Genomic DNA, 144179 nt, shown 5'->3' with positions numbered 1-144179 from the left:
ACATGAAGCGAGTTTTTTTTATCTTAACATGCAACGTAAAAATTCTTTATTTCTTTTTCTTAACGTGCGACGTAATAATTCCGAAACAAAAAAACTGCCATGCAGTCGAACCTGGGATCTGGTAGGGTTGAACTCATTTTGCTAACCACTACACCAGACAACTATGACTGACATAATTAGAGGCCCGAGATATTTAATCAGAAACCAGAGCGTAGAACTTTGAAAACGTTTTTAGGGGCAAACAAGTGTTGAAAACGTATTTATTTTTTTGAAATTTTCGAACATTTTACAAAGTGCAAGCATTTTTGAAAATTTTGAATACTTTAAAAAAACCGCCAACTTTGAAAAAGTGAACACTTTTTGAAACATAAATATTTTTGAAGCATGAACAAAATTTTAATGTGCGAAAACTTTTTGAAACATTTCAAGAATATTCACGAATTTTAAAAAATGTGTTTGTGACATTTCCAAAAAATGTGTGTACAATGTAAAAAAATGTTTGCGTGTGGTAAAAAAATGTCATATCCGTAACAGAATATACGTAGCATGTGTTTGAAAAAAGTGTATACAAATTTATAAATATTGACCCATGTAAAAGTGTGTTTTTGTAGTTTTATAAAATGTTTATTGTCATTAAAAAAATGTAAAACATGTAATTTAAAAATGTACATAATGTATTTGAAAATATCAAAAGTTTATCAAAAAGTATTTAATGTGTGTGTTAAAAATGTACATTGGGTACTGAGAAAAATTAGTCTTGTGTAGAATTAAAGAAAAAGAAAAAGAAAAAACAAAGAAAAACCAGTGCAGTGCGTGTGCGCGAGCGACTACGCTAATGGGCTGGCCCAATTCAGCAATTACCGGCTAAGTCCTCTGAAGATTCAAAATAGGCCAGGATTAGAGAGTTTGGTGTACTGATTTCAGGGATGAGAGTTCAGGGTTTGATTTAGCTTTCGCCTACAAATTCAAGGTTTGCTTTGGACTTTTTCCGCTTGAAGACAAAGGAGCACGCGCGGTCATGTATTAGAGTATGTGTCTGATCTGTCGCGGCCTATTTTTGTGTTTTGACCCTTTGCGAAAAAATTAGCAGGATCAGCCTCTAGTCTGAAACTAATTCGGGATATGGCTCTTTTTCTTACCGCCGGGCCGGTTGGCGGTAGGAGTGCATAGCCTACCGCCCAGGCCAGTGGTGGTAGGCAACTAATCCACGTCAACAGCAGCAAACGGCAACTGCCCCCTCCATCCGACGACCCTACCGCCGCAGGGCCCGGCGGTAGGTTGACTTACCCTACCGCCAGGGTCTCCGGCGGTAGGGTCTGAGCAATTATAAGCCGCGGGGGCCGGTTCACCCACCCCATCTCTTCTCCTAGCCGCGCCACAAGAACAGAGAAGAACTGCTCTTCCCCCTCTCTCATCCACTCCACTCCCCCTCTCAGATCTCCTTAGTTTCTTCATAGTTTTTGCACATCGAGATGGCCCTGAAACGAGAAAAGTAAGCTCTCTCAATCACTCCAATTAGTTTTATTCAAAGAGCTTTCAATTCGATGCATTATTTGGTACAAATGAACCCTATTTTTGTACTACATTTTAATTTTGGTTGATTCTAGATTTGTTTAGATTGATTCTATATGATGTATGGGGTTGAATATGAACTCTAGTAACTAGTTGGAGATATTCTATGTAGTTTTGATATGAATCCTAGTTCATCACCAAAAAAGTTGAATGAATTGTCATATGATGGATGTTGGAGAGATTCTAACTAGTTGGCTACATATGATGGATGTTGAATGAATGATTCATATGCATATAGTACAATGTTGAATATGATGGATGAATGGTGTTGGAAAAAAATCTTGGGTGGTTCACTACTAGGGAAAACCCTAGCAGTAGCGCGGATTTTTGGCCTAGCAGTAGCACGGGTACCCGCGCTACTAGTAGGGCACTACAGCTAAATTTTAGCAGTAGCATGGGCCTGAACCCCCCCCCCCCCCTTGCTAACTCAGATAGCAGTAGCATTTGCTCCCACCGGCGCTACTGATAATTATTAACAGCGCGCCCCAGCCCCGTGCTACTATTATTCGTCTTTATTCCATTTCTTTTTTGTTTTATAGTGTATTTATATACCGTTATATAAGTTTTGACACAGTCATAATTTAGATATTGTTATATCATTATGATCATGATGAGTTATTATATCTGTGTGTGAAAGAAATGTTGATTAGATCCAAGTGGATGGATCCAAAGTGGCCAAGTTTGGATTAATAGTACTTTGGATCTGCACCATGTTGTCTCCACTTGAAAACCATGAACAAATTTCAAACTCCAAAGATTTTTTCAAAAGGAGAACAATTTTTGAATATTTTGAACATGTTTTGAAATTTGTGAATAAAAAATGAAAGTAAAGAAAAAATAAACTGAAATATAAAAAGGAAAAAAAGAATAAACAGAAAACTAGTAAAGGAAAAAAACCATTTTAGGAACCTTGTAGAACTGTCACAAAACTGGTCAAGAACCTTCCAGAAGCTTCCTTAAACAAGTTGCTGGTTCACACTGAGTGCGTATCTAGCGTAGCCAAATGAGCCGGCAAAATATATCAATGTAACGGGCGATTACTACCGTATCGCTCGGTACAACCGATACATAGCAATTGGGGCGCCCCTATGTCTCGTTGTAAGCGAGACAGAGGGCACCCTCGCGTCAGCCGCGCAGGAAGCTCCAGCCTCCTTTTTCTGTTTTTTGTTTTTTTTGCTTTATTTGTTTACTTTTTTATAATTACAATATATATATTACAATCACTCTACAAAAATCATTTGAAAAATGGTAAATAAGTATTTGAAAAATGTTTAACAAGTATTTGGACAGTGTTGAACAAGTATTTAAAAACTGTTGAACAAGTATTTGAAAAATGTTAATTAAGCATTCGGAAAAATGTTGAACGTGATAGAAAAAATGTTGATCATGTATTTAAAAAATTATGAATTTTTTATCATTTATTTAAAATGTTAGTCAAGCCTTTGAAAAATGTTGACAAAGCGTTTAAAAATGTTAATATTGCATTTAGTAAATGTTAATAAAATATTTGAAAAATGTTTAATGTGCATAGTAAAAATATTGAACATGTAATAGAAAATGTTAATTTTGTATTTGAAAAATATTAAAAATATGTATAGGAAAACGTTGACCATGTATGAGAAAAATGGTAAATTTGTATCAAAAAATGTTAAATGTGTATTAGAAAAATGTTGTTGACATATACAAAAAATGTAGAACCAAAACCAAAAGGAACAAAGAAAACTAAAGAAAATGAAAAACGAAAAAGAAACAAAATAAATCAAAGGAAAAAAAGAAAAAGGAAACTGAAGATGAGTGGAAGCCCCGCCGCCGCCGTCGCCGACCGGGCTTTGCCCGTCAGCGAGCCCCAGCGGTGGCGAGGGGAGGGGAGGGAAGGGGGGAGCTAGAGGAAGCGGCGGCTAGGGTTTTCCCCCGTCGCTCGCGGGAGCGACCCGAGGACACAAAATCTTTCCTCTCAGAGGTTATATACTTATATGCCTGATGGAGAGGTTATATATTTATATGCTCAGATTTGATAGAAACATGCATACAATTAGAATCTCAATCTGAACAACAGTGCTAGGTGTAAACGAGTCGAATACTAGAATTTTTTACAGAATTAAATGTTTATCATTGATTGCCCTTATTGTATATTTCTATTTTCAGATGATGAAGACACGAAGACGGCTTGAGCATCTTCTTGAGGATCTACCATGTGACTCTGATCCTGCAGAATATTATGAAACACCGGGTCAACTCTTAGAGCCTTTGATCTTATGCTATGACTCACTGGTAAGTCTTCATGAATAACTATTGTCTTAAGATCTTTGGGTTAGTCATTCTACAGTAAACCTTTTTTGGGCACAAATAACTACGGCCCTGTCCTGGTGGAACGTAAGTACAATTATCTTATCAATGCACAAATACCAAATTTCTCCATGAATTTTCAGTCACCTTCGTTTAGAGCTCTGATCAAATCAACTAATGAATGTATGTATGATCAATGTATCACTGAACCTCAATGAATGATCAAATCAGTTAACCAAGGGGCAAAAATTAAGAACAGAGTTGAATACTTAACTGAACGAGCGGTAGAACACTGTGTCTTTGTGCTGTTACTGTTTTGGCACTGATCTTGTCTACAGCGGCGACATTGGTTTAAATCAATGTCCGGTCCTTGGTGAACATGCAGGTTAAGAGTTGTTCCCTTGTTCAAGACAGTTAAGGGTCTTCGAGAAGCTGGCTCGGCAATCAGGAAGTTGCGGGCCATTGACTGGTACATGGAGCATATCATCAAGAACCACAACGGACACCAAGACGCGACGACGACAACCGCAAGCTCCGCGGCGTTCTGCTCATCACCATCAACGGCATCGCCGCAGGGATGCGCAACACCGGTTGATCCCGGTGGAGACTTCTCTTTGGTACAGGAATTAAACTTTGTAGCTTGTAGGAATCTACAGTAGTATTTTATGAACACGAAATCCTGCATGGTACATTCTGCTGATCGACGAGGAGATGTATAGGCGTTCGTTGTCTCGAATGTGTTGTCAAAATACAGTGCATTTGTAAAGCCATATACTACTTTGTAAACTTCGATCGAGTATATAGGAAAAAAGTACCTACATTTACATCAAATCAATATCAATTAGAGGCAAAAGTGACCCTAAACATAGGGGAGACTAGAACCCCCTATGCCTCGAAATTCTTGCTGTAGCTACATCCAAACTTGTTGTTTAATTCGAAATTCTTGCTGGAGCTACATCTAAACTTGTTGCCATTGTGTCACCGTAGGTCACGCCGACGGTGGACATCATCGAGGAATTAAACAACTGAAGTACCTACAAGAACCTATAGATGACCAAACCTCATTTAATTGCTGCAATATTAGACCGCCGCGTATGATAGAGACTGACACACTAGTAGAAGTTTGCAAAAAAAAAAGACACACTAGTAGAAATCTTAGATTTGGAGGAGGTTTTCGGCGATAGATAGTCTGTTTCTCATACAACTGAACATGATTTATTAATGTTAAGGACTCACTTGGTCTAGCTTCTTTTTTGAGGGAAAAAGGCATTGCTTTATTGATTAACAAGAGCCAATGGAATTGTTACAATATCATGTGGCTGCAGCAGCCAGATATGTCTAACCGACGCCAGCGATAAAAAAAACTTACTAAAATTGTCCGTTTCAAAATTTCTACAACCACTCTCAAAAATAAAATTACAAACTTCAAACGCGTTTTAATCGCTTGGTCTAGCTACACCTAATCATATGTCAGGGCCTGTAGGGTTTTAGGCTGAACTGAAAAAAGCCAAAATCCCAAAGTTCAAGCCCGAGTCCGGCATAAGGCCCAAGAATGTTTATTTTTCCAAGCTCGACACCGGCCCGAACACATTTTACAGTGGGCACACATGGAAGTATGGCCCAAATTTTGTTTCGAGCTACAAAATGATATCCGAGCCAGACCCAAAGGGAGCGCCTATTTGCCGACCCACCCAGTGGGAAGCGAGGGAAAGCGCACCCCTCGCTCGCCCAGGTGCGATTTTCGGGCCAGCTCATGTCGGGGCAGGGTGCCCTGGGTGTTTCTTGTCTTGGGTTTTCCCCTCGTTTTTGTTTTTTTGCTTTATTAAAAAATGCTCAGGATTTCAACTAAAAATCATATTTCAAAATATTGATGAATTAAAAATCACTTTCTACAATTAAAAAAATATCCGTGCCTTTGTAAAAATGTTTGTGAATTCAAAAAAAATCATCATTTAAAAAAAACTGTTTGGGGGTGCTAATAATGTTAGTGATTTTGGAAAATGTTCAAGAATTATAAAAATGTTCCTCATTGGAAAAGAATGTTGAAATTGAAAAATTGTCATGTACAAAAAAATTCTTCATTTTGTTCATGATTTTGAAAAAAAATTGTCCATATGAAAAATATTCGTGGATTCAAAAAATGTTTGTGATTTTGAAAAATGAACATGAGTTCAAAAAATGTTCCCTACTTAAAAAATGTTCACGACACAGCAAAAATCTTCACGGCTTCAAAAAATGTTGCTGGCTTCGGCAAAACAAATTACGAATCCAAAGAATGTTCGTGATTTTGAAAAACAATTTGGGATTTCAAATAATGTTCTTGATTTTGGCAAGTATTCGTGAATTATAAAAATATTCCAGATTTGGAAAAAATGTTCAAATTGAAAAAATATTTGCGAATACAAAAAATGTGCTTTATTTTGTTCATTCTTTTGAAAAACAAAGTTTGTTCACATAAAAAATATTCGCCAATTCAATAAATATTTGTGATTTTGAAAGATGGCCATGAATCCAAAAAATATTCCTGATTTGATAAATTGTTCACGAAAGTTGTAAATATGTTCACAAAACTGCAAAAAAGTTCACAAATTCAAAATTGTTGAATGTTTGCGAATCCAAAACATTGTTCGTGATTTTGAAAAAAAATCTTCACTTGAAAAAATGTTCGCGCTTTTGTAGAAATGGTATGATTTGAAAAATGTTCATGATTACAAAAAAATATGCGCCAATAATAAAGTGTTCACATCTTCGAAAAATGTTACTGGATACTTAAAAATGTTCACAGTTTCAAAATTTTGAATTGGATGAACAATTTTTACATTAGATATATTTTTGAATTATATGACCATTTTTTAAAATTCATGAATAGTTTTCAACAAATGATGAACATTTTTTGAATTTTAATGAACATGCTTGTATTTGAGGAACATATTTGTATTTGTTGAACAAGTTTTGAATTCAATGAAAATTAAATGTTCACATCTTTAAAAAGTCATAGAATTCAAAAATAGATGTTCTCGAAAGGAAAAAAGAAGAAGAAAAGAAACGGGAAACATGAAAAAAAGGAAAAGAACAAAATCAAAAATACAAAAAAATAAAGAAGACAAAACAAATATGAATAAAAAATTTCAGAAGAAAAATACAAACAAAACCGGTCTGGGAAGGTTAACCTTCCTAAAACTGGTGGGGAGCACTCAGAGAAATAGCCGAACTGGACCGGCCCAATACGGTTCATGCATTGCAAGGGGGTGCGCGTTTGGTCAATATCCATCAACCTACGCGGGAAATAGAGACCGCAAGCTCCAAACAAATTTTATGAACAGAAAATCTTGGTACATTCTGCTGATCGACGAGGAGATGTATCGGCATTCGTTGCCTCGAATATGTTATCAAAATACTACTTTGTAAACTTTGATCAAGTATATAGAAAAAAGTACCTATATTTACATTATCAAATCAATATCAGTTAGAGACAAATGTGACCCTAAACATACGGGAGACTAGAACCCCCATGCCTCGAAATTCTTGTTGTATCTACATTCAAACTTGTTTAATTCGAAATTCTTGTTGGAGCTACCTCCAAACGTGTTGCCATTGTGTCACCGCTAGGTTACTCCGACGATGGACAACATCGAGGAATTAAACAACACAAGTACCTACAAGAACCTATAGATGACAGAACCTCACTTAACTGCCGCAATAGTAGACAGCCGCGTATGACAAAGATTGACACACTAGTAGAAATCTTAGATTTGGAGGATGTTTTCGGCGATCGATATTTGAGTCTGTTTTTCATACAACTGAACATTATTTTTTAATAGTAACGACTCACTTGGTCTAGCTTCTTTTAGGGAAAAAGGCATTTGCTTTATAGATTAACAAGAACCAACGGAATTGCTACCATATCATCTGGCTGCAGCAGCCAGATATGTCTGCCCAATGCCAACGATAAAGAAAACTTAGCAAAATTGTCCGTTTCAAAATTTCTACAACTACTCTCAAAAATAAAATTACAAACTACTCACTTGGTCTAGCTAAACTTAATCATATATGTCAGGGCATGTTGGGTAGGCCGGACTCAAAAAAGCCGAAATCTCAAAGTACAAGCCCGAGTCCGGCATAATGCCCGAGAATGTCTGGCCTAAATTTTGTTTCGAGCTACAAAATGATGTCCGGGCCAGACCCGAAGGGTGCGCCTATTCCCCGACCCCACGCGATGGGAAATGATGGAAAGTGAACCCTCTCTTGCCCAGGCGGGTTTGTCGAGCCAGCTCATGTGGGGGTGGCATGCCCGTGTTTTTTTCCTTACGTTTTCCCTTGTTTTTTTTTGCTTTATTAAAAAAATTCTCAGGATTTCAAATAAAAATAAATTTCCAAAATATTCATGAATGAAAAACTTTCTTCAATTAAAAAAATGTTCGTGCATTTCTGAAAATGTTCATGAATTCAAAAACTGATCGTCATTTTGAAAAACCATTTGGGGGTTCAAATAGTGTTCATGACTTCCAAAAATATTCATGAATTATAAAAATATTCCAGATTTTAAAAAATGTTGAAACTGAAAAAATGTTCACGAATACAAAATAAGTTCTTCATTTTGTTCATGATTTTGGAAAAAAAGTTTGTTTATTTGAAAAATATTATGTAAAAAATGTTTGTGATTTTAAAAATGGGCATGAATTCAAAAAAATATTCCCGATTTGAAAAAATAATCACAAAACTGCAAAAATATTCACAAATTCAGAAAATGTTGGTGGTTTCGGCAAAAATATTTGCAAATCCAAAACATTGTTCATGATTTCAAAAACAATTTGTGACAATGTTCGCACATTTGTAGGAACGGTATGATTTGGAAATTGTTCATGGGTACAAAAAAATATCCTTAGAGAAAAAGTGTTATGTCTTTAAAAATAGTTAGTGAATACTTAAAAAATGTTCAGAATTTCGAAATTTTGAATTAAATGGAAAAAAATATTTTAGATATTTTTTGAATCCTATGATCGTTTTTGAAATTCATGAATATTTTTCAAAAGATGATGAACTTTTTTTTGAATTTTAATGAACATATTTGCATTTGTTGAACAAATTTTGAATTCTATGAATGATAAATGTGCATGATTTTCAAAAAAAATCATAGAATTAAAAAATAGATGTGAAGAAGAAAAAATAATAGAAAACAAACATGATAAAAAAGAATAGGTAAAAAAGAAATAAGACAAAAATTGAAAATGAAAAAAAAAGAATAATGCCAGAAGAAAAATCGGTCTGGGAAGGTTAACCATCCTAAAACCCGTGCGAAGACTCAGCAAAAGTAGCTGAACTGGACCGGTCCAATATGGTTCATGTGTTGCAAGGGGGTGCGCGTTTGGTCGATATCCATCGACCTAGGCGGGAAATAGGGACCGTGAGATCCGAACACATTTTCCGTGCGCACACATGGAAGCCCGACCTAAATTCCGTTTCAAACTGTAAAATTATACCCAAGCCTGGCCCAAGAGGCAAGCCTGACCTGCCAGTAATCAGGTTTAGGTCCAGCCGAGATCAAGCTCAGCCGAGCTTTGTGGTGTTAATTGTATTTTTGACTGAACATTTATTTATTTAGTTGCCAAGCTTTATCGAACAATGCTCGAGACAAACATGAGGTTCGAACACTAAATCATTTGGTTACCAAGCTTGGTTGAGCCGAGCTCGAGCCTAACGTTAACATCAAGTTTGATTATGCGCTAATCTAGTGTCGAGTGACTGTGTAGCACTATCACTATTTAGCTTGAACCAACAGTTGTGTTATAGCCATGCATGTACCTATTGCCAAATATATTTTCCTAGCTCAATGGGGAAATTCATGCAGCGACCATGGGATCAAAAGCAATCGACGACATGAATCAACAACCGAAAAGAAAAGAAAAAAAATGGGGGTTGTGCTGCACATCCACGTGAAATTGACACAGTTGGTACATGGAGAAGTATGCAATGTTTATTAAACTGGGGTTGTATTAAACAAGACTCCCTGTTTTATTAAGCAAAGGTTGTACTCCCTCCGTTTCTAAATATTTGTTTTTTTAGAGATTTCAAATGGACTACCACATACGGATGTATATAGACATATTTTAGAGTGTAGATTCACTCATTTTGCTTCGTATGTAGTCACTTATTGAAATCTCTAGAAAGACAAATATTTAGGAACGGAGGAAGTATTAAACAAGACTCCCCTGTTTTATTAAGCAAAGGTTGTACTATTAAGCGAGACTCCCCTATTTTATGCATGAAGAAACGTGTTTTTTTTGAACCAAAAGGGGTTTCCCCCCACCCCAACTTTATATAAAGCCAAGGCAAAACGTCAACCAACATAAACTGTTAACAGCGCTCGGCGGCAACCAGAGTAGCTGCCATAGACAGAAAGCAGAGATTAAACTGCCCTATTACAAGTATTTTGGGCGGGTCTAGCCAGAAGTACATAGCCAGGGATGCAACATGCCAGCCTACTTTTTATAAGATCAAAGCAAAGACATGTAAGCTAGCAGAGCATAACTCAGTGATGCCCCTGACCGCAGTATCAGTGCCAGGCGATCCTAAGCAATTCCCCTCTTCGGTGGTCCAACAGCCTTAAACATCGGAGAAGAAGCGCACCCTAAGCCTCTGAACACAGTATTTTCCATTGCCTGATCGTTGCCCCCAACAGGTCCAGGACACATCATATACTTCGCCATTTTTGCCCCTGAAAAACAAAGTCATTTCGAAAACGCCATAAGCTCCACAAGGTAGCAGCAGTAACAATGTTTAATGCTTCAAAATATTTTCTCCTCTTCCAGAAGGAAGCCAGCAGAACAAATGAATCAGGCACAGTAACATAAAAGCTATCAGCTACCAGATCCCAGATGTGTCTAGCAACAATACAATCAAAGAATAAATGTTGGATAGTTTCAGGTTCACTGCAAAAGACACAGGACATGCCATCTACATGCCTGCGCTTGGCAAGATTATCTCTGGTTAAGCTCTTATTATAGTATATCAGCCAGAGAAACACATGGATATTAGGTGGGACTTTTTTTCCATATATCATCTTTAATTACAGATGCTATTCCTCCAAAGTTTATCAACTTATAAAAGGATTTGACAGAGTATTTGCTAGACGAATCCAGCATCCAAACAGGCTGATCTGGAGAACCAGAAAGACAAACTGGTTCAATAACCTTGGTGAGCTCCTTCCATCTAACTAAAGTACTTTCCCCAATACATCTTCTAAAAGTCAAGCATAATTCACCATCCACCCAGACCTGTGCAAGGGTAGAGTCTTGTTGTTGGCAAATGGTGTATAAGTCCCAAAAGGTAGTTTTAAGAGAACAATCCCCAACCCAGATGTCATGCTAGAAGGCAATGCTTTTACCATCATCAGGAATCCATCTATAACATTTTTTAGAAGCTGCAAGAGCCCATGATAGACTTTTCATAAATGGAGACCCTAGGGTTACCCTAGTATTAAAGAAATTGGGGCTGGAAGTGTTATACTTGTAAGTCAGTATCTTCTTCCAGTCACTATCCCTGTCATCATAGAATCTTTTCCCCCATGAGGCCAAAAGGGCCATGTTGAATTCTCTAAGGTTGGGAACCCCCATACCCCCAAACTCTTTCCTCCTAGAGATCAATCCCTAGTTAGCAAGGTGATATTTATGGTTATCACCCATATTCCCCCAGAAGAAGTGAGACATTTGAGAGGTGATCATATCAATAGCCCATTTGGGAAATTTCACAATAGACATTAGATAAGCAGGAATGCTGGCAATGCAGGTAGTAAGCAGGATCAGTTTTCCCCTATATGAGAGAAATCTCCCCAACCATCCAGAAATGTTCTTGATAATCCTATCAATGATGGGTTGGAGGTCCTCCCTCCTAAGTTTTTTAAAGTGAAGGGGAACACCTAAATATTTGAAGGGGAAATCCCCAAGGTGGCAGCAGAAAACCTGAGCAAAATCATTAGATAATTGCTCAGAAATGTTAATAGCATGCAGATCACTTTTATGAAAATTAATCTTCAAGCCAGATAGATTTTCAAATCAGGAGAGAATCCATTTCAAATTCCTGGCATAATCTAGTGAGTTATCCAGGAATAGAACGGTATCATCAGCATATTGTAGGCTGACTACCCCACCTGGGAAGGCATGGGGTAGCAGACCACATATTAAACCATTACTGGCAGCCTTATGAAGCATTTTAGAAAAAACATCAGCTACCAAATTGAACAAAAGGGGTGAGTGAGGGTCACCCTGTTTCAAGCCTTTCCCCCAGAGAACTGGGGACCATTAGAATCATTAATCCTAACCTGAAAAGTCCCTTGGTGGATGGTAGACATCACCCACTCCACCCATTTATTACCAAAGCCTCTAGATAGAAGCATTTCTTTTAAAAATTCCCAGCTAACCCTATCATATGCTTTCTCATAGTCTAGTTTAAGAATCAACCCAGCAGACCCAGACCTATGAATTTCATGAATGACCTATCATGAGCCATAACCACACTTTCCAGAATGAATCTACCCTTAATAAATGCAGTTTGGTTAGAGGAGATAAGCTTGTCACATAAGGGGGAGACCCTAGTAATCATAGCTTTGGAGAAGATTTTAACAGCACAATTGCTTAGGCTGATAGGCCTAAAGTTCTTCATATCTTTAGCCATAGGAATTTTAGGAATAAGAGTAATAATGGCATGATTCAACTTATACATATCAAGCTTACCATTCTCAAAATCTCTAACCATCCACATAAAATCTTTTTTAATCAGATCCCAAAAGGTTTGGTAAAATAAAAAGGATAGCCCATCAGGGCCAGGAGCACCACTAGCATAAGAGCTCATCACAGCTTGTTTAATTTCCTCTTCAGAAAAAGGTTTCTCAAGCTGCTCCCTCTCAGCATTACTAACCATTTCATCTTCAGACCAAAAGTCAGCATCCAAATGGATGTCAGGTTTAGGTTCAAAAGCAAACAACTCTTTATAAAACGAGGTGGCAACCTCAAGCATCTCCTTGGTCGAAGTGACCACACCAGTAGGACTATTTAATTTAGAGAGATAGTTTTTCCTATGTCTGTGGTTAGCCAGGGCTTGGAAATAAGCATTATTCCTATCCCCCTCTAAAAATTTTCTGTCCCTGGATCTCTGCCAAAGAGCAGTCTCATCTTTTTTCACACTTCATCTAATTCTTTCTTAATCTCCTTCATTCTGTCATAGTCAGACACAGATAGTTGTTGGGTTTCAGACATGACATCAAGGATGTCAAACTCCAGAAGGGGTGCCCTCTTCTTTTTCTTCAAAGCTGCCTCTCTATTAATATTCCACCCTTTAGTTTTCTTTCTGAGCACTCTAGTCTTAAGCATCCAATTATCAGCTGAGGATTTGAAAGAGGACACGGAGTTCCAAGTCTCTGTGACCATTTGATGGAAGTCTGGTTGGGAGAGCCACCATTTCTCAAACCTAAAAGGTTTGGGGTTGGATGGGGCTCTAGCACCAGTGTCCAGGACCAAAGGAGTATGATCACTCCCCACCCTGGGCAAGGCTGACAAGGTGGAAAAAGGGAAATGGGTATCCGAGTCCACAGAAATGAACACTCTATCCAGCACAGCAAACACAGGGGAGATCTGGTTATTAGACCAGGTAAATACCCTATTAGAGACAGAAATCTCCATTAAGGACCATCTGTTGATCCAATCATTAAACAGAAATGCAGTTTGTTAATTTACTAAGCCACTACTTTTCTCTTTTTCATTCCTAATCAGGTTAAAATCACCACAGATCATGATAGGATAGGAAGCATTTGATAAAATATCATGCAGTTCAGCTACAAAATCCATCTTAAGTTCAGGGTAGGCAGACCAATACACTAACACCATCTGCCAAACAAAGCCATCAGATTTATTTTTAACAGTAGCAATAATAGAAATTTTTTGGTTAATAAAACCAACTACCTCAAAAATCATCTTCTTAAAACCCACAAGGATCCCCCCAGCAGTATTTTCAGCTGGCAGGAAATGCCACACAAAATTGTCAAATCTATCAATAGCTTTGAGGAAACCCTTTGAAATATTCTCCTTCTTTGTTTCTTGGAAACCAATAAAGTCAGGATCAGACTTAGCAATAGTATCACAAAGGCATTGTATCTTCCCATGTTGCCCTAGACCTCTAATATTCCAAATAAGACCTATCATTAATTAATTTTGAAAGGATGGGATAAGCCACAAGGCTTAACTTTAGTTAGAACAGCAGGTGTTTCCCTAGTAGCATCAGCAGTGCCCACTGGCTCCAAGGGGAAGACACCATTAGGTGTACTAACTAATTCATTAGAATCAATGTCAAGGTTGTCAGGAAGGACAATTTCAGGGTTATTATTGGCAAACACCAAACATCTCTCTTTCTCCACAGCTATCATCTCATCAATAGCAAGATTCTTTTGAATATCACCCCCCCCCCAATTATCAAGTTCATTTGGCTCATTTGATTAGTAAGGATGGATTTATCCATAGTAGAGAAGGATTTACCTTTGAAAGTTTGTGGTATCTCCAAGTTCTTCTTCCTCTTGTATGCAGCAGCCTTTTCCATGATGTTAACATTACCATGGCCTCTAGTAGCAGGCCTTTGAGCTAACACAGGCCCCCATCTTGTTTTCTTCTCATGTATGGTTTCCTCACTTTGGGTTTGGTTAAGTGATTCCAGCAGGGACCTCCTCCAGGTCTGACTTTGTAGGATTTGGATAGCCTCAGGAGGGAGAACCCCCAATTCTTCTTCTTTTGGTCCCTCATCTTCAGTATCATAAACATCCACTGATCTTAACAGATTCTCACAATATTCCATACTATCACCATTCTTCTCAGGAGTTGTGTGAGTAACACACTTCCCAGAGGGAGAAGGGGTTTTGTGGATAACCACTCCTTCATTCCTCTTCTCCTCATCAGCATTTTTGTTCCGTTCTGTAAGGATACCAACATAGCCAGCCTTAGATTCATGCCCATCAGAAGATGCACCCCTAAGGTCAACAGCAGCCAAAGCACATTCCAGGATGAATTCCTCCTGATCAAGATCATTTTCATATTCCACAGGTGTATCCACCATCTTCTGAACACCACACTTTTTTGTAGATCCATGTTTAGTTGAGAAGTTAGCTTTATCTAATTCATCAATGGCCAAATCACCTCCATATGACCCATCAGCAGCATGTTCTCCATGAGATCCATATTATCTTTTCCAACATTTTCTTCCTCAGCTCTCTCATCCTCCTCATTACCATCTTCATCTTCATCTACATCAATGACAGAGTCAACCCCACCTGCTTGTTCAAAGCCCTCAACAGTGAAACCAAGTAGAAACATTTTCTTCTTCATCTCAATCAGTCTCTCAAAAGGAATCTTGGTTGGATCTCTGCAGGCTATTTTGATTCTGACATTCTCAAAAAAGGTTCTGAACATTCCATTCCAATCCACATCTGTAAGTACCCCAAATAGGGAAGCAATTTGGGCAAACACTTTCCAAGTGCACCACTTTGGGGGAATCCCCTCAATCAGTACCCAGGCTTCAATTAGCTCTCCAAAAGGTTCACATCCACCCTTCCATTCAGTTAATGTTACATTGACATCCTGTGGTAAGGAAAAACCAGGCAGTTCAATGAGGTCTTCCAAATTCTTCCATGGAGGGAATCTGACCCGAAAGGTCTTGCTGGAGAGCCCTCTGATTTTCCAAGGCCAATGTTTAGTCTTGCAGAAAGTAGCAGACAAAAGTTCCATCAGTTTAGCACAATTCACTTCTCCTTTTAGGATATTCAGCACTGCACAGTTCTGGAAGTTTAACCACTTAGTGTAGGGTAACGCAGCAGAAAACAAAAAATTTCCGACCTACGCACCAGCCCAGGACCACTATGGAGACTGCATACAAGGTTTGATCTTTTTCGTTACCGACTCGTAGCGCGGCGAGAAGTAGAGTCGATGACGATCGGCGGTGCAGATCCCCGCAGCTAGGATTTACAACCTCCCAACCGCGAGGATGTATACCCTCATCTGCTCCTCAAACAGCCCCCGGACGGTGTCGCGGACAGCCCTTCGGGAGGACCTTCGAAACTCGAACGGTCACTCGGACAGCCCTTCGGGAGGACCTTCGAAACTCGAACGGTCACACGGACAGCCCTTCGGGAGGCACTCACGAACTAAGACCGAAACTACGATCTCTCTACAGAGTTGCACACATACGGCGTCATCTTTCCGGCAGGGCTTCGCCGTCCAGAACTAGTTCCCACCGGAACCCAGACAGCCTTTCGGCTCTACGAAACTATTTCGCTGGGAGGGAGAGAGAAGCCAGATCATGCATGGCACTTGTATGTGAGAAGGGATGAGTGTGGAGGGCTGCCCCTCCACCTCTATTTATAGGAAATCCCAAGGGGTAGGGTAGTTTAACACAAAAACCCAAAATGCACATGAATGAAGTCCTTCCTCAAGGGCATAAGAGTGAAACCAAGGAACAAGAGGGGCTCCAAGGTGGAGCCCCAAGTGTGGCCGACCACACCCCTTGGGGGGGGCATGAGGGCCTCCCAATCCATCCATGTCATCCCTAGATCTTTTGAGTAAAGCCCCAAAATGTGGCTTTCCATAAAATATCCCAAAAAGCACTTTCACTATTCATGACAACATTTTTCAGCTGCCGTTCGAACTGAACATATTTGTGTGGGCTTAGAACATTTCCAGTACCCACCAAAATTATTTTCAACGCGTTCCGAAACAATTCAGGTTTAGTGATTTTCATCTGCGAAAAGCATCTGAAGTGGTTCCGGCAGCTCCGGAGCATATCCGGTTATTATCCCGGAAAATTCTAGAAAGCTTCAAGAATGATTCTGGCACCCTCTAAGAATTATCAGGCATGTGCCGAAACCAATTTGACTTTATGGTATCCCCTGAAACAACTTTTCAGTTTCATCGAAACTCATCCGATGACCTCTTTCTGCGGAACCTTTTCCGCTGTCCGAAACTTTTCCGGTGTCCGAAACTTTTTCGGTGATTTTCTCTCAGACTCCTTGTCTAGTATTCAGCAAATAGATGACCCTTAAGCGTGTGACCCTATAGGTTCGGTGAAGTATAGACATGACTGGAACCCTTTCCGATCAATGATCAACATCGGAGCCGTGGACACCCATATTGACCCCTATACCCACACGAATAAATATTCGAGTGAACCTCCAGTTGTCGTGTGCTATTCCTGTTGCTTCGTGATATGTTACAAATACCCGAGGTGAGACATGTTGGCATTCCCGTGGATCAACAACTTGTCCACTATGCTAGTTACCTCGTTACCGGTATTGTTCTCTTTTCTCGTTATCGTGTTCCGGCATCCCCGTGATCAAATCACAAAGTGTCTAGCCAGACGATGATGGATACCATAACACCGAGAGGGCCCAGAGATATCTCTCCATCGTCGGAGGAGCAAATCCTAATCTTGAGCTATCAAGTTACTTGACATACTTTTCCATGAACCCGTAAGCCGCCGTAATAGCCACCCATTTACGGATGACGTTTAACAAACCCCAAAGTTCATGAAGCAAGCATGAAGAAACTCGATACTCTCATGGTCTAAGGAATCATGCAAACGTTAACCATCTTTGTGTTATGTACCATTAACTTGTGATGAATGAATCTCATAGCATAACATCAATCCGGGTTGATTCAAAACAAATGTTCTCTTAACATTTTGCCCTCAAAGTTGCTGGCATAGACATGCGCATGATCAGGAAAACAGAACCATCATGCAACACTTGAGCTAGTCTTAGAGGCCAGACTAGGAATACTTCTTACCGTTTATTATTCCACACGTGCATATGAGTCTTCCTCCGAGCCTCGTGGATATTGCAGACTCGAGAATCATTGCAGTTATAGCATGGAACATAAACATAATATGAACTCGGAGATAAATAATATCATTTATTATTTCCTCTAGGGCATATCTCCTACAGACTCCCGCTTGCACTAGAGTCAATAATCTAGTTAATGCTAATGCACTTTACACCTATGGCATACTGGTGTAAAAAATGCTTCGCATGTGGTATAGCCTGATGTCCATCGAATCTGACAACTTCAGCTCCATGTGTATCTCTGCATATCCTCACATTTTCATGCTTTCACAAAATTCATATTTTGTGTGGACTTGGCTTTGTATATATGTGAATCATTGGTCGAAACCTGATTCCTCAGACTGAGTTATGGAGCAACTATCTGTAATAGTGTCCCATTGACCAAAGCCTTCTTGGAACCATACTAAGTTCATGAATGAACTATATGATTCAACATCTTTGTCTTTGTCGCTTCTAAAGCGGCAACATACTTCGCCTCTGTTATAAAATTCACCACAGTAACTTGTTTGGAACAATTTCCAACTAACGTGCCACCATATTGTGTATTACACAAAACCCTTAACTTAAATCGAAAATCGCATGGTGAAAAGATGAAGACTGTATCGATGTAACATTTTACAACGAACTCTTCATGATCTCCGCTTGCGAGAAAACATATCATCAGTACTTACTCTAGTACTCAATGACATCTTTCACTGTTGTCCCATGATCAGTACTTTGATCACATTAGTATCCATACTCGCAACACCTTGGGAGTATCGGACGTATCTGGTTGTTTTACATACCATGGAATACATGATTAATCCAAACACAAAAGTGTGTGGAATCTGCATCATGTATTTTGCTCATCAGTGTTTTGGGACACCGAGTCTTGCAAAAAAACTCTTCCATGTGACTCCGGCAAGAATCACTCCCTGGCAGTTTTAAATGCTAAAAGGTTTTAGCACCTTGTCAATATGTATTCATTGCTTAGCCCTATTAGGTAAATCTATCTCCATAGATCATTATGCCTAATATTGAGGCTATTTAGCCTAAGCACTTCATCAAAAAACTATTTTCAAATGAAGTCCTAATTCGTGTCAAGAAATTTATTTCCAATTAACAATGTGTCAAGCACACAAGGTTTTTAGAAATATTATTACGCTCCCACTTACTTTCTTGAATTACAAGTATCTTCATTACCCATTGATGAAGTCAAACCCCTTTGACCATTTCATCAAATCACGAAGATTCCAACTCCATTTTGCTCTCTTCTGTCCATCGCTGGAACTCTGAAGTTTGCACCCTTACTAGCATCCTCTGGATAGACAAAATGCCTTGGACTGTAACACATGCAGGTCCTTGGTTTCATTTCCATCAGATGGAAATCCTATTGTCATCCATGTTTCATATCTCATGATTGAAATATGTATTAATTGCTAGTTCAACCCGAACCGACTTTAAGCATCGCTACGATGAAAACAACCTCATCGTAGTCAACTCTTGAACTTGTTATTTCAACAAGTCGAGCTTTATGGATAAAACATTTTTATCCGTATCAGTTTTAAGTTCCATAAATATTCGTTAGACTCTAAGACTTCCAAAAGGTGTATCAAGGTTTTAATCTTGAATCACTTATATGGAAACTAACTCGGGTTGTATTGGCATTTAGGCAATTCCGGAGTCAGGGCCCATCAACGCTTCCTTGTGTATCGTAGGTATAATGTTGTCTAACAACAATATCTCGTTTGCGCACCTGAGAGGTTTGCACGAGCCTTGCCTACGCGGTTCAGCTACAAGTTCGACCGAAGTTCATACATTTTATTGTAGAGACTTCCGTATCAGTCGCAGTAGGAAACTCTGGAATTACTTCCAAGGTCTCTTTCCTTTGATCTGATGACGAAGATACTGTTTATCTCGTCGAGTTGCACTATTCTCCCACTCACCTTTTTGAAAGAACCATTCTCTTTAAAAGCACACCGTTTCGCGGCAAAACTATTTGCCTTGGTATAGTGAGGGAGGAATACCCAACATTTTGGTATAACCTACAAAGTAGCACTTGTCTGATTTGGAATAGGTTTGTAACCTTTTACACAAGCCCCATATTCCAAATGTTAAGAAAAGATATAACATGGTTGGGCGTACCATACCATGGCTTCATTTCAACAGACCCGATGTAGCTCTTTTCAATGTAAAAGCCGCAGTCTCTAAAGCATCACTTTAAAAAGGATAATGGCAAATTTATTTATGTCATCTTTGACCTTACCATGTCATAAATGGTTAGATTACATCTCCATGGACTTTTCACTTGTAGTGGTGTTCCGGGAGGTGCAAGTTATGAAACCCCTTTCACAACTCATCAAACATTCGCTAAACATGTAACTCAAATATTCCTTTGTGCAATCAAATTGCAGAAACATAATTTTCTTGTTACAATAACTTCTACTTCATTTTTTAAAACCTTTCGAATGATTTCAAAAGATCCAGACTTACGTCTCATCAAGCAAATATCCATATATCTACTTGAGTCATTTCTGAAGATATATAAATCCACTACTTGCAACAACATTTATTGAACTACACACATCAAAATGTATGATCACCAATAAGTTTGTTGCTCGTTCCTTATGGCCTGTGAACGGTATTTCAGTCACTTCACTTTTCGGAGAAAAGTTGCAAGTGTCAGATGATTCAAAATCAAACGACTTCAAAATCCATCACAATGGAATTTTTCCATGCGGGTTTCTCCAATGTGACCAAATACAGTGCCACACATGTGTGGTATTCTCATTGTCTTGCAACATTTAGCGTCAGTGTTATGGATGTATTATATTACCATCAATATTCATAACATACATCCATCTTGGATGGAAGCATGACCCTTCATGTTATTCATAATACTTGACAACAATTGTTGTTTTTATGAACAACTCATTTGCAACAAACATTGTGCAATGGGCTAGAGTGTATGAAACTCTAAAATGAATTTTGAAAGTAAACCCAGAGGTATTGTATTATTATCAATATTCATAACATACATCTCATTCATAATGAAAGTATGGCCCTTGTGTTATTCATAACATCGAACATAAAAAGTTCTCTTATGAACAACCTTCTTGCAAGATACCTTATGCAATGGGATAGAGTTTGTAAAACTCTACATGAATTATGAAAATAAATACAGACGGCAATACACCGATGGAAGGTATAGTAACATTTACTATGTTCCCTGTTTATACCTTAACCTCATTTCTGGCTAGCCTTTTAGGCCATAGTAGCTCTTACATTGATTCGTAACAGAATGCAATCGAGTGGGTATCTTTGTGATTAACTCACAATACCCAAGAATTAGTGATTAACATGTTTAACCATAATTTCCAAGAACTATATCTTTGACCAGCCTACTATACATCAAAAACTTGTATGACATTCATACATGAGCTGGATATTCCCGTCATCTTTCTTTCTGCCTTTATACTTCTAACAGTTTAACTTTTAGTATTTCTCCTACTCGCAAAAGAAGCACCCAACTTAAGAGTGGCGTTAGCCCCGGACTTCCTAGGTGTGTAAGTCATACTAACACCCTTTGGACACTTCCTTTCTCTTTAAGTTGTTGTTTTATTCACCTTTCATTATATGACAGGCGTTCTTCTGGATCCCTCTCTTATCAGTCTAATGCATAGTAAACACTTTACTAATAATTTGCAATCAAACATTGCTTTGGATATTTCATATCTTTCAGCCTTTGTTTGTATCTGAAAATTAATTTCCAGTTCCATGAATATCACATAACTATCCCAAACTTTCGAAGTTCGAGTTTCATGGAAGCAAACATATTTCACTTGACCATAACAGAATTCTAGCTTTTGGATCGAAGGACGAGAGTCACATGATCCATAGCATTAGCGGGAGGATACGGAAAGCATGCGATAGGACAAAGTCCTTCTTGACACTTTTGAGGACAATCCTCATATTATGTTACCAATCGTAAAGTTTTAACCAGATATTTAACAGCTATTCAATTTTAATAGGGAAGGTGGAAACGCGAGCCATTATTCTACAACTGTTTTGCATATAACACTTAGACAATGTTGATAATTAATTGCACTAAGAATTAAACATGTTAATTCAACAGTGTGCTCCCACTCAAATCAATATCTCTCAAAATTGATTGTGAGTGATACAAGACCCACATTTCAATTGTTCGCCATTGGTGTAACACCACTGATGACGAAAAATCTCAACCGGTAGGCCAACTTGCCAATCACATCTCTATGTGACTCTTGTTCATCTTTCGATGCGTGTGTTCCGAGCTCATGACGGTCATGCCTGAACGTCAAGACAACCAAGTGATCTCGCTGCGAGGTCTTAACTCACCCGCCTCACACTTCTCTAATCGTTCGTACCCGTGTGACACGGCGCACCCCGAAAAGATAGGTGCCGTGACGGTGCTACACTTGGGAGAACACTAACTACTTGGTATTTTTGTGAGAGATCACCCTAATAAAAAACGACTACCGCGCAATCAAGAAGGGTGCATCATAAGGGATAAACATCTCAGGCAATTCATAATAGCATGATATGGTATAGCCCTTTCTGACGGAGAAGTATTTCATTTCTTCGTCTTCGACATTCGTGTTGGTGTTCACCTTCGCGAAGATTGCCACCACCTTGTCGATGCACCAGATAATATTGCTATCTCCATAGCGTATAAAATTAATGCATTACTTAAGGTTGACACGCAGGTCATTAAAGTGCAATCATATGGCTCCAGCCATCATGCCGAATCATGACACGCAGGTCATGTTAATCAAATTACATCATATAGTCATCTCATACATAATCGAATTAGTATGAGCACTGTTATACCACATCACATGCACATCCTGCAAAACCAAGTTAGACGCCTCTAATCGGTTTATGCAAAATTTATTTTACGTGGCTTCTAAGGTTTTGACTTAAACCGCAGCGACCAACATTCATCATCAAGTATGATAGTTCATGTCGCTAGATTAACTTTGCAGGGTGTATGAAGCACGAGACAATAAAATCTCGAACCCCATACTAAACTTCGTCATACACATGACCCCCGTGCAGATCATATCTGCATTGCCCTGTCGTCTGCGAATTTCATCTTTCTTTTGACTACGGCAGAACCCAAAGAACTGATAGCACTTCCATGATCAATCAGGATCACGGATTGCCAGAACTTTGTCAAATTCCACCATGCTGTCTCGAGATTGAGCAAACGCAAATTCTAGGGAAGCAACAAGAACATCGGGTAACAGATTTCATCTGTCACCCGCATAAATAATTTTCAGCAATAGATCTCATCTACTACCTAATTATATTATGCAATACCCATACATCTCTATGTATTCTAGATCGCAACCTGCATCTACGCATAACCTGGCTCATGATGCCACTGTAGGGTAACGCAGCAGAAAACAAAAAATTTCAGACCTACGCACCAGCCCAGGACCACTATGGAGACTGCATACAAGGTTTGATCTTTTTCGTTACCGACTCGTAGCGTAGCGGGAAGTAGAGTCGACGACGATCGGCGGCGCAGATCCCCGCAGCTAGGATTTACAACCTCCCAACCGCGAGGATGTATACCCTCATCTGCTCCTCAGACAACCCTCCGGGAGGCGGTCGAACAGCCCCCCGGACGGTGTCGCGGACAGCCCTTCGGGAGGACCTTCAAAACTCGAGCGGTCACTCGGACAGCCCTTCGGGAGGACCTTCGAAACTCAGACGGTCACACGAACAGCCCTTCGGGAGGCGCTCACGAACTAAGACCGAAACTACGATCTCTCTACAGAGTTGCACACATACGGTGTCATCTATCCGGCAGGGCTTCGCCGTCCAGAACTAGTTCCCACCGGAACCCAGACAGCCTTTTGGCTCTACGAAACTATTTTGCTGGGAGGGAGAGAGAAGCCAGATCATGCATGGCACTTGTATGTGAGAAGGGATGAGTGTGGAGGGCTGCCCCTCCACCTCTATTTATAGGAAATCCCAAGGGGTAGGGTAGTTTAACACAAAAACCCAAAATGCACATGAATGAAGTCCTTCCTCAAGGGCATAAGAGTGAAACCAAGGAACAAGAGGGGCTCCAAGGTGGAGCCCCAAGTGTGGCCGGCCACACCCCTTGGGGGGGCCCATGAGGGCCTCCCAATCCATCCATGTCATCCCTAGATCTTTTGAGTAAAGCCCCAAAAGGTGGCTTTCCATAAAATATCCCAAAAAGCACTTTCACTATTCATGACGACATTTTCAGCGTCCGTTCGAACTGAAAATATTTGTGTGGGCTTAGAACATTTCCAGTGCCCACCAAAATTATTTTCAGCGCGTTCCGAAACAATTCCGGTTTAGTGATTTTCATCTGCGAAAAGCATCTGAAGTGGTTCCGGCAGCTCCGGAGCATATCCGGTTATTATCCCGGAAAATTCCAGAAAGCTTCCAGAATGATTCTGGCACCCTCCAAGAATTATCAGGCATGTGCCGAAACCAATTTGACTTTATGGTATCCCCTGAAACAACTTTTCAGTTTCATCGAAACTCATCCGATGACCTCTTTCTGCGGAACCTTTTCCACTGTCCGAAACTTTTCCGGTGTCCGAAACTTTTTCAGTGATTTTCTCTCAGACTCCTTGTCTAGTATTCAGCAGATAGATGACCCTTAAGCGTGTGACCCTATAGGTTCGGTGAAGTATAGACATGACTGGAACCCTTTCCGATCAATGATCAACATCGGAGCCGTGGACACCCATATTGACCCCTATACCCACACGAATAAATATTCGAGTGAACCTCCAGTTGTCGTGTGCTATTCCTGTTGCTTCGCGATATGTACCAAATACCCGAGGTGAGACATGTTGGCATTCCCGTGGATCAACAACTTTCCACTATGCTAGTTACCTCGTTACCGGTATTGTTCTCTTTTCTCGTTATCGTGTTCCGGCGTCCCCGTGATCAAATCACAAAGTGTCTGGCCAGACGATGATGGATACCGTAACACTGAGAGGGCCCGGAGATATCTCTCCATCGTCGAAGGAGCAAATCCCAATCTTGAGCTATCAAGTTACTTGACACACTTTTCCATGAACCTGTAAGCCGCCGTAATAGCCACCCATTTACGGATGACGTTTAACAAACCCCAAAGTTCATGAAGCAAGCATGAAGAAACTCGATACTCTCATGGTCTAAGGAATCATGCAAACGTTAACCATCTCTGTGTTATGTACCATTAACTTGTGATGAATGAATCGCATAGCATAACATCAATCTGGGTCGATTCAACACAAATGTTCTCTTAACATTTTGCCCTCAAAGTTGCTGGCATAGACATGCCCATGATCAGGAAAACAGAACCATCATGCAACACTTGAGCTAGTCTTAGAGGCCAGACTAGAAATACTTCTTACCGTTTATTATTCCACACGTGCATATGAGTCTTCCTCCGAGCCTCGCGGATATTGCAGACTCAAGAATCATTGCAGTTATAGCATGGAACATAAACATAATATGAACTCGGAGATAAATAATATCATTTATTATTTCCTCTAGGGCATATCTCCTACTGATCAAGCAGCTACAATGCCGCCCATCAATCATTGGGCTCTCAAAACACGGGAACGTATCTGGTGCAACGGTGAATTTGGTGCTACCGGTGCACCAATCTCCATATCTCACTTTATAAACATTGAAAAAATATGAAAATTTATGAGGGTGTAAGTATGACACGTATCTACCATAGTACAAAAATATTGGATTCAAATTTAACTTACATTGTTAGAAACAAAAAGACAAATCATGCTGTGAATAGTACCTAATGCAACCTGGGCCTTGAATTCAGCCCATTTTCTATATCATCGGTGAATTTGTCTTTTTTGTTTCTAATGTTGTGTTTTCAATTTGGATCTCAAATTTTATAGTACTACAGATTCTTGTTGCTAGTACAACATACTTTTTGTTTAGAATTTTTTGACATTCATAAATTGGATTTTATTAACTTGGTGCACAGGTAGCACAAGATGACTGGGTGCACTAGATATCCCCCCCCCCCCCCCCCCTCAAAACACAGTTGTGAATGATTTACCAGATGGTTTATTGGCCAACAACAAAATGTTACAACGACTAGCAAGTGGATTTAATTTCGTGCTTTTGTTTGCCCATTTCATCGTTGTGTGCCCTTTTTGCTTTGCTTGCATGCCAATAGGACAGGTGAACAGGCCGGTAGCAGTAGGTTCACAGGGCGACGTAAATAATTAGCATCTGACTGGTCCACACTCTGTCCAAGGAAGTTGCCAGGACAGATCTTGTCAGATCAAACGATTGTCGAGGCTGCTTAAGTTTGCCTGTTATCAGGCGATTGATCACTAGCAGCCGCCTTTGTTAAATCATCCAAAAGGGGGCAGTGATATCTGTTGCCTGTTGCGAGCAACAGTTATGCATCGCTTTCTTGCCGAGGTACCTGGGCCTGGCCCAGCTAAGCATCGCTCTCGCACTCGATCGATCGGTCTGGTGGCGATTGGGGACGCACTCACTCCCTCGTGCGTTTGACGCCATCAACAAGGTTGCACATTCTCAACAAAAAAAAGACAATGATGCTTTACGTCTAATTAGAAAACACATGTTTTAAACAAAAATCAAAATAAATTTAGAAAACAAGAACCTTTTTTAAAAAGTGAACCTTTCCAAAGAACTCATACACTTTTTCAAAATTTTGAACTTTGCGAATTCAAAAAATGTTGTGAATGCACAACATGTTCAAGCAACCAAAAAACTGTTCGCAAATTCCAAAAATGTTCACAAATAAAAAAATCAAGAAATCAAAAAAAAAATTTGAGAATTAAAAAAAATCAAAAATTGTTTGCAAATTCAAAAAGGTTCACCGATTTGAAAAAAATTCCAAAATTCTAAAATTGTTCACAACTTTAGAACAATTATGAAGAATATGAATGATTTTTTAATTTTTTTTTTTAAATTGTGTACTATTTTAAAATTTAGAACATTTTTTAAAGAGCCAAAGATTCTCAAAAGTTCTGAAGAATGTTTAAATTATGAACATTTATAGAAAATTGTAAAAAAATCAAACATTTTTTGAAAAAAGATGGATTTTTTTTTGAAATCCAAACATTGTTTTAACAAGAGAAACATTTTTGAATTTTTTTGAATAAAAAAGCAGAAATATAAAAATAAAAGAAAGAACAAAAAGAAAACAAGTAAAAGAAATAAAATTGTTTTAGGAATCTTCTACAAGGGTCCCAAAACTTGTGAACAACCACCCAGAAGCTTCCTAAAACCAGTCACTAGTTCATGCCCAATAGGTATCTAGCGCAGCTAAATGGGTCGGCCGATATATCGCTGTAACAAGCGATTGCTATCGTATGGCAATTTTTTAAAAAAATTAGACAAACATAGCACTTTTTTCCTGAAAAGTTTTTATTTTCTTAAGGTCGAGCCCGGCCCGAGCATATTTTTCAGTGCGCACACATGGAAGCCAGTCCCAATTGCATGTGGCTACGATATAGCCACCTTTTAACAAGCCACTTGCATAATTGCCGCCACTACCTCTCTTTTTCAATGGATACTCTACTCTTTACCCCTAGCAATTGTGCAAAAAAAAAGACAAATTAGTACATCAAGCACTCTCTTGAAGAAAAGAAGAAACAACAACCCTTCTCTTTGATTTGTATACTTTTATCCCAAAAAGCACATGTGATGAGGCAATTTGGACTGTCTGGAACAAGTCATAATGCGTAGTGCCAGATGGTTGGGTCGATGTGAAGGAGATTAGCTGTTGGATTGAATGCATGGAAATCGAAATATGCCGAGAGTAGCATCGATCACAGTCACATGAGACTTGTTTAGGGAGGCCAAGGTCAACACACATGGAAAGTGAAGTGAAAAGTGCTTTGTGCCGGTGGCTAATGAATTACGCTGGAATTAGTTGCCTACTAATTAAGCAACTACGTACAGTGCCGCCTATCAATTATTGGGCTCTCAAATCACAGCTGTGAGCTCTTAAAAATCATTGCGCTCTTGTGCGCACCTGTACAAATCAATAAAATTATGAAATGGTCAAGTCACTCCACTGTCTATACATCACTAGTGACATTTGCATGCCACGTCACTCGGAACGATCTCTAGTGTCGGTGGACTTGAGTAAGATTGAAAGAAAAAAGATGTATATTTGCATTCTTCTAACCCCCAAACTTCACACACATCTTTTTCTACTATCGAGTAGTATCACCCACATGTTTAATTAGCACTAGCACACTAGTACTCCCTCTGTCACAGTTTAGAAGGCACAGTTAAATTTGCGTGCGTTTTCACAATAGACAAGGTTTAGGGCGCATTGCATTTATTTCTAGTAGCACTGTTAATTTAGCCAACTGGGTCAAAGTTGATTGAATCGAGGTTAATTAGTCATGGTCACGAGCTAGTCTATTGCTATTTATTCAGTCTACTATGAGTCGTCTGCAACAAGACCCGATAATAGCCCGTGTGGTCGTAATGGGGCACAAGTATTTTGTAGACAATCGTCATGATTTACCCGTCATTTTATTTTTAATGCGATTAGGTATTAAAAAATGGACTTTAGCCGTAAATTGATGGGAAAAATCAGCAAGGACGAAGAAAGGAACGTAAAACATAACCTTGCATTTTTTTAAGTAGGTGAGTGTTTTCATTTTGGCTAACATTTTTTTTTGTTTTCATGACAATTTTCACAGTATATTATAGAATAAGCTCAACAAGCCACATTTTCATAGAACACTACTCGTGCAAGCATCACCACATGCACACACTTGAATAGCACCTACTAAAGACAGGAGTTTCGGAGTTTAAAGATCGATGAGATCACCAAGTACCCTTCTAAGCATCCGACCACACACACACCACCACCACCACCACGAACTGAGCATAAGGTTGTCGTCCAATAAGGGCCCACTTTTTCAAACTAAAAGACAACTTACTTAATTCTTTTTTAAGATGTAGTAGTTTGTTGAAAGTATTAATTTCGTTTGGATGTAATTAACTCTCACTGAAATTTGTAGAAACTTCTCGTGACTAACTGAAACCACAAGGAACCTCCAATAAAACCCTCAAAAGTGACCGGTCTTTTTCTTGTTTTGTTGGTACTATAGCATGATCAGGTAATCTATCACATGCATAATACTATTAATTAATCTAGTATTAATACGAGACAAGTCATACATGGCTGGCAAACAAAAAAAGTTGAAAAGGAAACATGTCACAGACTCACAATGCATAGTGGCTGGTTGTTAGGTTTGAATTGGGAGGACAGGTGGTTGGGTCGATGTGGAAGGGATTAACTGTTGGATTGCATGCATGGAAAGCGAAAGATGCCGAGATTAGCTTCGATCACAGTCACATGAGACTTGTTTAGGGAGGCTATGGTCAACAGGAAATACACTGTGTGAAGTGACCCATATGCACATGAGCTCAGCTGGCACAGCCGACCGTGCCGTTGGCTAATTAATTAGGCTGAAATTAGTGTACCATCATTCAATTATTGAAGTACTACCTCCGGTCCCTAGTTTATTGGTTCCCTATGTAATTTGTGCCAAATTTTGACCAAATATTTAACTAATAAAATGTTCATGCATGTCAACAAAAATTATACCGTTAGATTCGTATGTCAACAAAAACTATACCGTTATATTTGTATTTGAACATAGTGTTTATTGATATAATTTTTTGTGACATGCATGAATATTTTGTTAGTTAAATTTATGGTCAAAATTTAACAAAAAAAACCAATAAAGACCAATAAACCAGGACGGTGGTACCATGCATAAACAGTTTCGAGCAGTAGTACTAATTAACTCTTCTGCATGCACCCTACAAGTCTATATATGCAAGTGTGAAATGGTCAAAATCACTACACTGTCTACACGTCACCAGTGACATTTGCATGCCAATTCACAAATTGGGCTTTATATTAACGTATACTCTCTGTAAACTAATATAAGATGTTTTATATCATTATTTTAGTATATACTCCCACAAGGTCAGTGAAGGTTATTGTACTTCTTCCTTTGATGCAGATTAATTACCGTTGATTTAGTACAACTTTGTATCAAGGAAGTACGTACTATACATGTATCCCCTGCGTGCTTAACTAGTACTGTCATCACTATTAATTTAAGTAGCTGGAGTCAAAGCCGTTCAGTCGAATCAAAGTTAACTAGTTATGGCGACGAGCTAGTTTACTGTTATTTATTCAGTCTACTACGCGTCATTTACGACGAGAGGATTGAGTCAACTTTAAGAAATCTTGACCTAAATTTTAATGCTGCATAATATATAAGTTTTTTTTTTGAACAATCACCGGGGTTAATATATAAGTTTACATGGATGCCCAGCTTTGAACTGTTCAAGACAGACCGACAGATTAAGCATTTGAATCCAACGCACAATTTTCCAACGGTCTACTCCTTCCTACTACTACTACGTTCCAAAGCGGAGCAGCATGCTAATTATTTTGCATGAGGTGCATTGTCCTCCGGTGCCTAGTGGTACCAAAAATGGAGCCGGATTTATGAGGCACACCAATAACAACACTGACCATATGACCACCAGGACTTTGAGAAGCAGTATATGGCTGCGGTAAATCTTATCAAGATCTTGCCAAGTAAAAGAATTCCTCATTTTACCACTTTTTTACGAGTTCTCATGTTACCACCTGGTTGTGCAATATTTCACATTTACCTTGTCTAGCCAGACTTTCAATTGTAATGCCCATGTGACGTCTGACTAGGACGCCACGTCACAATTTTTTTAACATGCTACAGACGCAGACGCTCGTATATACGCGTGTACACTCATCCCTATAAACACACACGCACACCCTATCCCTATCAGCACCTCCGATATATTGGCTCGGCATATCATCTTGAGATTGATGAAGTCACCAAAGGCGTTTCGTAGTCGACGGGAACATCTCCTCCCACTAACGCACATCGCCGAAAATCCTGAAATAAATCCAGGATAAATGCAAGCACCAGAACTTGAACCCTGATGGGCTGGGGATACCACTGTCCACCTAATCATCCAACCACAGGTTGATTCACCACGTCACAATTATTCTAAATCAAAATCCTGGGCGATGCTTGGGTTTCCAATCAATTGCAGATGTCGAGTCTAAAGCACATCCTATGTTCACAAATATAAGATATTTTAGATATTTCTATATGGATTACATATAAACTGAAATGAGTGAATAAATACACTAAAAAACATGCCTATATATACAACTGATTCATAAAAAAATTACACCCTCTGTACAAACACATGTTAATCTCCCTGACACGATTTAAGAGCAAATGCGCAGACACCAACCTTATGCTGGAGACGATGGGAGCGTTGCCACTCCCCTGTTTCAAGGGAAAAATTGGAGCGGGCAGGGGAAGTCACTGAGAAGCGCTTCCGGGTTGTAGGACTGTGGTGGTGGTTTCCCGTGAGGAGGCGGAGTCGTCGAGGTGGCCGGGGGTTGGGCGCGTCGAGGATGCAGGGTAGCGGCCTAGCGGGGCGGTGGTGGAGGTCGTCCTCTCGGTGGAAAAACTGACCGGTGCGCTTGGATCCGTGGAGCTCAATCCTTGTCGGCCGGAGGCGGTGGCGGTGGCGGTCCTGCCCGGTGGTGTTTGGGTGGTCGTTGAAGGCGCCGCGCCGCTCGGTCTGCTGCCATCGTACAGAGAGAATAAGAGATGTGAAGAGACGAAGCGATGGCCCGGTTGGGCTTCTCTCTATCGGTTACTGAAGGCCGAAGAGGCCTCTTCGGTTACCAGAGAGTCGAAGCACACCTTTTTTCTTCTAAGAACTGCTGACATGGTGAGCTGCATTATCAAGATAAATAGGAGTAACTGCTGATGTGGCAAGGCTGTTGATGTGGATAGGCTGCATGTCAAGAGAAATAAGATAGTGGGGATGAACTATTTAGGTATTATACATGCAATAACTACAAAGACGGTAAGATCGCACCACAAACAACAAAAAGTTGATAATTGAGGTGAACTAATGTCGATTGCTAAAACTGGCAACCATCGTGAGCAAGATTATTAGGATTAAATTAATCCCCAACAGTTTTTTCACTTTTGTTGTGAGATAAGAATTTTCTTATCACCTTAGCCAAACATAGAATTTCTCACGCTCACACTGTCAACATTTAGTATTTACACGCGGGAGTCCTCCTCGAGCTGCCGAATCTGACTTAAGTTACATACAAGAATAAAATGAAAAATATTGGCGGTCAAATATTTCAAAGCCTAATGGGGCATTCCAGAGCACAGTCGACACCCATGTCGAGGCCATGTGCACGCATCTGCGTTGCAGAGCTAAATTCCAAAGCCCGGAACTGTTCATCAAATAAACAATCTCACCCGAATAAAAGATTTCTGCTTTCGGATAGTGAAAAATGTACAGCGTGGTAGCTAGAATAAGCAGTGACATGGACCATGTTATGTTTAAAAAGTGAGAGTCCTTTATATTCCATTGGTTTACCATAGTCACAAATCCATGCCTTAAATATTGTTTGGTAAGATAGTGTTAGTGTACAACATCCACCTACTAAAACGTTTTCATGTTCTTCGTTTTGTCATTATCGGCCCATAAGTCTTGTGCGTAGTTTTCAGAAATTACTTGATCTTGCCAACGGTACTCGGTCGCGCATGGGTTCATTGGTTAGCACAAACCCACTTTTAAAACACTGACAGGATAATCCCCCCCCCCGACCCCCGCGTCGCCTCCCTGGTGGCTCGGGGGAGAAAACCCTAGCCGACGCAACCTTATCCCCCCCTCCTCTTCTCGTCCCGCTGTCGTCGGAGGGCGCATTCCGGCAAAGCTCAGGTCGGCCCAAGGAAGGTGGCGGCAAGGCACTAGCTCCATGCCTGAGTGACGCGGATTTGAGCGCGAGCATGGGCGGCGTGGGGCAGTTCAGGGCGTGGGTGGGCGCCTGGTGCGGGGCGCGGGCGCGAGGCGCTGGGCCGCAGCGAGGTGTGCCTTCAAATCCGCGCGACAGAGGCATGGAGCTGCGGGCGGCGGCGTCGCGGTAAGGGCTCAGGGTGACGGCCCGGAGGCCTGGTGGTCGTGGCGTGCGGCACCAGTGTGCCCTGGGTGTCGGCGCCCTGCTCGGCTGCCTGGATCTGGGGACCTCCTTCCCCGATATGTGGCTCTGGGCGGGTATCCAGGAGGGGGCTCGGCCGGGTTGCTCCTCGGTGGTGGAGGTGCAGTCGGGGGGCTGGCAGCTTGGTGCACGGGTGCCGGTCAGCGTGGAGGAGCCGCCGGCGCAGCTGCCTAGTATGTGCGCGGTGCGGCGCAGCGATGGGCGCGTGGCCAGATCTGGGCTAGTGCAGACTTGATGATGGCACGGCGCTAGCGGCAGGAGGTCCGACTGTTGGCGTGGCACAGCAAGGTGGTTGGTCAGGTGGGCTGGCTGGTCCTTGGCTTTGGATGTTTGAGGCTACCAGTGAAAACCGTCATTCGGCTATGGCCGGAGCCATTGATGGTGGCGCCTTCAGGCGTCGTATCCTTGTTGGAGGTGTCGATGTGCAGTCCTCATCCTCCTTTCCATCATGCTCTAGGGGAAACCCTAGATCTGGTCTCCCGGATCGACAATGATGAAGTTTAGAGCTCCCTCTTGGGGCATTGTTTTGGAGCTGGATCTGGCCAGAGGGACCCGTGGCTCGTGGGTGGAGCAAATGCATGTCGGTCGTCGAGGTTGGGCAACTTGAGCACCCTTCACATGCAAGGAGCGCCAGATGAGCCATGTTGGTCGTTTCTCGTGGGATCGGAGCGGCATATGTCCGCCTCCTTTCGGGCATGTCATCCCTCTCCAGTGTCGACGTGGTTGATGAATATGCTCATGGCAGACTGGATTGATGTGATAGTTTCGGTGTGCACTCTGGTAGCGAGCGACGCTTGAGTGCCCGACTATGCGTGTTGTGAGTTGTCCGCCTTGCTGGCGTCTTGTATGTATTGTGGTGCTTTAGGCCTAGGTTGCTAGGTGTGGCTTGCCATTGTTCAGGTTTTCTCCCGGCTTTAATAAACCGAGCAGTTCGGGTCCTTGTACCATCTTCTTCTTTACAATGAATATAACAGCTCTCCTGTTATTGTTCAAAAAAAAACCAGTCCACTTTTCTCAAGCATAGGAGCATGCTTGAAAACTTTCTTCTAGTACATGCGGTGGCGAGGAGACTGCATGCGAGGAAATGCAAAGGCACAATGTTGAAATTAGATATCTGTTGAGTTTATGACTACCTCTCGTGGCTGTTTGAAGTTCTATGAAAGAAGGGTTTCTTCGCGAGTTTTTTGTTTTGGTAAAGAGCCCCCTCCCCCCTGCGTTCCATTTCATTAAGAAAAGTAACCTCAAAACGAATTCCTTATAACCCCAACAGTATATGTCTCCAGAACCCAGCAAACTAGCTCTCATACAGACTATCAAGATTACACGAGTTTTAAACCCTAAAGAAGGCACAGGGGCCGGCAGAGACATCAACGATACCCATAGAACACCACATGGATAGAATCTTCCTCCTCGGGATGCTTTTGTCGGTATTCCAGTGTGGTTCTTCCTCCATGGGTTGCCTCCCCCACCGCCTCCTTCCACGACACAACTCCAAGCCACCTTTTACAGTGAGTTAGTCTGGTTCCAGTGCAAAAGGTCTTTTCAGCTCATCCATGGCAAGGCCTAAAACTCCATCAGGGCCCCCTTGCATTTCCTGGAAAGGGTTTTTCTAGTCCCTCAGATACCAAGAGACCAGTCCTAGTACCTGTTTCATAGATATCCAAGTGACCTTATTAAAAACAATAGAATTCCTAAAATTTCATAGCCCCCACAGGACTGCAGAAAGTGACTACATTAAGATGAAGATATCTCTTATTACAGAGCCGTTTCTTTGCAACTAACTCTTTTTTTTCCCTGAGCTTATCATAGGTCATGATTTTTTTTTGTTGTGAAAAGTGGCCTCAAAATTCTTGGGCCATTTGGGGAACCTTGACACTCCACACAGCAGGTAGTAGATACAAAGGTTGAACCCCTCTAATCTAAAATTAATAACAGCATACAAGGATTTAGAAGACTACTTTTTCGTCATCTCTAAAGGTACCGAATCTAAGAGTATTAAGCAGGTGAAACCATCATAAAAAGTTGTCCTAAAAGTGCATCTAAACCCGTAGAGGAAAAAGGAAACAAAAGTTGGTATCATCATCACAGAGGAAAAAAGAAACAAGTTTACTCGACCATGGTCACAATCATAGAAACCCGCCCGAGATTTGAGAAAAGAGTATCGTCTTCTTTAATTCGGTAGTAAGCATTTATTCATACAATCGCATTAGTTTGGGCAGGTAAATAACAGGCCCGTGGCAACCCACGCGCATTCTTCTAATAGTTAATTGAGAAGAAGAAAAAAAGGGTGGCAGCTTTTGCTGGTACTTGATAAAACGAGCCAGAATGGGCATGCTATTAACTCTAGCCTAAACTGCGCAGGAAAAGTAAAAAGAGAAACCGCGTGACAAGAGAAGAGAAGAGAAGAGAAGAGAAAAGAAAAGGCGTCCATGTAAACACATCAGGGAAGTGTTAAATAAATGAAATTAGAGAATGGAAAGGGGTGGGTCAAGCTGATAAAAAGGTCGTAGCAAAGCCAGTCTTCCTTTTTCCCTCTCGGCTCTGCTCTGCTCTGGTCAGTAGAGGGGACGACTGAGTGGAATCCACCACTGGACAGAAACGAGAGAGAGGTTTCTACAGCTAGCTATAGCTAGGGAGGGAGTCATCAGTGGCAGGCAGCAAGATCACGGGTGGGTGGGAGCGAGGAGATACAACAAAGGGGAATTCATTTTTGGTTTAGGAAAGAATTTAGTGGGGCGATCGATCGCCGAGAGCCTCCTCCTCCTCTCTCTCTCTCTCTGCTTTGCCTCCGTCTCATGGTTGTTTCTCTTTCCGCGGTTACCTTCCCCGCTGCATCCCCGCCTTCAATGCTTCACTGCTGGATCTGATCTGAGAGAGCCACCCAGCGGCGCCACCGCGTCCGCATCCACTCTCCCATCTACCTTGTTCCAGCTGTTTCTTGAGGAGGCGATTTCTCCTTGGCTCTTCATCTTCTTCTTCTTCTTGCTCCTCCATAATCCGGTGCGAATCCGTGGCCAAAAGGTGGACGGGGATCTTTTGCTCGAGGCAGCTCGGATTTCCTCTTTCTTGCCATTTCTTCCGTTTCTTGAGGTGAGGTGAGATTTTGTTTCTGCGCGGATCAGTCCGCGGAATCCGCGCCCGGATTTCCCTTCTCCCCGCCGGATTCGGTGCATGGAACAACCACCTTCCGTATCCAACACCAACAAGGCACTGCTGCTGCCGCCGCTGTGCTAGGCTAGGCTCCAATCATGGCCTCCTCGCCCTCCCCCTCGCCGGGGACCACCAAGGCCTCCCCGGCCGCCTCCGTCGCGCCCGCCACCGCCTCCCCGGCCCCGGTCAAGCTGCCCAATGACACCCCGGCCGACCCGCCGGCGGCCCCTCCCGCGCCCTCCGCGGCCGTGCCGCCGCCGACGCCCGCGTCCCCGCCGCCCCCTTCCCCGACACCTCCCCCGGACCCCGCCGCGTCGCCGCCACCTGTCCCCGTCGCCTCTCCACCGCCCACCCCGCCAGCCGCATTGCCGCCACCCGCGCCGGCCGCCGCGGTGCCGCCGCCGCCCGCGCCTGCTGCCGACCCGCCCAAGCAGTCGCCTTTGCGGCCCCCTGTGCCGGCCGCGTCGCCGCCGCCGCCAAAGACCACTTCTCCACCACCAAGCCCGCCGGATCGCTCGACCGCGCCGCCCGTGGCGCGGTCACCACCGCCGCGGCACCCGGGGTCGCCGCCTCCTCCAACTGACCCGCAAGCGCCGCCGCCCTCTGTCAGTCCCATCATCAAACCTCCCACCAGCCCCTCCCCAACCTCTCCCACCGTCCCTGCTACTCCCACCACCCCCTCACCGCCGTCGACGCCAGGCTCTGCTCCTCCATCTATGCCTACCAGCCCAACAACAACCCCACCAACACCAATTGGTCCCAACATGCCACAGGACCCCTCATGGCGGGACAGCGGCCCCTCGCCGAGCAGCCGTGGTTTGTCTAATGGCACAAAGGCAGGGATCGGCGTCGTCGTGGCGATTCTCGTGCTTAGTCTGATCGGCGCCGGGTGCTGGTACAAGAAGAAGCGGAGGAGAATGACCGGTTACCATGCCGGGTTTGTGATGCCTTCACCCTCACCATCTGCTTCTCCACAAGTTTTACTAGGTAATTTGGTAAACCACCAACACTTGCTGCGCATTTATACATTTTCTCTGCAATCAGTGCATTATTCCTGTGCGATCAGCTCATTATTCAAAACCCAATTTTTGTTCAGGACATTCAGAGAAGACTAAAACCAATTACAGCGCCGGGAGTCCTGAGTTCAAAGATACAATGTCAGAGTACAGCATGGGCAACTGCCGCTTCTTCACCTACGAGGAAATGCACAACATCACAAACGGTTTCTCTGATCAAAACCTGCTGGGGGAAGGCGGCTTCGGGTCTGTCTACAAGGGCTGCTTGCCCGAAGGAAGAGAGGTTGCCATTAAGAAACTGAAAGACGGCAGCGGGCAGGGGGAGCGCGAGTTCCAGGCCGAGGTGGAGATCATCAGCCGCGTGCATCACCGCCACCTGGTTTCTCTCGTTGGGTATTGCATCTCGGGCGATCAGCGCTTGCTTGTCTATGATTTTGTGCCCAACGACACGCTGCACTATCATCTACATGGTATGTATTGTATGGTGTTAACATTTTTTGATGCTGCGCAACATCAATCTTTGATGTTCTGAATTCCGACTGAACAGCTGTTGTATTTTGATTCTGCTGTGTCACAGGACGTGGAGTGCCGGTCCTGGAATGGCCAGCCAGGGTTAAAATTTCTGCTGGGTCGGCTAAAGGAATAGCATATCTTCATGAAGATTGTAATGCCCATTCTCATTCATTTGCTTTCGATGCCCTCTGCTTTCTTCTCATCACACCTGAATTTTCTTCCCTTTGGCAGGTCATCCCCGGATTATCCACCGAGATATAAAATCCTCTAATATTCTGCTGGATAACAACTTCGAGGCACAGGTAACAATGTTAACTTGGGAAGGGAAACCCGCTGCTGTAATATGATTCTTGTTATTGAATTGGATACTGTCCATGCACCAGGTTGCTGATTTTGGTCTTGCAAGACTAGCCATGGATTTTGCCACGCATGTAACTACACGGGTGATGGGAACTTTTGGGTAAGTGTAAGGAGCTGACTGGTACACGACAATATTTCACATTTGCTCATCTTCTGATGATTGTTTTTTTATTAATTTAGGTACATGGCTCCAGAGTATGCATCCAGTGGCAAATTGACTGAGAAATCTGATGTCTTCTCTTTTGGCGTTGTCCTCTTAGAGCTCATTACTGGTAGAAAGCCTGTCGATGCATCAAATCCATTGGGCGATGAGAGCCTTGTCGAGTGGGTAAGCTTTATATTACTAAATGCGGGGTTTGATAAATGAGGATTTCACCTCTGTTGAAACAATGGGAAAGTAGCCACATGATAGCCCTGATTCATCATTCACTAGTAACTGAATCTTAATATGAAAATCTACCTACTACATTACCAATATATCCACATGGTAAGCTTTATTACTAAATGCAGAGGGTTTGATAAATGAGGATTTCGCCTCTGTTGAAACAATGGGAAAGTAGCCACATGATAGCCCTGATTCATTCACTAGTAACTGAATCATAATTTGAAAACCTGATACATTACCAATAGACAATGTGATGATGATCACATCTTCAGTTCCAATTATTTGTCATGATTATTCATAAAGGTAATAATATGTGTACCATGTGAAGCTGTGGTATCATGTGAAGTCGTGAACCAGCCAACTGGAAACAGCTTCCGACACAATCCTGTTGTAACCCTGGTTTATAAGATTGATCCTCTGTGGTCAGCAACATTTCCTGACACCACAGTTATCTGCAGGCTAGGCCACTGCTCACACAAGCGCTCGAGACTGGCAATGTAGGGGAGCTGCTGGACCCCAGGCTGGACAAGAACTTCAACGAGGTCGAACTGTTCCATATGATCGAAGCGGCAGCAGCCTGCATCCGACACTCGGCACCCCGGAGGCCCCGGATGAGCCAGGTACGAGGATGTTGATGAGATTACATGCATCACATCATCTTTTCAGAATAGCAACTACACTATATCCCATTGGATTGCAGAACGTGGGGAAGGATATCGATGAAATTGCATGCATCACATAATCTTTTTCAGAACAGAAATCACATTGCTTCCGATTGGACCAGAAGTTTAACATTTTATCACCGGCCTGTCTGCCCTGTCTCAGGTGGTGCGGGCTCTCGATAGCCTAACCGACGTCGACCTGACCAACGGGGTGCAGCCAGGGATGAGCGAGATGTTCAACGCGCCCAACACCGCGGAGATCAGGCTGTTCCAGCGGATGGCGTTCGGGAGCCAGGACTTCACGACCGACTTCACCCAGTCTAGCAGCTGGAACAGCAGCCGTCAGGGCGGAGACGTCGACGCCTCTGGTGGGCCGAGGCACCCGCAGTCGCAACCGTAGTAGTGTAATTAGCTAGCGGGGGGTATTGTTGCTCCTGGGTTCATTTCATGCGAAATTCTTTGGGTGGATCGTCCGTCTCGTTCTTTTTTTTTTTGGTCGTCGTCTCGACTGACTGACAGAAGAAAGATGCATATTGCGTGCCGGAGACCGATGGTCTGGAACTTACTAACTTGTTGGAGGGGAATTCTGCACCCGGCCAGCGTATGTGTGTTGGTGATGTCTGGGCTCTTGGGAATCCTGGGCGAAAGAAATGCATTTCCATGTTATGTGGGCTAGATTCTTGGTGTAGGTAGAGCTGAGAGACAGGGACATGGAATTATGCAGACGCAGACAGTGTTGTGCGCCTGAGCACTGAGGTCGGATGGAGGCTGTGCGTTGCGTCGCACATGAGAGAACATGGGGTGAAGGGAAGGGAATAATATATCTGTCATGTTCACTTCAATTTGGCTCCTTTTGCCCTCCTGAGAAGGAACATGCAAAGGAGCTTTGCACATCCTTTTATTTTATTTCTCTCTCTTATTAGGGATGTGTGTTTTTCTTTCTTTTGGGTAAGATATTTTCAGAGAAGGGTTTCGCTTTCGCTCATAATTATGTTAAGAATAAGAAACCCATCTGGATCATGATCTGAAACTAGTAAGGTCCTCTGGCTGTGGAGTCACGACACGGTAGAACCGCAGACACCACACATATTTTTATTGGACGTAGACGACCAGTGTATAAAAAACAATGACATGGAGATTGCCAATTTACTAGTAAAATGTACTCCCTCCCTCCGTAAACTAATATAAGAGCGTTTGGATCGCTAAACGCTCTTATATTAGTTTACGGAGGGAATACTAGAACTGCTATTGAAGATAGTCGTGAGGCGCAGGGCCGTCCATGGCCATGTGCCAAGTGTGCGACCGCACAGGGCCCTGAATTTTTAGGGGCCCCCAATTTGACCAATCTCTCTAGGTATTTTTCTAATTGGGCTTTTCCTTCTGCAGCCCACTACGCACGGTTTAGTCGAATCAAGCTCCATCCGTTCGCTTCGTTTCCTATTCGCGTGGTCCAGCTGCCTGCTAATCGCTACTGCGCCCGCCGCCACGCTCGTCGGCTAAACGCCCACAAGGCTGCAGGCGGCGCGCCGCGCCCCACGGCAGCGCCAATACGGCTCAATCCTGAGGAGGGTCAGACGCATCACCATCTTTCCAGTGGAAAATCAATTCATCATCTCCTTTAGGTACGTCCAAACAATAAGCCAACCCTAAACCTTATTTAATCTAGGCTATTTTCTCTACTGAATAATTATGTTGATGATAATTACATAAGTGCATCACTTAATTTTGCTCCCTTTTTCTTTTCTGTCCGTGTGCATCAATTCATCATTTGTGTAAGCCATGTCTTCCACAAATCAGATTAGAAAATAGTGAACCATCGTGACACGATGCATTTGCACAGTAGTTGCGTGGCGCCAAACAGTCAACATCACCACCGCACGAGAGCATCACTGATTAGTCCATCACTCTAACAGGTGCGCCTAAGCCCTGTATTATATTAGTGATTGTAATCTATGTTCAAACATTATATTAGTGATTGTCAATATTTATCTTAGCAAGCACTATATTGACTAATTATATTGTCTCCACTCATCTTGGTAAGCACTAAAATAATTAAATCTTCTCATCAGTTCATCTTGGCGAATACCATGAATAACTATAATTTATTTTGTTATTTTCATCGTTTATCAACCGGTTGGCTTGTTGCTCCAGGGGCGCGCATATTTCCAAGTGTTGTATGGAATAATATGTTTATAAGGTTATATAATGAAGTGTGAGTATGTAATAGTTATGTAGTTATAAGAAAATTTTAAATTTTAGGGCCCATTTTTTCATTTCGCACCGGGGCCCCAAATTTCTGGAGACGGGCCTGGTGAGGCGGGCGAGAAAAAAGAAGCGTTTTTGTTTCCAAGTCGACCGAGTGATGATAGCCGTAATAAAGGACATGGGCATGTCCAACGCAGGTGCTAACAGCGTGTTTGGTTCGGGGGAATTCGAGATGGGGAATGGGAGTTGAGAGGTGAGGAGATTAAAAGTCCACTGTTTGATTAGAGGGAATGGGAGTTTAAGTAGGAAGGGGAATGGGAGTTGAGGAAGCCAATTCCCATCTATTTCTTCCCAGGGGGTACCCTGTTAATTCGTGAGCAGAGTTTTATCCCACGCTAATTTCCATCATATACCAAACAAGGGAATGGGAGTAAAAATCTACTTCCCATGACTAATCCCTTTATAAACACCCTTGTGCAAACTCCCATTCCTCTGCCTAAGTGTTTATCAAACAGGCTGGGAGTATCCTCATCAAGAAAGAAAAGAAAAAGAGAAAAAGGACATGGAGAATCAAGGATGGAGTGCCTACATTTATATCCTAGTAGAAACCTTGCACACGTTTTTCTTTTCTTGGACAATTTAAGCAAGGGAGGTCCTGTCCAACTATCTATCTATCTGTCTGGTGCCGGTGCCCTTCACTTTACAGATGGAATGGGAATGGGAATGGGTTGAGCAGCCAAATTTGACCTCCCCTATGATCCCATGATGAGATGAGATGAGATGAGATTGATCAACACACACACACACGCACGCACACACACGAATACACGATGGTCCACACCAACTGTGGTGCATTTAGTCTCTCTTCTCTTGTCATGTGTGACGGTGGCCCATGCGCATCACCACTACTCCCACCACCTACTACTCCCTCCGTAAACTAATATAAGAGTGTTTAGAATACTAAAATAGTGACTAATATAAGAGTGTTTAGAATACTAAAGTAGTGATCTAAATGCTTTTATATTAGTTTACAGAGGGAGTACTAAGCAACGTGGGGAAAGGGACGGAGACACGAGCCATTGTGTATCACTCAAAACAAAGAAGAGGAATTTCGCTTAATGGAAACCGCAAGGGGGGAAGCCCGTCTTTTCTTTTCTTCAACAACAAAGAAACTCTAAAGAAGAAGAAGCAGCAGCAGCCAAGGATCGCTCGGCGGTGGGTGGCAACCAACTTTTTACTCCCGGATTTCCTGCACTGCTCAGCACGTCTGGGCTTAATCCTTCATCATCTACACCTTCCTCTAGTGTTTGCATTTATATGTAGTAATACTACCTTTTACCTGAATGAATGGGCAAAAAAAGGATGATTTTGACAGTATCCTAATATGTATCCTAGCTTGCTTGGTTCTACTCCCATCATCCACACCAACTATACTTGCTTGGTTCTCATCCGTAAATCTAGGCTCCCCTGGAGTGGCAAACAATGGGAACCAAAAGCCATCCATGTGATCTACTAGTACAAAGCTATCCACCAAGGAACTCCCAGTTATACAGTTATTTGCTTCACAACATTTACGGGCTGCAAACCCAATTATTTTCATCTCCTCTGCTGCACGTCATCTTACTACATCTAGTCGCTGAGCGGATGCGCGAGCAGCACACGGTCACCTTATTATCTTCACACTTTTCATCGATCGATGCATCATGTTCCGACCTAATACACCATGGATCACTCCTCACACAAGGTACAGTCAACTTACAACAACCTTTACACCTCAGCTCTTCTTGCCAACATGCTCACGGTAAACTTCACATCACAGCGAGGATCGCAGGCGCGACGAAGCTTGCCTGCATCGTCATCAAGTCAGATCGTCAGCATGGTAAAGACCACAAGACTTCTTTATGGAAGGAAATCTGAGGAGCACATGAGAAACTTACATGGACTCTACGACGATGGCTGAAGCACCACCCCCGCCGTTGCATACTCCGGCAACCCCAAACTTGCCCTGTTTCTGTCTAAGAATCTGCGGTGGAGCAAAAACACTACAAGTTCAACACTATGAAATTGGATGCAACTATACCAAAGGACGGGACAGCAGCAAGATCAATATATCCAACTTAAATAAAAAACTATTGTTTTAGCTTAAGAGGAGAGAGATTCCAGAGCTACTCTACCAAGGCAAAGGAAGGGTCAATACCCTTGCGGATTATAAACAATTTTGATGAAATATAAAAGTATGGGATGGAAACATACATACCCCGAGCAAGGTGACTATGATTCGTGCACCACTGCAACCGATAGGATGGCCCAGGGAAACAGCGCCACCACTTATATTCAGTTTTCCCTGAAATGGTGAAATGCCCATTAATATTTATAAAATTGTTTACAGTTACATATTTTCTGAAATAGATAGTTTACTGAAGTTTAGCAGCTTACAGGAGAGATGCCAAGAAGTCTCTGATTTGCCACTGCAACAACCTGCCAATGTCCACAAGAATATAGCTAAGTCTCACCCTCATGCTTCAGGTCTGATTAGTGATTACTCTTAAAAATAATATGAAAAGACCATTCACATACCGAGAAAGCCTCATTTATCTCATAATAATCTATTTGTGAATCTCGGAGACCTGAGTTTGATATAGCCTTTGGGATAGCAAGAGCTGGAGTTGTTGTAAATAGCTCAGGTGCCTGAAGTTGTAAGGAGCGTCAATACAACAAACTCTTTCTAATAATGCATAATAACAAGATAAAAGAAAATAAATAAACACGAATCATACAGGAAAGGATCATTGGATGAGAGTAGGCAGGTTCACAGTTTTGAGACAGGGGAAAGGATAATGTTGGTACAAGTCTTTCATAATAACAAGAACAATGGGTCGAGATTTCTCAAATGAAATGAAATTTGCCTCACCAACAATGATTAATGACAAGGCATGTAAGATTTACCTGAGCAGCATCAGCGTACCCTCTGATCCTTGCAAGAACTTGAAGGCCAAGGTTCTTGGCTTTCTCCCCACTGACTAGCACAATTGCAGCAGCACCGTCGCTGAACATTGGAAGATAAGAATGACACTACAGTTACACTTCCAAGTAAACACCACTTTGCTAACCATAGAGAAAGCCATAAATTCAAGCTTCAGTACTCTTAAGATAATACATTAACTACTGAAAACAAATACAACAACACAGTTTAGCTGCATATAGTGCATACAAAAGGTAGTGTGATCGTGTAAAAATAAAGCTACAATGTTATACTAAGAAGTATCATACTTCCTCCGTTCCTAAATATAAGTCTTTGGAGAGATTTCACTATGGACCACATACGGAGCAAAATGAGTGAATCTATACTCTAAAATGCATCTAGATACATCCGTATGTTGTCCATAGTGAAATCTCTACAAAGACTTACATTTAGGAACGGAGGGAGTAGTTCTGAATGAAATTGTTCAGTTTAGAAGTATTCAGTAGAGACACTTCGATCACAGAGCTCAAGTATTTACTAGCATAAATTCAGATGCTTCATTCAAGATTGTGATAGCGTACTGGACAGTGTCTGCACATTAACTACTCTGCAAGGTTTCCACCTAAGAAACTAGCCACAGAGACAGTAAACGACTAGTCAGAATACGTAAACAGCAAACCTTATACTAGAAGAATTGCCGGCAGTTACAGAGCCATTCTTCTTAAAAGCCGGCCCAAGTTTCTTCAGCTTCACTGGATCGTACTGTGGACATAGATCACCAAGGAGAAGAATAAAATGGGTGTGCTGATGGTTACTATTGCCACAGCTTAATTTCTGTATTCTATTGAATCCGCAATAGTAAAACTGAACCATATCGGTTTTAAAAAAATCAAAACATGCCTAAATGACATCAAAGGAATCCCTCTGTAAGACAGATTCCATAAATTTGCTAGATTATGGGACTACCTTTGCAAGACTCTCATCTTTGTCAACAACAACTGGCGGTCTGCCTCTACCAGAAGGAATTTCAACCTGGTCAACAATAGATGGTTGAAATTGGTACCTAAAAGACAATATTTTATACAGAAGAAGAGTTTTGGGCCCCTCAAATTACGCACATACCGGAACAATTTCCCAATCAAACGCGCCGCTGTCTCGAGCTGCTATTCCGTGCTCATTGCTCTGGACAGCATAAGCATCCTAGATGAAAGAGCAAAGTCCGTTCAGATAAGTAGAATGTGCAGTTCTAGCTGTACAAAAAGTCTGAAAGTTCGTTCAGATAAGGATCAGAAATGCCGGCAACCTGCTCCTCCCTTGTAATCGAGTGCTGATCTGCACAGAGCTCAGCGCACATCCCCATATGGAAATCATTATACACATCCCACAGCCCATCCTTGAGCATCCCGTCGATGAGGACGTCATGCCCAAACCGCGATCCTCGTCTGCGTTTCATCTCCACAGGAGGTCACTGTAAGCAATTAAGCTACACAAGAGAGGACCCTGGCTCCACCGAAAGCTAAAATAATAAAGAGAAAAACTAGTAGGAACCTTGCCGTTGCAGCGTATTTGGGGGCATTGGACATGCTCTCCATGCCGCCGGCGACCACGACGTCGTTGATCCCCAGCTGAATCGACTGTGCCGCAAGCATGACAGCTGCAAGGAGCAGGCCAACAACACAAGTTTTTGAGCAGCAGTGACAACTGACAAGCAACTTTCGTAGGTGGTGAGATGGATTACCCTTCATCCCTGAGGAGCAGACTTTGTTGACGGTGGTGCAGGGGACGGTGTTGGGCAGGCCGGCGCCGAGGGCGGCCTGCCTGGCGGGGGCCTGGCCGAGGTTGGCGCTGAGGACGTTGCCCATGAACACCTCCTGCACCAGCGCCGGGTCGACGCTGGCTCGCCGGAGAGCGCCTGATCAATCAACCGGATGTAAGAGGGCGGAGCATGGCTGACCGACTGCTCGGATCCAGCCACCGCGAGGCGATTTGAGTAGCGGGGGAGTAAGAAAGAAGAGGAATTTCGGTACCCTGGATGGCGACGGAGCCGAGCCTGGTGGCGGGGAGGGAGGAGAGGGAGCCGAGCAGGGCGCCGATGGGCGTGCGGGCGACGCCGACGACGCACACGTCCCTGGGATCCAGGCCGCCGTCGGGGGCGCTAGTGGTCGGGGGCGGCGCCATGGCGCGGTGGTGGACTGCCTTGGCTGTCGGCTCCTACCCCTCTGTCTCTGTGCTCGCCGCCGGCGGGTGGATTGATTTGGCCGGAGAGAGAGAAGAGAGAGAGAGACGGGGACGGCAGCGGCGAGAGGGACGGTCTGATCGGTTAGAATGGGGACAACGGAATGCCGTTCTGGGCTTGGACTCTACCAGATAAGGTGGGCTTGCCTTCTAGACTGGCCCAGCATTTGTTTTATTCTCAAAAAAAAAAAGCCAGCATTTTGTTTTCTCCACTCTATTATTAAGAAGAAGAAACAGACAAGACGAGAAATGATTTATTATCGGTCACTTGGCGACGAGCAGGCCGATGAGGTCACCGGCGACACCGCATCGCTCCATCGTCTCGCGATCCATGTCGGCCATGGGTGATTTTTTGTGGATCCCCTTAAACGCGTTCTCGCATGTACTGCCTGCGCCCTTCGCCTCGGACACGATCTTCAGTGCGTCGGCATAGTGCCCGCCGTTGAAGCTGGGGCGGGCGTCGATCATGAGTTCGGCCGCGGCAATGACATGTGCCTTGACACATACATCCCACGCGGGCCCCTCGGGTTTGCCCTGGTACTTACCACCTAGGTCGCAGATGATCGCGGCGTTCTTCTTGGCGGTGTTGGTGGCGATTTGCAGAGCCACGCTGGCGAGGTCATGCTCAGTGGACGCGTGGCCGCTCTTTGGGTCAGCGCTTAGCATAGCCACGCACAACGCAGGGTTAGTGGTCTTCTTGCATGTGCGGGCGATGAAGTCGATGCCGCTGCGGGTGGCAGGGAGGCCATAGGATAGGGCGGCGAGCACGACGAGAACCATAGCTAAGGATGTTGCAGCGCTCGCCATTGTAGTTTGCACTTTGTATATACCTAGCCGTTGCTGTGTTGGTGCAATACACGGTGACTCTACATATCTATATATACACGCCCTATGGGAGAAAATCCTTATGATATGATCCGCCTTAATGATGGTCTATTTATTCTTTTTGCTAACCGTAATTGTATATCAAATGAGTGGTACTACTAGCAAATCAAATAGTGATCCAGTTATTAAATATTCTTTTTGCTAACCGTAATTGTATATTTAGAATTTTTTTTTTGCCTAGACATTACGAATGTGTTTTCATCATGACATTGATGATCTGGGAAAATTCAGGGTTTTTTTCTGAAATTGCTCGACAGCTTGCTAGGAAAGAAAAGCCCACGCTAAGTTATGATTTGCTTCTGGGCCTCCTCCCTGGGCAATGTGGTACCAAACAGTAATATGTCTTGTATGCCCTAGGGCGAATCTATGTCTCGCTTCGTGCGATACAGAAGCTAGTCTCGCCTGAAGCGAGCGCGAGACTGGACCGGCCGCGGCAGGCCACAGGCCTCAAAGCGCTCGCTATTTCTGGTTTTTCTTTCACATTTTTTTGTTTATACTTCTAAATATTCTAAATGTATGTAGTACAAAAACACTTTATATTTTTAAAAATGTTAATCATGCATTAGAAAATGTTAAATGTCTATAGAAAAAATGTTGTAGGAACACTTTACATTATTCTCTTTTTTTCTCGACAGACAAAACACGATCTATTACTGAGAGGAACAGACAAGCCGAGAAATGATCTATTGTAGATCATTTGGTGAGGAGCAGGCGGATGAGGTCACCGGCGAGGCCGCAACGCTCCGTCGTCTGACGGTCCTTGTCGGCCACGGGAGACACTTTGTGGATCGCCTTGAATGCATTCTCGCATGTATCTCCTGCGCCCTTCGCCTCAGACACAATCTTCAACACATCAGCGTAGTCCCCAACGTGGAAGCTGGGGCCGGCGCCGGCGATGAGGTCGGCTGCGGCAAGGACATGTGCCTTGACACATACATGCCACACCGGCGCCTCGGGTGTGCCCTGGTGTTTATAATCTAGGTCACAGATGGCCGCGACATTCTTTCGGATGGTGTCGGTGGCGATTTGCAGAGCAATGCTGGCGAGGTCATGCTCGGTGGATGCTTGGGCGCTCTTTGGGTTGGTGCGGGAGTCCTGGACTAAGGGGTCCTCGGGCGTCCGGCCTGTTAGCCATGGGCCGGACTGATGGGCCATGAAGATGTGAAGACCGAAGACCCTCTACGTGTCCGGATGGGACTCTCCTTGGCGTGGAAGGCAAGCTTGGCGATCAATTATGTAGATTCCTCTTTATGTAACCGACTCCATGTAACCCTAGATCTCTCCGGTGTCTATATAAACCGGAGAGAGTCCGGATAGGCGGACAGACATTATCATAACCATATGCTAGCTTCTAGGGTTTAGCCTCTACGATCTCGTGGTAGATCAACTCTTGTAATACTCATATTCATCAAGATCAATCAAGCAGGAAGTAGGGTATTACCTCCATAGAGAGGGCCCGAACCTAGGTAAACATCGTGTCCCCTGTCTCCTGTTACCATCGACCTTAGACGCACAGTTCGGGACCCCCTACCCGAGATCCGCCGGTTTTGACACCGACATTGGTGCTTTCATTGAGAGTTCCACTGTGCCGTTGATAAAGGGCCCGATGGCCCCTTCGATCGTCTATGATGACGTCGTCCAGGGAGAAACTTTCCTCCCCGGACAGATCGACGGCTTCGTACTGCGGGCCAACTCGCTTGGCCATCTGGAGCAGATCGATAGCTACGCCCCTGGCCATCAGGTCAGATTTGGAAGCTTGAACTATGTCACGGACATCCGTGAAGACTTGATCTTCGACGGATTTGAGACCGCAGCCACCGCTCCCCTTCGCCCCGACGAGCACGGCTTAAACCTGCCATCGGGCCGCATCCAGGAGATAGCTCCTGTGACAACTCCGGCCTTAGATCTAGAGCGGATCGAGTCATCCGAAGATGGGAAGCTCAGCCCCATCACGGAGGCTACCGATCCCGTGGCGTTGGAGCCGCACAAAGGTCCTACTTTGCATGATATCTGTATCTACGGAACCCCGGACTCGCCTCTGGCGACAAGCTCCAAACCCTGCGAGCCCGCAGATACTGAACTCGATCGGTTGTCGATCTTTAAGTTCAGTGCCGCAGACGTCTTCCAACACTCGCCCATGGGCGATGTACTAAACTCACTAAAAAGCCTATCCCTGGCAGGTGATTCACCGCCGAACTATGTCTGGTTCGAATTTGCGGCAGATGAAGGAGAATTTCGCTTCCCACCCGCCACCCACTTCATAGCCACTATCGAAGACCCAATCAACACGATTGACCCCGGCTCCGAAGACATCGACGGTATGAACGACGATGAGGGGCAAGGCCAGAACTCGCTATCCACTAGACGCGGGGCGGCCACTTCCTGGTATGACGTGTGTATGATAGACACATCCGACGACGCTCCCGATGATGACAAGAAGGATCCAGTTGAGGATAAACCTCCTGGTACACAGTCCGAACACCGGCGCCCCCGGTGCCACCCCAAGTCGCGTCGCCCAAAATAAAACAATACTGGCACCGGAGAAGGTAACACTTCGGACATTGAAGACCCTATTGAGGAAGGATCCGAACAGGAGGGACAAGAAGGCGGGAAGGATAGCCCTGATGAACAGGCCACATATGGAGACTCGGAGGACAGTAATTATCTCCCGCTCTCCGAGGTAGAGGAGAGCCTCGGCAACGAAGATTTCATCGTGCCTGAGGAACCTCTCGAGCATGAGCGCTTTAAACGCCGACTAATAGCCACTGCAGGGAGCCTAAGAAAGAAGCAGCTGCAACTTCAAGCGAGCCAAGATTTGCTCAACGATAGATGGACCGATGTCCTGGCCGCCGAAGAGTACGGCCTTAACGGCCCAGACAAAAGCCACCCCAAGCGTAGGTGGCTCCCTCAATACAACGGCGAGGCGCTGGAGCCCGCACCACCATCGAACAATGCGGCAGGCCGACCACAGTTCGGTCCGGACCAAGCAGCAGCCTAAGCAGAACACCATACCACCCCACACGGCCGTCAAGGCAAGACCAAAACAGCTCAGGGGCACACCCGAGGCATCCAACAAAGCCAGGAGGGCAGACCAGGACACATAAGATCGGTGTACAGATCGCGGGGACATGCCCCGATAGGCGATGATGGTTACCTATTCGGACGCCACGGACCCGACCATGCCCGGTCCAAAAGTCGCAGACGGAATCCACCGGAAGTGCTCCACAGTGTGGCTCAACATAGAGGAGCCGCACACCCTCTCTGCTTCACCGATGAGGTAATGGAGCATGAATTTCCAAACGGGTTTAAACCCATTAACATTGAATCATACGATGGGACAACAGATCCCGCGATATGGATTGAGGATTTCCTCCTCCACATTCACGTGGCTCGAGGAGATGAACTTCACGCTGTCAAATACCTACCCCTCAAGCTCAAAGGGCCAGCGCGGTACTGGCTAAACAGCTTGCCAGAAAATTCTATTGGCAGCTGGGAAGATTTGGAAGACGTCTTTTGAGACAACTTCCAAGGAACATATGTCCGGCCACTAGATGCCGATGACTTAAGTCATATCGTCCAACAGCCCGACGAGTCAGCCAGGGAGCTTTGGACTAGGTTCCTAGTCAAAAAGAACCAAATTGTCGACTGTCCGGACGCGGAAGCCCTCGCGGCCTTCAAGCACAGCGTCCGGGATGAATGGCTAGTACGTCACCTCGGCCAGGAAGCACCCAAGTCCATGACAGCCCTTACCGCTCTAATGACTCGCTTTTGTGCGGGAGAAGACAACTGGCTCGCTCGTAAAAGCAATAACGCCAGCGACCCGGGCACTTCCGAAATCCGGGACGGCAACGGCAAGCCACGACGAACTGAACACAATAGTCACAATAACAATGAAAGTTCATGCGACACTGCGGTCAACGCAGGATTTAACAATCCAAAACCCGGTCAACGGAAGAAGCCACTGAAGGCAAACCAAGACAGATCATCCACCCTTGACAGGATATTGGACCGACCTTGCCAGATTCACGGTCATCCTGATAAGCCCGCTACTCATACCAACAGAAACTGTTGGGTCTTCAAGCAGGCAGGCAAGCTCAACGCCGAATACAAGGGGAGGAGGCCGCCAGGCGATAAAGACGACGGAGCGGCTCACCAGCCGAACACCAGGGGCCAGAAACAATTCCCGTTCGAGGTTCGACGACTCCCGGAACGGAAATAGGAGTTCGGCTTCCGTCACCTGCCTCTTATACCAGCAAGGTTCACTCTGCGCGTACATCACCATGGGCGTCGACGGAAGCACAATATGGACAACCCTGCAAACATTCCCGTAACGTTTTTTTATCTATTTTATGTATTTATTTCTTTATTATCTCTTAAGAAATAGGTGACGAAAAGGACAGCATCTACAACGGACTCTATCGAAGTTCGGATTCGTATACTCACCTAAGGGGCTACTCCTGTTAAGGGTTTCCCCACCCCCGAGGAGCGACGCAGACATGCGACAGGAGGTCCAAAATAACTTTTTGTAGACCACACTCTTTATTTTAGAGCCTGTATTATGCCTTTTTTCCTCCGTTCCCGACCCCATGCATGTCAAATAGCCGGGTTTGTGGTTTGTTTATATATATGAATTTATCATTGGCATATTGCTCTGCTCCCAGTAAAACTTCATCCGAACTAATCTTCAATACCCTCTCAACAATGAGTACGGCCTTAACGGCCGCTCTACATATGCACCTTGGCCTAAACTGCCAGGGGCTCGGTACGGGAACAAATGAGTTGCCAACAAAATCCGAACAGTTTTATACACTACAGGAATCAGCTATTTTGCCGTCTGCCACGGCGGACGGCAAAGGCATGAACGGCGGACGGCAAAGGCCTTTGCCGTCAGCCGCGGACGGCAAAAGGCTCCGGCAAAGTAGGCTACGGTAAACACCTTCTTTGCCGTCTGCCTTTTGCAGCGGACGGCAAAGAGGCCTTTGCCGTCAGTGGCGGACGGCAAAGAAAATGGATGGCAAATAATGGGTGTTAGCCACGGTAGGTGCTAACGGAGGCTTTGCCGTCCGCCAAACTAATGTTTTGCCGTCTGCCGACTAATAACAGACGGCAAAAATGTCCATCTACACGTTTATTACAATCAGAGACATCAAAGGATTTTGTTTATTAAAATATAGTGAACCAGCAGCCCAAGTGCACCACAGTATCCATCTACGCTTTGTTCCAACAATCGACGATGAATGAACAAATTTCACAATACCAAATTAGTCTATTTACACAGAATAGATTTGCATCTGCTCCATCTACACAAAATTACTCTATTTACATGAACACCACATTATCCATCTACACAAAGTCAGCACAAAAACCACAATATCCACCGCCACCATGGACGCCCGAGGACCTACCGCTGCTCCTTGAGGCAGAATATGGTGCGGCGTCGAGGGAGGGTGACGGCGCCGGGGCCGACAGAGGCCTGGGGGGACGGGGACGACAGAGGCCTGGGGGGGACGGGGCCGAGGCCTGCGGGGGCGATAGGCGACGGGGCGCGGAGGCCGCCGGTGGCGACAGGCGACGGGGCGCGGAGGTCACCCGGGCGAAAGGCGACGGGGCGAGGAGGCCGACGGGGGCGAGAGGCGACGGGGCGCAGAGGAATCAGCCGGGGGCGACGGGCGACGGGGCCGGGCCATGGCCGGCGAGCGCGATGGCGGCCAGCGAGGCCGGGGCCGGGCCATGGCCGGTGGGCGCGATGTCGGCCAGCGAGGCCGGGGACTGCCGGCGAGGTGGTGGCGAGCGCTTGCGGGGGAAGTGGATCGAGAGCAGGGAGAGAGATGAGAGAGAGATGGGGTGGGGGTGAGAAGTGGATAAGGCAGACTGTGGGGTGGGGTGAGACGTGGGGCGCGTGCATCGTGGGTGGGTTGGGTATGCGTCCGACGGAGTGATCAGCGTGCGTCTCAGATCTTGCCAACTCATCGATCCAGGTGATTGATCCGCGTGTTGTGTTTTCTCTTTGCCGTGAGTGTTTCTTTGCCGTCTGCTTAACGACCCTTTGCCGTCTGCTGGCGGACGGCAAAGGTCCCAAAGGCAGACGGCAAAGATCTGGCAGATGGCATCCAACCCGTCCGTCTGCCCTAATCAGCCGCAGGGTCCAATGGGGCCCAGTTGGACTCTTTGTCGTCTGCCTTCTGGTCCTTTGCCGTCCGCTGGCCGACGGCAAAGAAATGGTAGATGGCAAACTGTATATTTGCCATCAGCCTGTTCTTTGCCGTCTGCTTTTTGAAAGCAGACGGCAAATACCCTCTTTGCCGTCAGCTAGCAGACGGCAAAGAACAAGCTGATGGCAAATTCCCTGATTCCAGTAGTGATAGCGTACTTCGGCGCACGAGTTTTGGCCTTATATGCATCAGCTCCGAATCATGTCTTGGGTTAATGGTTGGGTTGCCCGGCTCCTGTGCTTGCTACCCTACGTTCCGCTCTATCGGCTAGGGTAGTAAAGGGAGAACTACTACGATTGTGCCCTGGCTTAGACCGGATGAGCACCTCAGTAGAGAAAGCCGAAAACCGACTGTCATGATGCTGCGCGAGCTGGTCAACCACTCGATGACTTATTGGAATCTGTCGTGATTCTTCCGTGTAACACGAAGGACCTCCTTTTTAGGTCATATATGTAACGCACCACATCAGAATAAGTCGTACGCATACCAGGGGCTATGTCATAGCCCCAACTATAAAACTCCTATGACTAAGTGAAAGTGTTAACGCCCTATAGTCCGATTGCCTGGTTCGCCGCATTGTCACCTCCTTTATGGACCAAGACGTTGGGTCAAGAGTGATTACATGCCTTTTTCGAACACCCGCGTACTTCCTACGAGGGGGCTGAAGCCGACGACTGGAAACTTTCAGATTATATTAAAACGGCCGCACAGGAGGAGCACACGCTTTTGAGCAAAGTATAACAATATATTACTTATAAAATTGTCTTTTACAACTCTAATACACCTCACTTGAACATTATGTTCTTCGAGCATTGACCCTCTATCTGGTAGGCGGCTTCCAGGACGTCTTCAAAATAATGCTCTGGCCGGTCCTGGCCCTTGGGCGGACTCTTCGCCGCAACATCGATGGCCTTCGTCTTCACCTAGAATGTCTTGACTCGGGAAAGAGCCATCCGTGCACCTTCAATGCACGCTGACCGCTTCACAACGTCAATACGCGGCACTGCGTCAACAAGACGCCGCACCAAGCCAAAGTAACTCTTTGGAATAGGCTCGTTTGGCCACAACCGGATTATGACGTTCTTCATGGCGTCGCCGGACATCCTATGAAGTTCGGCCCATTGGGACATCTGTTCATTCAGTAGCAGAGGGCGCTTTGATGTGCCAAATTGTGACCAGAAAAGTTTCTCCGTTGCATACCCCTCTTGCGCTTGGTAGAACTATGCCGCATCGGAAGAACTCTTCGGCAAGTCTAAAAATTCAGCCGGAGAACTCCAGACCTGGTTCAGCTGAGCATAGTCCGGATCGCCAAATTTAGTCTGAAGCAAAAAGGGCTTACCGGCCGCTATATCCTTAGCCTGCCGAATCTCCTCACGAGCTGCCCTGGACTCAGACCGAGCTTCACTCGCCTCTTGTAAGGCCTTATCAAGCTCAGCCGTTCTGGCTTTATTCTCCTTCTCAAGGTATTCACAGCGGCTGGCAGCATTCTTCAATTCAAGCGCCAGTGCGGATATTTTCTCCTCATTCTGGCGCCGAGCTGTTTGTTCGGCTCTCAGATCAGCCGATGCCTTTTCGGCATCCGCATTACTACACCGGGCCTGCTCCTTGGCCCGGGCTAGCTCCGCTCGAAGAGCTTCAAAGGCGGCAGCACCATCTGCATTCATGCACATTTTATATAAAACTTTCTTCCGCGCCAGGCCTCAATTACAAGCCAATAGGTGTAAAGAATGCTCGAAATACATACCTTGCGAGTCGTCAAGACGCCTGTTGATCAATGCAACGTCATCCCCCGCAATATTCAGCCTTCGCTGCAGTTCGGCCACTTCCGTATTCCGGGTAGCCGCCGGGGAGGAGACAGCCTGTATTTAAAGGTCAAATCAAGGTTAGTACCTAAGCATATCCTTTTTGATCCTACGATCGCCTCCTTCGGCAGGCAATCCAAGTCTCAGGGGCTACTGCATATACAACAGGTGCATTCTGTCAATAAAATTCAATTGGCAAAATTACATCACAAACCTCAAAGCCTCTTAGAAGGCTCGTAAAGACCTCGTGCAATCCGCTTTTCGCGGACAGAACCTTTTCGACCACCGTAACCATTAAGGCACGGTGCTCCTCTGAAACGGACGCTTGTCGTAGCATGTCCATCAGCAGTTCCGGCGCTCCGGGGTCTTCGGACACCATCGCCGGAGTATGGCATTCCTTTGAAGGAATCCGCTTACTCGCCTCCGAAATTGTTTCCGGCTGTAAACCGGATAGTGCGGGGCCGTCATTCTTGACTTTCAAGCCCCGAGGGACAGAGGCACCACCTTCGGGTAATGCCTTTTTCGTCCCCTGCACTGCTTGTCGATCCGGAGGAGCCCTCCGGGACGATACCTCAGAATCATCCGCCCTGTTGGGCGAGGAAGCCGGAGATGGCGTGCCACTCTCCATCATCTCCGGAAGAAGGTCCCCCGAGGAGGAGGACAGTTGAGAAACACCAGGCGTTAACCTGTGAGGATATACATACATCGGACGATTACTTCGCTGATAGGAAAAGAATGAGGTGCGTTTAAAGTACCCCGCTTCACTTACTGTTTGGCCAGAGGTTTGTCCTCATCATAAAGTTCGGCGGCAACATCGCTCGCCTGGCCCGAGCCGCCCGTCGATGGCGTTTTTCCTTTCTTGGAAGGCCTTCCCTCCTCATCTTCGGAAGCGGCCCTCTTTTTACCATGGAGGGTGTCCTCTGTATCTTTGCCCTCGGGCAAAGAGGCTTCGGTTTTCCCGAACATAGTGTCTAAATCATCCCCGGAGCCGGGAGCACCTCTGGTCTCCTTGTTCGTGCCCTCCTCTGCAGACACCTGGCACGGTGTCGGAGTCAGCATTCTCGTCAGCAGTGCGGTCGCGGAGTCTCCGGGAAGGGGCGCCGGACACTAGATTAACGCCACTTTCTTTATCCAGTCCTGCATAGAGACGGATCATTCAGTACCTTGTTAGGAGAAGCTTGAACGGAAGATGTGCGCGGAGCAAATACTTACCTCAGTGTCCGAATGATTGCAGTCAAGGCCAACATCTTCAGTGGTGTTCGGCCATTGCCCTCGTTCCCCGAAATATAATTTCCACATTCCTTCATGCGTGGTGCCGAAGAAGTGCTGAAGAGTCCGCCACCCTTCTGGATTAAACTCCCACATACGGAGAGGCCGCCGCTGACATGGCAAGGTCCAGTGGACTAACATTACTTGAACGACGTTCATAAGACCGAGGCCCTTCTCGATGAGGCTTCAGAGGCGGCTCTGCAGAGTCTGCACGTCACTGACGGATCCCCAGTCCAATCCCTTATTGATCCACGAAGCAAGCTGGACGGGAGGGCTGGGCCGAAACGTGGGCGTGGCCGCCCACCTGGAGCCACGCGGCTCGCTGATATAAAACCACCCCTGCTGCCATGGGTTGGAAGACTCGGCGAAAGATCCTTCAAACCAAACCGCGCTGGCAAGCTTGCCTATTGTGGCATCGCCGCATTCTGCCTGCTCCTCCTCTGTCACCCGCGACCTCACGTCAAAGGTCTTGAGCCACAAACCAAAGTGCGGAGGAGTCCGGAGGAAGGCCTCACACGTAACGATAAATGTCGAGACAAGAAGAATGGAGTCCGGGGCCAGATCATGAAAATCGAGTCCATAGTAAAACATGAGCCCCCGGACGAAGGGGTTAAGCGCGAACCCTAACCCGTGAAGGAAGTGGGCCACAAATACTACCCTCTCGCCGGATCTAGGGGTAGGTATAACCTGCCCTGCCGCTGGGAGCCGATGAAGAATCTCTGGGGTCAGGTACCTCGCCGCGCGGAGCTTCGCGATGTCCTCCTCCGTGACAGAAGAAGCCACCCACCGGTCTGAACGGCTGGATCCGGACATGATTGAGGCTGGTGGTGATTGGAGCCCGAGAGTTAGAACTCGAGGTGGCTGGGGTTGAGGAAGAAGCAAGCGCAAAGGAAAAAGACGAGCCCGGGTCCCTATTTAAAGACCCCGAATACCGAGCGTCTCCTCCTGGGTCTCGAGACTTGCCTGTCCACAAAGAGTTGTACCCCGGGGATGATTGGGTTACCCACGCTCGCATTGATGAAAATCCCGTGAATAAAGGGGACACGATCTCTGCTTTGATAAGACGTGCCAGTGAAACCGCGTCCCGAGACGTGGGGCGGCGGGCTAGCCAAACGGTTCGGAACAATGACCAGGCAGGCGTGACGTCATAAACAATTGTCAGCAGGTTGGGATCGAGAAATATTGTATTCTCTGCAATTGCATACACAGGTCCGGACATACTTACCACATCCGAAGACTATTCTGGAGTTCGGAAGAAGGGAACCCGCCTTGCAATGCCGAAAACAAATCTGCGCGCCGGACTCCTCGTCATTGAAGCCAGGTTCAGGGGCTACTGAGGGAGTCCTGGACTAAGGGGTCCTCGGGTGTCCGGCCTGTTAGCCATGGGCCGGACTGATGGGCCATGAAGATGTGAAGACCGAAGACCCTCTACGTGTCCGGATGGGACTCTCCTTGGCGTGGAAGGCAAGCTTGGCGATCAATTATGTAGATTCCTCTTTATGTAACCGACTCCATGTAACCCTAGATCTCTCCGGTGTCTATATAAACCGGAGAGAGTCCGGATAGGCGGACAGACATTATCATAACCATAGGCTAGCTTCTAGGGTTTAGCCTCTACGATCTCGTGGTAGATCAACTCTTGTAATACTCATATTCATCAAGATCAATCAAGCAGGAAGTAGGGTATTACTTCCATAGAGAGGGCCCGAACCTGGGTAAACATCGTGTCCCCTGTCTCCTGTTACCATCGACCTTAGACGCACAGTTCGGGACCCCCTACCCGAGATCCGCCGGTTTTGATACCGACAGTTGGCCCTTAGCACGGCCATGCACAATGCAAAGTTATTGGTCTTCTTGCATGTGCGAGCAATGAAGTTGATGTCGGCGTGGGTGGCGCGGAGGCCATAGGACATGGCGACAACTACAATGAAAACCATAGCTAATGATGTTGCAACGCTTGCCATTGTAGTTTACACTTTGTATGAACCTAGGCGTTGCTGTGTTGATGTAATACATGGCGACTCTACATATCTGTATATACACGGCACATGGGAGGAAATCATTAATCATACTGATATGATATGCCTTAATGATGGTCTATTTGTTCTTTTTGCTAAAGGTAAGAGCATATCAAATGTGTAATAGTACTTGCGAATCAAATAGTGATGTAGTTATTAAATGTAGAATAAATGCATCAAATCAAAAAATAAGGGTACCCCTACTTTCACTGAGCTTAGAATTCCCAAATTAATGTATCTTCTTTATGAGAGGAAAGATAAATTAATCTTTGATAGTAGAAATTTATACAAAAATCAACTAATAAATGAGCTCTAGTAAAAAAATAGTAAATGCATTGATATGGAGTATAAATAATTATAGATGGACATCATGTGAGAAATTCATTATAATATTGTCTGCCTTTATCATGATATTCTTTTTGGCTACACACCTGCTGGGGCCCACAGCTATAAATATTAAACAAAATTTTAGAAATATTTTTAGTATTAAAATGTTTTTAAATATCTAGCACCCTAAAAAGTACAACCGATTTTTTCATAGAAACGACTAAAAGACAAAAAGAACAAATAAATAAATAAATAAACTCATGGAAAAGTGTGCCGGCCCATTTTTCCTGGCTATCCTAGGGTGGAGCATATCCTATTTAACGCTACGAGGCCACAAATAGGAGGCAGCTCTTGACCAGCGCTTCGAGCACTCAGGTGCATGTTCTCTTTCGGCCGGCTCATTAGCATGAGAGCTCGCTGCACTTGATCGCTCAACAGCTGGATCGCTCGCTCGATCGGGTCTGCTACAAAAAAAATCTCTAATTCGGTCGTTCCATTGACCGTTTAACCATGTTCATAGATATTTGGAAAACAATTATCAGTTTCGAAAAAAAGGTTTATCAATTTGACGAAAATTTCACAATTTTGACAAAAAAAAATCATCGATTTTGAAGAAAAGTTCACAAATTTTAATAAAATCCATCTATTTTGAAAAACGTTCATCGATTTTGAAACAACGTTCATGAAATTGAAAGAAGTTCATAGATTCTGTTAAAGAGTTCACGACTCTAGAACAAGTTCATCATTTTTGAAGAAAAGTTACGAATTTCGAAGTTCATTGACTTTTTAAAATGTTGACGGATTTGAAAAAAAGTTCATGAATTTTGGAAAAGTACATTGATATTTATAAAAAGCTTACGATTTTTTTAAAAAGATCTATTTTTATAAACAAATGTTCACGAATTTGCAAATAGTTCACGCATTTAAGGAAAAAAATAAAAGAATAAAAAATAAGAATAGAAAAGAAGGAAAAGGAACAAGAAAAGAAACCTAAATAACAACCGTCCAAAAACCAGCGAAGCAGGAAAACCGATTTGGGAAGCTTCCCAAAACCAGGAGCCTCTGTGAACTGAAAAGGAAGAAAATGAAAAGAGAGTAGTTAATAGGCGCGAGTGTTGAGATCCTTGCTGATGTTGGAGTTGTGTCGAATATTGTGTACAAGGTAGGTTACAGTTGGACTTGTAGTTGTATTGTGTTTAGATAGGATATGGAGTCGTCTCGATGAACTCACGGGTGGTCGGTCATGGTTGGTGGGCTGGAAACGCTAGTGTTAGCGGGCCCATGGGTGACCGATGTGTGAGGGGGAGATTGTTGGGTTTAATCCCACATCGGTTGTGGGGGAGACATAACACGACTTATAAGGGTGGGGGTGTCCCCTCCTAACAGGCTAGTCTTTTGGGGGGAGAGGGCCCAAGGCTTCTCTTAAGTCGGTGTTGCTCTCCGGTTGGGCCTGGTTGACGCATGTGGGTCAGAACGCTGGTGCTAGCGGACCCGAGATTGCGTAACAATTGATATCAGAGCCCAGGTGCCCGGAATAAATCTCGGTGAACTCACGGGTGGTCGGTCATGGTTGGTGGGCTGGAAACGCTGGTGTTAGCGGGCCCATGGGTGACCGATGTGTGAGGGGGAGATTGTTGGGTTTAGTCCCATATCGGTTGTGGGGGGAGACATAACACGACTTATAAGGGTGGGGATGTCCCCTCCTAACAGGCTAGTCTTTTGGGGGAGAGGGCCCAAGGCTTCTCTTAAGTCGGTGTTGCTCTTCGGTTGGGCCTGGTTGACGCATGTGGGTCAAAACGCTGGTGCTAGCGGACCCGAGATTGCGTAACAGCTGAAAAAGGATAAATGGGCCGGCCCAACACAGGGGGGGGGGGGGGTGGTGGTGGTGGTGTGTGCGCCATTTGGCCAATTAGGCTTTAAACGGCGCTGAAGGTGCCATATAGGGTTTGGGCCATTTTTTATATATGTTGGGTGCTTTTTATATCTCGCTTGACACGATATAGAGCATAACCTTGCCTCAAGCAGACTTATGGTGGGCCTGCCCAGCTGTGTTACGTACGTTGTTTTCCTTTTACATTGGAATACTTAAAAATATATCATATATTTTAAAAATTTAATTACTCGTTCATAGCACATTAAACAATGTTCATGCAGTTAAAAACACCACACAACTTTTAATTTTTTTGATAGCATTCAAAAAAAGTTCTTGATATTTAAAGAAATCACACATTTCAAAAGATGTTACTGCTATTTTTGTTAAATGTTAATACATAGTAAAAAAAGTTTGTGCAATTCAATAGCTTTTCATACCATTCAATAAAATATTCATGTGTTATATAAAATGTGTTCATGAGATTTAAAAAATGTTTATACGGTGCAAATAGTTAATAAAAGGTTCGTGCGATCTAAAAAAAGGTTCAACCTGTATTTGAGAAATGTTTAACATAATTTTTTTCAAAACATGTGTTTGAAAATAATAGATTATGTATTTTAAAAAAGGTTCAGCGTGTATCAAAAAAGGTTTCACATGTATATGAAAAATGTACAATGTATATTGAAGAAGTAGTCATGTGTTGAAAAATAGAAAAAGAAAAAAAGTAAGGAAACCAATGAAGAAACACAGTAAACCAGTCAAAAAACATGTAGAAGCTTCCAAAACCAGCAATAGAAGCTTCCAAAAACCGGCCATATTGGGCTAGCCCGTGTAGCGAACGCCTACTATGAGACGGAATATCGTCTCCTGTAGGCAAGATATAGCCCTCGCGATATATGTTCCCCTAAAAAACGTACTATAGATATCCTTATAAATCATGGTCTTAAACTGTCAAGCAAATTAGAACTTAACAGCACATAAGATTTGCAGCCTAGGTTGATCTAGCCAGCAAATGGCCACTGAGTTAACTTAGGCCCAAATGCAATAATACGCGTCAAAAGTTGTGCAGAATTGATTGCTCTTCTGCCTATAGCTTCGATTTAAGCACTCTCATCCGGCACAATCGGTGTGATCATCAGCCCTTGCCTTTCACCCCCTACCCTACCCAGTCTTGAGCCACCTTGATCGTCTGGATTGTGCCCCCCTGCAGTGTAGCAGGCAAAAAAATTTCCTTAAAAAAATGAGTCGCAGGGTCAGTGCATGGGATAACTAACTGTAAATTATCAAGTTGCTAATGCGAAGTCGGTGGAAAGAAATTATATGTCCACCCAGCCTCCCCAACTTGCTAATCATCCCGAATTCACTGGCGGAGCTCCCAGTCAAGGTTCGTGTTTGGCACTCGTTGATTGTGGTGCTCCTGTGTCGCGCCGTGGGTTTGCTATGCACGCCGGTGCGGTGCGTTAGGTTGCTCGCAAGTCTTGGTATTGGGATCCCTTGATGAAACCCCACAACTACTTGTGTCTTTCGTGGTGATGGTCCTCTTAGTCTGCTAGGTATGTCCTGCCTTATGTTGAGTGTCTTGTTCTTCTCCTTTCTTGTAACCTTGTTACTTGTATGGTTTTCGGCCCGGTTTTCCTATAAACGGGTCAACTTGTTCAGGTTTTCGATCCGGTTTTCTTGATAAACTGGATCACTCTCCTGGCATGATGGCCACTTTGAGTAATATATTCAGGTGGAGGGACTGTCGGTGTCAAAATCGGTGGATCTCGGGTAGGGGGTCCCGAACTGTGCGTCTAAGGTCGATGGTAACAGGAGACAGGGGACACGATGTTTACCCAGGTTCGGGCCCTCTCTATGGAGGTAATACCCTACTTCCTGCTCGATTGATCTTGATGGATATGAGTATTACAAGAGTTGATCTACCACGAGATCGTAATGGCTAAACCCTAGAAGTCTAGCCTGTATGACTATGGTAATGAGTATATCCCTCCGGACTAAGTCCTCCGGTTTATATAGACACCGAGAGGATCTAGGGTTACACAAGGTCGGTTACAAAGAAAGGAATCTACATATTCGGTCGCCAAGCTTGCCTTCCATGCCAAGGAGAGCCCCATCTGGACAACGGGGCAGTCTTTGGTCTTCGCATCTTGACAGCCCATCAGTCCGGCCCATGGCTAACAGGCCGGACGCCCGAGGACCCCTTAGTCCAGGACTCCCTCAGTAGCCCCTGAACCTGGCTTCAATGACAAGGTATCCGGCGCGTAGATCTGTCTTCGTCATTGCAAGGCGGGTTCCTCCTTCCGAACTCCAAAATAGTCTTTGGATGTACCGATGTGTCCAGACCTGTAACACACACCGCACACAACCGTAGAGAGAATATAATATTTCACGAATCCTATCCGCCGACAACTTTTTGTAACATGACATCACGTCTGTCCGGTCATGATTTCAAACCGTTTTCCGACTGCAGCCCCACATTTCGAGACGCGGTTGCCATTGGCACGTCTTGTCAAAGCAGAGATCGTGTCCCCTCATTGCGGGATTCTCATCAATACGGGTATGGGTAACCCAACCGTGCCGTTTATACAGCCCTTGGGAATAGGCGGGTTCTAAGGCGAGTGAGGAGGCGCTTGATATTCGCGATTCTTTATAAGGGGATAAGAATTCACCCTTGTCTACTCATGCCTTCTCCTTCCTCTGCCCTTCCATCCTTGAGCTCCAGCGCCCAAGCTCTAGCTTTCCCGAGAAAGCACTCCAACCATGTCCGGATCTGGAGCTGCAGGCAAGTGGATGGCCTCCTCCGTTAAGAAGAAAGATATCAAGGAGCTCCGAGAGGCCGGATACCTGGCCAAGGAGATCATTCACCGACTTCCAGCCAAGGGATAGATCGTCCCTACCCCCGAGCCTCATGAGAGGGTGGTGTTCCTCGCGCATTTTGTCCGCAGGCTGGGATTCCCTCTCCACCCGTTTGTCCGCTTCACTTCCTTTCTATGCTGGCTGGATGGCTTGTCCATGCATATTATGAACGAAAAGTGTGAACCGGATATAATTTGAATTTACGGACTTTGTCCAGTCACTGGTGGACCCTTGCATCCCTTATCCCCAAACTTCAACTAAAAGCTGTAAATTATTATCAACCACCAATTGTAAATTATCAAACTGCAAATGTGAAACGAGAGGAGTGTAAGCATACCTTCCGCATTGGGAGTTTCAGGACCGCTGTTTGCATATGAGGCTTTTAGGCATGCATCAGGTGAAAGGTTTTTATGCAGGCATCACAACTCGTTCATAGTTTGTCAAGATTAAAACTTGGTAAATGTTCAAAAAAGTGAAGTGGTCTAGTACTCTATGCTGATGCTACCAATCATTACTAACAAAATTGCAGTCGCATGTCCCCTAGGCCTGAAACAATAGTGCACTGCTTATGTATGAAGGAGAAATTAATGGCTGCTCATGAGGTGTGAGTCACCTTATTCCAGACCGATCAGTCATAGCATTGGCATCAGTAGTGTCAAATGAATGTCCTTGTCACTCGATTGCCCTCCGCGTTGAGCTCAAGTGTGGGCAGGAAAGCCATGGCCAGGCCGTCAACGGCGACAGTGGCTTCATCATACACGAGATGCATCCTAGTAGTTTCCTTACTTTCGGTGGACACGAGCTGCAGTCTAATTTTGCTTCTGATTAATCCAGAAGGAGAAGGAGCCAAGTGATCTGCAGCAGTACTAGTTGAGATCATATCCAGCACATAGTATGGTGAGATCAACACTTAAAATTCCATTGTGCTGCAATAGTCTGAATCATGTTACATAAGTGTTGGGTTCACAAAGCTCTGTTACTACTATGTGTTCTAGTCATGTGCAGCAGTTTGACATTCCTCAAAATTTAGTCATGAGGACCCTGTAATGCAACGGAGATTGACAACGGTAACGGAGAACCGTGGCAGCGTAATTTTTATAAAATACTAGATGAATGCTTTTATCCACATGATTTCAAACACTCAAAATATGTATGTAATTTAAACAATACACTACTAGGCGATCCGAGTAAAAAAAGAGCAGATGTCACTTGTTAATTTTCTTTCTCTTAGTAACTCATATATTAGATGAAGCAGTCCATACTTGATGTGTTTCAAATAAACACGAGGAGATTTCAAAAGTAAATTGTTATTAGTACACCATATATAATTGCTTAAGGGAAAACTGCCTTAAATAAACAACAAATTTTTTTTTTTTGAAGTGGGGACTAAAAATGTCAGTGTGGTACAGTACAGTTACGCTTACCGGAGTGACCGGCGGCTGCACCTCTACGCCCGTCGCCGGCTTCGCAGCGAAGGCACCTTACCCCGCCTCTCCGGCTGCCCCTTCTCCTGCTCACGCGGCAGCCTGGAACAGACTGACCCCTCCACGGCGGCGTGGAAATCCGGAGAGCGATGAGCTCGGGGCAGAGGAGAAGGGAGTAGCCGCTTGGCAGGAAGAGGAAGGCGGCGGCGGAAATCTCTCGCTGGGATTTGGGGATGGGACCGAGGGTAGCCACGGCCATGGGAAGGGAAAAGAAGATGAGGTCTCTCTCGCATTCACCGGGCCCTGAAAGGGGGCTATAATGGGCCTGACATTGTACAGCCCATCAGGACAACTTATTTATTTATTTTTGAAATACCCCTCAAAAAATTGTTTTTAAAATAATCGAAAACTGAGAGTACATAATGCAACCAAGAACAATTTCCTATTTTATCCATCAGATTTTCAAAGAAAAAAAGATTAACATTTTACTCATCTTGCAGCTAATTAGACATTAGTGGGCGACTTAAAGGGACAATCCAAGTAAATGCTTGAGAATACCAAGATTGGACTTAGAAAATAACGGGTGTAAAATACACCCATCAAATGTCATCATGCTTAAGCATTGATCGTTCTCGAGTAAGAAATATCAGTAAGGAACTTAAAATTTAACCTTGAGATTCAAAAGAGGTTAGCGTTCACATGTGAGTGATATTGATACGTCTAGATCGCCCTCCACATTGGTCCACACAGAAAATTAGTTAAGGTAGAAGCACCTGCAAGGTTTGGACACGACGCCCCTCCTCTGCTCAATGTCTAGGGCACAACCCAGCACGACAACGAACCGAGGCTTTGCCACTTCGTGTCTGCTTCGAGCGATGTTGTGCCGCCATTGGCTTAGACTCGAGAGCTCCAAACTGGACCATGATTAGAGGAGGAGGAAAGGCTAGGTGAGGAGGTTAGGATCAGATTAGAGGAGTGAGTACAAGTTTGGGACATAGAAGGGAGATGAAAAGATTAGGATGGAGGGATCGAAAGGGAAATGGATCGGGGTAACAACGAGGAAGTGTGGGAGATGATTCTAGCAGATCCCTTAGTAGAATCCCGACGAGGTAAGCAAATCGGAAGGAAAACATGAGACCGGATTTACCAAGGTTCAGGCCCTCCTTATAGGTATAAAACCCTACTCCTGCTCGTGTGTATATTGCGATTGGGGTGTACAAAGTACATGTAGTACCGAGAGATTGTCTCTTCAGTTGTTTTATCAACTAGCTCGACCCCGACTTATGTAAGATACCGGAGGGCCCTAGGTTTACATGGACATATATCAAATTAATTTCATCATTCATATATGTACTCATATCATCCAATCCATATTAACCTAGCTAAATATATAGCAAATAACAATATTATAACAACTACTAACTACAAACAATTAACCACTAAACATTTCTTATTTTTATCTAAATAAAAAAATTGTGAAGGTTGAGCTCATCACCTTGGTTTGTTGCCTAATGTTGGTGGGTGATAGCCAGTATGGAGGAGGTAGTTCGGGCCACATGTGGGGATTCGGCTGGAGTGTGCCGTCGGGGGGAAGGAGCGGGGTGGCTGTGGGAGACGATCGGAGGAGCAGCGGCCGAGGTGCGGGCAGGTGTGGGCGTCGCGATGGTGGAGGGGAGGAGGGGAAGGCGGTGGGGGGGATCTGTATGTGCAAGAAATATTTTAGTTCAGATTAGCCGCAACTCGTACCTATATATGGAAACTCTTTGACGAGTGCCTATGGTCGGGAACTCCGCGAAATAATCACATGGTGAAAAGGAAAAAATAAACGATTGCGAAAACTATGCCGAGTGTCGTAACCCGGGAGGTCGGCAAGCGCGGCCTGCCGTAACAGAGTACACAACAACTGCCATTGTCGCCACATGGCACAAACTTGGCCAAATCCGTCCTGCCAGGAACTCGACATATTTAGTATAAGCTCAGTTCATTTTGTTTGCCGAGTTCCCTTTACCTGGTTTCTCAGCAACAACACGCTTCTGTTGAGTCGGGCACGTTGCCGAGAACCGTACTTGGCTTACATTGTTTTGCCGAGCTTCCGCAGTTTGTTTTTCGGCAAAAATAATGGCACTTGGCAATGACTAATTTTCGAGTAGTGGGGAATGAATTTTTTAATTTAGATATTTTTGTGTAATCTCATAGTGTACGGTGGGGGTATGAAATATCAAGTTTTCCAAGGCACTTAGGATTAAGAAACAATGTTGACTTTAATACCCTTGTTTACATAAATTTAATATTTCATTAGAAGGACTTCTCCATATTGATGGTGAGTAAAATTCAGAGGGGTAATTAAGTACCTGTCTTCAGGAACCTGACGGTGGAGGAAGACGAGCGGCTCACCCCGAACGGGATGACCGCTCCATCTGGTGCGCCGGTGAGCTCGCTGGCCGCTCTGGTCTGGGCCATGGAGGGGACGGAGGGCGACGACCAGGCGCAGAAGCAGAAGTGGTGGGCATTCCGCTCGCGACGCCGCTTCCCCACCGGCCCGGAGGAGTTTGTGGTGGGGGCGGTGATGGCCATCCCCACCCCAGGAACGCGCTGGGTATCGATCCAGATCGAAGACAGCGAGGCGGATTCGGAGGAGGAACAGAGAGATCTGGGAGCAAGCTCAAGTCAGAAGATGGAGAGGCGAGGGGGAGAGAAGAAGATGAAGGAGAAGAACTACACCCCGCACAGATCTCCGCGCTTCCTCCGCAGGTCGCCGCGTCTTCAGGAGGCGGCCAAGTTCGCGGCGGAGGACTAGGCTTCTCCCTTGCCGGCAGCCGCTTCTGGCTGCTGGCTGGGGAGGAGTCTGGTGAGGAGGACGGCGCCTCATCAGGTCCGAGAGGTAAAATTACGATATCTTAGAAGTATTTTTTGAATGCATGCCAAAACGAAATGACTATTAGTCATAGGAAAGGCAGTAAGAAAAAAATGAAAAAAGAAATCATGAAAATGGATTGTATGGATAATGTAGATGAACAAAATCAGAATAGGAGAAGCTCGAATGGTGTGGGGGAAAAAGTGATTGGGGAAATTACTGAAAATAATAGGGATATTATGGATGGTACATTGGTCATACCCTAAACCCTTAAACCCTAAACTTTTGGTCTGAGACAGGTTTAGACACTGATATCATGGTTGTTTCCAATTGTGAGATTAATACTGTCATCGACAGTAGAATCACAAAAAAGCAACCTGTAAGAAAAGTTATTCCTAATGATACCTTGGAAAATTGGGCCCTGGATCTGAGCCCAACTAGAGGACATTCAGGCCCAAGTGAGGTGGATACGGGGAGTGAAAATACACTTTCAGGCTCCTTCTCCCACCTTAATTCCAACCCCGAACTATATATAAAAGGCAAAGATGGAGGGGAGCCAGAGTTAGGGTTTACCAGTGCGCCGTTGGGGGAGAAGAAAACATGGATCAATTTGGATGAAGATTTGGTGGAGGAGGTGGTCATTTCAATAGGGGGAGAGAGATGGGTGGTAGTACAGAAGAAAAGAGGAAGGGGATAATTACCACAAAAACTAGATGCCGTGGGAGGAGAGGAGAGATCTTGCTAGAGGGAGAGAGAACTGGAGGACTCAAGAGAGACAGGAAACAAGACAAGATTCAACAGCCAGAGGAGAAGCTGAAGATGGAGAGATTGCTAACAGCAAGAACAAGGGAAAAGAAGAAGAGACTAGAGCTGGCCAGGGAGATTCTGTTGGATCTCAAGGAAAAGGAGGGCAAGATCTGTTACAACAGCAACAGGTGCTGCTCAATGCTTTGTTAGCGCAAATCTCACAAGGTAACCTTCTCCCTGGTAATGAGGTCAATTTTAGACCTGGATCTAGCACTGGACAGACTCAGGGTGCTGCTGATTCCAGAGTAAGTGAAGCAAACAAGATAAATCCAGAGCCCAGGAATCAGGGGAAACAGGGGAGAGAGGCCTTGATGGTGAATAATGGAGGAGGAACACAAGGACAGAGAGGATTTAGTGCCAATGACAGAGAACAGTATAACAACAGAAATGCATTGGATGGGGGGAGGCCAGGAATTGGAGGAGTGAACATGGTGCTTTGTAATAAATGCAAGGATTCGAATCACCTGACAAAAGACTGCCCCCTTGGGCACTGTGTGATTTGTGGAAAAAAGAACCATGTCACTGATGACTGCAACTGGTTGAAGCAGATTAAGCCAGTTCCTAAGTTTGTGGGGTATGCAGCCAGGGGGCTTGGGGTGTTGCCGGTACAAAGTGCTAAGGAAGCTCTGGAGGTTGAAAATCCAAACCCAATGGCCATAATAACTGTTGTGTCTGGAGAGATCAATGAAACACAGTGGATAGGCAGATTGCACTATATATATATTCAACTGGAACTGGCAATGGAGATGCAAAAAACATGGAGAAAATGCCTTTTTGGTTAGATTCCCAAACAAAGGAAGACTTATGGAACTGAACAAGTGCAAAGATTTTACACTGCTGGGATCAGGTGCTGTGATTAATGTGAAGGGATGGAGTTTTGACTCACAGGCTGTTGGTAAACTTCACACTGTTTGGGTCCAGTTTGGGAAGGTACCTGAATGTTTTAGGCATTTTTTGGGATATATGTGAGGTAGCTGCAACTCTTGGGCCAGTGCTGAAATTGACACGAATACAATTACTAAAGAGAAGATTAGAGCTAAGGTGGGAATACGAGACTGAAAAAATACCATCCTACACTGAGATTACTGACAAAGAGCTGATGATCTATAGGATTGTACCAGAACTAGAGAATGTGGTGGAAATGGGATGGTATTGAGAACATAAGAGACAGGTGATTAAGGGAACAGATGCAGACAATAGTGAAGGAGACATGAGAAAGAGACACAAAGGAGAGGATGATAATGTGATTGGAAATAAAGAGATGATCTCACTGGGAAGCCTAGGAGTGACACAATTTGAGGAGCTGAAGAAGAAGAATGAGGAGATTACTATGATACAAAAAGAGCAAAACTTGGAGATGGAGGCAGGGAAAAAGGTAGAAGCTAATCTGGATATGATTATGAAAAAAGTGATAGAGCTGGAAGAAGACAAAGCAAGACAGAAAGCCATCAGAATGAAAGAGGAGAAAAAGATCATGGATCTAGAGCAAGATAAGAAAGTTCTCATGGATCTTATTAACAAGCAGCAGGGAATGATTGCCAGGTGTGTTGATAAAATTGAGATGTGGGAAACAAGGGAGAAAGAATTGGAGGAGATCACTGATGGTGATCTAAGAATTATGGACACTGATAGAAAGGAAGATGAGCACAACAACTACAATGGGGCAGTGGATTATAATGCTAGTAAGGAGTCTATCTCCTTTGGCACAAAAGTGGGTGTAAAAACAGGGAACAATGATACAGAAAATAGTGACACTATGTTGGAAGAACAACTTAGAAGATGTGGGAGATTGGTAGACAAACAAGATGCTAAAATTGAGGAGCTGGACAAGGAAAGAGCTGTTGCCAAAGATAACTATGGTAAGATACATAATCTAAATTGTCATGATCTTTCCTTATTAGCTATGGCAGACAAGATTGGAATTGACCTAGGTTTCTCTATTAACATGGTTGAGACTAATTTAGATATCATAGCTAAGATGGAGCAATGCAGAAAAGAATTCTATTTACAACATATTTGTCAAAAGAGAAGAGGAAGGTCAACATGATGGACCTAACCTCAGTGACATTGGGGATGTTCATCTCAAGGAATTATGTTCTGATGAAGATCATTCTGATGCTGAATTAGAAATGGATCATTTTACACATCTCAAAAATTTCTTTTCTAAGACAAAAAAGACTAGCTCGAACTCACCAGGGTTCTCCTGTGGGAAGACAGCTAGTGTGCTTGGGGGGAAAAGGAAAACTTATAAAAATAAAGTAAAATGATAGGTATGTTCTGGAATGTTAGTGGGATTGGAAAGGACAACAAGAAATTTTTTATTAGAGAAAATATAAATAATAGAAAACTGGATTTTATTGGGATCCAGGAAACTATTAAAGATAATTTTTCCAAAACTGAACTACACAATCTGTGTGGTGGGAGAAATTTTGAATGGAAATGGTCCCAACCAAGGGGGAGATCTGGCGGGATCCTAGTGAGGATTAATTGTGACAATTTTGATATCATCAATGTGAAAATTGGGGTTTATTTTGTAAGAATTCTGGTGTCTGACAAAAAAGCAAATTTGAATGGAATCTTATAGTGGTTTATGGAGATGCTCAGACTACTGGCAAAAATGCATATCTAGCTGAATTGTCTAGAGTATATCAAAGCAACTCCTCCATGCCAATGATGATAGGAGGTGATTTTAATGTTATCAGAAAAAGTGATGAAAAAAACAAACCCACTGGCAATGATCATTGGAGCTTTGTTTTTAATGCCATCATTGAACAAGCTGGTTTGAGGGAGCTACCCTTGGGTGGGAAAAAATATACTTGGGCCAATAATCAAAGTGACCCCACATATGAAAAGTTAGACAGAGTTCTCATCTGTCCTGATTGGGAAGAACATTACCCTTTAACTACTGTACAAGCTTTAGAAAGAGAATTATCTCACCACACACCATTGACAGTAGACTCTGGAGAGAAATGAACAATAATGCAATATTTAGATTTGAAAATTCCTGGATGCTTAAAGAAGGATTTAAAGAATATGTATATAAAGTGTGGAATGTCCAAATAATAGGAAACAACATAGAGAGATGTCAAAAAAAACTGATAATATTTAGACAAAAGGTGAGAGGATGGATCCTGAACTCAGATGCATTATGCAGGAAACTGAAAAAAGATATCATATGTAAACTGGATGAGATAGATAAGAGGACAAAATTAATATGAATGTTTGCTGCTGATAGAATTGAACAAAAAGAACTAAGGGTCCAATTAGGGAGACTAATGAAACAGGAGGAGATGAAGTGGTTGCAAAGATACAAAGACAGAGAGATCAAAGATGGAGATAATAATACCAAGTACTATCATGCCAAAGTGAATGGGAGAAGGAGAAAGAACATAATATTCTCACTAAGTCAAGATGAGGGAGAGATAGAGGGGGATGAGGAATTGATCAAATATATCACTAAATTTTACAAATACCTATTTGGCCAACCTGAAGTCTCTACTGTAAACTTAAACATTCAAGATGCTCCTGGCATCACAGAAGAACAAGCCAGAGCTTTGGTTGAACCTTTTAGTATGCAAGAATTGCATGAAGTAGTCTTTAATATGGAGAAAAAATAAAATTCCTAGACCAGATGGCTTACCCATTGAATTTTACCAGAATTTCTGGGATTTAATAAAATGGGAGCTTAAAGGATTACTGGATGATTTTCACTCTGGTGAACTGGATATATCTAGGCTGAACTATGGGATTATCACCCTAGTACCCAAAGTCAAAGATGCCAGACAAATATGGAAATTTAGACCTATTTGCTTACTTAATGCGAGCTTCAAAATAATCACTAAAGTGTTAATGAATAGACTTAGCAAGGTGATCAGACCAATTATTTCCCCAAATCAAACAACCTTTATAAAAGGGAGATATATAATGGAGGGTGTAGTAGTGTTACATGAAGCCTTAAATACAATACATAAAAAGAAACAAAGTGACCTCCTTTTTAAGCTGGACTTTGAAAAAGAATATGACAAGATCAAGTGGCCCTTTGTGTATAAAATGATGAAACTTAATTTTTTTCCTGATAAATGATAAGAGGACATGTTGGGGTTAATGTAAATGATAAAATTGGGCCATATTTTAAAACATTCAAAGGGCTAAGACAAGGAGACTCCCTATCACCCTTACTATTTGACATTGCTGCAGATGCCTTAGCCATTATATTGGACAAAGCTATGCAGGAAGGTTTTGTAAAAGGGGTACTTTCTGAATTGAAAAACTGTGAAGTAAATATGCTGCAATATGCAGATGATACAATTTTCTTACTACAAGATGATGAAGATAGTGCAAAAAATCTGAAGTTCATACTGACAGCATTTGAACAGATGTCTGGATTGACCATAAATTTTCATAAGAGTGAAATCTTTTTGTTTGGAGAGGCAGTTAACAAGACTAGGACATACCAGGAGATCTTTACATGTGAGGTGGGAAGAATACCCATTAAATACTTAGGATTGCCAGTAGCTAATGTTAGGTTGGGAATAAATTCTGGAAGGGAGTTACAGAAAAAATTGAGAAAAGGTGTGCATGATGGCAGGGTAGGCTCCTCAATATGGCTGGGAGAGTAACTCTAGTACAGGCATGCCTTACCAACATACCACTATTCATGATGTCTTTCTATCCTCTCCCTGTTGGGGTAAGGAAGAAAGCTGATTTCTTTAGAGCCAGACTTGTGTGCCAAGAAGATGAAAACAAGAACAAATACCATCTAGTTAACTGGAAAACATGCTGTCTACCAAAAGAACAGGGGGGCCTTGGGATTATTAACTTAGATATTATGAACAAGGCCCTGCTAGCTAAATGCTTATGGAAATTGGAAACTGAATCAGGAACATGGGTGAATATTCTGAAAAACAAATACATACAACACAAATGTTTGTCTGGGATGGAAAAAGAAACCTGGGGATTCCCAGTTCTGGAGCAGCCTGATGGGAGTCAAAAAATATATATTTCCAACATGCTAAGATGATGATTGTGGATGGAAATGAAAGTAGATTTTGGGAACACTGGTGGGTAGGGTCTAGACCTCTAAAAGACCTATACCTAGGCTGTATAATATCAGCTTTGACCACAACATTTCAGTGGCAGAAGCTGTGAGCAGAGGGTGGCAGGGGTTTAGCTTTAGGAGAAATTTGAATGGAGAAACAACTGAACTTTGGAACAGTCTGAAACAAAGATGTGAGGAGGTAAGGATGCATGGGGGGAAAGATCAACCCCTGTGGATGCTTACTAAAAGTAGAAAGTTCTCAGTTAAATCTCTATATTCCTTTCTGATAAATGATGGGGGTGGGATTTCCACACAAATTCTTGTGGAAAACTAACATCCCATAAAAAATTAAAATGTTCTTTTGGCTTTTGGTCAGAAGAAGCATTTTGTCAAAATATAACTTGATCAAAAAAGGATGGAAAGGACCAAAAGAATGTGTATACTGTGGAAAGGAAGAAAACACGGATCACTTGTTTTTTGAATGCTCGGCGGCTAGATTGGTCTGGAGCCTGATCAAATGTGATTTTGATCTTAGATGTATCCCAGCTAATCTCAATGACTACCTGGGAGGGTGGCTCAAAACCTTTAAGAAACCAGAGAAAAAAAGTAGTTTTGGTGGGGAGTGCAGCAATTTTCTGGGCTCTCTGGAAATGTAGAAATGATATAATATTCAGATTGAGAAAAATCTATGATCCAATGATTTTCATTCGACTTACGTGCAATTGAATTGTTGATTGGTCGATTTTGCAGAGAAAAAAGCTGGAGGAAAGACTGCTGCAGCTAGGAGCAAAACTAATCGAGTGGGTGGCAAGTGAGATATACAAGGCGATGCAGGGGTGGAGACTGGGAGTTCGGCGGCTGGAGGGCTAACCAGCGAAAAGAAGAACAAGCTTTTCCTCTCTCTGTTTGTTTCGGCTTGTAATCTTGAACTTGCGAGAGAATAACTATTCTGGCAAAATGATGTATGCGATATCGGGCTTTGGTCACAGGGCAATATCCACATTAGTCCCGGTTCAGTCACGAACCGGGACTAATGCGGGCATTGGTCCCGGTTCGTGCGGCCAGGGGCCTGCCGGGCCTCGTGGGGGCATTGGTCCCGGTTCGTCCGGCCTCTTTGGTCCCGGTTGGTGGGACAAACCGGGACCAATGGGCCACGCTCCTGGCCCACCACCCTTTAGTCCCGGTTCATACCACAAACCGGGAGTAAAGGGCTGGTCCTAGTTGCGGCCAGTGTTTAGTCCCACCTCGCCAACCGAAGGGCGCTCAAACCAGTTTATAAGCCCGTCCCTCTCTGCCTTGTTGAGCTCCTCTCAAAGTGAAAATAGATGCCCTTATACAGGGAATTTGACCTAAATTCACAGTAAATTTCTTTGAATTTCATAGAAATTTATTATGAATTTAGGTTGAATTTTCTCTATAGGCGCATCTATGTTCATTTTTTATAGTAAATAAAATAAATAAACCTTAATAAAATAAATAAAAATAAATAAACCTTAATAAAATAAATAAAAATAAATAAACCTTAATAAAATAAAATAAAATAAACTATAGTAACTAAAATAAATAAACCTTAATAAATTAAATAAAAATAGCAGTAGTAAAATAGATAAAAATAGCAGCAGTAAAATAAATAAAAATAAAATAATTAAAGTAAAATACATAAGTAATTAGAAATAAAATAAATAAGTTTTTTGTTGTAAGTAGAAACAAAACAAAACAAATAAAGCAAAAGAGAAAACAAAAAACAGAGAAAAAAAATTATGCCACCTACTTGGCCACCATGGCGTGAATACGACTTGAAACCCATCCATGGGCCAGGATTCAGGCCCGCAGAAGGCCTAGTAGGCCCCACAGGCAAAGAGAACGGTTAGGCCCGAAAGCCTGCAGTTGAGAGGAGCTCGAGAGGGTGGGCGCAGCAGCGCTTATAAACCACTCTCGAGCCCTCTCAACTAGCGAGGTGGGACTAAACTTTTGACGCGGGGCAGCACAAGGCCTTTGGTCCCGGTTGGTGCCACCAACTAGGACTAAAGGAGGCATTGGTCCCGGTTCATGGCACCAACCGAGACCAAAGGCCTTTAGTCCCGGTTGGTGCCACGAACCGGGACCAATGAGTTCCCTATGTATACCCCGTCGCCACAGCAGAGCACTCCACAGTGCTCTGTTTTTTCTGGCCGGCGAGGGGAGGGCATTTGGGTGCTCTAGCTCACCTCCTATGCACATGAGGTGTTCGATGAAATGTCTGAGCCACACTAGTTAATCTTTCTCCTCTCGAAACTCGACCTCCGAGCTCCATTTTCCCCGAGATTTGTCTAGGTTTAGCGGTCCGTCACGTCCCGTCCCCGTCTTCACCGCCGTCGATCGCCCGCGCCGATCTCGTCGCCAGCACCACCGTGGTGAGCCTCTTGTTCTTATCTTCTTTCTGAAAGGAAAAAAAATTCTTACTTTAGATAGATACTTGTCTAATTTTGTTACTTTTATTATTCCTTCTTATTACATAGTGCGATGGTTTTGGTATCCGCCCCCGTCGGCCCTCGTCCTGTCTATGATTCGGATGTGGTATATATATATATATTATATTTTTATAACTATTTGGTTCATTTATTGTTTATGACAAATATGCCGACCAACGTGACATAGATTTTATTTATCTAGGAGGTGGTTGAACCGGAAATTCTAACCGACCCTATTGTCGAGAGGTTAAATTTAGTTGAAGAAGAAAACAATTACTTGAAGGAAAAAATAAAAAAAAATTGAGGAGGAGAAGATGATATTGGAGTTGCATGTTGCGGATGTCGTCGATGATCACAAGATCAAGATGGATGCAATGCGCTTGAAGATTAGAAAGATTAGAAAATATGCCATTCATACCGAGGCTTGGTATCATTATGCCGTTGGATCAATTGTTACCTTGGTTGCGATTATGATCGCATTTGTTTTCGCATTGAAATGTTTTACATAGTTTCAATGTATGGTATAATTAATTAGATGCTCTGGAGAGCTATATATATGTTGTTAGATGAGAACTATGTATGTACTTTGGTTTTAATGTGATGATGAACTTCTATTAATTTGGTCACTTAATTATCTATTCATGATGTTCGGTAATGGTTTTTGACACACTTAATTATATATAATGCACGCAGATGAACCGACAATGGATGTACGGTGACAGACACACCTCCGAGTACATTAAGGGCGTGCATGATTTTCTCGAAGTGGCTGAGGCAAACAAGCAGAATGGTTTTATGTGTTGTCCATGCCCTATATGTGGGAATACGAAGTCTTACTCTGATCGGAAAATCCTTCACACCCACCTGCTTTACAAGGGTTTCATGCCACACTATAATGTTTGGACGAGGCACGGAGAAATAGGGGTTATCATGGAAGACGGCGAAGAAGAAGAGGATGATGACAACTATGTGCCCCCTGAATATGGTGATGCTGCAACGGGGGAAGCTGCTGAAGATCAAGAGGAACCAGTGCCCGATGATGATGATCTCCGCCGGGTCATAGTCGATGCAAGGACGCAATGCGAAAGTCAAAAGGAGAAGCTGAAGTTCGATCGCATGTTAGAGGATCACAAAAAAGGGTTGTACCCCAATTGCGAAGATGGCAACACAAAGCTCGGTACCGTACTGGAATTGCTGCAGTGGAAGGCAGAGAATGCTGTGCCTGACAAAGGATTTGAGAAGCTATTGAAAATATTGAAGAAGAAGCTTCCAAAGGATAACGAATTGCCCGACAGTACATACGCAGCAAAGAAGGTCGTATGCCCTCTAGGATTGGAGGTGCAAAAGATACATGCATGCCCTAATGACTGCATCCTCTACCGCGGTGCGTACAAGGATCTGAACGCATGCCCGGTATGCGGTGCATTGCGGTATAAGATCAGACGAGATGACCCTGGTGATGTTGACGGCCAGCCCCCTAGGAAGAGGGTTCCTGCGAAGGTGATGTGGTATGCTCCTACAATACCATGGTTGAAACATCTGTTCAGAAACGAAGAGCATGCCAAGTTGATGCGATGGCACAGTGAGGACCGTAAGAAAGACGGGAAGTTGAGAGCACCCACTGACGGGTCGCAGTGGAGAAAAATCGAGAGAAAGTACTGGGCTGAGTTTGCAGCTGACCCAAGGAACGTATGGTTTGGTTTAAGCGCGGATGGCATTAATCCTTTCAGGGAGCAGAGCAGCAATCACAGCACCTGGCCCGTGACTCTATGTATGTATAACCTTCCTCCTTGGATGTGCATGAAGCGGAAGTTCATTATGATGGCAGTTCTCATCCAAGGCCCTAAGCAACCCGGCAACGACATTGATGTGTACCTAAGGCCATTAGTTGAAGAACTTTTACAGCTCTGGAATGGAAATGGTTTACGTACGTGGGATGAGCACAAACATGAGAAATTTAACCTGCACGCGTTGCTGTTTGTAACCATCAACGATTGGCCCGCTCTCAGTAACCTTTCAGGACAGACAAACAAGGGATACCACGCATGCACGCACTGTTTAGATGACACTGAAAGTATATACCTGGACAAATGCAGGAAGAATGTGTACCTGGGCCATCGTCGATTTCTTTCGACCAACCATCAATGTCGAAAGAAAGGCAAGCATTTCAAAGGCGAGGCAGATCACCGGAAGAAGCCCGCCATGCGTACCGGTGATCACGTACTTGCTATGGTCAATGATTTACACGTAATCTTTGGAAAGGGTCCCGCGGACTAGCTGTTCCGAATGACGCTGAGGGACACGCACCCATGTGGAAGAAGAAATCTATATTTTGGGACCTACCCTACTGGAAAGACCTAGAGGTCCGCTCTTCAATCGACGTGATGCACGTGACGAAGAACCTTTGCGTGAACCTGCTAGGCTTCTTGGGCGTGTATGGGAAGACAAAAGATACACCTGAGGCACGGGAGGACCTGCAACGTTTGCACGAAAAAGACGGCATGCCTCCGAAGCAGTATGAAGGTCCTGCCAGCTACGCTCTTACGAAAGAAGAGAAATAAATCTTCTTTGAATGCCTGCTCAGTATGAAGGTCTCGACTGGCTTCTCGTCGAATATAAAGGGAATAATAAATATGCCAGAGAAAAAGTTCCAGAACCTAAAGTCTCATGACTGCCACGTGATTATGACGCAACTGCTTCCGGTTGCATTGAGGAGGCTTCTACCGAAAACGTCCGATTAGCCATTGTGAAGCTATGTGCATTCCTCAATGCAATCTCTCAGAAGGTGATCGATCCAGAAATCATACCAAGGCTAAGGAGTGATGTGGCGCAATGTCTTGTCAGTTTCGAGCTGGTGTTCCCACCATCCTTCTTCAATATCATGACGCACGTCCTAGTTCATCTAGTCGACGAGATTGTCATTCTGGGGCCCGTATTTCTACACAATATGTTCCCCTTTGAGAGGTTCATGGGAGTCCTAAAGAAATATGTCCGTAACCGCGCTAGGCCAGAAGGAAGCATCTCCATGGGCCATCAAACAGAGGATGTCATTGGGTTTTGTGTTGACTTCATTCCTGGCCTTAAGAAGATAGGTCTCCCTAAATCGCGGTATGAGGGGAGACTGACTGGAAAAGGCACGCTTGGAGGGGGGGACTCAATAATATGCAGGGACGGATATTCTTGGTCTGAAGCACACTACACAGTTCTACAGAACTCTACCTTGGTGACCCCGTATGTCGATGAACACAAGAACAGTCTGCGCTCCAAACACCCGGAGCAGTGTGACGACTGGATTACATGTGAACACATCAGGACTTTCAGCAGTTGGTTGGAAACACGTCTCAGAGGTGACACCACTGTTTGTGATGAGTTGTACTCGTTGTCCAGGGGACCATCTTCGACTGTATTGACTTACAAAGGATACGAGATAAATGGGAATACATTTTACACGATCGCCCAAGATCAAAAGAGCACCAACCAAAACAGCGGTGTCCGCTTTGATGCAGCAACCGAGAGGGGAAAGGACACATATTATGGTTACATAATGGACATATGGGAACTTGACTACGGACATGATTTTAAGATCCCTTTGTTTAAGTGCAAATGGGTCAATCTGTCAGGAGGCGGGGTACAGGTAGACCCACAGTACGGAATGACAACAGTGGATCTGAACAATCTTGGGTACACTGACGAACCGTTCGTCCTAGCCAATGATGTGGCACAGGTTATCTATGTGAAGGACATGTCTACCAGACCGAGGAAAAGAAAAGATAAGTAAGCGAATACATCATACGATGAGCCAAAGCGCCACATAGTTCTTTCAGGAAAAAGGGACATTGTGGGAGTGGAGGGCAAGACAGACATGTCTGAAGATTATGAAAAGTTTCATGAAATTCCTCCCTTCAAAGTCAAGGTTGACCCAAGCATCCTGATAAACGATGAAGATTATCCATGGTTACGGCGCAATAAGCAAATGACACAAGCGAAGAAAAAGTGAAGACTTTCTCCCGCAACTATTATGATGATACCATGCCAACTTTGTAATAGACGAGTATGATACCATTGTCCGTTTTGTACACGAAGTGCATCTATTTTTTGCCGTAACCCTCTCAACTTTCTTGCACATGCTATGTGGATGAAATGATGATACCATGCCAACTTTCAACCTTTTCAGAGTTCATTTGAAATGCTTTTCAATTTTAGGGTCTTATAGCTCAAAATAATTAGTAAATGCATGAAAAATAACAGGCCAAAAATTAAAAATTATGCCACCTACTGGGCCACCACGGCCTGAATACGATTAGAAACCCATCCATGGGCCAGGATTCAGGCCCGCAGAAGGCCCAGTAGGCCCACAGGCATGTACAGAGAGGTTAGGCCCGTAAGCCTGCTTTAGAGAGGAGCTCGACAGCTCAGGCGCACCGCACCTTATAAACAGGTGCGGCTCTCTCTTAGCTAGCGAGGTGGGACTAAACTCACCACCACGCCGCTGTGCAAGGCCATTGGTCCCGGTTGGTGGCACGAACCGGGACCAATTCCACCCTTTGGTCCCGGTTGGTGCCACGAACCGGTACTAATGAGGCTGTGGCCCCACGAGCACCTTTAGTACCGGTTCGTGGCACGAACCGGTACTAGAGTTTCTTACTAAGCAGTTTTTTAGTCCCACCTCGCTAGCTGAGAGGCACTAGGAGCGGTTTATAAGCCCTGAGTGCAGAGACGATGAAGAAGAGGCGCAATGCTCACCTTCACGTTGCTTAGCTTCAAGCCTTGAGGAATAAGGTAGACTGCATGGAGCTATGTGCAGTGCAGTCTACACTATTCCGAAAGGCTTGAAGCTAATCAACGAGCATTGCGCCTCTTTTTTATTTTTAATAACTTATTACAACTCCGGACTTCTTGTGTTACGACAAAATAAAATAAACTTTAATAAAAAAAGAATTATCATAAAGAACTTTTTTTGATAGAAACTTTAATAGCAAAAAGAATTATCATAAAGTAAAATAAATAAGTAATTAGAAACAAAATAAAATAAAATAAATAAGTTTTTTGTTGTAAGTAGAAACAAAACAAAATAAATAAAGCAAAAAAGAAAACAAAAAAACTAAAAACAGCAAAAAGAATTTTCATAAAGAACTTTTTTGATAGAAACTTTAATAGCAAAAAGAATTATCATAAAGTAAAATAAATAAGTAATTAGAAACAAAATAAAATAAAATAAATATTTTTTTGTTGTAAGTAGAAACAAAACAAAATAAATAAAGCAAAAAAGTAAACAAAAAAACTAAATACAGCAAAAAGAATTTTCATAAAGAACTTTTTTTGATAGAAACTTTAATAGCAAAAAGAATTATCATAAAGTAAAATAAATAATTAATTAGAAACAAAATAAAATAAAATAAATAAGTTTTTTGTTGTAAGTAGAAACAAAACAAAATAAATAAAGCAAAAAAGAAAACAAAAAAACTAAATACAGTAAAAAAAATTGTTGGGGCGCTGCCCGCTGGGACTTCCAACCCTCAGGTTTGCAAATACAGGCCCAGAAGGGTTAGAAGGCTCAACGGGCAGCGCGCCAAAGTTAGGCCCAGAAGCCTGCTATAGAGAGGAGTTCAAGACAGCAGCCGCGCCACGGCTTTTAAACTGGTGCGGGCGCCCCTCGGCTAGCGAGGTGGGACTAAACTTTTGGCCGCGACGCGGGCAGCAAGAGGCCTTTGGTCCCGGTTGGTGCCACCAACCAGGACTAAAGGGGGGCATGCGTACCGGTTCGTGGCACCAACCGGGACCAATGCCCCCCCCTTTAGTCCCGGTTGGTGCCACCAACCGGGACCAAAGGCCGCCGCTTCCCGCCCTTTGCGCTGCTGAAAAGAGGCCTACCTTTAGTCCCGGTTGGTGCCACGAACCGGGACTGAAGGCTTTGCTATATAAGCAAACACTTAGGAAATTTTTCAGAGTTCATCTGCAGTTTGCCCCGACGACGCCGACGCCGCCAGGCTGCCCCGACGCCGCCCGCCACCCCGATGCCGCCAGGCTGCCCCGACGCCGCCCGCCGCCCCCGCCGTCGCCGTCGCCCGTGCCTGTCGTCGCCGTCGCCGTTGCCCGCGCCCTCGCCGTCAGCCGCGCCCCTGCCCCGACGCGCGCCGCCCCGGCCCGCCCCCGTCGTCGCCGTCGCCCTGCCCCGCCCTTCGCCGCCGTCGCCCCCTACCCCGAGCGCGCGCCCACTGCCCCGTCGCCATCCTCGCCGCCGACCCCGCGGTCCTCCTCACCTTGGTCCGGCCGGCGCCCTTTTTTCATATATATGCTTGTTTTCTTTCATATATATGCTTGTTTTTTCATATATATATGATGATATGTTCATGTATGAGTATATGTATGTATATATGTTCTCTGTGTATATATATGTTCATGTATATATGCAAAAGATAGATTTTTAGAAAAGTTAGGATTTTTTTCTGTTCACAGATTTTTTTGGTGATATTAATTATTGTAGAATATGCAAATGTTTGTATATTCATATGAACAATGCATTAGGCAAAACCTTTACTTTTTTTCGAAATTTTCTATTTGAACATTTTTTTATGAATGAGAGGAAAAAGGAAAATAAGAAGAGGAAGAAAGGAGAAGAAGAGGAGAGGAAGAAGAGGAGAAATAAATAAGAAGAGGAAAAAAGAAGAAAAAGAAGAGGAGAAGAAGAAAGGAATAGAAGAGAAGAAGAAACAATAGAAAAAATTCTATTTCTTCTTCTTCTCTCCTCTATTCCTTTCTTCTTCTCCTCTTTTTTTTCTTCTTTTTTTTCTTCGATCTTCTCCTCTATTCCTTTTCTTCTTCTCCTCCTTTTATTTCTTCTTCGTTTTCTTATGTTTTATCGGGTCTGTCGTCGTCGATATACCCCTCTCCCGATAACTTCAACACGAGGGGGGGTCGATATACCCCCTCCCCGATAATATTATTTTCCCATGTACGTATGTCGTCGTTGTCGATATAACCCCCTCCCGATAACTTCAACACGTGGGGGGGGGGTCGATATACCCCCTCCCCGATAACATTATTTCTCATGTATGTATGTCGTCGTTGTCGATATATATAACTCCCTCCCAGATAACTTCGACATGATGGACGGTCGATATTTATACCCCCTCTCGACCGTGATAACTTATACCACGGGAGCACCCCCCGGCCCTCTCGCTCGACCAAAACTCTCGAGGACATCCAAACCCTAGAAAAAAACGATGTCGGTCTCCTACCCCCTCCCGCCGCGCCCCTACCCTTGAAGCGTTGCCGAGGCCACCCCAAACCCGGAATAAGCTAGGTCTACGTTTGCACTAATATATCCACCTGCTGTCATGTTTGTGTAATAATTGCCATGCTGTAATATTTGCAGAAACAATGGAGCACGGACGAGACGAGCAAGCAGAAGAGGTGTTGGGGGATATAATCTTAGCCGGAGCTGATATCTTGTCGTATCTTAACGACAATGATGGTCTGGAAGAACAGGGTGAAGAAGCAGGCTACGGTGATCGAAGAGTGGAGGAGGAAAGACATGATTATGATGGCTCCGGTGACCCAATGCTGTTGCAAGAAGGAGCCCGTGGTGACAGCTCCGGTGACCGAACAGAGTCCGGCCAGGTAAATATATTAGTTAAGCCTGTGCTGACTAGCTAATTGATGCATTCATTGTTTTGGTATGTACACATATTAATTAACACTCGTCTTTCTTCTTTTTTCTAGCCCTCCGGATCGAGCACAACTGCGGTAAAGAGACGAGGCCCGAAGAGAAAGTTGCACTCGGATGAAAGGTTTGAGATCACAGCAATCGCGCGCGACGGCCAACCGATTGAACCCATCCGGACAAAGGATGCATTTGCTGCTCAGTGCGGTGTTCTAGTTAGGGACAAGATCCCGATCAGCATCCAGCAATGGTATAAGCCTATGAAGGAAGACCCTGAGGTGTCTTATGTCAATGATATGCAGAAAGATGATCTTTGGACTGAGTTGAAGGCAATTTTCACCCTACCGCCAGAGGAGGATCCGGAGAAGCCAGTTAAAGAGCAATTAATCAAGTCTCATGCTCTTAAGAAGATGGCAGACCTATTCAGGAGGTGGAAGAATGAGCTGAAAACGTTTGTCGACAAAGAAGAGACACCATAATTCATCGGCCGGTATGAGAAGATTAGAGATCACTGGCCCGCATTTGTGGCCCACGAGACATCGGAAAAGAGTAAGAAGATATCAGCGACAAACAAGAAGAATGCTGCGAAGAAGAAGCTTCACCATCGCACGGGGTCAGGTGGCTACCTGAAAGCCCGACATAAGTGGGCCAAGGCTGAGAATGATCTGCTTGAAAAAGGGATCGAACCACAGACAATGAACTGGACAGACCGTTGCCGGACTTGGTTCTTCGGGGCTGGCGGAACCTTGGACCCTGTATCAGGGAGGTGCGTTTGGACGAACGAGCTTTTGAGAATACCAGTCAAGAAGATTCAGCAATATATCGATGCAGCGCAGGAAGGGACGTTCGTTCCAGACAGAGAGAACGACGAGCTCACAATGGCCCTCGGGAATCCTGAGCACCCTGGACGGACACGAGGCACGCCAGGCTCCGTTTCGTGGAAGGCTGGTTTTCCGGACGCGGGCGGTTACAAAAGCCAGGAGAGGAGGAAAAAAGTGGAGCAGATCCAAATTCAGAAGCTGCACGAAAGGGTTCAAGCGCTAGAGGAACGAGACGGCAATCGACATGCCGAAACTACCCCCGAAGCTACACCGCCATCTCAGCGGAGAAGCAGCGTGGCTTCCACCGAGCTGCTTCAGCTGGAGCATGTCTTGACGGCTCCTGCTAGCTATCCCGTGGATGCTATCACGGAGTCTCAACATTGCCACCTTATGGCGGAATGGCAGAACTTGAAAGTCAAGGCGGCTGTTGGCTCTGTTTTACCTCCTGAACCCGGCGCAACCTACCACTGCCGGCCGATTCCAGAAGGATATGCTAGGGTGATGGTGGATGAAATAATGGAGGAATTTGAGGACCTCCAGCTTGACCACCCTACCGGTGAAGGGGAGACTCGGCTAGGTTCTGCTCTCAAGACTCCATGCCTATGGTGGAAGGAGCTCATCAAGCTTCCGGACTGGACGGCTCCGACGAGTAAGGGCACTCCGCCTCCTCCTCCGCCTCCTCCTCCGGCGAGTGATCAGGGCACTCAGCCTCCTTCTCCGGCGCGTGGCGGCACTCCGCCTCCTTCTCCGCCTGCGCCAGCGCGCCAGAGCAGCCAGCCTCCTCCTTGTTCGCCTCGTCAGCAAGGGCGGAAGAGACCCGCCGCCGCTCCGGCTGCTCCGGCGCGTCGTAGTCCTTCTCCTCCGCCTCGTAAGCAAGGAAAGAAGAAAGCCGCAGCCGCTCCGTCTGCTCTGCCGGCGTCTAGCAGTACAGCTGCCAGAGGCGGGAGGCAATACAGATTCGGTCCTTCTCTGAATACTCCAGAGAAGTTACCATACGAGAGGACCGAGGAGGAAACCAGGAAGATCGTGCGAGCCGAAGTGACAAACTTCTTTGAAGGGGTGAAAGCAAAGAAACATCCACCTCCGGAGGAGAAGGTAGATCCGATGAAAGCAAAGCGCACTCTGGCTGCCCTGACAAAACCACCAAAGTCTCCGCCTAGAGGCAACTATGAGCGCATTCTTGCAAAGACATATGCCGAAGCGGAGCGGTCGGAAGTACTGTCAGTGATCAAAGGTTAAAAGAACGACGAGCTAGAAAAAAATTGCCCAGCTCGGCGAACAAGCGAACCAATCGTGCCCCCCGCTCAAGGTGTCAAAAGACATCGTCGCTAATGATCCGAGGATGGTGGCCGGTTATAGCAATCTTGGAGATTACCTGCCCGACGATGTACATTATGAAATCATGGAGGTCGACGAACACAAATACCATTACGGGAAGCCTCTCGTCAAAGATGAAGGATCTCTAACAACGATGATGCGAAGACTACATGATTGGTACATGAAAACCTGCAGAGAGTCTGATGGGATGAATAGTTTGACGCTGAGAGTTAAACCGGAGCATGACCTCGTTGGAATTGATCTGCTGAATGTTCCATTTGAGGATTTCTTCCAGTTTTACAATCAAAAGGCCCTCGATAAAACAACGATCACTCGCTACTGTCTGTAAGTAGTACTACTTCTGTCATTAAGGCTCTCTATATAGGTCAGCTCTTTCATTGCATGTATTTATAATTATCCTCACTATATTATGCCGATTGAAGATCGCCGAATTGAAGAAAAGACAAATCGGTGATATTGGGTTCATTAACACAAATCTCATAGATGCATATACGGTTGAAAAACATGCCAAAGAAGCCGAGGCCAACTTGCTACGATCGTTGGTATTAAATGAAAACAAAGATATAATACTCTTTCCTTACAACTTCAAGTGAGTGTTACTGTCTTGTGCATATTCGGTTTCCCTTATTAGTCCAGGTTATGGTAATGTAATTGATGACTTATGCATGCATGCGCAGCTTCCACTATATTCTCCTAGAGGTTAAGCTTGAGCAGGGAGTAGTAACCGTCTTAGACTCGAGACGAAAAGATTCCCAGGACTATGCGAACATGACTCAAATGCTCGAGAAGTAAGTTAAATCGATCATTATCCACCATATCAGCAACTTTGTTCATTTCCTGATATCAAGTAATTGTTTTCTTTGTCTGGCAGGGTTTGGAGAAAATTCACCACAAAAGCTCCGGGACTGCCGAAGAAGCTGCAATTTAAACACTCGAAAGTAAGTACTATAGTAGCATGTTCCGCGCATCTCCTAGTGATTCAAGCGCTAGTTTCATCAATACCATTTAGCATGCTTGCTTATAAGTTTGATTGACCTCTATTTCTTGTAAAGTGGTTGTGGCAGGAAGCCGGGAATAATTACTGTGGATACTACGTTTGCGAGTCCATCAGCTACACGACCTGTGAGCGGGGCTACTCTGACGAACAATATGAAGTGCGTAAGCAATAATATTCACAATTTTATTTTATTACCATCATTTCTGTTGAGTTTCATTTATTCATATATATATATATATATATATATATATATATATATGTGTGTGTGTGTGTGTGTGTGTGTGTATTGACCCCCTTTTTCAAATTAGATGTTTCGGAAGCGGGATGAACTCCTAGCACTAGATCGTATGCGAGCAATTCAAGAGGAATTGGCGGCATTCTTCCTTGACCACGTGATCGCTGAAAACGGAGAATACTATGTGGACCCTGTGTTCTTACAATTTAATTAGGAGATTGTATTGTAAGAGATAATTATTGTATATATGTAGCCGGTAGTGTCGGATAGATATACGAGAACTTGTTGTTCGACCAATCTCTCGGAGAAGGAGAGGTGGTCGATATCACTTCTCTCTGTATGCATATGTTCATGACGATCTTTTGTTTCCTTCATTTGATTACTAGCTAGCGTGTCTAGTCCTCTCCATACGTATATAGTACGTAGCGTCGACCAAGCACGGAGATAAGAGAGGACACTTCTCTCTATTAATTAGCTAGCTAACACAATATATGAAACCCCTAAATTAACCCCCCAACCCCCCCCCCCCCCCTTTCAAAAAAAAAACAAAAACCCCAGCCCTTAAAATGCTGACGCGTGGATGCCTATTGGTCCCGGTTGGTGGCACCAACCGGGACAAAAGGCCCTGCCTATTGGTCCCGGTTGGTGGCACCAACCGGGACCAAAGGCCCCCCTGCCTGGGCTGGCAGCAGCGGCCACGTGGAGGACCTTCTGTCCCGGTTCGTGTAAGAACCGGGACTAAAGGGTTAGGGGTTTAGTAACGATCCTTTAGTCCTGGTTCGAAAACCGAGACAAAAGGCCCTTACAAACCGGGGTAAAAGCCCCATTTCCTACTAGTGGATGCATCCCCCTTTTGTAATCCCATGCGGCGCAGGATAGACCTTAGTCCTTAGCGTAGCTTTGATGCACCTGTGATGGAACCTGATGGAGCTCGTTTATGTTGCTCGCTTTTGGTTTCATTAATGAAATCGGAGGGAAACGTCTTTCATTAAAAAAAAATGGGATCATGCAGCCGGCTCAATTGTTGTCACAGGTAATAACAATTGTTGTCACTGATTAATGTACATATTTCTTACTTCAGTTTTTCTGATGTTTCCCAGAAGCTGGAGGTGTAGTAAAAGATGCTTCAGGAAATGATCTCGATTTCTCGAAAGGCAGATTTCTTGATCGTGACACAGGCATCATTGCACAAATAAGCAGTTGATGCCATTAGTCCTGAAGTCTGTCCAGGAGGCAATCAAGGAGAAAAACCAGGCATCTTCCACATTGTAGAAGTTTTTTTTGAACCTTCCCTGTTGTAGAAGTTGGATTGGTCCAAAATGATGATCGTTAATCACACTGTTTATATGTAAATGGCCTTTTGTTGGAACACATACATGATACAACCCTTGTTATACAAGATTTGTACATATCGCTGTTGTAGAAGTTGATAGGCAGCCATGCCCTAAAAGAAACTCAATAAGAGAAAAATTTCCCTGCAGTTATAAATATCTTAGCATGGCTTTGTTCAACATATATGTCAACAACAGTACAGTACATCAACTTTCCTTTTTCTGAGCAGTAGCCAGTCTCTTATATTGTTTCTTTCAGAGTCAAATAGCAAAAGGTAATCTGTGTTTCTGTGTCTATGCAAGTAATCTGTGAGTAGTATTGTAAATTGTTTCTAGATGGAACGCAGGTAATCTACGCAGGAAAGTTGCTTAATGGAACAGTAAGAAATTCTGGTATTATCTATGGTTGGAGAAGGCAATCTGTGCGTAGTGCAATAGTATTGTAAATTGTTGCTAGATTGATGGTAATTTATATTGCGCGAGTACATATGAACTAGTAAAGTGGCTGTATGCATATCAGATTTAAAGGCCTGGCGCAATCCTCCATTATCTTAAAAGCACACATCAACTCGGAAAGAGATGTCTTTTTTCTTCAGCCTTTACACACTAAATTTGCTGCAGAAGGCTATGATGTTCTTGCTGAATTCGCTGAAATCAAGTCAATGGTTTCTTTTTTTACCTCAAAAATTAAAATCGTAGGATCACTCATTTGCCAGTCGAGTTCAAGGTGTTAAAGTTCTTGCAACAGTGGGCATGCTTACATGGGAACTGGAAAGCCCTTTTCATTCAGAAGCTTTTCTTGCCCCAGCAGAATTTATAGGAAATGGAGACCAACACTTATGAATATTGCACTTTTGAATTACATTGCGAGCAACTCTCAACTAAATCTATCACATATACTTTCAATTCCAAATATCTTAGTTTCCAACCCCAGCAAATATGAAATCTTAACTCAACTTTCCTAACGAAAAATTGCAACAAGAAAAAAAAGTTTCGGACTACAAAACATAACAGGTGGAGCGCCGCAGGTGGAGGTGATGAAACCTGGTAGACGATGCGTGAGAACATAACAAATAAGTATTCGCGACGGTAGCAGATGTGTGAGAACCTGGTAGCCCACCAGTTAAAAACATAACATCTTGAAAAGATCGCAGTTTCGGCATGTGCTGCTGTAATTTGATATGATCTTCCCAAAGTAATTAAGATGCAGATACAACATCACCTTACAATGCCCCTAACGATCGAGGACGAGGCTAAGATAGCCATGGCTTTCTATGTATTAATCTAGATAGCAACAGATTAATCTAACCTAATTGAACTGAATCGGTGCTTAACATTGAGTACATGTATTGAGGTGGCTAATCCATAGTTCCATACAGGCCTTGACTTGGGTAGAAAAACGGTCCTATAAATGTGGGATTGCAAGCATTCTAATCATCAGTAAAAAGGTGATTTACATAGAAAAATACAGTTTCCTCAACAAGGAAAGAGAGTCAACGGCACGGCGAAGGCGCGCATCACCTTCCAGTATTATTGGATAGTACTACAGCGACACAGAAAGGCAAACCCTGATGGACAAGCAGCTGATGTATAGAAGCAAGTCAACACACACAAGCTCTATGGAAGAAGGACGAACATTGAATAACCATAATTTCACATTGCGATTCATTATTCAACAAACATAAACAGAAATACAGAATATAAATCCTCAGCTAAAAGCTGGAGGTGATGCGCCACGACCCATATTCCTCCTGTGCCATCCCACAAAACCGGGTCGTGGCGTTTACAGAAATCGAAATCTACGCACGACTACAGGGAGGGAGCCATGTTATTCCTATGCAATGCAGGGCACACCCGATTACATGTTTTTCCTATGCGTGCCCGTGGCACCCTTTCTTCTTCTTGCAGTTGCTGTTGCAGTCGGTGTTACAGGTGGGATGGCAGTCCTGGTCAAACTGGCCGCGCTTGCAAACTTCGCAATTATTGGAGTTGTCGCTGACGCCCACGCAACTCTTTCGAGCTTCGGTCTCGCAGTCACAAGTGCATGTGCCGTCGCTACTGCAGCAGGTACCCTCTGTGTTGCACCGCTCGAAGAGCTGACGCTGGCAGTCCGCCAGACCGCTGCGGCTGAAGTCGCAGTATTCGCTGCAGGTGGTTTGAAGCTCCTCGGTGCACTTGGTACTGCATACCGTGTCGCAGTCGCTGCATAAAGGCCTCGGAAGCACCTTCTTCTTGCAGCCGTTGCTGCAATTTTTGAGACACTCGGGATTGCAGTGCTGGTCGAAGTAGGCGCCCATGCAACCTTCGCAGTACCCTGCTGTTGATTGGGTGTCGTAGCAGTAATTGGCGCAATTGGCTTCAGCCTCCGCGGTGCAGTTGGTACGGCACATCGTCTCGCAGTCGCTGCATAAAGGCATCGGACCCCCCAGGGAAGACATGATCAACACAGAGAAAACAACAGCAGCAATAAGAGAAGCTCCACCTGCAGCCATTGTTGTCGAGCAAGCTTTGTTTCTAGCTAGAGAGGTAGGTCAATATGTGGAGCAAGAGAATGTCTCAGGAAAAGAGATGTCAATAAGCTAGCCAGTTACTTGCTATATGATGGAGCGCCTGATACTATTTATAGGCTAGCTACGTAGGCCTAAACTGAATTATATGGATGGACGACTATCTAATGTAAGCTACTCAATGTTACAATTTGGCTAAAATAATGTTGCAAGTTGGTTTGAGGAGTACATATATCATATTCACCTTCACTGGGCTCCATTAATTTCCCTGCACCGTCTTGACCCTTGAACAACTCCAATGTATCAACTTCATTTTTGTGGCTCACCGATAAAAGGGAGTAGAACTGAAATGGCTTGGTAATATTACATCTTATATTATGGGTGCGGCGGGAGTATATAGCAAGCACTAATCTGTTGGGGACTTCTTTTAACTCCAGATAACAATCACTAGAATGGGTAGCTTGACACTTCAAATTGCACCCTCAACTAAATGCCCAAGTTCGGGTACTATGAATTACTGAACAATTTACCAATCAGATTGACTTTTGACAAGATCAAGATAGGTGTGTCTACCAAGTAAATGGCAGATTGATGGCTCGTACTGTCCAGATCGCATGAATTTGACTTTGATTTGGTCTTCTCTGCCCCCATCTTGATTTCCGTTAATCTTGTACTCTACTTAGTAATAGGAAGGACATGAGCTTTTAACTGTGAACCAGGCCAAAATGTGGCGCTCGGTTCATCATGTGACTTGCTCATTTCGTGTGTGTGACTGTGAGCATCCCTGTGATTCATAGGTTCTATTACGTGACATGATATTTTGGGGATGAAGGAACTTCATTGATTGGAAAAAATATTTGTTGGTAGAACTTCCAGTGCGTCATGCATCCATGAGGGCTGTGACATCATGCCCTTAATAGTAGAAAAGATGCATGAACTGACTTCAGGTAATTTTGTACTTGAGCAACCCAATCTGCATGTGACATAGATTCCTTTCTTACCAAAAATCCACCCAGCTGATGCTGAATTGCTGATTACATTGGAAATAAACCTTGGGTTTTCAGTAACTTCAGTTCGGTAGTTTTAGAAGAGAAGGTATCAAGATAGGAGATGTGAATAAGCTAACTGGTGACTTGCTACATGATGGAGCGACTGATACTATTTATAGGCTAGCTAGCTTCCACGAGAGGCTACGTAGACCTGAGCTGAACTATGTGGATGGACGACTATCTAAAGTAAACTGCTCCATGTGACAATTTGGCTAAAATGATGTTAAGTTGGTTTGAGGAGTGCATACATCATATTCACCTTCTGTGGGCTCCAAAATTCCCTGCACTGTCTTGACCCTTGAACATCTCCCGTGTATGAACTTCATTTTTGTGGCTCACCGAATCAAAGGAGTACTACTAAAATGGCTTGGTAACACTGTTTTTGGGACATATATATAGCAAGTACAACAATGTGATGTGGACTTCGTTTTACTCCAGATAACAATCATCACTGGGATGGCTAGCTTGACACTTCAAATTACACCAACTAATTGCACAAGTACGTTTTGGTACCCCGAATTACTGATCAATAGGTACTAGTACTAGTTGTTTTACCAAGCATTGACATTTGGTAAGATCAAGATTGGCAGCGCTACCAAGTGAATCGCACATTAATTGCTTGTACTTTCCAGATTGCATGAATTGGCGTTGATTTGGTCTTTTATAGCCAAAGTCGCATGCGGAAGAGATTGATACCCTTCTTTCTATTTTTCCATCTTGATTTACGTACGTTAACCTTGTATATAGCATTACCTGCTCGTAAGACAGCCATTTAGTTGTTACCTGCTCGTGAAGGAGATGCCCTTCTTACAACACCCTATTATTTTCTGCCTTTAGTAACTTCAGTTCAATAGTTTGAGGTTTAGGCATCATTTTCAACAGTTTTATCCGTCAGTTAGCTGGTTTAGCTTGCAGCCTTAACAAACTGAATGCGGCGTTGGATGATGTGATCTGGCAGAAACAAGCCTTAGCGGCCTCAGCCCATGCCAACTGCTACCTCTTGAGCACAGCGTTGGTTTTCTCTTGAAGAGGAAAGGGTGATGCAATGAGAACCAAGGTATCAATTCAGTAGGAGGCCACGCTCAAGTCCCACGCACCTACACAAACAAATAAGAACCTCGCAACCAACGTGATAAAGGGGTTGTCAATCCCTTCACGGTCACTTACGAGAGTGAGATCTGATAGAGATAATAAGATAATATTTTTGGTATTTTTATGATAAAGAGAAATAAAGATGCAAAGTAAAATAAACGGTAATAGAAATAGCTAAGTGTTGGAAGATTAATATGATGAAAAATAGACCCGGGGGCCATAGGTTTCACTAGTGGCTTCTCTCAAGATAGCATAAGTATTACGGTGGGTAAACGAATTACTCTCGAGCAATTGATAGAAAAGCGAATAATTATGAGAGTATCTAGGCATGATCATGTATATAGGCATCACGTCCGTGACAAGTAGACCGACTCCTGCCTGCATCTACTATTACTCCACACATCGACCGCTATCCAGCATGCATCTAGAGTATTAAGTTCATAAGAATGGAGTAACACTTTAAGCAAGATGACATGATGTAGAGGGATAAACTCATGCAATATGATATAAACCCCATCTTTTTATCCTCGATGGCAACAATACAATACGTGCATTGCTGCCCCTGCTGTCACTGGGAAAGGACACCGCAAGATTGAACCCAAAGCTAAGCACTTCTCCCATTGCAAGAAAGATCAATCTAGTAGGCCAAACCAAACTGATAATTTGAAGAGACTTGCAAAGATAACCAATCATACATAAAAGAATTCAGAGGAGATTCAAATATTTCTCATAGATAAACTTGATCATAAACTCACAATTCATCGGATCTCGACAAACACACCGCAAAAGAAGATTACATCGAATAGATCTCCAGGAGAAACAAGGAGAACTTTGTATTGAGATTCAAAGAGAGAGAAGAAGCCATCTAGCTAATAACTATGGACCCGAAGATCTGTGGTAAACTACTCATGACTCATCGGAGAGGCCTTGGAGATGATGTAGAGGCCCTCCGTGGTTGATTCCCCCTCCGGCGGAGCGCCGGCGAAGGCTCCAAGATGGGATCTCGCGGATACAGAAGGTTACGGCGGTGGAAATAGTTTCTCGTGGTGCTCCTGGATGTTTTCGGGGTCCGTAGGTATATATAGGAGGAAGAAGTAGGTCGGTGGAGCCACGAGGGGCCCACGAGGGTGGAGGGCGCGCCCAGGGGGGTAGGCGCGCCCCCTGCCTCGTGGCCTCCTTGTCGATGCCTTGACGTCCACTCCAAGTCCTCCGGATCACGTTCCCGAAGGTTTCATTCCGTTTGGACTCCGTTTGATATTCTTTTTCTGCGAAACACTGAAATAGGCAAAAAACAGCAATTTGGGCCGGGCCTCCGGTTAATAGGTTAGTCCCAAAAATAATATAAAAGTGTATGACCAATAATAATCCAAAACAGAATATATAATAGCATGGAACAATCAAAAATTATAGATACGTAGGAGACGTATCACCAGCGTTTCGCCATCATTGGTGTAAGGGGATTATGCGGAGCACCCCATGGACATCACCTTGAACCGGCTATCAAGCCCACAAGCTTCAGGTGGACCGTTGACAAGATCTCATGCACACGCTATCGAAACACATACTTCTCTCGTACTTGAGTTTCGTATGCATTTGGATGACACATGGCTACTGCTTCAAAGTGGAACCTTATATGTGATTATGTACGATGATGACCACCGAGGGAAAGCGAGGAAGGATCGCCTAGTCCAAAACGAGCAGCAAGAAGGAGGAGAAGAAGACGGTTCCTGATTCCTGAAATGAGCAAAAGTTAATATGGACACCCCTGCGCATGTTTCCCGAACCCCTGTGTCCATGCGGTCAAGCCATATGCTCTCTTGACACCCAGTGTCCACCGTGTCCTGGCCTTTTCTCTTTGGACACCGCGAGCACACAGGATTTTAAACCCCATGCGCACCTCCTGGTCCGTGCACACAAGCCTGCCTGCGAGCAATTATGAGAAATGTCCCTGGTACCCCTGACTTATCCCTCTTTCGCTAGGACCTATATATTTTGCAGCTCCACTTTTAGGATTTAGTAAAGTACTAAACTAGATCGATGCCACCAAGATCTGGCGGGTGTACCTTACCATTTACAAGGAGATCTTCCATACAGTGGTACACGGCAATGATGATGCCTACTTGGTGTGGACCAAGGTAAACGACCTCATCACCGACAACCAGCTGTAGCGGATCGTCTTCCTCCAGCAGGAGTTCTTCGGCCTCCATCAGAATTACTCCTCCATTGAAGAATACAACATGTGCTTGAAGATGCTCCTCGACGAGATGCGCGGCATCAGCGTCCGGGTCTCCGATGAGATCGTCCTCACCACCTTGATGAGCGGCCTCCATGAGGACTTTGGTAACTTGCCTCCAACCTCACCATTCTCACTTTCAGCAGGGGCATGGCTTATCTGCATCTAGAGAATCGTTCGATGAAGCACACCATGACATAGCCATCCACACCGCCTTCGCACCTGACACATCGCATGATGCCCCCGCGCCGCCATTATCCGAGCCCCCGCATCAGTGGCCCACCTCGTCTCTGGCTTCCTTCTAGCAGGAGCCACCATTGTGCTCACCTTCCTCTCATCATGGTTGCCAGAGCAAGGGGGCGGCACCAGGCAGCCACACAAGAACAACAACAACAGGGGTCATCCCTGCTCGTCTTACAGGCAGACACAGCCCTGGAGTGCCTGCCACAACCCGTGGATTGACGTCTTCTATGCCTAACCCATGCTCGTGCCCCACGCTCTGGCTCCCAGTATCCCCGGACCACGCCAAATAACGGCCGCCAGACCTTCTTTGCCCCGCAGCAGTAGTTTGGCGGCTACCCCAGCTACCCCACCTCATCATCGGTCCCGCCGCCTCCAACACCATGGGACCACTCAACACCACGCTCCAGAGAACCTCATCTCTGATCAACTACAGCGGCAACGGTGACTGGTTTATGGACACCGGGGCCATGTCCCACATGGCCTAAAACCCCGGTAATCTATCTTTCTCCCTTCCCACAGCCACGACCTCACGAATAAACTTTGGTGGTGGCTCCTCCCTCCCAATTACTCTGGCAACACCCCTTTTCCTTCTACATCCTTGCCATTAATTATCTCTTAATAATGTCGTTGTCTTACAACATCTTATTAAGAACCTAGTTTATCTCGCTCCTTTACTCGTGAAAATCATCTGACTATGGAATATGACGAGTTCGGCTTCTCTGTTAAGGACACTCGCACCAGGATGGTTTTGCACCGACGTGACAGCCCCGGCAATCTGTACCTCGTGCAGCCATCATCCCGCTCCACCACTCCACCGCCGCACCAGTCACCCTCTCCGTTGGCATTGATCTCTAGCATGCCTGCCTCGGCCACCCAAGCTCTGCCACTCTTCATCACATTCTCAGGATTTTTCGTTTTCCTGTAATAGAACTAATGTTCACACTTGCCACGAGTGTTGTGTTGGAAAGCATGTTCGTGTTCTGTTTAGTTCATCTTCTACTATTGCTTCTTTTCCTTTTCAATTGATTCATAGTGATGTATGGACCTCTCCCGTTCCAAGTAATACTGGCTATCTCTATTACCTTGTGATTTTGGATGATTTTCCTCATTATGTGTGGACCTTTCCCCTTTATGCAAATAGGATGTTCCACTAACTCTCACCGCTTTTTACTCCTAAGTTTCCACACAGTTCGGCTCAGCCGCTCCATCCATGCTCTTCAAACAGACAAGCACACATAGTGTTGAGGTGGCTAATCCATATATACAAGCTCTATGGAAGAAGAACGTTGAAGAACCATAATTTCACAGCGTGTCAACTTTGTGAAATTTCTTTCCTTTTTTCATATTATTATTCAGTATAGATAAACAGAATGCAAATCCTCAGCTAAAATGCCGGAGGTGATGCGCCAAGACCGATTAATTCCTTCTATGCCATCCCACAGAACCAGGTCATGGCGGTTACAAAAGTCTACGCACGACTACTACGAGCCAAGTTATTTCTTATGCAAGGCAGCCCATCGACAAAAACCTTCTGCAGTGGTTACTGCAGCAGGTACCCTTTATGATGCACTCCTCAAAGACGTCTCCAGCAGCTCTCCCGAGGTCCGCCACCACGTCTGCAGTAACCACTGCAGAAGGTTTCAACCTCCGCCTCACAGCTGGTACGGCATTGCGTTTCGCACTCGCTGCAATAAGGCCCCAGGCCCTCCAGGGAAGACGTGATCAGCATGGAGAAAACAACAACAGCAGCAAGAAGAGAAGCCCCACCTGCTCTATGGAAGAAGGAACATTGAACAACCATAATTTCACATTGCGATTCATTATTCAGCAAGAAAGATAAACAGAAATACAGAAGACAAATCCTCAGCTAAAACATCATCACATTGCGTTTAAAGAAATCTACGCACGACTGCAAGGAGCCATGTTATTTCCTATGCAGGGCACCCGGCCCCGATTACATGTGGTTTTCCTATGCGTGGCACCCTTTCTTCTTCTTGCAGTTGTTGTTGCAGTCGTTCTTGCAGGTGGGATAGCACTGGTTGAACCTGCCAAGCTTGCATGAACCGCAGCGTGTGTACCCGTCGCTGACCCCGAAGCAACCGTTTTGAGCTACAGTGTTGCAATCACAAGTGCATGTGCCGTTGCTACTGCAGCAGGTACCTTCTGTGGTGCACCTCTTCAAGAGCTGACGCCGGCAGTCGGCCTGACCGCTGTTGTTGTAGTCGCAGGTACTGCCGCAGAGGGTTTCAACCTCTGCATCGCAGTTGGTACGGCACAGCGTCTCGCAGTCGCTGCATAAAGGCCTAGGACCCCCCAGGGAAGACATGACCAGCATGGAAAAAAAAGAGAAGGCAAGAAGAGAAGCCCCACCTGCAGCCATTGTTGCCGAGCAAGCTTTGTAGCTAGATCCTAATGGTAAATATGTGGAGCAAGAGAAGGTCTCAAGCTAAGATATGTGAATAAGATGGAGCGCCTGATACTATTTATAGGCTAGCTAGCTTCCACTGGAGGGTACGTAGATCTAAACTAAATTTAATGGATGGACGACTATCTAATGTAAACTGCTCCATGTGACAGTTTGGCAATTGGTACAAGTTAGTTGAGGATTACATATGTAATATTCACCTTCACTGGGCTCCATTAAATCCCTGCACTGTTTTGACCCTTGAACGTCTACAATGTCTGAACTTCATTTTTGTGGTTCACCGAATCAAAGGGAGTACTAAAATGGCTTGGTAACTTCAAATCACACTATCAACTATAATAATTAGCTAATTGCACAATAGGTTTTGGTATACCCCGAATTACTGACCAATAGGTAGTAGTTGTTGTTGTTTTATCAAGCACTGACTTTTGGCAAGATCAAGATCCAAAGGGATCGCACATTAAGTGCCAGTACTGTCCAGATTGCATAAGTTGGCTTTGATTTGGTCTTCTATAGCCAAAGTCGCACGTGGAAGAGATTGATACCCTTCTTTCTATTTTTCCATCTTGATTTATGTACGTCAATCTTGTATAGCATCACTTGCTCATAGGATAGCCATTTAGTTGTTAACTGCCAATATGGGTGCACATAGGCAAGACGCGGCGTTCGGTGCATCGTTTCGACCAGGCTGGCTCCTTTCGTCTGTGATTCATAGGTTTGACATGTGACATGATATTTTGGGGACGAAGGAGTTTCAAGTGTCTCATGCATCCATCGGTGGTGTGACATCACACACTTAATCAAGGGTAGAAAAGATTTGTACTGCCTCCATAAAGAAATATAAGAGCGTTTAGATACAGAGGGAGTACTAACATGCAAGTCGAGTACTTGATTACTGCTACCTCTTGGACGCATGAACTGACATTAGTTAGTTTGGACTTGACCTGCTCAATCTGCATGTGAAGGAAATTCCCTTCTTACAGCACCCCGTTATTTTCACAAACTGAATGAGCACACTTGCCACGAGTGTCGTGTTGGAAAGCTTGTTTGTCTTCTGTTTAGTTCATTTTCTACTATTGCTTCTTTTGCTTTCAAATTGATCCATGGTGATGTATGGACCTCCCCCTTTCCAACTAATAGTGGCTATCTCTATTACCTTATGATTTTGGATGATTTTTCTCATTATGTGTGGACGTTTCTGCTCCGGTGCTCCCCCCTGGGTTGAACGCGAGGTGGAAAAACACATCGACGACCAGGATGAACCAAAAACGGTTCATAACGAGGGGCACGATCGTCTTTGTTGCCCCCGCGTATAGCCGTCGAGGAGCCCTGGGAGGCCCGTACGGGCCCGATTAGATCGTATGCCCGGCCATATACGTATTTGTATATGGCGGCGTTTCGTGCACGCGTGGAGCCGCCCGCGCGTGGGGCAGCACGTGTCACGGGTAGATTCCAAAACCGTCCCATCATATAAATGTGGACGGGAACCACCTCCGGCCGCATCGCCCACCATTTCCCCCCGCCGCATCGTCTCCCTCTCCCCACTCCCCACTCCCCACTCCCTCTCCTCTCCAACCTCCTCGTCGCCCTCACCGCATCCTCTCCATTGCCATGGCGGACGCAGGAGGCGAGCGCCCAGATTGGGGCGCAGATCTGGTGGAGCAGGCGCGGCAGGTCGCTGCGGGCACCTTTGTGAGGGGACGTGCCGGCGTCCAGCGCGGTGCTCCCCCCGCTGCAGATCTGGAGAAGGCGGGGGCGGGTTGCAGCGGCGCAGTCCAGCCAGATGCGCCCGCTCTGGCGATCTCCGGCGAGGCGCAGAAGGTGGAGGCGGGCTCTGGCGAGGCGCAGAAGGTGGAGGCGGGCTCTGGCGAGGCGCACGAGGTGGAGAAGGTGGAGGCCGGCTCTGGCGAGGAGCAGGCGGAGCAGAAGGTATCTGCTTATCACTTTAATGTGGTAGTTTTTAGATTGTAGGGTTTGTGGCCAGAAGGTTTTTTGGTTAGATTTGTTGGATGTAGGGTTTTCTCTGCATTAGGGTTTTTGTGTATTTGATTCGTGCAAGAATGGTGGACCTCATATGATTATTAGATTAGGTTAGAAGTAGCCGGATTGAGGGATGGGTTTTTTTCAGATGCTTATTAGATTAGTAGTGGAATTTTTGCAATTCTTTAGGTGTTTGGCTTGAGGATTAGACAATGGATTATTCAAATATATACTTCTCTATTGGTTTGGGTTGGTGCCTGCTTTAGTTCTTTGGCTTGATGATTAATTAAATGGATGCTTAGTTCTAGGGATTATGCCTGTCATAGTTGCAATTCTTAGATGCTTGATTGATGCATGTTGTCATAGTTGCAGTTCTTTGATGCTTGATTGATGCCTGTCAGGCAGAGGCTATGAGATGGGTTGTGCATGTCCTTGTGTTTTTGGAAAATGTCTACCTGAGGTGATTAGATGGTGCATTAGTTTGGTTGTAAATATAGTGAAGGATGTGCTCATGTAATGGGTGTTGTCATGTTAATCAAAAAGAGCTTCTCAAGGGCTGGATTTGTTTGTGTTGGATTGGGGCTTCTGAAGGAGAGGGGAAGGGGCAGTCTAAGCTTATTTAGTTTGGGTTATTAGTGGAATTTTGCTGTTGCTTCAGAGATATTTACAGCATTGAACATCCTCTCCAATGCCGTTGCTTCAGAGATAAAAGCACCTTGGGATTTTTTCAGTGGTTAGTAGTGGAATTTTTGCTTGTTAGATTTTAATTAGTATGAGGTTGAATACCTTATTTAAGGGGGAATTTAAGGTCAGATAGACGTCATATGATTATTAGATCTGTAGTTCAATGCTGCAGACATATATGCTTATTTGATTTGATCTGTGGTTCAATGATACTGGATGGAAACATATTTGATTTGGAATGCATTAATTTTGATGTGCCAATGAATTGATTTAGATGATACAAGATTCATCTATAGTATAATTTGTTGTTGTTTAGGTAAGTAATGAAATTTTAGATGTTTGTTGGAGATGTATGCATTTATAGTTGAAGTTGTACCTAATTAACTATTGCATTATGTTAATATGTGTAGGAGCTTTGCTGCATTATCCCAAAAACAGTAATTTGTGCATATTAAAATTTGTAGTTGGCTTGTGTAATTAGTAGCAATGGATGTAATTTTATATTTAGGGGGCTAAGAGGTAACTCACTTTACAATTGCAGAAGGGTGGCCTCAAAAACAGTAACATGGCCTTGAAATATTGTCCTTGCCCAAAATTTTATAAATCAAATGTTGTAGGCAGGCCTATTGTCGATCCTCATAAAATTAACCCGGCCAGAGATTTTCCTCTTGTGCAAATACTTATGATGAATTACAAAAATATGCAGCTAGGATGTCACCATTGTATAACTATGAAGTAAACATTCCAAGGCAGGATCCTAGCAACAAAATATACTATATGTTTCCATTAAGTAGTGTGGGGGGGGGGGGGATTCCCTCAAAAGAAAAGTGTTGGGTTAATCCAGGGAATGTCAAGAATCCAACTTGGATTTTCATTAGCATTTATGAAGGAAAGCATTTGTCTGTTGATTGATTGCTTAGATTCTGTATTTATAAGGAAAGCATTTGGTCACTTGCAACATACCAATGTGGTTCACATTCACAATTTTGTGTGTAATGACATTCTTTGAACTGCAATTCAATTCATTGTAATTGATGTGCTTGTTTGACAATATAGCAGGAGGAGGAGGATCTTGTGGTTGTGGGCAACAAGAGGAAGTGGGACAAGACTGGGTTCTACCCATATGACTCTGATGAAGATGAGCCGTATGAGGTAAGGCCTAGTTGAAATGTTAGTTGTGCATTGAGTTAGTATTACGTGTTTATAGTATTTGAATGCATAATGTATTAATGTCAGTCATTAATGTCTGCAGTATGAATCTGGAGATGATGTGGTCGAGGGGAACGTCGAGTCGTTTGAAGAGAAGGTGGTGTTGAAGATCAGGGCCCAAGGACCTGGTATGTACCACAACTGGAGGACGGAAAAGTACCGCCGCCCCTTCTGCAGCAAGCCCAAGCCCAGGTCTGGGTTATTGGAGCATCTGATGGAACATTGCCGGGCTACATCAATCTCCAGTGATGAGTACAAGATCAGGGCTGAGCATTCTGCCCTCCTGAAGGTCCTGAGAAACCCTAACCTCTAGTCCTACATCATGCTGATCATCAGAAGCTGGAAGCCGTACTCATCATCAGTATATTTGATGATGTTTTACTTTTGGAAAGCTGTATCTGGGTCTGAACTGGTTGGAAACTACCTCTATTAATGTAATGTAATGTAATGTAATGTATTGTGTGTCTGAACTGGATCTGTTGTGAACTGCCTCGTACCTGTGGTGGTAACCTAGAATACTATCTATATATGTGTGGCCTTAACTTTATTGGTGGTGAATGCTTCCTTCATGTTTACTTGTTGTTTCGATGGTTCAATGATCACAAATGGCGCTTCAGTGTTGCTTCAGACATGCTGCAACACTTGTCTATGCTGTGCGCATGTGCCAATTATACCAAATATTGAATCTGGCAATGTTCCAAATTGGCTGTCATGAATTATATTACATGGGGTTTCGTAAAGTTACTGATAATTGTTCATCCTCACACATTCCATCAATGCATAATTTGAATAAGCAAAAAGATCAAATGTTCCATCATTTGAACCAATGTTGCAATAACAGAGCAAATATTCCATCATCAAAGTGTGAAGGAATTAAATGTAAATTTAGAAGAGTAATGTAATACTAGTTAAAAATAATGTGTGCAAAAAAAAGGAATTTGAAATAAGATCTACTTTATTTTTAATAAAGTTATATAAGATGGCATTAAAAAAATAAACTGAAGGCATTAAACAAAAGGAAAAGCATGGGCCAGCCTAGCCATCTTGGAAACCTTACTTTATAAATAAAAAAATACAAAAAAATAAGAGGGCATTAAAAAATAAACAAATATAAGAGGGCATTAAAAAATAAACAAATATAAGAGAGGGCATTATAAATTAAAAAAATTCAAAAAAATAGAAAGAAAATATAAGAGGGCATTATAAATTTCAAAGAAAATATAAGAGGGCATTATAAACAAATATAAGAGGGCATTAGAAATTTCAAAGAAATTTTGGAAAAAGAATATTTTACAATGCCCCCTAGAGTTATAGACCGATGTTTTGACCAGCCAGTCTAGAGGGCATTATAAATTAATAAAAAATTCAAAAAAATATAAAACCTTGGAAACCTAACTTTGTTTGTGCAAGATATCATGTGTGCCAAAATTGAGGTGATTTGGAATTGGTCGAGAAAATGACCGCATTCCGGAGGGGCCACCACCTCCAAATCACCCAAATCTTCTTGTACATGGTGACCCACATGTGGCAAACATGGCTATGAAAGAAAATTTGGAAAAATAATACTTTACAATGCCCCCTTGAGGTATAGACCGATGTTTTGACCAGTCAGTCTAGAGGGCATTATAAATTAATAAAAAATTATAAAAAAAATTAAAACCTTGGAAAACTAGCTTTGTTTGTGCAAGAGATCATGTGTGCCAAAACTGAGGTGATTTGGAGGTGGTCGAAAAAATCATCGCATTCCGGAGGGGCCATTTGGTATTAACTTAAGCCAGTTTTTGAACATACGTGATTTTTGCCACCACCTCAAAATCACCCAAATTTTCTTGTACATGGTGACCCACATGTGCCAAACATGGCTATGATTTTTTTTTGAAAAAATAATACATTACAATGCCCCCTTGAGGTATAGACCGATGGTTTGACAATCAGTCTAGAGGGCATTATAAATTAATAAAAAATTCAAAAAAAATATAAAACCTTGGAAACTAGCTTTGTTTGTGCAAGAGATCATGTGTGCCAAAATTGAGGTGATTTGGAGGTGGTCGAAAAAATCATCGCATTCCAAAGGGGCCATTTGGTCACTTAAGCCAGTTTTTGAACATACGTGATTTTTTCCACCACCTCCAAATCACCCCAATTTTCTTGTACATGGTGACCCACATATGGCAAACATGGCTATGAAAGAAAATTTGGAAAAATAATACTTTACAATGCCCCCTTGAGGTATAGACCGATGTTTTGACCAGTCAGTCTAGAGGGCATTATAAATTAATAAAAAATTATAAAAAAATTAAAATCTTGGAAACTAGCTTTGTTTGTGCAAGAGATCATGTGTGCCAAAACTGAGGTGATTTGGAGGTGGTCGAAAAATCATCGCATTCCGGAGGGGCCATTTGGTCTAACTTAAGCCAGTTTTTGAACATACGTGATTTTTTCCACCACCTCCAAATCACCCAAATTTTCTTGTACATGGTGACCCACATGTGCCAAACATGGCTATGAATTTTTTTTTGAAAAAATAATACATTACAATGCCCCCTTGAGGTATAGACCGATGGTTTGACCATCAGTTTAGAGGGCATTATAAATTAATAAAAAATTCAAAAAAATATAAAACCTTTGAAAACTAGCTTTGTTTGTGCAAGAGATCATGTGTGCCAAAATTGAGGTGATTTGGACGTGGTCGAAAAACTCATCGCATTCCGGCGGGGCCATTTAACTTAAGCCAGTTTCTGAACATACGTGATTTTTTCCACCACCTCCAAATCACCCAAATTTTCTTGTACATGGTGACCCACATGTGGCAAACATGGCTATGAAAGAAAATTTGGAAAAATAATACTTTACAATGCCCCCTTAAGGTATAGACCGATGGTTTGACCATCAGTCTAGAGGGCATTATAAATTAATAAAAAATTCAAAAAAATATAAAACCTTTGAAAACTAGCTTTGTTTGTGCAAGAGATCATGTGTGCCAAAATTGAGGTGATTTGGAGGTGGTCGAAAAAATTATCGCATTCCGGAGGGTCCATTTGGTCTAACTTAAGCTAGTTTTTGAACATACGTGATTTTTTCCACCACCTCCAAATCACCCAAATTTTCTTGTACATGGTGACCCACATGTGCCAAACATGGCTATGAAAGAAAATTTGGAAAAATAATACTTTACAATGCCCCCTTGAGGTATAGACTGATGTTTTGACCAGTCAGTCTAGAGGACATATTTTGTTTCAAACTTGTGTGCAAAATTAGACATTTGACATGTGCAAAAAATTGAATACAAATTTAAAAATTTACTTTGGGTATCCTCACATGGTGGAAATGTTTGGTCCAAATATTTTTAATATTTTTAAATTTTATATTTAATTTAAAATTTGAAAATTTAATGATTCAAACTTGTTTGCAAAATTTGACATGTGACATATGCATAAAAATTAAATAAATAATAAAAAATGCCAACCTACCAACATCATTTATATGAAACCCCATGGCCTGCATACGACTAGTAACCCATTGAGCCAGGATGCAGGCCCGCGGTGAATGTATATAAGTTGCCGGTAGGCCCAACGGGGCAGAGAGAGACTGGTTAGGCAATGAGCTGCCTGCTTTAGATAGGAACTTGAGATGATTAGCTCAGGTGGGTTTATAAACCGGTGCGAGCTCCTCTCCGTTGGCGAGGTGGGACTAAACTCCCACCACCCCGAGACAGTGCCCGCCGCGGCTTTGATTTGGGCCTAATTTGGGTGGGCCGTACCAGGCCGGCCTCACACGCGGTTATCAGCTGGAGAGGGGAAAAATTCCCCATTTCATCTGGTAGATATGAACCCTAGGTCTTTGCTTCTGTTCCCCATTCACTCCGTGAGCTCAAATCTCACATCTGGCGTCGCCGGCGATGGGGGACAAGAAGGGAAGGAGGTCGTGGTCGGCAAGTGATTGCCGCCGCGCTCAAGAAAAGTGGGAGGAGGCAGTTGGGAAGTTCTGTCAGGGCGATCTGGAGAAGAGGGCGAATGTGGAGGAGATCTGCAGCTGGTTTCCCAGCTTGCAGATGTTCATCGACCACGGTAGGGGTCTCATCAAAGTGCTTACGGGCAATGAGAAGAAATCGTTGTGTGGTCCTGCTCGAGGAGTTGTTCCAGTCCAGGTTTTCCTCTGGGCTATGAATGAAGCGGAGAACTCCCCAGATCCGCGTCAGCGTGCGAGGTGGTACATGTACCGCTCCCGCCGCCGCGCCCCTCCTATTCTAGTGCCAGATCTTGTCGGAGTGTTGCTCGCGGTGCCTGCTCCGGTTGATCAGTGCAATGTTCACTCTGACAGTGATGTGGAGCAAACCAAGGATGACAGTGATAGTGAAGATGTGGAGCATAGCGAGGATGAGAGTGATAGTGAAGATGTGGAGCAGAGCAAGGATGAGAGTGGGGAAGAGGAGGTTGTTCTGCTGCTGGACGACAGTGCTGGAGAGGAGGAGCAGGATGATGTTGTCCAGGAGTAGCCGGCGGACGTGAAGATTGCGGGTCCAGGGATCCCGCAGCTCGGAGACAGGACCATGCCGATTGAAGCGGAGACCTACATCCGTATGGGCATTCGTCACTCAGAGCGCATCAACAAGTTGAAGGACAAGAAAACAGAGTGATGGCATGTCAGTGTCTTCAGTTAGTCTATCTGTGTGAGTCAGTTTGGACCCGTTTGATAGCATACTATGTTCTAAGTTCTTTGAGAATACTTCAGTATTTGAGATTATTTTAGTTTTATTTACAGTGAGCTGTTTGGTTGCCCCTAATAAATGTGATTTTAGTACTGCAGTATTGGGAAAACTATAGTTATTTCTCTGCATGAAAAATGTAGCCTCTTTTTAAAAAACAGAGTTTGTGAGTGCTTAAATGCAATGGCTAGGCAGCATAATTTACAGCATACCAAACAGTTGTATCTATTGTGAATACTCCAAAAATCTCTGTTTTAGTCAAACCATGTTATCTCATATGTATACGCAAGAATACTGTAGTTTTTAATACGTTGGTTCATATAGTACCATGCTACCAAACCCAGAGAACTGCAGTAAGTGTTAAGTTATGTACTGATGAAGTTTATGTAGTGCAAATGGGATGTGTTCAAACTGTTAAGTTATGTAATGCAGTTGTTAATGTAATGCATATGTTATCCTTCTATTTTCAAAAATAATCCCATTTCTACTTTCTCTATAATCAAATGGATTGTTAGCCATTGGATTGTTGATTGATCTATTTTGCAGACAAAGGAGCCACAAAAAAGGTGCTGGAGGTGGGAGCAAGACTGCTAGAGCGAGTAGCAAGTGAAGTGTACACAACGAAGCAGGGGTGGAGAATCAACGTGGCAAGACTGGAAGGATAAAAAAGAAGACTCTACTTCCTACTGAAGATGTGGCCTTTACTTTGTTGTGATGTTTTAGTAGTTGTTGCTGTTATTTTGCGGTGCTCATGAACTTTGTAAGCCTAGGATGATGGGTTAGGCAGACTGCAGGCCATGCTGGCTTTTGGTTATATAGGTTTATGCTGGCTTGAAGTGGAAATAGAGCATTATTAATGATATATGGATCAGCCAGTTATTCAACTCTAAGGTTGCGTTAATTTGGTTCTAGATTCAAATACATAGCTTAACCCTGCAAGGTTATCATAATCTCACATTTGTGTTTGGAAACAATCCTAGTTAGCCTAAATTACTGGTTGCAATGGAAATGTGTGCATTGCCATGATGTTTACGTATTTCATTTCTTATATATATTTCAAATATTTGAAAATCAAATCTATTTTTCCTCTTTCATTAATTCCGACAGTTTTACAATTCAAATTATGCAAGATAATACATTCTCTTTCATTTCACTTGTTAATTAAAATATTTATTTTTAGTTTTATCTTTGAAATAATTTTGAATCACATATATATTTTTCTGTATTATTTGTTCTGACAGTTAGAAAATTCATGAATGTGCGAAAAATTGTTGTGTTATATTCTTTTATGAGGTGATTTGAAGAACAACAAATAATGGTGACAAACGCAAAAAGTGAAATATGACAAAAAAAGCCAGCCTACTAGCTGCATACTACACAATTCAACGGCCAGCATACGACTAGCAACCCAATCATTTAATGGGCCAGGATGCAGGCCCGTCAGATTGTGATAATACGCAGCTAGTAGGCCCCATTGGGAAGGGACGGACAGGGTTAGGCAATGTGCTGCCCGCTTTAGAAAGGAACTTGAAAAGGGAAGCTCAGCCCGGTATATAAACCGGTGCGAGCTCCCCTCGCTTGGCGAGGTGGGACTAAACTCCCAGCACCGCTGGGATGTGCCCGGCGCGACGCTCGCTTGGGCCTAATTCGGGTGGTCCGTCCTAGGCCAGCCTCACCCGCGCGCAGATTAATACCACATTTAAAACCGAGCTGCTTCAATGTGTTATATTTCACTTATTCAATGTCTACGAAAAATTAATGTCTTATATTTGACTTATTCAATCAAATATTTATTTCTTTTATATGTAGAATAATTTAAAATCTAATATATTTCTACTCTTTCAGTTATTCTCACACTATTAAAATTCAAAAAATGCAATATAATATGTTTCATCTTTATTATAATATATCTTTTCTGTTTTCTATTTCAAAAAAGGTATATCAAATATATTTTTTCTATGTTATTTCTTCTTAGAGTTTTAAATTGAAGTATATGTTTTGTATTTTATTTCTTATTATAGTTATAAAAATCAAAATTCCATGAATGTATGTTGTCTTCTGTTTCACTTCTAAAATATAATTTTCATTCTATTTTCAAAATTCCATTTGGTTGACTCTAGAAAAACAACGTCCTTCGGGCCCCCCCTCCGGCAGACCAGAATGATGGTGATTGCACATGTGCTATGTGCTGACCTGCATGAAATGACACCAAAGTTTGGCACCATGTGTGGAAGCCAAATGTAGGCCCCCATGCAACATGTGAGCCATTCCTGACACCGAACGAACATTGCGTCACGTCCGGGCAGCGTTTTGTTGGGTAACGCGACAGAAAACGAAAAATTTTCCGACCTACGCACCAGCCCAGGACCACTATGGAGACTGCATACATGGTTTGATCTTTTTCGTTACCGACTCGTAGCGCAGCGGGAAGTAGAGTCGATGACGATCGGCGATGCAGATCCCCGCAGCTAGGATTTACAACCTCCCAACCGCGAGGATGTATACCCTCATCTGCTCCCCAGACAGCCCTCCGGGAGGCGGTCGAACAGCCCCCCGGACGGTGTCGCGGACAGCCCTTCGGGAGGACCTTCGAAACTCGAACAGTCACTCGGACAGCCCTTCGGGAGGACCTTCGAAACTCGGACGGTCACACGGACAGCCCTTCGGGAGGCACTCACGAACTAAGACCGAAACTACGATCTCTCTACAGAGTTGCACACATACGGTGTCATCTATCCGGCAGGGCTTCGCCGTCCAGAACTAGTTCCTGCCGGAACCCAGACAGCCTTACGGCTCTACGAAACTCTTTTCGTGGGAGGGAGAGAAGAAGCCAGATAATGCATGACATGTGTATGAGAGCAAGGGATGAGTGTGGAGGGCTGCCCCTCCACCTCTATTTATAGGAAATCCCAAGGGGGTAGGGTAGTTTCACAAAAAACCCAAAATGCACATGAATGAAGTCCTTCCACAAGGACCTAGGAGTGAAACCAAGGAACAAGAGGGTCCCCAAGGGGGGATACCCCATGTGGCCGGCCACACCCCCATGAGGGGCCCAAAAAATGGCTCCTATCCATCCATGTCATCCCCAAGATCTTTTGGAGCAAAGCCCCAAAAGGTGGCTTTCCATAAAGTAACCATAAAGCTGATTTTCACTATTCACGACGACATTTTTCAGCGTCTGATCGAACTGAAAATATTTATGTGGGCTAAGAACATTTCCAGTACCCACTAAAATGATTTTCAACACGTTCCGAAACAATTCCGGTTTTAGTGATTTTCATCTGCGAAACGCATCTGAAGTGGCTCCGGCAGCTCCGGAACATTTTCGGTTTTTATCTCAGAAAATTCCAAAAAGCTTCCAGAATGATTCTGGCATCCTCCAAGAATTATCAGGCATGTGCCGAAACCAATTTGACTTAATGGTGTATCCCGAAACAACTTTTCGGTATCATCAAAACTTATCCGATGACCTCTCTGCGGTACGATTCCGCTGTCCGAAACTTTTCGGTGTCCGAAACTTTTTCGGTGATTTTTCTCTCAGACTCCCTGTCTAGTATTCAGCATATAGATGACCCTTAAGCGTGTGACCCTATAGGTTCGGTGAAGTATAGACATGACCCGGAACCCCTTCCGATCAATGATTAACATCGGAGCCGTGGACACCCATATTGACCCCTATACCCACACGAATGAATATTCGAGTGAACCTCCAGTTGCCGTGTGCTATTCCTGTTGCTTCGCGATATATTACAAATACCCGAGGTGAGACATGTTGGCATTCCCGTGGATCAACAACTTGTCCACTATGCTACTTACCTCGTTACCGGTTTTGTTCTCTTTTCTCGTTTCGTGTTCCGGCATCCCCGTGATCAAATCACAAAGTGTCTGGCCAGACGATGATGGATACCGTAACACCGAGAGGCCCAGAGATATCTCTCCATCGTTGGAGGAGCAAATCCCAATCTTGAGCTATCAAGTTACTTGACACACTTTTCCATGAACCCGTAAGCCGCCGTAACAGCCACCCATTTACGGATGACGTTTAACAAACCCCAAAGTTCATGAAGCAAGCATGAAGAAACTCGATACTCTCATGGTCTAAGGAATCATGCAAACGTTAACCATCTCTGTGTTATGTACCAATAAACTTGTGACGAATGAATCTCATAGCATAACATCAATCCGGGTCGATTCAACACAAATGTTCTCTTAACATTGTGCTCTCAAAGTTGCTGGCATAGACATGCCCATGACCAGGAAAACAGAATCATCATGCAACACTTGAGCTAGTCTTAGAGGCCAGACTAGGAATACTTCTTACCGTTTATTATTCCACACGTGCGTTTGAGTCTTCCTCTGAGCCTCGTGGATATTGCAGACTCGAGAATCATTGCAGTTATAGCATGGAACATAAACATAATTATGAACTCGGAGATAAATAATACCATTTATTATTGCCTCTAGGGCATATCTCCTACAGACTCCCACTTGCACTAGAGTCAATAATCTAGCTTATGCTAATGCACTTCACACCTGTGGCACACCGGTGTAAATATGCTTCGCTTGTGGTATAGCTTGATGTCCAACGGATCTGACGACTTCAGTTCCGTGTGTATCTTTGCATGTCCTCGCGTTTTCACGTTTTCACAAAATTCATATTTTGTGTGGACTTGGCTTTGTATGTATGTGAATCACAGGTCGAACCTGGATTCCTCAGACTGAGTTATGGAGCAACTACCTGCAGTAGTGTCCCATTGTCAAAAGCCATCTTGGAACTATACTAAGTTCATGAATGAACTATATGATTCAACATCTTCTTTGTCGCTTCTAAAGCGTCAACATACTTAGCCCTTGTTATAGAATTCGCCACAATAACTAGTTTGAACAATTTCCAACTAACTGTGCCACCACATTGTGTGTTACACAAAACCCTTAATTTAAATCAAAAATCGCATGGAGAAAAGATGAAGACTCTATCATGTAACATTTTACAACGAACTCTTCATGATCTCTGCTTGCGAGAAAACCATGTCATCAGTACTTACTCTAGTACTCTGTGACATCTTTCACTGTTGTCCCATGATCAGTAATTTGATCACTTTGGTATCCATACTCGCAACACCTTGGGAGTATCGGACATATCTTGTTGTTTTACATACCATGAAATACATGATTAATCCAAACACAAAAGTGTGTGGAATCTGCATCATGTATTTTACTCATCAGTGTTTTGGGACACCGAGTCTTGCAAAAACTCTTTCCATGTGACTTTGGCAAGAATCACTCCTTGGCGTTCTAAATGCTAAAAGGTTTTAGCATCTTGTCAATATGTATTCATTGCTTAGCCCCATTAGGTAAATCTATCTCCATAGATCATCATGCCTAATATTGAGGCTATTTAGCCTAAGCACTTCGTCGAAAAACTATTTTCAAATGAAGTCCTAATTTGTGTCAAGAAATTTATTTCCAATTACCAATGTGCCAAGCACATAAGGGTTTTAGAAATATTATTACGCTCCCACTTACTTTCTTGAATTACAAGCATCTTCGTTACCCATTGATGAAGTCAAAACCCATTTGACCATTTCATCAAAACACGAAGATTCCAACTCCATTTTGCTCTCTTCTGTCCATTGCTGGAAATCTGAAGTTTGCATACCTACTAGCATCCTCTGGATCGACAAATTACTTTGGACTGTATCATATACAAGTCCTAGCTTTCATTTCCATCAGATGGAAATCCTTTTATCATCCATGTTTCATATCTCATGATTGAAATATGTATTAATTGCTAGTTCAACCCGAACCGACTTTAAGCATCGCTACGATGAAAACAACCTCATCGTATTATTTCAACAAGTCAAGCTTTATGGATAAAACATTTTATCCGTATCAGTTTTAAGTTCCATAAATATTCGTTAGACTCTAAGTCTTCCGAAAGGTGTATCAAGGTTTTAATCTTGAATCACTTATATGGAAACTAACTTGGGTTGTATTGGCATTTAGCCAATTCCGGAGTCAGGGCCCATCAACGCTTCCTTGTGTATCGTAGGTATAATGTTGTCTAACAACAATATCTCGTTTGCGCACCTGAGAGGTTTGCACGAGCCTTGCCTACGTGGTTCAGCTGCAAGTTCGACCGAAGTTCATACATTTTATTGTAGAGACTTCTGTATCAGTCGCAGTAGGAAACTCTGGAATTTCTTCCAAGGTCTCTTTCCTTTGATCTGATGAAGATATTGTTTATCTCGTCGAGTTGCACTATTCTCCCACTCACCTTTTAGAAAGAACCATTCTCTTTAAAAGCACACCGTTTCGCGACAAAACTATTTGCCTCGGTATAGTGAGGGAGGAATACCCAACATTTTGGTATAACCTACAAAGTAGCACTTGTCTGATTTGGAATAGGTTTGTAACCTTTTACACAAGCCCCATATTCCAAATGTTAAGAAAAGATATAACATGGTTGGGCGTACCATACCATTGCTTCATTTCAACAGACCCGATGTAGCTCTTTTCAGTGTAAAAGCCGCAGTCTCTAAAGCATCACTTTAAAAGGGATAATGGCAATTTATTTATGTCATCTTTGACCTTACCATGTCATAAATGGTTTGATTACATCTCCACGGACTTTCCACTTGCAGTGGTGTTCCGAGAGGTGCAAGTTTATGAAACCCCTTTCACAACTCATCAGACATTCGCTAGACATGTAACTCAAATATTCCTTTGTGCAATCAAATTGCAGAAACATAATTTTCTTGTTACAATAACTTCTACTTCATTTTTGAGAACCTTTCAAATGATTTCAAAAGATCCAGACTTACGTCTCATCAAGTAAATATCCATATATCTACTTGAGTCATTTCTGAAGATAAATAAATCCACCACTAACAACACTTATCGGACTACACACATCAAATGTATGATCACTAATAAGTTTGTTGTTCATTCCTTATGGCATGTGAACGGTATTTTAGTCACTTCACTTTTCAGAGGAGAGTTGCAAGTGTCAGATGATTCAAAATCAAAAAGACTTCAAAATCCATCATAATGGAATTTTCCATGCGGGTTTCTCCAATGTGACCAAATGTAGTGCCACACTTGTGTGGTATTCTTTTAGTCTTGCGACATTTAGCGTCAGTGTTATGGATGTATCATATTACCCTCAATATTCATAACATACGTCCCATCGATGATGGAAGTATGGCCCTTATGTTATTCATAATACTTAACAACAATTGTTGTTTTTATGAACAACTCTTTTGCAACAAACATTGTGCAATGGGCTAGAGTGTATGAAACTCTAAAATGAATTATGAAAGTAAACCCAGAGGTATTGTATGATTATCAATATTCATAACATACATCTCATTCATAATGAAAGTATGGCCCTTGTGTTATTCATAACATCGAACATAAAAAGTTCTCTTATGAACAACCTTCTTGCAAGATGCCTTATGCAATGGGATAGAGTTTGTAAAACTCTAAATGAATTATGAAAATAAATACAGACGGCAATACACCGATGGAAGGTATAGTAACATTTACTATGTTCCCTGTGTATACCTTAACCTCATTTCTAGCTAGTCTTTCAGGCCATAGTAGTTCTTACATTGAGTTGCAACAGAATGCAATCGAACGGGCATTTTTGTGATGAACTCACAATACCCAAGAATTAGTGATTAACATGTTTAACCATAATTCGCAAGAACTATATCTTTGACCAGCCTTCTATACATCAAAAACTTGTATGACATTCATACATGAGCTGGATATTCCAGTCTTCTTTCCTTTTGCCTTTATACTTCTAGCAGTTTAACTTTTAGTATTTCTCCTACTCTCAGAAGAAGCACCCAACTTAAGAGTGGCATTAGCCCCGGACTTCCTAGGCGTGTAAGTCATACTAACACCCTTTGGACACTTCCTTTCTCTTTAAGTTGTTGTTTTATTCACCTTTCATTATATGACAGGCGTTCTTCTGGATCCCTTTCCCAACAGTCAAATGCATAGTAAACACTTTTACTAATACTTGCAAACAAACATTGCTTTGTTTGTATCTGAAAATAATTTTCAGTTCCATGAATATCATATAACTATCCCAACTTTCGAAGTTTGGGTTTCATGGAAGCAAACATATTCCACTTGACCGTAACAGAATTCTAGCTTTTGGATCAAAGGACGAGAGTCACATGATCCATAGCATTAGCGGGAGGATACGGAAAGCATGCGATAGGACAAAGTCCTTCTCGGCACTTTTGAGGACAATCCTCATATTACGGTACCAATCGTAAAGTTTTAACCAGATATTTAACAGCTATTCAATTTTAACAGGGAAGGTGGAAACGCGAGCCATTATTCTACAACTATTTTGCATATAACACTTAGACAATGTTCATAATTAATTGCACTAAGAATTAAACATGTTAATTCAACAGTGCGCTCCCACTCAAATCAATATCTCTCAAAATTGTTTGTGAGTGATACAAGACCCACATTTCAATTGTTCGCCATTGGTGTAACACCACTGATGACGAAAAATCTCAACCGGTAGGCCAACTTGCCAATCACATCTCTATGTGACTCTTGTTCATCTTTCGATGCGTGTGTTCCGAGCTCATGACGGTCATGCCTGAACGTCAAGACAACCAAGTGATCTCGCTGCGAGGTCTCAACTCACCCGCCTCACACTTCTCTAATCGTTCGTACCCGTGTGACACGGCGCACCCCGAAAAGATAGGTGCCGTGACGGTGCTACACTTGGGAGAACACTGACTACTTGGTATTTTTGTGAGAGATCACCCTAATAAGAAGCGACTACCGCGCAATCAAGAAGGGTGCAACATAAGGGATAAACATCTCAGGCAATTCATAATACCATGATATGGTATAGCCCTTTCTGACGGAGAAGTATTTCATTTCTTTGTCTTCGGCATTCGTGTTGGTGTTCACCTTCGCGAAGATTGCCACCACCTTGTCGATGCACCAGATAATATTGCTATCTCTATAGCTAACAAAATAATGCATTACAACAAGGTTGACACGCAGGTCATTAAAGTGCAATCATATGGCTCCAACCATCATGCCGAATCATGACACGCAGGTCATGTTAATCAAATTACATCATATAGTCATCTCATACATAATCGAATTAGTATGAGCACTGCTATACCACATCATATGCACATCCTGCAAAACCAAGTTAGACGCCTCTAATCGGTTTATGCAAAATTTATTTTACGTGGCTTCTAAGGTTTTGACTTAAACCGCAGCGACCAACGTTTTATCATCAAGTATGATTATTCAAGTTGCTATATTAACATCTCGGGGTGTATGAAACACAGGATAATTAAATCTCGAGCCCCATACTAAACTTCGTCATACGCATGACCCCCGTGCAGATCATATCTGCAATGCCCTTTCATCTGCGAATTTCATCTTTCTTTTGACTACAGCAGAACCCAAAGAACTGATAGCACTTCCATGATCAATCAGGATCACGGATTGCCAAAACTTTGTCAAATTCCACCATGCTGTCTCGAGATTGAGCAACGCAAATTCTAGGGAAGCAACAAGAACCTCGGGTAACAGATTTCATCTGTCACCCGCATAAATAATTTTTTTCAGCAATAGATCTCATCTACTACCTAATTATATTATGCAATACGCATACATCTCCATGTATTCTAGATCGAAACCTGCATCTACGCATAGCACGGCTCTTGATGCCACTGTTGGTTAACGCGACAGAAAACGAAAAATTTTCCGACCTACGCACCAGCCCAGGACCACTATGGAGACTGCATACATGGTTTGATCTTTTTCGTTACTGACTCGTAGCGCAGCGGGAAGTAGAGTCGATGACGATCGGCGGTGCAGATCCCCGCAGCTAGGATTTACAACCTCCCAACCGCGAGGATGTATACCCTCATCTGCTCCTCAGACAGCCCTCCGGGAGGCGGTCGAACAGCCCCCCGGACGGTGTCGCGGACAGCCCTTCGGGAGGACCTTTGAAACTCGAACGGTCACTCGGACAGCCCTTCGGGAGGACCTTCGAAACTCGGACGGTCACACGGACAGCCCTTCGGGAGGCACTCACGAACTAAGACCGAAACTACGATCTCTCTACAGAGTTGCACACATACGGTGTCATCTATCCGGCAGGGCTTCGCCGTCCAGAACTAGTTCCTGCCGGAACCCAGACAGCCTTACGGCTCTACGAAACTCTTTTCATGGGAGGGAGAGAAGAAGCCAGATAATGCATGGCATGTGTATGAGAGCAAGGGATGAGTGTGGAGGGCTGCCCCTCCACCTCTATTTATAGGAAATCCCAAGGGGGTAGGGTAGTTTCACAAAAAACCCAAAATGCACATGAATGAAGTCCTTCCACAAGGACCTAGGAGTGAAACCAAGGAACAAGAGGGTCCCCAAGGGGGGATACCCCATGTGGCCGGCCACACCCCCATGAGGGGCCCAAAAAATGGCTCCTATCCATCCATGTCATCCCCAAGATCTTTTGGAGCAAAGCCCCAAAAGGTGGCTTTCCATAAAGTAACCATAAAGCTGATTTTCACTATTCACGACGACATTTTTCAGCGTCTGATCGAACTGAAAATATTTATGTGGGCTAAGAACATTTCCAGTACCCACTAAAATGATTTTCAACGCGTTTCGAAACAATTCCGGTTTTAGTGATTTTCATCTGCGAAACGCATCTGAAGTGGCTCCGGCAGCTCCGGAACATTTCCGGTTTTTATCTCAGAAAATTCCAAAAAGCTTCTAGAATGATTCTGGCATCCTCCAAGAATTATCAGGCATGTGCCGAAACCAATTTGACTTAATGGTGTATCCCGAAACAACTTTTCGGTATCATCGAAACTTATCCGATGACCTCTCTCTGCGGTACGATTCCGCTGTCCGAAACTTTTCGGTGTCCGAAACTTTTTCGGTGATTTTCTCTCAGACTCCCTGTCTAGTATTCAGCAGATAGATGACCCTTAAGCGTGTGACCCTATAGGTTCGGTGAAGTATAGACATGACCCGGAACCCCTTCCGATCAATGATTAACATCGGAGCCGTGGACACCCATATTGACCCCTATACCCACACGAATGAATATTCGAGTGAACCTCCAGTTGCCGTGTGCTATTCCTGTTGCTTCGCGATATATTACAAATACCCGAGGTGAGACATGTTGGCATTCCCGTGGATCAACAACTTGTCCACTATGCTACTTACCTCGTTACCGGTTTTGTTCTCTTTTCTCGTTTCGTGTTCCGGCATCCCCATGATCAAATCACAAAGTGTCTGGCCAGACGATGATGGATACCGTAACACCGAGAGGCCCAGAGATATCTCTCCATCGTTGGAGGAGCAAATCCCAATCTTGAGCTATCAAGTTACTTGACACACTTTTCCATGAACCCGTAAGCCGCCGTAATAGCCACCCATTTACGGATGACGTTTAACAAACCCCAAAGTTCATGAAGCAAGCATGAAGAAACTCGATACTCTCATGGTCTAAGGAATCATGCAAACGTTAACCATCTCTGTGTTATGTACCAATAAACTTGTGACGAATGAATCTCATAGCATAACATCAATCCGGGTCGATTCAACACAAATGTTCTGTTAACATTGTGCTCTCAAAGTTGCTGGCATAGACATGCCCATGACCAGGAAAACAGAATCATCATGCAACACTTGAGCTAGTCTTAGAGGCCAGACTAGGAATACTTCTTACCGTTTATTATTCCACACGTGCATTTGAGTCTTCCTCCGAGCCTCGTGGATATTGCAGACTCGAGAATCATTGCAGTTATAGCATGGAACATAAACATAATTATGAACTCGGAGATAAATAATATCATTTATTATTGCCTCTAGGGCATATCTCCTACACGTTTCGGGTTCTTTTCGCCGGCAAAATCCTAGTAAATGCATCGAGTGTCGGAAATCGATGAGAATTGGCATGCATGATGTCCATGGTCATCCCATTGTGTGAAAAAAATTTGGGGGCCATTTGGTTGAGTCCAGAAAAACAACGTCCTTCGGGCTCCCCCTAAGGCAGACCCGAATGATGGTGATTGCACATGTGCTATGTGCTGACCTGCATGAAATGACACCAAACTTTGGCACCATGTGAGGAAGCCCAATGTAGGCCCCCATGCAACATGTGAGCCATTCCTGACACCGAACGAACATTGCGTCACGTCCGGGCAGCGTTTCGGGTTCTTTTCGCCGGCAAAATCCTAGTAAATGCATCGAGTGTCGGAAATCGATGAGAATTGGCATGCATGATGTCCATGGTCATCCCATTGCGTGAAAAAAATTTGGGGCCATTTGGTTGAGTCCAGAAAAACAACGTCCTTCGGGCTCCCCCTACGGCAGACCCGAATGATGGTGATTGCACATGTGCTATGTGCTGGCCTGCATGAAATGACACCAAACTTTGTCACCATGTGAGGATGCCCAATGTAGGCCCCCATGCAACATGTGAGCCATTCCTGACACCGAACGAACGTTGCGTCACGTCCGGGCAACGTTTCGGGTTCTTTTCGCCGGCAAAATCCTAGTAAATGCATCGAGTGTCAGAAATCGATGAGAATTGGCATGCATTATGTCCATGGTCATCCCATTGTGTGAAAAAAATTTGGGGCCATTTGGTTGAGTCCAGAAAAACAACGTCCTTCGGGCTCCCCCTCCGGCAGACCCGAATGATGGTGATTGCACATGTGCTATGTGCTGGCCTGCATGAAATGACACCAAACTTTGGCACCATGTGAGGATGCCCAATGTAGGCCCCCATGCAACATGTGAGCCATTCCTGACACCGAACGAACGTTGCGTCACGTCCGGGCAGCGTTTCGGGTTCTTTTCGCCGGCAAAATCCTAGTAAATGCATCGAGTGTCGGAAATCGATGAGAATTGGCATGCATGATGTCCATGGTCATCCCATTGTGTGAAAAAAATTTGGGGCCATTTGGTTGAGTTGAAATAATTATTTGATATCAAAATTTTCTAATATGAAAAAGAAAAGAAAAAAAGTACATGAAACGAGCCCCTCGTCGCTCAAAGAGAGGAGCAGCTGCGATTTGTTACACAATTCCCGGATCGGAATCTACAAAAAAAACTCGAGCGTGGGAAGCCTATCCCTTTAATTTAGGAGCACGTACTGCCTCTCCTCAACCAAGGAAGGCAAAGATCACGGGCGTTCTTTCCCTGGTGGTTACGACGACCTAGGAGATCCTCCTCCTCCTATATAGTCTCGACATCATCTTTCATGTCGTCTACGACGGCTCCTACCGCCGAGTCGACGACAGCTGCGTCCCTGGCATCGGCCCAACCCCAGCAAGATCGTCGAGAACATCCAGGTCGTCAGCGCGTGCTGGCCGTCGTGGACGAACTGCGTCCACGTTACAACGCCGACAACTTCCATCTTCATCGAGCGATCCAGTATGTTGGCAGCCGTACCGCATCCATGATGCTTTTCTTTGTGCGTGTGTTAGATTCGATAGGACTAAGATTAATTAGCGCATAATCTTCGCATTACATCTGTTGGAGTAGATGTTTTTTGTTTGTGCGTGTATTAGATTAGATAGGCCTATGACACTAGATTTGTTTGTCCGTGTATTAGATTAGATAGCCCTACGATTGCAAATTAGTTTCTGCATGTTGTTTGTTGTCTTTCACTTGTAGGTTGGATTGATGAATAAACAACAATTTTTAATCAGTGTTAGTTATAGCATAGTCACTTTAAGTTATAGCAATGCCCTAATGTAACATCCCAAATTTTCAATTTGGTATGTTATACATAGATCATCATTGCATATCATGTTTTATTGCATTTTGGCAAATCCTCGATAAATCCTAAGCAACTCAAGGACCCTCGGAGAGAGTTGGGGATTTTCTCGAATTCTCATATTTGATTTTCATCAAATAATAAGACGAGGATTTTGGTTTTAATTATTTTTCCCTTTGGAAAAAAAATATTTCATTTTAAATAAACGAGAGGAGAAAATATGACTTCTCCAAAACAATTGAAATACTGGAGGAAAAATGTTAAAATCATTATTTGGAATTTATTTGCAATTTTTATTGCATTAAAAATATTGCATATTTTCAAAATATTTATTTTGGTTTATAAAAATGTTCACCCTATTCTAGATTTTCTAACTAGACGGGGACAATTTATTTCATATTTTTCTGATTTTTATTTATTTTTCTACGTATTATTTTCCGCGGAACTTATTTAAAAAAAAAACTGACGCGCGCGCCCACTGGGCCGAGCCCAGGCCGCGGCCCACCCCGTCGCCCCTCTCCTCTCGCCGCACGCCGCCGTCGCCGTGTCCATGGCGGACACGGGAAGCCGCCGCCCTTGCCCCCTCCCCAAGGCACCGGACTCCCCCTCCTTAAATACCCCCCCTCTCTCTCACCCCCACATCGCCGCCGCCGCCGCCTGCCTTGCCCACATCGCCGAGCCGCCGCCGCCCGCCTTGCCCGCCGCCGCCGCCTCGGGAGCCGCCGCCGCCGCCGGGAGTCGCCGCCCCTCGCCATCGCCCGCACCCCGCCGCACCCCCGCCTCACCGGAGCCCCGCCGGAGCAGCCCCGACGAGGTACTGCCGATGCCGTTCGTCGTTGCCGGTTTTTGTTAAAAAAACCCCTTCGTTTAAAAAAAACCGTAGATCGGTTTTTTTTTAGGTTTATTATTTTGCGAGCGTTCACTGAACCGTTCGTTTTAACGAACGCGTTCGTCGGTTTTTCTCTGTTAACGAACGTCCGTTATTTAACCGTTCGTCCATTTTTCTTTTTCGTCGGATTTTCTCGATTATTTTCTCAGATTCGATTTCTGATCGAATCTTCGATTCTGTTTAACTTCTCGCTCGTTTATCGGAATCAGGCGATTCAAGCGCCTAGAGTTTCGTCTCGAAATTCTCTTTCCGTTTAACCTACTCAAACAAGTTTTTGCTACAGTAAAATTTGACCTAGATCCAGATTAGCAAACGAAGTTTCTTTCTTTCGCCGTTTGACTTTCGTTGCTTCTTTCCAGTTGATTCTTTTTGCAAACCGGAGTTCTTAAGTTGAACTTTCTGGTTGGATCTTTCATTCGAGTTTTACCTGTGCATTAGATGAGTACTGATTGTATGCTTGTTTGTTTGCGATAGAGTACCCGGAGTGTGCCGCTTGTTACTTCGACTCGCTAGGGTTTGCGGATCATCAGCAAGGCAAGTAACACTTTGATCATATACCTTTCATACCCAGTTTTACTGCATTAGATCTGTTACCCTCAAACACATTGCATGATTAGGATCTAAATAAACTGTGGGTTTTGGAAAGTAGTTGAGGTAGTACCTATTACCTGTTTTATTTATCAAACCCTTGGGAGTTACTTCTACGTTGCTATTATTTTTGCCATGCTATGCTCGTAGACGTGGATTGGGTTTGAGAGATATTCATGACAGATGTGAGATGCTTATTAATGGTTCAACTTAAGGTGGCAACTAAAACTCACATCTGGGTGGATTGAGGCACCTGGAGAACCCAGTGCTGTCTGATTTTATAAGGTCCGCCACCCAGGCTCAAAGGGATCATAAGATTATTCATGCTAGAAACTTCCGTGTGCAGCCACAAGCTATTATGGGCTCTAGCATAGCTGAGTAGGTTACAGGATCTCTTGAAGAGGTGGACTAGCAGATGTAGGGGAAAGTAGGTGTACCGGTCCATCCAGAGTAGAGAGTGATTGTTTCTGAAAGACTGTGTCTCGGTCATCCGTTTCTCAAACATCATGTAGTGCGAGAATCAAGCGGAGGCGATCGAGTCTTGTGGTGAAAAGTGCGCAAACCTCTGCAGAGTGTACAAACTGATCATGATTAGCCGTGTCCCCGGTTATGGACAACTTGAGTATCTAGTACCTGGATTATCATTTGAATCTCATCATCGTGATAGTTTAATTAATTTTGTTGGATTAATGATGACACTTAATTGGGATTGAGTTGGAGGTACCTTCTCAATGTTTCAACCACCATGATAGTTAAATAAAATTTATTCCTTTGTGGTAGGATAAAATTGGCTTTTCGCAAAAACTGTAACCATAGAGCTTTCCACCAGCCATATATGCATGTAGTATAACATTATTATTGTTCATTGCTCTCTATGTGTTACTTTGCCAGCATATTCCATGTGCTGACCCGTTTCCGGGCTGCAACGTTTCATGTTGCAGACTTTTCAGACGACGAGTAAGGTGCCCTAGGTCGTGGTCTTATACTCAGTGATGCCACTGGAGTTGATGGACTCACTTATCTTCCAAGCCTTCCGCTGTTATCGTATTAGATGGCCTTAAGCCATGTTTATCATACTTAAACTCTTCGGAGTTATTCGATGTAATAAGTGTGTGATTGCTACTCTGTTATAAATCCTCCATTTGTACTGTGCGTGTCAGCATTACTGATCCAGGGATGACACTGGTGCACAGCAGCACAGGCCATTTGAGGTCTGGTCGCTACACCTAAGACATGCATGTTGCAACTATGAGACGCCGACTAATATTGTATGTGTTGCACGTTTGTTTGATGCATGTTCCAGTATGCATAATTTCGTTTTTTTCTTTTCGATTTACTGTTAATTAGGCACTGTCACCGATTCTTATATCTATTTGTACAGTACCATATGAAAATAAATGATTAGATAAATTATGTTGCTTTTTATTATGAAACTAATTGGTTAAATAAGTACTTGTTAAACTGTCATTTTATGTGCTGCACGTGTCTCTGCTGAATGTTTCAGTATGAATAAATTATGTTGTATAGTTTTCTATCTACTGTGGGATAGTGTATTCCATTATTATGTTTTATGCAACAATATGTTAGGAAAAAAATTGATTACATAATTTATGGTACTATAACCAAGTATATTTTTTTAACAGGATGGATGAACTCAACGGAGAAATTGTTTGCGCCGTAGAAAAATGGTGCAAACTTATTGCCGGTCTATCTTCCGGTCAACGGGCCGCACTTGCCGAAACACCACTCCATAGCATGCTTCAGATACCTTCGCTGAAGATGCGTACACTGTTGATCCGGTATATGGTTGAGATATTTGATCCTAGCAAGGGCAGATTCATTGTACAAGACTTGGTTGGCGAAGTGTCTCTCGGTGCCGTGGATGTTGAGTGCATCTTGGCCTTGGAGAACCACGGACTGTCGGCAGAAGGTATTCTCGGTGAGGAAGGTGAGGATGTTAAAGGTCGAGTGCCGCCTCAATTCCTGAGCAAGACCACAGGTAACATAGTCATCGATGATCTGATTGTGGACATCACAAAAAATAAATCTGCCGACGACGATTTCCTTCGGAGAGTTGTCCTCGTGTTGCTTGGAACAGTTCTTGCTCCCATGTCGAGCAAGACTGTACCAAAGCAATATTACGCATTGGTGGACGATGTGAAGCGTATATCCAAGATTAATTGGAATGCATTCACCCTCCGGGTTCTGCTGGACTGCCTTCGCAACGTGAGGAAAGGCAAACACCTCCGCCAATGGCCGAGAGGGAACTTAGCTCTCCTGCAGGTACACCTTTCAGACTTGTACCATTGCAAAAAAATATGATTGCTAATTTACCTGCTGTATATTACTAATTGTAATTTTTCATATTCATGCAGTACCTGTACTGGGAGAAGGTTCAGCCTCTGGAAGGTGAATGCGCATTCAATCCTAGCTTGTCCATGGAACCTCTAATGAGGAATTGGACTGAAGCTGCAGCCTCAAGGAGAGACAAGTTTGATTATGACCACGGCCGCGGCCGTGGTAACATCAAGGTAATTCATTACATTGGGTACTTCTTAAATCTTTTATATAACATAATTAGGTGTATTAATATTTTTATTGATCACATATACTTGTATTTCACATGCAGATTGAAGACAACATAACCAAGGAGTATAGGGCGCAGGAGCGCAAAGTACCCGAACCAGAAAAGCCAAAAATGAAGCCCGCCGTTGGTGCGGCAAAGAAGTCCAAGTTAGCCTCAAACGCGGACGAGATGATGAACCTCATCATGAAGCGGTGTATGGATTACATACGCAGCCAAATGAAGGAAATACCGGAACAACTAGCTGAGGTAAAACACCCTTAATTCTATGTTTACAACATTTTTGAAGTTGCAAAACCGTGCCGACATTAATTAATATTTTTTATGTAATGCAGAGATTGCTAGAGAAGTTGAACCAAAATGGTGTGATGTAAAAGCCAGCGGCTGCTGCAGCTTCCGGCAACAACGATGCCAACCTAGAAGTGGATTCCTTTGAGAATGGTCCGCCAGAAAAAAAAAAGAATTCGTGTACAAGGATGACTCTGACGGTCTAGAGCCGGTGATTGATTTGACACAGCTCACGAGCCTGTTGTAAACCAGAACAACGATGATGAGGAAGTATGTTTTCATTTATTTGTCTTCATTTATCTCAATTATGCATCTTCATTTTCGTTAACTGAACCTATCACATTATTTCTTTGTTAACTAGGAAACACCTGCCAAGTTAAATGTTGACAAGACAACGAAGCCTACTGATGAGTGCGGCGCAACACCGGAGAACCCTTGGATTGTAGGTAATTCTCCTCGAGCAGAATCGTCCGACATTGACATTTCTGCAAGTTCTATCGACAGGATGGTGGGTAAGAGCAAGGGGAAAAAGTCTGCAGCAACCGCAAAAGAAGACGATGTTATATCTGGGAAGCGCCGACGGACTGTTCCCAAGAAATTTGAATCCCCCTTTAAACTTGACAAGCCCGGCAAGCGAAGCGCTCGCGGTACTAAGCCATCCGGCAACACTACCGCAACTAGAGGTACCGTTAGTAGCTATCTTAGTGCTTAATTTACTACCATTTCATGTACTCACCGTTCGTGACGTTCGTAATTTATCATGCAGCTCTATTTAGTGACAATGACATGGAAGGCTCTGTTAAGGACGATTTGACACCGGAACTCATCGATGCTGCTGTTGCGTTTGTGGAGGCAGCTGCTCGTTCTGAGAAGAATATGACAAAAAGAGTTTACTACAATGAACGTGGCACCTCTGTGACTGTGGAGAGTATACGACCAGTACTTGAGCATACATGGCTGGCGGATGACGTAAGATCTATTACCATGTCCTGCTATTTAAGTGCATAATCTAGGTGTCACCTATGAAAATAAAATGTTCTATTATTTTACGCAGATTATCGATGCTTATCAGACACATTTGGCTCTGCGCGTTGGTCATGATCGGCACCTCTGTCCAGCCTGGAGGTCCAAATACCTTATTGATCGTGCTAAGGCACGAGACAACCCTAAACCGTCGAAATACAACATGGATAGTGCGCTGAGCAGAGCTGGAGCAGTACGTAGGGTTCTGGACGAGTATACCGTCCGTGATAAGGTACGATATGTTCTTACTAGTTCATTAACACTCATTTCAACAAGCATAATTGCATCTGATTACAAATGTGTTCCACATTTTAGTCGTTTATCCCGTTGAACGTCGGCAATACACACTGGATCACCGTGGTGATGCACAACCTCAAGAAAGAATTCCGAGTTTTTGATTCGCTCTATCCTCTCGAGTTCTCTCTCGACACTGTGAAAGCACTGGTACTCTCCCCAACATTGAGCATTCTTCATATGAAATGTCATATGGTTTCTCATTACTACTTTCTTTCAAATAGCGACTAGCAATAGCAATTGATATGGAAGAAGCAAACCGTATTACACCTGGCAAATATCCAGACGTCACTAAGTGGCCTATCATACCTCAGATCGACATGCCACTACAAGAGGACTGGTGAGTTATGGTTCATCATTTTCTACTTACGAAAGACATGTTCGTGTGCACGGTGACTAATGTTTGCATATATATTAGGAACTCTTGTAGCCTTTTTGTGATTGAAGTTATGGAGCGTTGGGACGGGGATCGATGGACCGCCGATTTTACCCAGGTAATTTGTCCTCTCTGTTCGTACACTTGTAGAATTGTCGTATAATACCAACTTCTATTCATTAAACCTTGTTCTAAAAATTGCAGGGCACGGTTAATGCAAGGAGAAGGCGTCTCGTCGCCGAGTTGGTTCTCTGACCTACCAACACGCTCGAATGTGTGAAGAACAAAATCCGCGACATCGCAAAGAAAAGCAAGGCGTGAAGACATCATACATGATTCAAGATTCTAGTTTTAGTCGTTTGTTTTAAGTCCGGAAGCACGTTTCCCGGCATGGACAACTTTGATTTTCTATCATTCATGTAATAAGCACGATACATGGATTTTGTGTGGATTTTTGGTCGCTCACACATACTTGTGTATGTGTAATGCAGTCAGACTATATGTTTCGTACCAATAAATTTTTGCTTCCCTTCATTTGTTCTACCTTAATGTTTTTTGCTGCTGTGTTCATTCTTTTCTGTCAGGGAAGAGTAATTCATTTCTTTTTTACTTTTGCATATTTTTTTGATTTGATTTGGCATTATTCAACAATAAGATTTTTTTTGATAAATTCCTTTTTGTTTGCCTGAGAATCAACCTCGGCTGTCGTGCCATCCGGTGTGGGATCCCGCGCCCGAGACAACGACAGATCCGGTCCCCGCGCGGGCGACCCAGTCGACGAGCGCCAGTTCGCGCGGGGGGACGTGGCAGGTCCGGTCCCGCCCGACCCCTCGGTGGAGATAGCCGGTGTGTCGGATGCAGACGGGCCACCCGTGGATCCTGCGATTGGTGGAGTAGGCAGATCCGCCTAGGACCCCGTGCGCATGATTGCCGCTGGATCTCTCGGGATTGGCGTCCGCAGGTGGATCTTCCTCGTGTCTTGCGCCAGACTCCCTTGGCGTTATGTGTTGCTTGAAATCACGTTGCACAGTTTTTTTGCTGCATTTTTGTTAGCCTTTTCCTTTTCTGCATCATGAAGATCAGGATCAGTAGCACCATCAATCACATGATCAACTACTATTTCGCCCCCTTGATCAGTACGATTTAGAGCTCCGGTGAAAGCAAAAGAATTTCAGTGCTTAGCCGAGAACCCGCATTAGATGCAGGTCAAACAAGGGCAAACTATTTCGAAAGTGATATAATTTATTGGTTAATATAATATACTTAGACCTTACACAAATGAACTGGCCACAATGCAGATAGGACTTGATCATTCTGTTCAACAATAAACCACAAAACATACTTAAAATTCATCACAAATCTCCTTCAGCTTCTTGATCTTATCAACGTACCCATGTTTCTGTTTGAGAAAATCTGCAATAATATACTCAAGTTTTTTCTTCTCTTGCTTCAGCTGGTCCCTCTCTCGCATCACTTGGTCTCTCTTTAGCACCACCCGGTCCCGGTCTTTCTCAGCCTTTACCCTCAGGACCTGATGTAGATTGGCACAACCATGGTCTGCCATCTTATTCTTCTCCAGCTCCTCTTTGAGATCGCTAAGTGACAATCTTGCATTGCCCAACTGCATGAGAGCATCCTCCTTATCAGCCACCAGTTTAGCAAAGTCCATTTTGAAAAATCTCAGCTCTTCCTCCGTCCTCCTCTTTTCTCCAATTAACATGCATTTTTCTTCAGCATTCTTAATATTCTGTCTCAGCTTCTCGTCATACATGCTCCACAGTTCTCTCAGGCAGAACTTCGTAGCCACTGACCACTCCGGGTCTACCCATTCCACATAGTTACATTTCACTTCTTCCTACAGTATGAAAAAATATGGTCTCAATCATATATGCACAAATGCAATGCAATGCACTAAAAATATGGTCTCAATCATATAAACACAAAATGTAGCATGCAATGATATACATATATATATATATACACATATATATATATATATACATATATATATATATATATACATATATATATATATGGATCAATTAACTACAAGTATATGCTATTATGTGCTAAAACAAATATTAGACCGTAAAAAAACAACATAAATACGGACTTTGTAAATGCACAAATTAATTGAAATTGTATGCAATTTTGGGCAGAACAATGGATTACCGCAAAGTAAATCGAGCACGAGGTAATGTAAACATATATTTACAGTACGGAACAACATACCTTCTGACCACAGGCAAGAAAACGTCTGCCAGTGTCCAAGGAATCAAAAGTAACTAGCCTGACGCAAGGTTCTCGATGCAGACAACGAGAAGACAGATTGTGAGCAATGCCACTCCATTCATAGCAAGGGATAGTCGTAGGAAGCTAAACGAAACAACAGAGATAATGCACAAATCAACGCCCCGTGTTAAATACCGGAAATGAAGAACCCTAACCCTAAGCCTAGCACTGTTTGGAGATTATATAGTAGGAGCGTACCCGCAGGCTAGTCACGGATTCGCCATCCGAAGAAGAGCTCGACTCGTCGCTCCACGAAACCATGGCGTAACGTGACCAGCGGCAAGACGTGGATCGGTGGTGGCGGCGGCGGCGGCGGTCGCAGTGGATAGATAGAACGTGCGTGGAGATCGCGAGGGAAGAACCGCCCCGACCAGGTGGCCAGCGCGGCCCATTTAAACGGGCTGTAATCAAAATAAAAATTGTTAAATGGGCTCGGCAACGGGAGCGGCCGTGTGTCGCGCCGTCTAACGGCATCCGTCACCCCCCCCCACGTCATCGCGACAAGCGGCCCGAGTTACACTACAAGCCATAAAATGGTGGGTTTTTCTTTTCTTTATGAGGGGAAAATGGCGGGTTTTTGGTACGAAGTCTATACTATAGACCAAAGTGAGCTGGTATCTTTTATATCTAAATGGTGGTGAACCAAAGGAGTGATTTTTTTTAATTATTATCACACATAATTACATCTTCTATATCTAAACAACTAGCCACCACTAACCTATTTCTCTTAACATGCAAGTTTGCCACATCGTCATTCAACATGTATGGAGAAAGGTCCACCACAACATGCAAACAAAATATTCCTGCAACAACATATACATGTTACACGTAACCATTTCTCTGGGAATATATTGCAAAACATTCCCGCAACAACATGCCGGGTATCCTCTAGTTTTCTAATATAATATAACTACAGTGGACAACACAAAAGATGTCATCATTATACAATGGCTAAAATGCTATCCATTTTCCATGATTAAAGTCCCTAGTGACCGCCTCCTGTTTAGTCCATATACGCTACAAGCACTATCTCAAGGTACTGGCCTCTTGCAATAGTATATATCATGTATCATGTATGCAGTAACACATTGTAAACACCTCACTATTAGATCACTGGATTCATCCTAACATAACTTTAGCAACTGTTCTACTCTTCTTCGCCCACCACGCTTCTGCACATGATAACAGGAAAAGTTAATGAATGACAAGTTAAAAACAATTATAACCTATAATGCATACAAAAACTTACTTCTTATTTAGTTTGCATTTCTTGTTGCGTTTAGTGTGCCCTAGCAATTTGCATGCGCCGCACCTGATTCTGATCTCGTCGTACGAAAGTGGCCTACCATTTTTCGACATAGGGCGGTTCTCATCTACCTTAGTTGCACCTTTCGTTGATACTTTAATAGGATCATGAACTTCAACTATGTTGCCTTCACCATCGTCTACATATTCAATTGCACAAGTACTAAGATCATCCGTTTTCTTACTCAAATTTTCCTTTAGCTGATCATACTCATGGCTCTTAGCTATCACGGTCTTCAAACTCTCCTGTAAATGATCCCACAAAGTTGGGTGTTTGCATGCTGCATGCATAGCTTCTGAAGCCAACACACTGACCTGGCTATATTTCATTCTTTCAGCTGCTCCAGTCCATCCAAATCCCAACAGATCGCTTGTGCGCCTGGCGGGCAGTCCCAACCTTGCGTCTTTCGCGAACCGCACAAAAACTAAACACTTTGGTATTTCAGATATATTCAAGTACTTCAGTACATGGAATATGTGCTTGCAAGGTAGACCCTTTCGAATCATTCTTCTGCAGCTGCACCTTATAGTTTCTGCGGAATTTACTGGAGTGTACTCCACCCAAAAACGGCTCTTTCGGTTATTCTTCCAGGCCGCGATGTACTGCTGTGATCCGTCTCCGAGCTTTATTTCTACAATCTCCATGCCACCAATTTTCCTAAGATCAGCTTGCAACATATAGAAGTTTGCTGGAGTGAAGACGTGAGAAGCAACTATCTCAAGTTCCCTTGAGCTAGTAACTGGCACCAGTAAACTCTGTGAGGCCGTGCAATCATCTCGTGCCTCATTCTCACGGATACGTACAACGGCGTTCTCATAGTGCAAAATCATATCCACCAGGGTCATTTCACCGTCTAGGTGGAGGTGAAGGCATGAGTTTAGACTTTCACTCATCTGGTTGCTTTTCATGCCAAGCCAAAAACCCTCTGTCAGATAAGCCGCGGCCCACAGTCTCCTCTTCTTATACATCTGTCTCAACCATGTTACTGTTTTTTCCGACTGCCATCTTTTGGAAAACGCGTGCCATCTCTCCTCAAACGTGGCCGTGGACGTGCTGTAGTACAGAAGAGTTCGGAACTCCTTCAAGGACTTGTGACTGAGGTGAATCTTCATATTTTTTTATATGCCACGTACATATACGGTGCCACACGTCTGGCAAGACTTGGCGAATTGCCTTGATCATCGTAGCGTCGGCGTCCGTGATAACACTCTTCGGCATCTTTTGACACATGGACCTCCAAAAAGTCTCCAGCAGCCACACATATGTCTCTTCGGTCTCGTCCGAAACTATGGCACAAGCAAAAACAGTGGTCTTCCGGTGATTTTTAAGACCAACAAAGGGTATGAATGGCATACCGTACCGGTTCATCTTGTACGTGCTGTCAAATACAAGCACGTCGCCGAAGTCCTCATAGTCATGACGAGACTGGGAGTCACACCAGAACATCCTATTCATATGTCCTTCCTTGTCTAGCTTGTACTCGAAAAAGAAGCTAGGATCCCTCTGTTTCCTACTGACCATGATGCCTATGACTGTGGCAGCATCACCTTTTGAAAGCAGCTTCCTCTTCTCCCTGGCGCAAAGGTTGTATATTTCACGCCTGGTAAAACCAACACCGCCATACCATACATGTTTGCTGATGAAGGAATCCATCATGTCGTGAATTCTAATCCCTGCAGCTCCCATGGACAGTATCTCAGCTCTCTGGTACTCTTTGATTTTTCTGTGGGACCAAAGAAAAAGTACCTCGTCCGGTCCTGCCAAGATATGGCTATGCTTGTCCTCAAAACTATCAACATACCAAACCCCACGCTTTTGGTCAAGCTTCACGGTCAGGTGCGCTTCGCAGTGGCAGCGTGTCTCGGGTCTGAGCCTACGGCTGTGTCCTTCCTCGGTTAGCAACCTGTTGTCACGTTTTCCTTGTCTGGAACAAACAAACCGCCTAAAACGCATATGATGTGACTCGGTTTTGCTATACCTGACCCTATTCTTTCTAATGCTGAAACCATTATCTCTAGCATAGCTGTTGTAGAAATCATACGCAGCCTCGTGAGACGTAAAAGTCATTTGTATTATCTGCATGAACATATCCCTCTTATCATCTACACTAGCAGTATCTTGGACATTCTTTTTCCCCTTAACTTCTGTCACCTACACAATCATAACATAGCCATGAAAATAATTTTCTATGGTATAACATTACTTCCATACAACATTGATTACATACATACCTCACTCATGATGACCGACGATTGCGACTCCCCAGAATCAGGTGCAGCTAATGATTCGACATCAAGGCCTGTCTCCGCGTCGGATTCACCTTAATAGTCGTACGCATTATGACATTCGGAAATGAGCTGAAAAATATAACACAAATACATAAGTACTTATCATATAATATTCCAGGATTAATTCAATTTGCATGCATGCCAACAAAAAATTCCACTTCCATACCTGACTAATGTAATCTTCATTCGAGATCTCCGAGTTGTTTTCCTCACCATCATCATGCTCATTGTTTTCCTAACCATCATCATGTTCATCCATCTATAAATTTTCAAAATATAATATTGTCGGATGCCACCAAAAAATTACAACATGATAATGCCAGTCACATTAAGATCTTCCAATATGTTCCCATTCTCTGACCTATCTCCACGATCTCAATTTTCATCATCTGACCAATCTTCTATCCAGTCTTTCATCAGTTCTCCAAACTCCATGTCATACATCATATCAGTTAACTCATCGTCCGCCATTTCCTACAACAATTAATATGTATCATCACATGTGCAAACATTATCAATGCTGACATATACAACACCTAGCGCACGATCACGGATGTTAAATAAACTACACCAACCGGAGAGCGCCCCAACCGAGGGCGTTCAGATCGTGCACACAACCGACGCCAACGACCTCTGATCGCCCATGGATCCTCCCCCCTCTCCACACCGAGCGGCGTTAAGTTACGTCCCACGAATCCAGTACGTGATCACTTTGGATCACGAGAATCAGCGCTACCCGTGATAACATGCGCCGCTGGATTCCTAGCCCACGGCACCAGTCGTGATTACTTTGGATCGCCGGATACCTAGGTAAGCCGCCGCATCAAATAACGGAGCCGTCGTGCACACAACCGATGGCAACCGACGCTAGGTTAACCCTAGAAAGAAGAAACCCACTTTAGCCCGCGTGATCACTGTGTATATCACGACGAGCAGCACTACCAGAACAAGATCTGCGATGGCCTGGACCGCCAGAAAGCTAGGTTGCCCGCCCCGCTAGGTTAACCACTACGACGAAAACAGCGGCAGTTCGTTTGATGCTGCCGCGAGCGAGACAAACGTGGGGAAACGGGATGCGGTACCTGCGAGCGCTGGAGGTTGACGACGGTGCCGCGCGCGCTCTCGGACGAGATCGCCGGCGATAAGATCGCTGCCGCCGATATTCCTACAGAACCTCACCAGAATGATGGAGGAGCTGCGTGAATGATGGAGCTGCGTGATTGATTAAGCTGCGTGATTGATTGAGCTGCGTGATTGATGGATCGGCCGTCGGCAGGTCCTACCTGGTCGTGGGGTCGTGTCATCCTTTTTTTTGGGATGTCACCGTATACATACGTATGGGTCATACGGGTTATACGGGGCTTGGATATGGGCTACGGGGCTTGGATATGGGCAGCGGCGGGCCGGAGAAAAAATAGATGGCGGGGGTCAAGAATACCCCTAGGAAATTGAGTTAGGGGGGTGCACCGGAGCAAGCCTCATGTGTGGAACTTTCCCCTTCAATGCAAATAGGATGTTCAACTAACTCTCACTGTATTTTACTCCTATGTATCTATGCAGTTTGGCCATTCTATCCGTTCTCTTCAAACAAACAAGCACACATAGTCTAATACATACAGACCTTGACTTCGGTACAAGAAATGGTTCTATAAACGCAAGGTCTCAAGCATTCTAATCATCAGTAGAAGGTGATTTACATAAAAAAAAGGCAGTTTCCTCCACAACGAAAGAAAGTAAATGGCACGGCGAAGGCATGCATCACCTTCAAGTATTATTGGATACTACAACGACACACAAATGCATACTTGGATGGACAAGCTGATGTATAGAAGCCAATCAACACACGTACGCAAGCTCTATGGAAGGACGGTAATTTCACACCGTGTCAACTTTGTGAAATTTCTTTCCTTTTTCATATTATCATTCAGTATAGATAAACAGAATGCAAATCCCCAGCTAAAACGCTGGATGTGATGCGCCACAACCCATTAATTCATTCTATGCCATCCCACAGAACGAGGTCATGGCTGCTACAAAAGTCTACGCACGACTACGGTGAGCCATGTTATTTCTTATGCAAGGCAGCGGGTCGACTACATGTTATTCCTAGGCATGGCGGCACCCTTTCTTCTTGCAGTTGTTGTTGCAGTCATTCCTACAGGTGGAACCGCACTGGTCGGATATGCTGCGCTTGCAAGGTTCACATTGTAGGGTGCCGTCGCTGATGCTGATGCAACTCCTTTCAGCCACAGTGTTGCAGTCGCAAGTGCATGTGCCGTTGCTACTGCAGCAGGTACCCTTTACGGTGCAGTCCTCAAAGACGGATCTCCGGCAGCCCTCCCGAAGGCCTCCGCCGCGGCGGCAGTAGCCACTGCAGAAGGTTTCAGCCTCCGCCTGACAGCTGGTAGGGCATTGTGTCTCGCACTCGCTGCATAAAGGCCTCGGGGCCCCCAGGGAAGACGTGATCAGCATGGAGAAAACAACGACAGCAGCAAGAAGAGAAGCACCACCTGCAGCCATTGTTGCAGAGCCAGCTTTGTAGCTAGAGAGGTGAATATGCGGAGCAAGAGAAGGTGAGTTGCTATATGATATGGTGCGCCTCCTGATACTATTTATAGGCTAGCTAGCTTGCAGTGGAAGATACGTAGTAACGTAGATCTAAACTAAAGTATATGAATGGATGACTATCTAAAGTAAACTGCACCATGTTAGAGTCTGGCTAAAAAATGTCACAAGTTGGCTTGAGGAGGATCACTGGGCTCCATTAATTTCCCGGCACTCTGTCTTGAAGATCTCCAGTATGAACTTTCACAATTTCATTTTTTGGCTCACCGATCAAAGGGGGTAGTACAAATGTTTCCTACCACCCGGTGATAGTTATCACCAAAAGTATGTACTACGTAAGAATGTTTAGGTAGTATATATACTACTTTTGTAGTATGTATCGTACTTTGAGTATGCTCCTTTTTCGTACAAATTTGTACGTATTTCATAAATATAATAAAAATAATGAGTCAACATATAATTTTTTCATGCAACTCACTTTAAAGTATCTTATATATAGCATATGAACACACTTATAATGATAAAATAGTATATATAGTACTACATATTAGTATACGAGACATGAGGATAACTACCACAGGTGGTAGGATGCACTTCTGTCGAATACCTTTTTCTTTACTCCAGAGAACAACCACTTGAATGAGTAACATAACAGTTGAGCCAAATGCACTGTTTATGATACTCCAGATTACTTATCAATACAAAGTTGTAGTATAGCCAAAAACTGACTATATAATGTTGCCGTGTCATATATAGTCATCACTTATAGTCACTCATACAACAAGGTTAGTTATATGGTTGGCTACAAAAGTAGTAATGCTTTTTTCCATCTCTCTATCTTTTTCTTCATATATATTTATTATTGTATTTGCCTATGAGTACACATATAGCTAGACTCTTTCATGAGAGTCCACTCTCCTCACTTCTTCATATCTCTCTCCTCCATATAGGCAAAATTGTCATGTGAACGGGCTATAGGCCTGCTATTGTAGAGTACTTGTTCTAACGAAGCATTGACTTTGACGAGATCAAGATCGGCGGATTGATCCTAGATTTACTTGCAACTGGCTCTTATTAAGTGGTGCATTAATTGCTCGTAGTGTCCAGATCGCATGAATTGACTTTGATTTGGTCTTCTCTTGCCCCATCTTCAATTCCTGATTTATGTTACTAGTCTGGTAGTAGGGCGAACATTGACTTGTTAGCTGCAAGTTGCGGCAAGAAGACGCGGCCCTCGGTGCATCATGTGACTTGCTCATTTCGTTTTCGAGACTGAGCATCCTTGTGATTCATAGGTTCCATCATGTGACATGATATTTTGGAGATGAAGGGACGTCCGGTACTTGCGTCATGCATCCATCATGAGTGTGGCATCCTGCAGTTAATAGTAGAAAAGAACGCACAAGTTAAGGGTATTTTGGATAGTAATCCATTAAAACTCAGTAAGGCCAAGAACGCGCCGACACCCACCGTATGGTGACGTCGTCCTCGTAATACTACCCTCCCTCATGTAGAAAGCACAGTCTCTCCTCTGGTTGCTGTGGCCTGTGTGTGTTTCTGATTTCGTGTGCGTGCTGGATGGATGAAATGTGTCTGGCTAGACTAGTGCTGGATGCCTGGATGTGTGTACGCGCGCCGGGGCGCTGGATGCCTGGGTTAGCAGTGCATGTGATGGATTAGTGTGTTTGGGGCTGCTGAGTATAGAACCGTACGAATCAATACATGCATGCACTTCAGCCACATATGCTTGCTAGTCCGACCTGCGGACCTGCGGAGGCACACGGCCATGGAGACGAGAGCGAGCGCCGGGAGGAGGGCAAACAGGCGACAGGATGACGGATGTCCTGGGGCGGCGGCCTGCACTGCAAGTGACCTTGGGATGGCCGAGGTTGGGGCGGCCCGCAATTGCCTGCGGGCTGGGTCGGCTGCGATTATTGCCGACACATGCTTTTTAAACTCGGAAACTCATGCTTGCTGTAATGAACTTGTAGGTTTGCATCGCGGATGCCGAAGGTGGCCTTACATGCTATGTTCTCAGTGGTGGAGCTCATGGTTATGATTTTATACTTATGAACAATATGGTTGTGTTTGGCGTGAATTTGTTGGATATATGCAACTTTGTTGGATATGTATGCATGTTGAACTTTGTGGAGCTACTACATATATTGTTGGATATCTATACATGTTGAGTTTGGTGGAGCTATATATATTGATTGATATATTGTTGTTCCAATTGCAAGGCTGTTACAGCAAACAAAGCAAAAAAAAAACACTTTGGCACTCGGCTTACCAACTATAAGTCGGGCCGCCAAGGTAAAAGCACTCAGCGTATATTATATAAGCCTGGTCGCATAGAAAATGCACTCGGCTTATATTATATAAGCCGGGTCGCCCACTTAAAGCACTCAGCTTACAAAACCGTAAGCCGTATAGCCTAGAAAAAGCACTTGCTTATAGAAGCCGAAGAACCAAATGGCATCTGCCGGTTCATATATAGGCGTGGCAGCAGTTTGGAGCCCCACCATGTCGGGAAACACCATGAGATGGCACTCTGAATGAGCACACTTGCCACGAGTGTCGTGTTGGAAAGCTTGTTTGTCTTCTGTTTAGTTCATCTTCTACTATTGCTTCTTTTGCTTTTCAATTGATCCATGGTGATGTATGGACCTCCCCTTTCCAAGTAATACTAGCTATCTCTATTCCCTTGTGATTTTGGATGATTTTTCTCATTATGTGTGGACGTTTCCCCTTCGACGCAAATAGGATTTCTACTAACTCTCACCGTATTTTACTCCTATATATCTACGCAGTTTGGCCATTCTATCCATGCTCTTCAAACAGACAAGCACTCATAGTCTAATACATACAGGCCTTGACTTCGGTACAAAAAATGGTTCTATAAACGCAAGGTCGCAAGCATTCTAATCATCAGGGGAAGGTGATTTATTTTACATAAAAAAGGCCAGTTTCCTCAACAACGAAAGAAAGTAAATGGCACGGCGAAGGCACGCATCACCTCCAAGTATTACTGGATACTACAACGCGCACAAATGCATACTTGGATAGACAAGATGATGAATACAAGCAAATCAACACACATACACAAGCTCCATGGAAGAAGAACATTGAAGAACAATAATTTCACACCATGTCAACTTTGTGAAATTTCTTTCCTTTTTTCATACTATTATTCAGTACAGATAAACAGAATGCAAATCCACAGCTAAAACGCCGGAGGTGATGCGCCACGACCCATTAATTCCTTCTATGCCATCCCATAGAACGAGGTCATGGCGGTTACAAAAGTCTACACACGACTACAACGAGCCATGTTATTTCTTATGCAAGGCAGCCGATCGACTACATGTTATTCCTAATCATGGCGGCACCCTTTCTTCTTGCAGTTGTTGTTGCAGTCATTCCTACAGGTGGAACCGCACTGGTCGTATATGCTGCGCTTGCAAGGGTCACATTGTAGGGTGCCGTCGCTGACGCTCATGCAACCCCTTTCAGCCACAGTGTTGCAGTCACAAGTGCATGTGCCGTTGCTACTGCAGCAGGTACCCTTTACGTTGCAATCCTCGAAGACGTATTTCCTGCAGCTCGATCGAGGTCCGCCACCACTGGTGCAGTAACCCCTGCAGGAGGTTTCAACCATCGCGGTGCAGTTGGTACGGCATTGCGTCTCACACTCGCTGCATAAAGGCCTCGGCCCCCCCAGGGAAGACGTGATCAGCATGGAGAAAACAACAACAACAACAAGAAGAGGTGCTCCACCTGCAGCCATTGTGGCCGAGCAAGCTTTGTAGCTAGAGAGGTGAATATCTGGAGCAAGAGAAGGTGTCAAGATTGGAGATGTGAACAAGCTAGCTGGTGACTTGCTATATGATATGGTGTGCCTCCTGATACTATTTATAGGCTAGCTAGCTTGCAGTGGAGGATACGTAGATCTAAACTGAATTATATGGATGGATGGCTATCTAAAGTAAACGGCACCATGTTACAGTCTGGCTAGAAAATTTTACAAGTTGGCTTGAGGAGGATCACTGGGCTCCATTAGTTTCCCGGCACTGTCTTGAACATCTAAAGTATGAACTTTCACAGCTTCATTTTGGTGGCTCTAAAATTGCTTGGTAACACTGTTTTGGGAACAATCACTTGTGTTGTGTACTTTTCTTTTACTCCAAAGAACAATCACTTGAATGGCTAGCTTGACACTAAATCTAAATGCACATGTTTTGGTACCCCTGATTACTTATCAATACAAAGTTATTTAACGAAGCATTGACTTTGACGAGATCAAGATCGGCGGATTGATCCTAGATTTACTCGCAACTGGATTTTAGTAAGTGGTGCATTAATTGCTCGCACTGTCCAGATCGCATGAATTGACTTTGATTTGGTGTTCTCTAGCCCTCATCTTGATTTACGTTCATCTTGTATAGTACTTTTATGTTAGTCTGCTAGTAGGACGAACATTAACTTGTTAACTGCGAATCGGGGCATGACGCGACGCACGCTTCGCTGCACCATTGTGATTCATAGGTTCCATCATGTGACATGATATTTTGGGGACGTAGGAACGTTCGTAGTTCTCACTACTACGTCTACCCCTAGGAATCAGAGGCATGAACTGACTTTAGTTAATTTGGACCTGATGAGTATACCAATCTGCAAGTGACAGAGTCATGGTGATTCCTTTCTTAACACCGCCTCCGCCCCCACCCCCCGCGCGCCCCCAGCTGATGGCAAATCATGTTGGGGTAAATAAAGCTTGCGGCTTCTGTAACTTCAGCTTAGTAGTTTCAGGTTTAGCTGTCATTTTCTTCAGTTTCGTCACTCAATTAGTTAGTTAGCTGGTTTATCACAAAGGCTATCTTCGCGCGCTCTGATTTCCTACGGTGCAGACCATGCTGTGGTGAGAGGGATCGCACAAACGTGGGTGCTGCGGGAGACCAACGAAGGGGTGCCTTGGCCGCAGCTCATACGGACGAACATTGACGACTGGGCATTGTTCATGCAGGTAATGCTCAAGTGCCGCGGGCTTTGGGAGGCGACCGATAGCGGATCCATCATCCGCAGCGATGACCGGCTCACACTTGAGGCGATCCTCCTTGGAGTGCCGCTGAAGATGCTGCAATCGTTGTGGTGCTGAAGAACAGTCGAATGGTCATTATTACCCCTTTCTAGCTGGTTTATTTGATTTTAAATAGTTATAAGCTAATTTCTACCTATGTGAGATATTTTCCTTTTATCATATACTTGCTTCAGGCTAACTTTCATTACAGATTAGAGTTTGTACCATCGACAATCCAGTCAATGCCTCATTCATTTCGTTGAATCCTATGGAGGAGGACACACGATGCATGATTTTACTAACTCTCTAGTGGAGGTTTGATCTTCACTCTTTGCTTACGCTATATCCATCGCAGTAGAAACTAATTCTGTGTTTGCGTGCTATTAGAATCTTCGTGCCCAAGCTCCTACAGTCAGGATAGATAGCTAAGAAAAATATGGTGCTCTGGCCCGTGGAGATGGTGCCATTTACTGGTGTTTTGCACATGAGGGTTATAGGGAAACAATATGGGATCATGCGGCCGACTCAATTGTTGTCAGGTAATAATATTTCTCCCTAATTTTAGAAACAATGAGCTCGACTAAAGGATGGTGCCATTTACTTCCATTTTTCTGATGTTTCTCAGAGGCTGGAGATGTAGTAAAAGTTGCCTCCGAAAATGTTCTCGATTGCTCGAATAAACAGTTGATGCCATCAGTCCTGAACTCTTGAAACAGGCAGCAACGAACCAAATACAGAGTACACGTCCGAATGATACATGGTGGTCAGGGCCGGCTCTGGCCCTAGGCGAACATGGGCGACGCCCAAGGGCCCATGTGGGGGGGGGGGGGGGGGGCATCACCGCATATGTGTATGTATACCTCCTGCTTTTATAAGGGCCAGCAGAAAAGGCCCCTGATCGGGAGAGGAAAAGGCACAGTATCGATCGACCAGGCACGCAGGACGTCTCGCCTCCTGGTTGACTTGTCTGTTCGACTTCGACGCCTCGCCTCGGCCGCCTACTAGCGTCGCTGCGCGGTTGCGCCTCCGGCCCTGACCCCCGAGATCCTGCAGTGGAGATCGCCCAGGCCGTGAATCCGTCTCCCTAATTGCCCATTCGCCCTGCTCTGCTTTGCTCAAGGAGACAAGGAGTCAAGGTAATCTGAACTTCTGAAGTTATGAACACTGCGTACATACATATTTGCCTAGTGCCCTAGTCCTCTTAGATCAGCTGATCTGATTATTCTTTAAAATCTTAGGTGTTACAATGCCGCCAAGACAAAAGTCCGGTGCTGAGAAAAGAAAACAAAAAAACGAGAGAATCAACTCATTGAAAAACAAAGAGGTTCTTTAAATAGGTTCTTTCCGGTGGTAACTAGTGTTGATAATCAAAGGCAAGAATCTGAACCGGGACAAAATGATGATCATAATTCAAATCTTGCACTATTTTTGCACAAACTTTTACTCATGAAAAGTCACATGATGTTGACTTGATGATTTTTTTCTCTGAGTTAGAAGTGTTGAAGGTAACTTTGCCAGATGATTTGATGTCAGCACCTGAGATTCTTCAATTTGTTACAGCTGTAGGTTGCTATCCAAATGTGTCAGTTGCTTATCGGATCCTCTTGACTATACCGGTGACTCTAGCCTCAGCTGAAAGAAGTTTCTCTAAACTAAAACTACTGAAAAATTGTTTGAGGTCAACTATGTTACAAGAGAGATTGAATGGCTTGGCTACCTGTTGTATTGAGAAGGATATCTTGGACAGAATTGATCTTGATACTCCCATCAATGATTTTGCATCCCGAAATGCTCGAAGAAGTTTTTTTTTTAAAAACTGATGTATTATTGTCGATGAACTCAAGTACTTGGTTCTTATTTGAGGTAATCAAACTAGCAGCGAAAAGTATTTGTTATATTTTGCTACTCTTTTATTCCTTCTGCCATGATATGACATAACTTAAGCGCTTATCAGTTACTTATAGACGTCTCTAAATAAGAATGTGTGGTTAGATGTAAACTTTAATATTTTGCGCCTATATATCTATAGATGTGTACATATATTATCAGTGTAGGGGCCTATTTTTCAACTTCGCCCTAGGCCCCGCAAAATATAGAGCCGGCCCTGATGGTGGTGAGTTAAGCCTCATACAAGCAAATCCTAAAATATTCGGGTCACGCCGAATGCAAGCGACTATGCTACCGAAGGGGAATACAGGAAAATCTGAGAACAATGCCATGCTACACACTAGGATGCCTGAGTTCCTTGACAACACCCTCAAGAGGGGAAACGGCGCAAAGCGTCATCACTGCCTAGCCACACTGGACAAGGGTCTTCACCCTGAACACTGGCGTGGAGAGGAGATCCATGACGACATCTTCAAGAAGAGAGTGGCGCCAATGAGCGTCGACGTCGCTGATGCAAAAATTCAGAGCTTTTTGCTCGGCACCTTACCCGAGTGACCCAAAGGTCCCCAGGGTAAACACGACATGCTCAGACCCCCAGATCCAGATCTGGGCGACGCCAAAGAGGACACACCGGAGCCACCAAATTCTACCCCTCTCGTCGCCCACACGACAAAGAGAGAAGCCACCACCACCTCCATGATATCTGCTGGAGGGCCAACCATACGGGACCGCCATCCGAAGCCGCCGCCCAGCATCCATGTCCGGAACATCACCCACTACCAATAGCACGGAGTACCACCATAGTAGGAAGAGTAAAAGGCCACTCATGCTTTTACTCCTAGCACGACATCAGACATCGAGTCTGGGATGGCGCTACCACCGAAGGGGCACCATCGCTGTGTGCCCAACTAGTCTCGATGGACAGGGAGGACACAACCCCATGACTCTACACGGTCATCGCCGAGTAACCTCGCATGAAGCCTAGTGTATGGCCCTCGACGTTGCACTGCTTGATTATTAGGTGATGGCCCGAACACCACCAGCGACCACCGCACCCACGGAGAGGGAACCCCATCGCCCCGGGCTCCACCAAATCAAGCCAAATTTCACATACCTAGAGCCTCAACTCCGACTCCCATTGGGACCCAAGCAGATCCACCCGAGCAAGAGCCCCATTGACAACCACACTGTCGACATAGACCGAGGAGAAGGGAGACCACATCCGCCACTCCGCGCTGCCGACGGGGCACGACCACCAAAGAAGGGCGCTCCCCCCCACATACCCTCATCGTCCGCAACATGGCTAAGCCCATCACAATGGTTTCCATCGCCGGACACACCCTTCCAAGGCACCCACCACACTGGACCACCACCAGCGTCGGAAGCCACCAAAGACGGCCGACCCACGCCGCCATAGCTGGGCCACCCACGGAGCACCGGCTGAAGAACCCGAGCACGCCAGAGCTCATCAGGTGATACGTCTCCAACGTATCTATAATTTTTGATTGTTCCATGCTATTAAATTATCTATTTTGGATAATTATATGCATTAATAAACTATTTTATATCATGTTTTTTCCTTGTTTTTGGCTTTTTCAGAAAGGAATATCAAACGGAGTCCAAACGGAATAAAACTTTTGCGATGATTTTTTTGGACCAGAAGACATCCAGAGGACTGGGAGAGGGGGCCAGTTCTCGAGGAGGTCACAAGCCTTCCAAGCGCCCCCCCGGGGGCGGGGGCCCTGAGGGCTTGTGGGCTCCTCGGGAGTCCTCCAACCCTAATATTTGCACTATAAATTCTCAAATATTCCCAAAAAACCAAAAGCGTCCATCAAAATACTTTTCGCTGCCGCAAGCCTCTGTTCCCGTGAGATCCCATCTTCGGGCCTTTTCCGGCGATCTACCGGAGGGGGATTCGATCACGGAGGGCATCTACATCAACCTTGCTGCCCTTCGGATGAAGCGTGCGTAGTTTACCATAGACCCATGGGTCCATAGCTAGTCGCTAGATGGTTTCTTCTTTCTCTTTGATCTTCAATACAATGTTCTCATCAATGTTATTGGAGTTCTATCCGATGTAATATTTTTTTGCGGTGTGTTTGTCGAGATCCGATGAATTGTGGATTTACGATCAGATTTCTATGAATATTATTTGAGTCTCCTCTAAATTCTTATATGCATGATTTGATAGCTTTGTATTTCTCTCCGATTTATTGATTTTGTTTGGCCAACTAGATTGATCTATCTT

At 44.0% G+C, this 144179-nt stretch overlaps 3 protein-coding genes, 1 long non-coding RNA gene and 2 pseudogenes across 5 annotated transcripts; 2 read left to right on the top strand and 4 right to left on the bottom strand.

Moving 5' to 3' along the window:
• The first annotated feature begins 35528 nt into the window (after positions 1 to 35528).
• Positions 35529 to 39531, top strand: LOC109748561 (proline-rich receptor-like protein kinase PERK3). Its single transcript, XM_020307591.4, has 8 exons — positions 35529 to 36998; positions 37108 to 37497; positions 37605 to 37691; positions 37772 to 37842; positions 37924 to 38000; positions 38081 to 38228; positions 38744 to 38905; positions 39111 to 39531. The coding sequence occupies exons 1-8, from the start codon at positions 36110 to 36112 to the stop codon at positions 39345 to 39347; spliced, it is 2061 nt and encodes a 686-aa protein (XP_020163180.1). The 5' UTR covers positions 35529 to 36109; the 3' UTR covers positions 39348 to 39531.
• A 3106-nt stretch (positions 39532 to 42637) lies between these two features.
• LOC120976325 (acetyl-CoA acetyltransferase 2-like) lies at positions 42638 to 46470 on the bottom strand. Its single transcript, XM_040403147.3, has 13 exons — positions 46142 to 46470; positions 45853 to 46026; positions 45663 to 45768; positions 45418 to 45556; positions 45237 to 45314; positions 45081 to 45146; positions 44794 to 44876; positions 44099 to 44198; positions 43730 to 43840; positions 43589 to 43630; positions 43410 to 43496; positions 43090 to 43175; positions 42638 to 42999 (listed from the first exon to the last, which is right to left on the bottom strand). The coding sequence occupies exons 1-13, from the start codon at positions 46290 to 46292 to the stop codon at positions 42966 to 42968; spliced, it is 1257 nt and encodes a 418-aa protein (XP_040259081.1). The 5' UTR covers positions 46293 to 46470; the 3' UTR covers positions 42638 to 42965.
• A 143-nt stretch (positions 46471 to 46613) lies between these two features.
• On the bottom strand, positions 46614 to 47156 carry LOC109748563 (pectinesterase inhibitor). Its single transcript, XM_020307593.1, has one exon. The coding sequence runs from the start codon at positions 47154 to 47156 to the stop codon at positions 46614 to 46616; it is 543 nt and encodes a 180-aa protein (XP_020163182.1).
• Positions 47157 to 61616: 14460 nt separating this feature from the next.
• Positions 61617 to 65538, bottom strand: LOC120976324 (uncharacterized). 2 transcript variants are annotated; one of them, XR_005771577.3, is made up of 3 exons: positions 65016 to 65535; positions 64205 to 64446; positions 61617 to 61939 (listed from the first exon to the last, which is right to left on the bottom strand). It is a non-coding gene; the product is annotated as an uncharacterized lncRNA (long non-coding RNA). The 2 variants fall into 2 exon arrangements; XR_012204004.1 differs by lacking the exon at positions 61617 to 61939 and having other exon boundaries at positions 62566 to 64446; positions 65016 to 65538.
• A 5111-nt stretch (positions 65539 to 70649) lies between these two features.
• On the bottom strand, positions 70650 to 133035 carry LOC120970792 (uncharacterized; annotated as a pseudogene).
• Positions 70949 to 74584, top strand: LOC141020876 (uncharacterized; annotated as a pseudogene).
• Positions 133036 to 144179: the final 11144 nt, after the last annotated feature.

Source organism: Aegilops tauschii, chromosome 3, assembly GCF_002575655.3.
Source record: "Aegilops tauschii subsp. strangulata cultivar AL8/78 chromosome 3, Aet v6.0, whole genome shotgun sequence".
Taxonomy (NCBI): domain Eukaryota; kingdom Viridiplantae; phylum Streptophyta; class Magnoliopsida; order Poales; family Poaceae; genus Aegilops; species Aegilops tauschii.
The sequence above is the reverse complement of the archived record's forward strand: the minus strand, read 5'-3'. Positions and strand labels throughout refer to the sequence as shown.

What these genes read in the sequence shown, in the direction of transcription:
- LOC109748561 (XM_020307591.4), top strand. Translation starts at nt 36,110, where the DNA reads ATGGCCTCCTCGCCCTCCCCCTCGCCGGGGACCACCAAGGCCTCCCCG. An exon ending in GCTGCACTATCATCTACATG is followed by an intron (nt 37,498 to 37,604) that starts GTATGTATTGTA and finishes GCTGTGTCACAG; the next exon opens with GACGTGGAGTGCCGGTCCTG. An exon ending in CGGGTGATGGGAACTTTTGG is followed by an intron (nt 38,001 to 38,080) that starts GTAAGTGTAAGG and finishes TTATTAATTTAG; the next exon opens with GTACATGGCTCCAGAGTATG.
- LOC120976325 (XM_040403147.3), bottom strand. Translation starts at nt 46,292, where the DNA reads ATGGCGCCGCCCCCGACCACTAGCGCCCCCGACGGCGGCCTGGATCCC. An exon ending in GACTTCTTGGCATCTCTCCT is followed by an intron (nt 43,497 to 43,588) that starts GTAAGCTGCTAA and finishes TCACCATTTCAG; the next exon opens with GGAAAACTGAATATAAGTGG. An exon ending in GCCATCGTCGTAGAGTCCAT is followed by an intron (nt 43,000 to 43,089) that starts GTAAGTTTCTCA and finishes ATGACGATGCAG; the next exon opens with GCAAGCTTCGTCGCGCCTGC.
- LOC109748563 (XM_020307593.1), bottom strand. Translation starts at nt 47,156, where the DNA reads ATGGCGAGCGCTGCAACATCCTTAGCTATGGTTCTCGTCGTGCTCGCC.